This window comes from Python bivittatus, unplaced genomic scaffold, assembly GCF_059951505.1.
Source record: "Python bivittatus isolate LINGU-HERP-01145 unplaced genomic scaffold, Pbiv_v1 ctg000560_np1212, whole genome shotgun sequence".
Classification (NCBI taxonomy): Eukaryota; Metazoa; Chordata; class Lepidosauria; order Squamata; family Pythonidae; genus Python; species Python bivittatus.
In genome coordinates, this window is record NW_028277083.1 from 1,311,652 (window position 1) to 1,413,271 (window position 101,620).

The following is a 101,620-nucleotide window of genomic DNA, read 5'->3' on the forward strand; positions in this document are numbered from 1 at the left end:
CAAACCAAGTATGAATACCTCAACCAGTTGCACCTTCTTCCCATTTTATCCCAGCCTCCCCACTCCATGACCCTCCAGGATTGGAAGTCCACTGGGGGGAACCCGTCACATGCCATGCGTGCCAATGGCACAGAGATGTTAATTAAAAAAAAACAAAAAACAGATGCCTTCCCCAGATGAGGGACATCTCAGCTAGCATTTGAAAAGTCACAACAGTCTGGAATATATAAGCAATACGTGTTTAATTCTGACAAGACACTGAATTCTGACAAGCCCCACCTTTCTACGGCTGAGTGACCATCACATTTCTGCAATAAGGGAACGTTATGATACAACGGTACAAATGATAAATTATAGCCGTACAGTAAAGTTCAACAGCACAGATCAAAAGTAGCCTGCTCCCAATGTTTTAGAAAATAGCTTCAAACATTCTAGAAGTGTTTCCTTACATTTGCAAGATTCTGCCACAAAAACCAAAACAGACTAGATATTCCTCCACAGTTTAAGCAATAATCATACAAAATATGCATTAAAAATAGTTGGAGGCAGAGAAATAGGATGGGTGTGATACTTTTGCTTGAATTAGGGGGCTTCCAGACAAGGCTGTTCTTGGAGAATTGCCCATCTGGTTCCTAGAATTTTATCCTTGTCCCTTTCTCTGTGTGCGTGACCAGACCACTCCATCTCCTATCACTAATCCTTACCCATTTACCCATGTCTGTCTGTCATCTTTTCTCATGCTCCAAAACTCAGTGCAAGAAGGAAAGACAGATTTGTTGATCTCTGACTGGTAGAATTAAGTCCACCGTCAGCCATGAAAGTTCACTGGTGACTTTGGGGCCAACTGTGCTCTCAGCCTGACCTACCCCCTTAGGTTGTGCAGGGGCTGGAATTAAGGGGAGGGGTATTGTGTATGTCACATTAAGCTTCTAGAGGAAAGACAGGGTAGAAATTGAACAAATAAAAGAATTTTTTTAATTTTAAAAAAGTCCCTTTTGGAGCATTCCAAAGCTTAGATCACTTCATGGAAGAAGGGGTAGGAGGCCAAAAAGAAGGTACAGTAAATGTTGTTAGTCTATGTTAATTTGAAAGAAAGCGTTACCAGGAAGATGTCATGTTTAACTGAAGCTCTTTTAAAAGAGTTTTAAAAAACTTTGGCTACTTAAGAAAAAATCAACATGAGTCAAAAACTTTTTTTGTTGACTTCAGATAAAATACTTATTTAGCATACCTTACCTGGTTTAGCTCCATAGTACAAGCTTCCAGAAAATAAGGATTTTTTCCACTTGGGCAAAAATAAATTAGGAAGCCCTTTTTCAAGTAGACATTCTCCAGGGACTATAAAGACCACACTGGCCACATAGGACAGGGACAGAAGCTGGAAGAGGTTCTGGGTGGGAGAAGGCCAATCTAGGGTGTTCACTGCTACTCAGCGTGAAATGACCTGTTGTGAGGTATCAAACACAACTTTGCAGCAAGCTAAAGGAAATACAATGAGAAATGGGGGCAGCAGCAATTGGAAAGCTGTTGCTTGTCTGAATTAACCTCACAATGTCTGTGTGTAACATTGGTATTCTGGGTATCACAGATATCTCCCCTCAAGGTCACCAGCAGTTGGGCCCCTCTTGCCATCTTCAAGCCACACACCACCCTTTGAGAAACTTTACCAACCAGCAGAGTCCTCCTGACATTGATCTTTCTTTCTTTTAAAAATAAATTATTAAAAGCCACCCAACAGATGTTCTACTGCACAGAGTGAGGCTCCAGTATCAAGAGACCTCATCGAGCTCTGCTGAGAACATCTGTATGTGGGCACACACGTTATGTTTACGTGTGCTTTCTTAGAGTTGCCATTTGAAAAGAAAAGAATTTTCAAGCAGTTTGTAACCACTTAAACCTGAGTATGGCTTAGTGAAAAAAATGAGCCCAAAGAATCAAAAGTTTACTTTTCAGTGAAGACTGTAAACAGAGCCACTTATCATCATGGAGTGCATCTTTAGTTAGAAGAATTTAGTTAAGTAGAAGTAACATTCATACAGCAGTGTTTTGTTTTTTAAGTTGCTGAAAGTATTACAAGAAGTCATTTATTTTTCCATGATCTTCTATCTGTCCAAGGTTTCCAGGAGTTTTTCTACACAGAGTGGGGAAGATGTATTCATAAAACAGGGAAACGGAAAGGCAACTGTAGTGTTTTCCTCTTAAATGTCATCTTAGCCATATTCCTCTTGAAATTTATGTCACAGGAGCATTTCAATTTTCAATACAAATGTCTTTTTTCAAAAGCAGAAGGTTTGTCAATATTCCCTTTAAAATTCTCTTTATGAAAACCAAGAGCTAAAATATTTATATATAAATAAGAGACATTAAACCAAAAAAGAAAGAATTGGAAAAGAAAGACGGTATCTTAATTTTTCCACTAAACCTGATAAGTCTATCAAAACTATTGACTGTTAAATAAGAACATTATAAAAATTAGCAAGAGTGAAACAGAATGCCGACCTTGCCAACTCAAACCCAAAACGGTACTATCCTTAAAAGTGCAAAAGTATACAAGGATTACTGCATAATAACAAAAGGTCACCCAAAATCAGTTCCCACCATATTACCTCAGTATTTTCCACCATACACTTTTTAAAACTTGCATTGCAAGTCAAATTAAAAGAGCATGTATAATAATTTCCAAATGAAGTCACTATCAGACAAGCACAGAGCCAAAACCAGTCCTGAACACAAGTGCAGCATGCCAGCCATTCAGACAGAAGTCGTGGACAGTCCGTGTAAGTGTAGAAATTCAACACTGCATACAAAACAGCACACTTGAAGGGTTTCACAAAAACTTGCAGGACTTCACAGAACTTGCTCCTGTTCTCCTGCTCTGGATAAGCTTGCTCGTTCTGTCCACACCAACCCTTCCCACCCAGTCCTCGGAGGGGGAAAAAAGGGGGGTACAGTTTTGCGCTACAACATTTTAGTGTGCAAGGATATACAGAAACAAACGTCTGGGTACGCCAGATGCCTCTTTCGCCAAGAATTATAAGGACTATGGGTGAACCAACAGTCTAGAAGAGTATGTGGTTATGTGCAAACATGTTCACTAGCACTCTCGAGTCTCAAATGTATTTTTACACGCATGGGATTTGGACTGGCTTGGGCTGTAGCACTTAGGAGTGCAGCTTATGGTCTACGGGACAACGGGGCTATTTAAGATGGCAAAGTCTATTACCTTGAAATGTTTAACAAAAAGGGGGGAGGGAAGGGGGGGCGGGGAGGGGAGTAGAAACCTGACTGGTGAGGAACACCGAAGCCCTTCTGCAGGGCTGCCATGAGCCAAAACAGAAAGTACCATCTCCAGCGAAAGGGCAGGTCTCATTAAATGGCAAAGGGCACAAGGAACTCCCAAAGAATGCAACAGCAGCCCGCCAGCCTAGCCACCCACGTCTCCAGCGCTCACGGTTCAGCCCAAGCCAACCTCCAATGTTCTGCAAACCTTTCCCAAGTGAGGCTTTATAGGAGGAAAGGGTTAGTAGCGTTTGCCGGCTGGGAAACCGAGGGAGGGATCCCAGTGTGGTGAAGAGGCTGTGCCATGGACCCCACCATGCCCACACTCACTCCCTGGCCCATCCTGGTTAGAGAGGTCACCGTGCCCATGGCTGGCATGGGGGCCAGGGCCACAGGGGCTGCAGAAGGAAGAGGTCCTGGTTCCAGCCCCGCCGCCGGCACAGCGTTGAAGGACAGGCTGCTCCCTAGGATGGGACTGGCCCGCATCTGATTGAGAGTAAGGGGCTGAGGCTGATTCACTTGGAAGGGGTTGACTGCAGCTGCAGAAGGAGAAGCCACTGACGCCACGGATCCTGGGAGCAGAGAAGAAGGGAGGGAAGAGTCAGTCCAACCTTCACAGAGTCCAGTCTGAAAGCAAACATCTACATAAGCATAAGGTAGGGACTCCACGCCCCCATGAGTTGCTGCAAAGGCACCATTTTCCAAGAAACCTTCAACACAAGGCTAACTAGCAGCCCAACAGAGGGACGCTGTCTGATGTTCACCCAGATGGAAATGGAACCAAGGTCCTCCCGCTGCTTTGGAGCCCCAGAGTTATCCCAGCATTTCCTCCGAAAGACAGCATCCAGTCAATTCTCCCAAACCTTCCACTAAGCAGAGACTCTAGAGCATTCAGCCACCAAAGCTGGAAGTGGGGGGACTATTAACCAATATTCCAGACCCCTTGAAGGAAAAAGACCCCAGTCCATAACCTCTGCTATAGTTTTACACTGCTGCTGGTGTTGGCATCTGGTCACTGTACTCCTGGCATCCAATCAAATGCCCAAGTCAAGACTCAGTTAAAAAGCTTTCTTAGGGAGCACCCAGCAGCTTTCGACTGCTTGCTTTTCTGCCCCCCAAGTTTCAGGGCTAGCTTGTAATGAAGCAGGGAGGGCAAAAGTAACTGGAATGTGTAGAACTCCTGCACAGTTCATCAGCCTAATTCACACTGAACAGTAGCTTAACATAGGCAAGATGGATGTGTATCACAAGACTGTGAGTGCACAAGATGAATTTTTTTTTGGGGGGGGCAGATGCTGGAAAAAATAAAGAGCTGTCCCAGGAATGATGTTTGGGACCACTGCCCTAAAACAATGCTTCAACTGACTCCAAGAACACACTTTGCATTTCTGGACCCTGTCCTCTTCTATGCAGAATGTTTATTTCCTTAAAACACAGCTGGGATATATTCTGATTCCCTTGTTTCAAAGCTACCAATAGGCTCGTGAAATCAGCCACTGTGCTGACTCAAATGACCCAGTCCACACCACTGACATTAAAGTTAGCAGACTCATTAATCAAGCCTGATGTGCACATTTTTCACCTTAAGAACTGCAATTCCACTCTCAAAGAAACAGCAACTTCACCCTCAGCACGAAGATGTACCTGGAGCCAAGAAAGGATTGAGGGATGGTGCTGGTTGGGGTGGCTTAGATACCAAGGAATCCAGATTCACCAAAGCAGCATTGGAGCCCAAGAAAGACTCAGGGGTTTTCCGAGCTGCACTCTGTTTACTTGAAGAGGAGTTAGCAGGCTGGGACTCCAAGAGGTCAGGGCTGGTGGTCCCACTGTTCTGAGCTGACAAAGCAGAACCTGGATCAGGGGAAAGAAAGTACAGCTCCTTAAAAAGATGGGATTTCAAAAAGGCAGATCCCCTATTATGCCAGAAGTTTTCCTTAAACATTATGTGGTTGCTTTACTCATCTTTTTGCTTCATTGAAAGGGACTGCAGTCCCACATAGATAGACGTGAAGCCCAGTGGTGTTCTTTTCAACGAGAGGTATTTAGGACTGAAACCCTAACCTGACCCAGACACTAAGGACACTGTTGCGTTCAACCACAAGAGTCTTAAGTCTGCAGTTGTCATTCTTTTAAAAAGTTCCCAAAGTATTTCATTTAACAAGCCCATTAAAGCATCTTGCACCTAAAGCAGGTCAGACATGAATCCTACCTATCTTGGAGAAGTTTAGGACACTAGAATTGCAATTGTAGGGTAAGATAATAGAAAGTTTCTACAGACTGACCTTAGTATCCTTCTTTAGAATGCTGTTGGATACAGACACGGATTAATTGTCTCTATGGAGAAGACATTCAGAAGCATCAGATTTTTGATCCCCCTATTCTATCACCATTATAAAGTTCTGCATTCAGTCCTGCCCCAGAATTGGAGGGCCTGATTATTTTGAGAGAGAGAGAGAGAGAGACAGCAGAATCTGACCTGCCTTGGCCAGGTCACACAAACTCTTTCACCAAAGTATGAAGTACAAGATGAAGGCAGATTATGTTTTGTTTTGTTCAGCACTGAATTTACTTGTTGATGCCACCAAGATGCAGGAATTGATGGGAAATCTGTATTTGAAAGATGGTGGAATACAGCCAACGCTGCAAAGAGGGAGTTCTCTGCAGGCAGAATATCTCCGGATCAATTCTCAGCATCTTCAGTTACAGCAATCAGAAAGAGGTGATGGGAAAGTCCTTTATCTGCCCGGGTCTCCAGCACAGCTGCCACTAAAAGGGGGCAATATGGAGAAGATTGCCAAGTATGTCTGACCTGGAATAAGGCACCGCCACACTGCAGCAGGCCGCATTTTGGGCACGTGTTGACGTCCAAGCTCACTGGAAAACCACATTCTGATTGAATTCCCACTACTCAATAGTTACACCAGTTGTAGTGCAGAAAGAATGCCTCACGGCAAAAGGCATTGAACAAAATTCACTGGAACTTCAAACTATCAATACTGAAAGTCGCAAAACAAAAGCCACGTTCAGCATTCTTATTGCGTGACCCCTCTTCATGTCACCGGTGTGTGCAGAGGAGTTCCTGGGCTGGGGGCCGGGGATTAGGGTTATGGAGAAGCATGAAGGGGAAAAAAAGAAAGATCTAATTCTCTGCAGCTGAAAGTCACAGTAACAATTTCAGTGGTCTCTAGGCTTTGGGTCAACAGCTTCAAAGGTCCCCCAGATTAAAATGATCAAAATAGCAAGCAGTCCAACACATAGTCAAGCAAGAGAATTTTGAAATCCTTTGGATAATACTGGCCTTTCATAAATAATTTCATTTACATAAGCCTCAAAGTTCACAGGAATAATGTTCTCCCTTGTGATTTTTTTTTTTTAATTTGGGGAAGTGTATTAAGGTATTTCAGCAGCACTTTCATATCAAGCGTTCAAGCACTTTTTCTGCACCCTACTATGGTGTTCATTTCAAAGATACCTTGCTTGTTAGATGTTCGAAGGCTGTCGAATTCAGAAAAGTCATCTTTAATTGTCCCATTCAAATTGCTGAAGAGGTCGAAAGATTTACTACCTGCAGTGCAAAACAAGAATGTCCTCTTCTTAGTTGCCACTACGGCCAGGACTCTCATCTATAATCCTAGAAAATGCTGTTTCCTCTATTTATACCACAATCAGGGTGTTAATGCTCTCTCACTAGTGGAGGACAAGATAACCAGTTTCACCCCACTGCAAAACTCCTCCCCAGAATCCTTCAGCATTGGCCACCCTGACTGGAGAGGCTGGGATCTGTGCCTTTCCATATTTCCACCAGCTCCTCACCCCTGCAGGATGACCTAACCTACTTAGCTTCAGCAGGATACTTGTGCTGTGTGCCTTCAGCCCACCCAAGAGTTCAGGAGTGAATTCCCTGCATATGAGCCAATGAGGCTCCAGACAGATTAAACTGGATTTCTTTCGAGAAACAAAACCACCCCTCAAAGCAAGAAGCAGACCAAGCTAGCCATGGCCTTATGGACGGAGGAGCTGATAGGATCCATGACACAGGAATGCCTCTGTCCTAGTAAGGCCCCTGAAAATGTCCAGGAAATGACTGGACAATAAAATGAAAGCCTTATAATACCCACAACTTCTCCTTTACTGAGAAGAGAGAACCATCATCTATCCCTTTTAAAAAGCATTCCCGTCATTTGAGCCGGGCTGTTACATTTCTAAACACTACATCTGTATGAAAACAAAAGATTCTATCCAATGTCCAGTCCCTTGCCAAAGAAAAAGGGTAGCCCGCATACACACCAGAGAGCATGCCTTCAGAGTTAGGCCTAGCCTCCAGTAAAACAGGTTTCTTCAGAAGAAACGGAAAGCAGGCGGGCTACTTACCAGAAGCAGAAATTGGCTTGTTTACTGGTGCTGGTCCCCAAGGGCCCATGGCTGCTTTGGTTGCCACGGACGATGGCTGGGAAGGAGCCCAAGGATCTACATTCTTTGGGAGAGGCTGGGCAGCTGAGGATGCTGCGGGGGCTCCCCATGGATCAACAGAGGTTGCTGGTTTGGCACCTGCAGGCAAAGGATGTACACGCACTGAAGCTTCACAGCCACATTAAATCTAAATCCAGCACTCACCCTGTTACCGAGGGGAGGGCAACTTCAGTTTCGAGGGTTCTGTTTCTTGGGTTTTTTTTTTTAATTACAACTCAGAAATTCACCAACAGAACCAGGTGCAAATAGCATACACATAGCATTAAAGGATCCTGAGCCAAAACTGGTTGAGTAGTTTCACAGAGAAATCCTAGATTTAGATGCATGATTTCCAACAGGGCAAAGGAATCCCTTTCTTGCTGCTGCAGCTACTGCTGAAGTTAAACAATTAGAAATTAAGAATCATTCCTGATCTTCTCAAACACTTAATATCCACCTAAATATCCAGCTCTATCTGCTGCCCATCCATGCATATTACCACACTGTTTCATTATAAACTGGATTCTAGCCTGATTTTTTTAATTACTATTTTTAAAATTTGAAGATTAAGTTTCCTGATCAGCATCAACACGACTAAGTCACAAAATTAAAATAATAAGTCACTATTCATCCCATCTTCTCAGTGCATTGATTTAAAAAAATGAAAACCCAAACTCTCTGTTTGTTGGTTTTATCTTAGTGTATCTGTTTAAAGGAACCCTGCTGAAAAAACACACACAAGACTTCTGAACTGCAAAAATATTTATTCACATTTACAAACAGGTGCAAGTTTTCATTTCCAGTCATTATGTCCAGAGGACAGGAAACACTGCAGAGCTTTCCAGAAAAAGCAGCTAATCTCTTCCCACTGCCTCCATTTCCTGCAGATTTATCAACGATTCCATGCAAGAAATGCTAATTGCCCAGGGCTGCCATAAGTGGAAGGCTCCCAAACAGTTGCTCTTTCATGAGTCAGATGACAAAGGCGGGCAGACGCAGAAATGGCAAGTCTAGAGGACAAGACCTTCTTCTGAGAAGGCTCTTATTGAATTTCACTGAAAGCCCGGTCCAGCTAACCGAGACTTAAAGATCTCTGTTCCACTTTGAGTCACTCTTTTCACCGGCATTCAGATACATAAATCTAATTTCTTCAGAACCATTTTAGGGAGCCAAGTAGCTGGCAAGCTAAAACAAGGGGCTGTTATCAATGAATCAAATCAGTGAATGTTGAAGGCCCGTAAGGATTGCAGCTGCAGCCTGGGACACGTGTTTCCTTGAACCTTAATACAGAGGACTGACTGCACCTTCCTAGGTTTCAGAATAAAAAGTTCCAAAAAATCCTTACATCACCAAAACCCAGGGGCCTCCGTTTGGCCCTCCCAGATGTTCCCTTTATCTCCAGCAGCAAAAGCCAAATTGGTCTGAGGGCTGAGCAATTAAAGCAAATGCTGTGGAAGGGAAGAGCAAGGGCTCATTTTAAGCTTGTTACACTGTACACACATAAATATTACAACAAAACCCAAGGACGAGCCTAACGGATGACAAGTAGTGACCTGGGAATGAAACAGACCAGCCAATTTCTGTGTGGGAATGTACCTCGCAACACATTTTCTTTGCAGCGCTTGAATAGGCAGCCATTCCTGCACCCATAAGATGAGGAATAGTAAAAACCCACTTTACAAGTCTAATGGATGAGGAAGCAATGTAAAGGGCTGAGCAAGACGGGATTAACAGCCAAGCAAAGCTGGACAACACCCAGGATACAAGACCGTAGCAGAAATCTCCCAATCTGTGCATGTGAAAGGGGAATTTGAGATCTGAACAGACTGGGAATTTATTGGAATAAATTCCCTAGCCCTGGAAGCCGCTCTTGCACATATGCTCCATGCATCTCTACTCTGAAATAGGCTCATGAAAAGCGTAAAAGAAAAAAAGCACATCAAGGTTTAACTGGGGATTCTGGAAAGAGGAGAAGCAGCACATGATTTGAAGAAAATTTGGATCCACTTAAATCTTTGCTACAGTCTCCTCACGGGGTTCTATCTATCTCTGGAAAATAGAAATTTCCACTGCATAGTTCCACTGGTTGCAACAACCCTAGTTACAAAGGCAATCCCAGACAAAAGCAACAACTGATGCCCTGGCTTAATCACCTGATCGACTGCAGCTCATTTGTCTAAGATACACATTTTAATCACAAATATGATCAGAATTTTGCCTCACTTGATCCAGGTCTTTATAAGGTAGATGTTTCAGAGTAAGTCTGGATGCAAACGTTTCCATTACTGCATATTTACAAGAATGCCACACCCTGGATTTTGCTACCATCCCACTTGAGAAAGCCTTGGGTTCCGGAAGACAGACATTGAAAGAAAGCTGCCGCGGCCGCCACCACCACCCTGACTCCCAGTAGCCAATCTCTGGCCAGGTCTGCTACATACCAGTTTTCCAACATTCTGCCTGGACTGTCTGTGTGTTGATTTCATAAACATTTCCAGGACTGCCTTGGACAATAGCTTGATTATGGCTATCCCAGCTGCCTGAAAAGTTACGGAACATCAATCTTTCTGTCTCTGTGTTTAAGAAAAAGCCGCAGCTCAGCAGCAGGACTTCTGCCTTGCACGCCAAAGACTACGGCTGGGAAGAGCCCTCCCTGAACCCCAAGACCCCAGCTATTAAGCAGCATCCACAACACTGGATTAAGGGAATTATATTTCATTTAATATAAAGCAGCATTTTATATTCCTATCAGTTGGCACATCTACAGATAAAACAGGATGCAGAAAATCCTTCTGCTTCTGCCTTGAATAAATAAGTCTCGCGCTCTGGACATTTTCCAAAGTGGCTGGGGTTTTTTGCCTAGTCCTTTGTCCTAAAAGGCCTTGGCACACAACCTATGCAAAACATCAACTACCCACTGGTCCTCTCTCAGGGCACATGATTAAACCAGACTCAGCCCTGATTTAATTAGAAGTGGATTTCTTCAACAGAATCATTTACATCCAGAAATAACTGACCAGTGAGGGGAAAAGGCCAATATGTGAAAGGGAGCTTAAGACACTCTACCCCATGGAGCCCAGGATGGACTATATGCCTCCCCAATCCATAAGCATAGAACCCTCTTCCCGCTCTTTCCCCACCCTCTCAGAAGGCCATGGATAGTTTCTTATGATCATCTTGAAAGATCCTTCAAGTCCTAAAACCACCTGACCTAGAGGTTAGCTAAAAGCAGGCTTCAATCTACATTCCACCACATAACATACCAACTACCAAGTTAATAGTTTAAATACATCCTTTCTCACGACCGGAAGCATTACAAACAGGCCACGTGCTAATTAGAGCAATGGGAGTTAGAGGCCTGCCAGAGCTTCATAGGTGGCTTTATCCCTGCCACCATTCAAGCCCTCTTCCAGGGAAGACCAGAACAAACCAAAGCCACATTCATTTTTTTATATAATAATTTTATTAAACACTGTAGTTAAACAGATAAAAACTAATACTACAAAAAATAAGAAAATAATAAAAATATTAAAAAGTGCAGAAAAAGAAAAAAAAGTAAAAATATAATAAAGAAAAAGAAAAGAAATATATAAAGAAGTACCTTCCCATTTCATTACAAGTATAAACGATTTTAACAACTTATCACACCTTCTCTTAAAATGCAACAAAAAAATCCCTTCACCCGTATCTCATGTCATATCTATAAACAGATCCTGATAACCACATCGTTCAGTCCACGGAAGCCCCATTCAGACCAACATTCGATTCCCACTGTGGCTAACAGGGGCCCCTGAAGGCAGATGAACAGGATATAAATGCACAAAAATCCTCTCATTTGCGGTCCCAGCCACTGCCTTGACTATGGAACTAGTGCACAACAAGATGACTAATAAAGCTGACCCAATCTGTGCCAGTTCCGAAACTGAAGGATGTGTCCTGTGGAAACGGCTTCCTTTTGCCTTTTGCAACATTTCTTTTCGCTGAGTGACCTCAGAGACTAAGAGCAGGAGAGACAGAGAAATCTTTCTTCCATCCACACCTCCATCACATCCTCTTTTACTCCCGAGATAAGATCACTCTGCACTGCAACCTTTCCTCTAATCCCTCAGTACCTTTGGCTACATTTTAGGATATCTTTTTAAAAGTCTGCACATCTACAGTTATCTTATTTTTTCCCCTCCCTTTTTTTATTTTTACAATCATCAGAACAGGAATTACTACCACCAGCAGGAAAAAAAAGTTAAACCACCAAGAGATTCCAAACTGCCAGTTGACAACACACAGTTCTGAACCACCTTAACAACCGATTCCATTAACACTTATTCTTTCTTCCCATTACCAGTTTTCCGGAAGTCAGCTGAAGGCTATCACTGTCCCCGTGGAAGAGGCAAAATGCTTCCTCTCAGCCTTGGGAAATTTCTGATCAGGGATTTCTGGTTTACATGGTAAACAAGTGATGGCTCAGGCACCCACGAGAGGCCATTCAACACAGGGAATGCCCATTCAGACACGATGCCAAAGCGGAGGCGAAAAGCCGAGGAAATCAGGGAAGTGTGGCGTTCCATCAATGAGATGCTCTCCTAAAGGGCGCTCCCTGGATGGCTATTCTTGCTGGCTTCTTTCCCACGTTCTTTTTTTACTGCTTTCGCACTGCCTTTGCTTCTACTTTTCCTAAAATTTGTTTTACTACTTCCTCTACAGCTTCCTGTTTTGTTGCAATGACCTAGAAACGTTCCTAGCGAAGAGCACTGCATACATTCTTCGAAATAAACCAGGGCTAACAACCAGTGGACTTGTCCACTATCGGCTCGGCTGGGTATGCAGGAGGAGGAGAGAAAAAGGCACCCAACTACAAGGACAGCCTCACTTTCAGGGAACTACGCAGGCTGTCCTACCCCGAGGTCTCTGCGGAAGAGGGCAGCAAGAGAGAAGGACAAGCACCCCTTCGCCACGTTCTTACCGAACGATTGCCATGGATCTGAGGTGGCAGTGCTGACTGCCGCACCCCCCCAAGGGTCGGCTTGGTTTACTGTAGCTGGCGGCTTCCAAGGCTCTCCTTTTGGGGCAGGGGTGGCCGAGGACGGCAGGGCATCCATGAGATCCAGCAAAGCCGTGTGCTGCGGACAAGGGTTATTTTTAGCTGTGCACAAACATTTGCAGGATCCACAAATCATCTTTTTCAAAAAGGAAGAGAGGAGAGCAAGGGGGGGGGGGGGAAAGCATCATTTCACTCTTTCACATGCCCTCAGCTGCTCACTTGGGCTTTTATCCCAGTATGGAAGATATTTTTACGATAAACACTCTGTCTTCCACATACACATATTCGTATCAAATACTGAGCATCTGGTCCCATTTCTAATATACCCCACCTTCCCTGTTAGGTCTGAGAATTCTTTACGAAGCAAAATGCCTACCTCCTTCTTTTGGGGAATTTTAATGGTATCTCTGCGACTTTCCTCCAAAGCCATCTGCAATCTCAAATCGTCGCCACGGCGAAGGCGCTCTTCCTGCGTAAAGGAGGAGTTGGAGGCTGAAAACAGGTTTCCACAATTACTTAAGTAAAGCCACCTTGAAGCTGAGCTCAACTCCTAGTGGCTAGGAGGACTCATCCATGCCATTTTCTTCGTATGATAGGGAGCGCTCTGCTGCCACCTTTCCCAAGATGTCTTCTGAATTTCCCAGTCTACACTACAGCCAACACCTCCGGCCAAATTACAAAAACAGGTAACCGCTTTGTTATCTAGCAGCACAGCACTCAGATATCCCATCTTAACAACACAGTATAGTTTTGCAAAATTCAACTGCCGTCCTGATTCCTTTCACCTAACCACAGAGGCAAAAGACAGATTTCATTGGGGAGGGCTTTGCTGAGGATGGGTGTCACATCAAGAAAGATACTCTCCTCTCCACTGATAACAGATGGCCCTATACCTTTTTTCATGCCCTTCAAACTTTAATCAAGTCCTTTGATTACTGATGTAGTATGTACCAAAAACAAAGAAGTTAAAATGCCAATTTTCCAGTCCTGCTTCAAACCATCTGCTGGGGCGTGGGTGCCTCAAAGATTCAGAACTTGCCATACTCATCAGTTTAATGTTTTAAAGGCCAGATTGGAAAACTGACACTGTTAAGACCTGATTCTAGACCTTGTTTTTGTTTTAGGATTTGACTAATAGCTCCAGTGTGTCCAAAGGGCGATTCACATCCATTCATAAAATGGCTGCAGCTTTCCTTTGATCACACTTAACTCATAACAACTGTCATCTGCTTCCACGGATCATCAGCTCTTTGCTTAACCGTGACAGCCAAGCTGGGAGGCAGGTTTTCAAGTGTGATTTTCACCTGAACTTCAATCACTTAATAGGGAAATTGGGGTGGTGAGGACATGGCCCCCAAGATGTTGTAGAACTAATTCCCCTGCTATTCCAACCAACCAAGCCAAAAATTGGAGGGGGGGGGATGGATGGCTGGAGCTGTAGTTCAGCTGCACCTGAAGGATCAGAGATTCCTTCCTTTGCTCTTCACAGTCCCCTTTTCCTCACTTCCCCTCTCCAGTGCGGATGGCTGATCAACCCAAAGTGTAGCAGATGAGGCTGCTCTGCAAGAAACCAACCTGTTCTGCAACTTCTCTGCTCATGGCCAGAGCCAGCTGCAACTGGAGTTCCTCTTCCCCACTTGTCTGAGGTCGTGCCTGCTCCAGTTCTGAAGACACTCTAGGTGATGTAGCTGTGGGGAAACATAAGCACAAGCATGGCTCTATCGGAGCAGCTCTGCTGTTGCAAACTCTTCTTCTCCCCATGAGCCACCCTCTGCAGTCTGAGCTACTTCCACAACTGAGGCAAAGGTGATGATACTTCTCATCCACCTTTTAACTGTAAGGTGCCCTGGGCAGATAGGTTACAACTCAAAACAATACATGACAGTAATCATTTTAGTAGAAATATACAACAACCCAGAACTGTAAGCTGCCAAAGAAGAGCCAGCTGAAGACTGATAAAACTGAAAGCTGGCTGAGGAAAAGTAAACATGAGACTTGCAGCCATAGCTATTTGGGGATGGGAGTGGCTGGGGACAGAGGATTCCAAAGATGGTGGTTCTTGCTGTTCCCTAACTTGTCCTCTCCCCAAAAGTCACAGGATGCATGGGCTGAGGCTTCCCATTCAACATGCTGCACATGCAGACAGATCTGAAAATCAGATGGGGTGCCAAGGGAATCTGATTAGGCAGAAATCCAGAGGCCAGACTCATAAGACTGACACTGGCTATCTTGAATGCAGACTCTGAATTGGCAGGACCTTGAATGCAGAACTGCTGTCCCTCTAATACAGCAGGGTTGTTGGGCAGAATGAAGACAGAGGATGCAGATGTTAAGCCCCATTCCATGGCATTAAAAAATAGTGCATAGTGGCACACCAACAGCGATGAGGCTCTTATGGCGGGAAATGGTTTGCTATGCTGATATGCACCCCACTGCATGCCTGGAGTTTAGTGGTAAAGTGCACATTCAACATACAGAAATGCCCAGGGTTCAATCCCAGGCATCTTCTCTAAGTAAAGCTGGAATGACATGCCCAGGGTCTCTACATAAAGAAACTTGTCAAAAAGCTATGATCTCCCTGGTATTTTGTTTCCTCTCCTAATAAATAAAGTACAGTAACGGTAAACTTCCCAGCCATGTTTCAACCCATGAGGCATTTATTTGGGTCCAAAGTCAAACAAAGTAAAATATAATCCTTCCCTGGATCCAGATCAGAAGTACTTGGTAAAAATAAGAGATGATTCTATGCACACTGAGGAGAGAGTAAAGCTTTCAGAATTCAGCATGGTTGGCTTGAGTAAATCTGGTTAAAACAGTTTACCTCCCTCAGTTTCCACATTCAGCTAACTTTAAGTTGTTTTTAAGGCACTACTTAAAATTTCTCATGGATTTAAAATCATAGCAGTATTTCAGATTAAGATGTGCTGACTACCCCAATGCAGTTTCCATTGAATTTTATAAAACTGTGTCTGTAAATTGAACTGACCTATCACTACCTTCGCTCAACATTTAAATCCCTGAACGAAGTCGACAGTGTCATTAAGATGCCAGTAATGGCAGCTTACCACCACTCTAGCCAACCCTGCAATTCCTTAAATTGCCAAAGCATCCCAGCATTGCAGGGAAAAGCTTGCCTCGCACTGATCCAGCCTAAACGGTTGCCTTGTAACACATGAAGAGGTTCTTTGTTATTCTGTTACAAAGCGCATGATCGTTAACTCAGATGTTTATGCAAGATGGCACTGAGTAGATCCAATTTTGACACCCTAAGACCTGCTTTGTTACTGCTTTCAGAAACATCCAGATTCCCCAACTATAAGGAAGTCAAAGACAGAGGTCTGCTCTTTCACAGAATTCCCCTGGCTGGCTGTCGTGTAGAAACATCCGAACTCTTAGCAGTCGTTCAGGCCAGATTCTGTCCCTTCTAGTATCCCAGAAACTAGTAATGACTTTCCACACACTTCCAGGAGGATATTTTAGCTGTCCGAGCCTTTGGGTTGCTTCCCACTATTTGTGTCTGGTAAATGTTACCTAAAGTGAAAAAATAAATGGCAACCACACTTCCCACAGATGCACAGCCATTACCTTAGAAAATGATTATTACCAGTCAAAGCATCTGTACACTAACAAACTTTGTTTCATGTAACCTTTCACCTGTAACAGTTCGAGATATTTCTCAATCTTTAAAGCTGCGACAGAATTCTCTGCAACAGAATAACACTCAAAATCATAACCACCTGCAGGAAGCTAAGAGTGGAAGAAATATTTCCCATCCGACTTCAGGACCATTATTCTGTTCCAGAGATCATCCAAATGAGAACTTTCTGTTGAGTAAAAGCCCCTCCCAAACCAGGGCCACTCACCAGGCCTACGTAGCTGGTTCAAAGACCCCTTTTATCCACCCACAAATCAGAAGACGCACAGAGTATGGAAGAACACCAGAGCCCTAGCCCGTAACTTGCACTTACACCCGTGGTAGGAAGCCGGGGAGCCTCCAGATTTGCCATACTCTTGCTCAGAGTAGCTGGTGGACAGATTAGGCTGACTGGATCCTCTGCCAAAGGTGATTTGATTGCTACCGACCCCAGTGGCCACCTGAGCCATGCGTTCTTTGGTCTTTAAGGCCTGGGCCCTCTCGGTCTTGAGCCGGTCGTCATCCTTCAACAGGGATACCAACTGCTTGGACTTCTCCCGTACATTGATGCCCTGGTCCTTCCCGTCCCGGTCAATATACTGAAAATCTTTCAAAGTCTGGATAGCAAAGATATTCTCTTTGCACTGCTGTGCCACCCTCTCTGACCCAGTTTTGATCAGGTAATCCAAAAGTGTTAAAGCCTTGTAAACATGCCTCCAGTTCTTGCCATGGTCGTTCAGCCGCTTCCAGATCATGCTCATAATTTCAGAGAAGGCCACCACATTGTAAGTCAGGTCTGCGATTTCAGTCATTAAGGAGCTGGATGGACCCCAGGGATCATTGGAAGTTGCTTCTCGCACTTTTATCTCAGCCTCTGAATAATTGTTCACAATGTTTTTCATTTGCCGCCTAATCGATGAAGTTGTCATTTTTATCTCCTGCTCAGTCAAGGCAGATTCCTCCCAAAAGTCCTCAGGAATCGGCTGCAGTGTTTTCCTCTCTGCAAGTCCCTTTGATAGGAAGACAGAGCAAGAACGACCAACTTGGAGCAACTTCTGATAAAGTCATTTCCTCTCCTCATAAAAGGTGCAAAAGAAACTGGAAAGCTTGACCTAAAAGGGGGGGAAAATCCCATTAGTAACCATGGTAATGGCTTTCTTGCATTTGGAAAGATGGTCAAATCCAAATTTAACATCCAATCTATCCATGAAATGAGCCACCTTCCTGAAATTGCAGAAGGAATCATGCATTTGCTCCCAAAGTCACCAGGAACTGAGCTCGACTCAATGGCACCTAAATAACTAAATCATCTACAGGCAAAACAGCCAAGATTGGTCATGAAAAATAATCCAAACCCCATTTACAGCAGTACCTTCACAGCTATAAAATAATGTGCAAACTGTAGAGTTTCAAGAGCCCTTCGTCAGGCACCTAATCCAGACACAGATAAAGCATTTTGAACAGCTCTAGTTGCCAGATAAAGTACCAGAAGGAGGGCTGAACTATGGATACAGACAACATGGCGCCGCTTTGGACTGCTGGCTTGGAGCAACTTCTGCTGAAATCATTTCCTCTCCTCCCTGCAGTGCCATTTGCTGCTCAGTATAACACACTTTGGCTAGTTCCCCAGATCACAGACGCCACAGCATCCACCACAGGAAAATAACCCCAGGGCTCAGACTCCTGGTACCCACTCCATGCCTTGCTTCACAGAAGTATACACATATGCAACAGTTCCTGGTCCACTGCCTGGGACAAGGCCCATGCAAAGTTTTCTATCTTCCCCTGATCCTCCTATATCAAGATTGCAAAACTTCCATCAAGACGCTATCTGACAAGGAGAAAGATAACATATATCACATGGTAAATATAGAAAGTACATGACAAATTACTTTCATTAAAAGCAAAGCATTACATTAGTAGGGAATTAACCTTTTTAAAGAGGCCCTAGTGGATTATTAGTTTACTGATGAATCGCCAAGTAAATGTGTAAACTCAGCAGAAACAGGGTCTCTACAGGGCCATGAAGTTGCAACTGCAGCACGAATCAAAATTAAACTTTATGTAGCAGCTGCTTGTTGAAAATACCAGAACACGAGTTGACTTGCTAGAGACAGAGCTGCTCCAACAGTTGCAGCAATCTGTCAGCTTATCGTCAAAGAGCACTCATTCTCTTATGATCTGGTGATTTATTCCTGCAACTGAAGTGATATCTGTAATTAGGCCTCCTGATAAGTCTGACTGTGTCAGGCCTCAAAAATACTTGCCTTTTCTGGCCTTCTTAGCAACACAGCATGTGACTGAGATGGAAGGCAGGGCTTCATTTTCCCCACAAACAGTGGGGGAAAAAACCCCAATGCAAATTGGGAGCTAAATTCTTCCCAAAACCACATTATGGCAAACAGTCGCTTTGCCCTTGGGAGATTCCAGACTGTTTTTAATTCCGTCCTTGGCCAAAAAGTTTGGTAAAGCATTTTAGAATCTGAGAAGCAGCTTTAGATCATCCCAAGGGTTGCACTGCGCAATGGCCAGAGCCCCATTTCTAACCCAGTCTAGGCCTGGCCATTAAAGCAGCACAAACAGGCACCCACAGCTGAGAACCCTTTTCTCTGTTCCACCAGCCTCCAGGTAGTGATTTAACCTGCTCCTCCACATATGGGGCTGAACTCCAGGAAGAGAGATACTCAAGTTGTAATTCATCCATGTGAGGTAAGTCACAGGTTGTTCATGCCTGCTGTGATTTATATTTATATATTTATAAAGTCCACAAATGGCACAGAAAAAAAAAAGGCTCACAGATAGTTAGCAAGGCCTGTTCCGTGTTTCAGTGGAGTGTGCCCAACTCCTAGTAACTTTACAGGCACGTTCAGGTAGTTTTCTTCACAGAAGTATCTACCATCGACTTCTTCTGAGATTTTTTTTTTTTTTAATCTCACTCTAACTTGCGATTTCCAAATCCTGAGCAGGTCTAGCCCTGCATAATTTTCCAAAGTCACTAGTAGCTAGGGCATCCCAGTTCTAGAGACAAGAGAAGGCCTCTTTTAATTAAGATGTCACACTCATCAACATATACACAGAAACCGTGTACAGAGAGGCAGTAAATGTTTATTCTTATCTGCACAGCTGGTTTATTACACTGTATGATGCAATAAAATCAGCATATAAAACTCCAAAATGAAGAGCAGGGAACGTGCATAATTAGTCCTGTGCATGGTGTCTTATCGTGCCTTCGGTCCGGAGGGCTAACTCAAGTTACCCGCATGTTAGAGCCCAGGGCAAAAGCAGATTCATATCTCAGTACTCTGTGGGCAAGGAAGGTAAATCACACCTTATAATGTACTGAAACTGCAGGAAAGTTCTCAGTTCACAAGATAATGAAAGGCACTTAACTAGCCACAGTTTAAAAAAAAAAAAGGCAGCCATCAAAAAGAAAGACTGAAGGCAAGAGCCAGAAGAAATACCTGCATTCTTCTACTGAAAAATGTAAACCATGCCAGGTATGTTTCCTGTCCCAATTCTAGTACCACTTTGGGAAAAAAGTACAGGATGGCCCATCCCCCATTTGTTTACTTAGAAATAAACCCCACCAGATTTCAAAGAAGAGCATAAACACCGCTGCAGCTCTGGAATCCAGCTGAATCCGGTGGTACAAAAGGAACAAGGGAGACCCGCAATTTCTCCATGAGATACAGGAAGGAGGCCTCAACACTTCTACCTCCTACTCCTCTGCTCCTAATTGCCTCTTTTTCACTGGGATGAAGAAAGAGCTGGGCTTTCATTACACCCATTGTACAAAATCTTTCATGAGCGCCTTAGTTAGGAGTAGGTAAGTAAAAGAACAAATCATCGGGTACCAATATGCCAAAGAAGCCATGGATTTGAAAGAAAAAAAAATCAAAACATTTGTTTCCAAAGCTAAACAGGGAAGTGAATCCTACATTTCATTCTGTCACACACACGCACGCACACACACACAGACTGTTAACAGAAGCTATAAAACTGGGCATCAGGCATAAAAGCCCATATGCAGGAAACTCATTAGATCTCTTCTGCCATTGTGAAAAAGAATAACAACAAAAAATCAACAGAATAGCAAGGAGTACTGGAAGAGATCACACGAATTTTCTTGTGCTCCAACTGTCTAAACATAAAGTTTTGCAGAAAAAGAATCAAACTAAGATTTAGAAAATAAAATGTATCTCAGGAAGGAGGAAAGGAATCAGTGTCATTTCTCCAATGGACACAGACTAGTTTTCTTCATATCGGATGACAATATTCCTTGAACTAACACAAAGTTCCCACTTCCTTTTTCATCATTCAGGCAACATACTTAGCTGTTTAGGAAAACAGACAGGTGACAGGATCCTTTTTTGAAAAGTTAATTTAATAGGACAAATATACCTCACTTAAAGGTATATTTGTGTGCATTTTATTTTTTATTTTTTTCCTGCATTATCCTCTAATCATGCCAAGGCTTCTAGAATAAAAGCTTGAGAAAAGAATTGGCGAATGTGATCCTAGCGCTGAGATTTACTCCACAACTTTACACAGTTAGTTTACAAAAGGGAATGAGATGCTTTCAGAAGCACCTTCCTCTAGTAAAGCTATGGGAAAACACAGATTACTGGCTACGTTTACGTAGTACAGATTCCTGAAGAAGGATATATGGATCTGCAGTACCACAGAACTCAAGGGCGTTCATCCCCAATCAGTGGATCTGCCTCACTCCAGCAAGACTGTTTCATCATGTGCCTTTCAATTCTGAGTATTTCAAGGTGCATTGCACAATTTGGCACTTTTGAAATAGAAGCCAGAAGGGATCCTGGCTGAACCGTCAGTGGAAACCACTGAGCAGGGAGGAGGAGGAAAACAGGAAATCTGATTCATGAGGAGCAACAAGTCAACCAAGTATTTCTGAGATCAAAACACACAAACACAGAGATTGCTATTTAAGGAATGGAGAAACCAGGGAGCTGTAGATATGTGAAGAAGCCCTCCCACAATTCCAGCCCTGAAATTATGCTAATATCACCACATTGCACAATATAGGCTTACTCTTAATAGTACAACAAAGAGAAAAGTAGATAAACATGAACACACCGTCTGGAGACTCACCGAGTGGAGTGGTAATTCAACGTATCTAGACAGTGCAAGGCTGTGGAAAGCTAGACCACACACACACACACACGCATACGCATAGCATAAAACTGAGTTCCATGCCCAGAGTTTTCTTGGGGCACAGAGTACTAACCACTGCAAACCCTACACAGCAGAAAACCCATTTGTGGCTTCTGTTGGTTCCACAAGGTGCATTGGCCACTTTGGTATCCAGGCAGTGCTGCATTTCCCATCTACTGTGAGGCCCAGTTTATGATAGATGGGATGTGCCAAAGTGACCGCAGAAAAGAAATTTCTCAGACGCTGAAGTACAATTTACTAGTTTTAAAATAAAGCTCAGAAATCCACATGCATTTTAAAATGTTTAAAAATGAAAACATTTCACCGGAAACATGAAGAAAAATATATTAGCTTACAACACTATTAAATTGCCATCTGAAGCAGCAGCTAGTGGAAGTGCAAACTGCAACCAAAGTCACGGGAACCCAATGCTGCTGCTGGAAGAGGTTTGAATTCCAGGGGCAGAGACTTCAATAATCTGTAGTTTCGACATTATGCACTTTGCATCATCTGAAAACCCCTCCAGGGTCAGCATAATGGAAAATAACAGTAAACCCAGCAGGTCACAAGAGGTTTTACTTCCATAACTATATTCACAATGAAAATTGCCACACTGCACAGGATTAAGATGCAAGAATCCAAGCAGCTAAATGCATCTGGACCACTCAGGTGATGCTGCCACTGTCCTGATCCAGGGTCAGGGTAAGCCAGTTCAGTTCAGTACACTTATAGAATGATTGGGCATCCTGTTGAACATATTTACAAAGTAAAGGTGTTAACATGTTTAATTTCATTCAAGCTGGTGTATCCAAAAACCTGGGCTGAGCAGAAATTCCAAGGGCTGCAGACTGCACATTGAGGCCCTAAATGTATTGTGAACAATCTGGCCAATCCAAGCTCAACATCTGTGTTACCAAACATTCAGAAAATCTCTTGCTTAACATTCTTGCATTAGCACATATTTAACTTTCCGTCTTACTGAATAAAACAGGAAGTGTTTGCAAATCATTCCAAAGTACCCTATTTTTATTGTCCACTCAGCCCAAAGGATTATGTCTAACAGCTTAAAAAAGAACATTTCTTAAGAGTCATCTAACATTATTAATTCAATTAAGGCTACAGAGAGTTCAAGACAGAGATGGGGTATTCATGACACAAATGATGGGAAGCTGGCAAGCAAAAGACACAAAAAACCCAAACCTATAACTGGAGTAGGATGCCTGACACAATTTTTTTTTTTAACTTTTATTCAATGAAATACAGAGTTCACATATCATAAAACATACTCAATTTAAAAAATCTTCCTAAAATACCAAAGCAAACTATGATGAATATTCTGCAAACTCATAGCTGTAACTGTTGTACCAAGAATTTAGAATTTAAAATCCCTAAATTAGAACAATTCACATGTTTATAAAAGAATAATACCATATTTGAGACTTTTTCAGTTACAAATATACTAACCTGCCATGACATCAGCTTCACATTTTAGAGGAAGAATAATCTAATACCAGAGTTCACAAACTTAAGCACAGATTATACAGCAAAAACAGTCTTGGCAATTTCCACTGACATAACAAAGTTACAAACTCGTTCAAATCACCAAAATATTAATTAACTATATACAAAGCACAGCTTGGCTTTTATAAGAGAAAAGATGTTGTTATGCTATTGTGAATAAGGTGTTTCAGAACTGAAATAGCTGACCATAAGATTCTTCAAAGCTCGTAAAAATTATGAGCAACTCTTATCTTTAAGGTTTTCCTACCAGCAAAAACAAGAGGAAACAACTTTCAGACCTTCATGTCTTGCTCCAGATGTTCAAAGTGTGTATCTGTAGTTTGTAAACCTTGGTTTCCTTCCTTGAGATGGCTTTGTACATCATGCTAACCCCCAAAGTAAATTTTTACAGCACTGCATGATGTGTGAATTTCAAAGGTCCAAACTGAAAAAAGTTATGCTTTTTAAAGAAACATTGCTAGATGCTAGTTAATTTTAATATTCTACCTGCTTACATCAGAACCAAGTAGGCACAGGGGATAAAAATCAAGAAGTTGTATAACCCAAACAGTGAAGGTTTTGTTTGTGTGTTTTTTGCTTCATTTATGCAAGAACAGTTCATTCTTTAATTGCAGTTTCAGAGAGCTGATTATATCTCATAAATCACAATAACCCAGAGAAGCTATTCTTTACTCTTTCAATCTCAAAGATTAACTTGATAACATCAAGGGAATACAGTACCAGTCTCATGGTCCAGTGGACATCATTAACTAACTTTCAAAACACGTATAACTTTCTCCTAAAGAAGAAAGGAAGATTCAGACAATACGTAATTTAACTCCAGTTAAATTCCTTAAGTAAGTTCCTTACTGGGAGCTACAAAGCTGAAATTCAAGGGCAGGGGGATCTATTTTTTGAACTTTTAAAGGAGTTAAAAAGTGATTGTCTAAAGAATGAAGAACATATTTAGAAGCAAACATCTTCTGTTTCTCCTTTTGTTCAACATAAAAATGTAACAACTACCCATTAAAGTTGCTTTAAAAGTCATAAAAGTCTTCCCCAAGTATGTGGAGAAGCTACAGAAACTATAAGTCCATCGAGCACTGGAATCCTTTCAGGCTACTGAAAGCTAATTTTGAAAACAAATACTTTCCACTAGTCATTTATTTCAGTGGGATTTACTTAAGACCAAGTAAGTTAAAACCTGAAATTCAGGAGAAGTGGGGAACCAGTATACAATTCTGTAGCTTTCCATAGACACTCCTTCCATCTTCACAAGTCCTCAAGCAGGCATTGATTAACAGAGAGGGGAACAATGCCCCAGGCCCCTCTGAAGAAGGGTAGCTGAATTCTCTGTCCTCACAAATGGCCTGCTTCCTACAAGCAGTTCCCACTCTTCACTCAGGGATGCTTGAAATAGGCAGGGAGCTCTTTTTTTACTGTGAACGAGGCATATCACCCAGTTCCAGCTTTGTATTCACTTGGAGAGCAACAAAAAGGGTACTCAACACAGCATCGCTATTTGGCAACTTCACAGATACCTTTTGAAGGCTTCTGCTTAACTCTCACCAACTCACTATCCTGGCTAGGAAGAGAACTGGTCAAGCCTACAAGCAGATCTTTCGGACATTAGTCCCACTGCCCCAAGCAATGGCTAAGGCATGGATTCCAGGCATCCTAGGTTTGAAGCATAACTTCACCAATTAATCTATGGTCTATGGAGCAGATTCAGCAAACCAAGCTTTACCATCACTTTTTGTGAACCAAATAGGCATGGTTCAGCAAGGTCTCCACTACAGGGTCACTAAGCACTGCAAGCCAAGCTGTTTTTAGGGAAATCTGTGACCATTACTAATCTTCATCAGAAGTGCCAGATCAGCTTCCAAGGAACCCAGGAAAACAGTTTGGAGATGCAGCAGAAAAACTGCATCTTATGCAAACACAATACAGTAGTCAGTTTCTATGTATGTTGACTTCTGAGTTCACCTCCTAAAAAAACACCCTATTACTATGCACAACAAGAGAGGAACCAAAAATAACTGTTGCAAATAAGGAAGGGTTTGCTTGATGGATCCACACCACAGCCAAGATGTAGCCCTACATAACCTTATTTAAGCCACTGACAGGCTGCCATTCCATGCCTTCCAGGGAAGCTCCCAAACCACCAGATTCGTAAGTCAATTATAACAGCTTTCCCAGAATTGAACAATTTTATTTGTATTGCATTTATGCTGTAACGAATTAAAAAAATTGTTTTTAATTCATCTTTTGTTTTAAAGATGAATGTTAAACAATAAATAAAATAACAGCAAGCAAAAAAAATGAAAATGGCAGCAAATACAACACATACTTTCTTATAGCCCTATAAGACGCCGGCTTCTCAGACCTGTGGCTAAGACCAAGTGTAGCAGACCTGATGTTCTGCAGAAGAGATATGGTATAATTTCCACAGTTCATAGCAAACATGGTCTTTGGCCATATTGGTTAAGAATATTAATTTTTATGTTCAACCAATTCTGAGAAGAAAAGTACAGGTATATAGAACAGAATTAACAATATATTACATCTTAAAAATTAATAATAAAAAGGAAAGGCCTAGAAAATTAATTAATAAACAGAATTAATACTCTAAAAATATGACCACAGTGTTTTAGAGTCTTCTTCTTTATCCCTATGTCAAAACAAACCCTAATTCAAATATTGACAATCATTTCCTATCAAGATTCTATTGCTGCAAATCAGGTGTAGATTTCTCTTTCCAGAATTGGACAGTAATTCTTTCAGCCAGCCCCATGCCTGAAAAATCTATAATTTCTGATGTCTTCCTAAGGTCCAAATATTGGGAATACATCAAAAATAAGATATGCCTTTAAAACACAGTGGGTGGGAATTTTGGACACCTGAAGGGTGCCATGATACAGAAAACTTGTTCATCCCATTAAGCAATAGGGCAGAGAAAAAATTATTTTTTCTGTCCTCCAAAATCATTTAGGAAAAAATGCCAACAACATTAAGCAAGTCAACTCTGGGGAATGCAGCACCCAAGGAATCAAGTCTATCCCCTTACATTTTCAAACTTATTACATAAATGTAATATATACCACATATATATACCAATAAATATATCACATATGTTACTTTACTCTAGAAAGCTGCAAACAAACCAAAATACTCATCTACAAGTCAAAACCTGAAAATTCATGTTCCTAGTTTGACTGGTTTATTTGATCCCTGGCATATGCCACTATTATTTCACATGAAACTTACTTGCAAGACAGCTAAGACAAAAATGAATAAAAGAAATCTGAGGACACATCAGTAAATAAAATGATTAAAGAATGCTTCCCATTTTAATTCAAAGGCTACGAACTGACACACACTTATGTGGCAATTATCTCCATTGAACTCAGTAGGGCTTAATTCTGAGTAGAAATATTCACTGCTAATGATAATATTACAAAAAAGTATATATTCTAATTATGTGGTAATACATTTACCTTTCTCCAAACAATTATACAATACTCATACAGCTAATCCATATCATCAAAGGAATGCCACAATGAACTTTTATAAGGTATTTTAACGCAGACGCATCTATACTTGCCAGACAAAACAATCACCATATATTTCCATTGCAACAACCCTGAAGTCAGCTTTGTGCATTGCAACGTCAATCCCAAAATATAACCAATTCACAGAAGTATTTTGATGCTCTGGGCTGGGACTGTTCAGGAGAGCTACATAAGTTTAATCTCATGCTTGGCTAACCATGCCTCACATATTGCAGTGTAATTTACTCCCAGGTAGGCTTCCACAGAACTCCACTCCCTTGGTATAACAATTCTGAGTAACACAGAACCAGTTCATATACATTAGACTCCTTCTAACTTATTTGGGAGTACACAAAAAGGGCAAACGCTCCTTTTTAATGAATTTATACTATGCCTACGTATTAGATTCAAACACTTGACTTTCTTTTAAAAAAAGGGGGGGGGGAAGAATCAAGAAAACCCCAATCATAACTCCACTGTATAGATTTCACAAGCTCTGTACCAGCAGTGTCAGAATAACTTACAACCAGCAACATAACACCTCCAGAGGCGATAGGCCAACAACTGTCAGAATTCCAGCACTATCAGCAGAAATTCTTAGCTAATCTCCAAATGCTAAGCAGGGGCAGAAGAACCTGGTTAGTACTTGGATGGGAGACCACAAGAAATATCAGAGCTGCAGGCTAGACTAGAAAGTCGAAAATAATCCCAAAATGGCAGACCACTTCCACACTGTTGCCCAAGAAACTACACGTGTGTCCACAAAAATCACTTGGAATTGAGCCTGACTTTATCTTTACTTGGTTCCAATGCTCTTAGAAAGCACTGAGTCAAGGAAGGTTAGCATATGCAATGCACCCATAACCAAAACTGATATGGAAATTACCTTTTAATTGCAGTCAGTCACCATTTTTTAATATTGGCATAAATGTAAATGCATTTTCTCAATTGCATTGCTCTACAACAGTAAAGAAACCAAGTATCATCACAGTATTTCATTACTGCGGGTCCCAGTGCATTAAAAATGTTAAACTCATATTATGTTCAAATATCTCCCAAGCTCCACAGACTTTTTTATAAAAATAAAACAAGAATTCAATAAAAAACTAAGAATGTTTGCAGGGGTAGAACAAATGATTTAGAAAGGAATTTGATCTGTTGATGTGCATAATGCAACAGAAAATGATAGAAAAACAAGTGGAAAATCAGTGAACAGATACCTCCTTTCTGACAATTTTGAATCCAATTGATGAGGCAGAAGGGGAAAACATATTTTCCTACTACTAACTGTTCTGGGATTGCTGGAACAACCTTTGATGACCCAAAAAAATAAAATAAAATAAAATAAGCCCAAATCCTACAGACTTCACTGCCATGATTTAAAATAACTGCTGTCATCCTAATGAAAATAACAAAAAGGACACAGAGAATGCAGTGTGTTAGGATTTGGCCTGTATTACACACCCCTTCAGAAAAGCATATCACTCCTTCTTTGAAAGACAAACCCACCCAACACTTTCCCCAAGGCAAAAATACAGCCCCTGTTCGCACACATTCTGATTGCACACCTTCCCAGTTCAACCAACGTATCTGAAACACCCAGTCTTTCCTCCTATATATGTCAAGTTTGATTCCAAAGAATCTCTGGTTCTGGAAGAAAGGGAAGCAAGAGATCCCAAAGAATCTCTATTGTCCCCCAAACCACGCCTCAGACTATTCTCCACCTCGTCTTTTTCTGCCCATTTCAAATAAAGACAAACATCTAGACATGCAAAGCAGGTTCTATAACACTAACTCAACCCAATCACTTCTTTATACCAACACATTTCGGGATCCAGGAGCCAAACACCAACGGGCTTCCCTTTACGCCCCCCAATTCTTTCCTTGTAGGTCCATTTTAGGCATCTCACAACTTCGGTCTCTTTCACATTTATGCTCGATCATTTCCAAGTTCAAGCCACACCCACAAAAAACATAACAATAATAACAACGAGGAATCGGGTACCACCTTTCCGCCTAACACATTTTATTAAAAGGCATCAGCTTTCCCAAGCCTGAGCCCTTTAATGAAAGGCACGGAAGCGTCTGCCTCCGAATCCAATGCCTTGGCCGGAAAAGATGCTGCCCGACTCCTGACTCCTTGCCGCCCTCGTCTAACCCCCCCCCCCCAAATAAAGTGAAAATAAACCGAACTTCCCCATCAGCGAGTCCCACACCAAGATACATGCACCGAATGCCCCCATCGGCATCGTCGGTGAACAGCTCGGAAACAGGCAGGAGGCCCGGCGGCGTCTGCAAAGGCAGCTTTCAGACCGCCGACTCCGCGCCAGCTCCGGGGTCCCAGCGCAAAACCAATTCAAAGCGGGTCTTTGTTTTGCAGGTAGCGGCGCGCCGTTCTCCGAAAGAGACGGAACGGGGCGGGGGGGGTCTCGCCAGCGAGGGCTGCCCGACGGGCCCCCCTTTTCCTGCGACCCAGGACCCCCCGCCCGCCGCCGCCCTGGCACGAGACGGGTCTCGAAACACCCCCCACAGACCAATCCGGGCAAGACCCCCACCCACAAAAGCAGCCACCCCCAACGTGGTCGCCCCCCCTCCGTATCAGGGGTGGCGACCCCCTCCCCAGCCAGGCTGAAGGGAGATGTCATCCTGCCAATGGGGGGGGCGGCAGCGGCTCCTTTATCCCCCCCCGCCCGGCTGCCCTCACACCGCCCCCCGGCGCAGGTCAGGGTTGTGGGGGTCCCTTCACCCCGGGGGGGGAGTCTGAGGGCCAGGCTTGGGAAGCAGGAAGGGAGGCGGGCGGCCCCCCGAGATAAGCGCCCCCCGGGGCCAGACCTGAGCCCCCCAGAAGGAGCATTAATGGCAGAGCAGGGGGTGTCCCTCAGACCGCGCTGCCCCCAAGCGAGGCCGCCCCCTCCGTGAGGGAGACCCGCGCAGGCCCCCCCAGGCCGAGGGGCGCCCCCGCCGCCCCCCGGCCCCTCAGCGCCGTCTCCCCACCTGCCGCCGCGACTGCTGGCGGGCGTCGCTCGGCTCCGGGCTCCGGCGGCCGCCGCCGCCGCCTTTGACACCCGCCGCCCACACGCGCCATCCAACATGGCGGCACCCGCCGAGGGAGGGAGGGAGGGAGGGAGCAGGGAGGAGGAGGGAGGGGCGCGCTCCCGCCCGGCCGGCGTGCCCACGTGAGGGCGTGCGCGCAGCCGGAGAGACCGCGCAGGCGCCCTGGCCTCCGAGAGCCGTCGAGAGTCTGCGCCTGCGCGGCGCCGGGGAGCTGGCTCGCGCTGCGGGCTGGGGCAGCTTTGGCTGCAGCGCGGGCAGATGGAGTTCCGTAAGGAAGTCTGCGTTGATGCAGCCCTGCGTCCCTGGGTTGCGGTGCGTCCTGGCATACATGCATGCTTTGCTACCATCGAATGATCCGTGCACATTAACCTAGGAAAACGTACTAAAGCAATTAAATAGCTTTGCAAGCCGTCCAGGGATATGCTGCCTAAAATGGGCGACTCTATCCATCTTTTAAATCCCTGTTTTTCAAGCTTAGTTGCTTGAAGATGGGTGGACTTACTTCAACCGGCTCGGGAATTCTGGGAGTTGAAGTAAGTCCACCCATCTTCAAGCAGCTAAGCTTGAAAAACACAGATTTAAATACTGTACATCAATAAATGGTCATCAGGGATACTTTATTTGATGGCATGCCTGGAAAATGTGGCCACCCTATTTTGGTCAGAAAGGAGATGCTGTGCATAACGAAGACCCGTCTGAGATGTCGTTGCAAGATGGGGAGAATAAAAGAGTTCCCTAGATCTGTTTAAAAATCGCAATAGAACAGCACACGAGGGGCGGTTTCTGTTTCTCCTGAGTGTCACGGACAGGTCCGTTCAAGTAAGGGGGGGTTGAGTATCTACCCAGCGAGAAACTGGATGGCAGAGTATTTTGGGGGCCAAGGGCAATGTGCAATTAGAAGCAGCGGAAGGGGGCATTTGGCCTCCAAATCTGCCAGCTATGACGCTCGCTATGATTCAGGCCAGGCGTGGGCTGCCGTGCTTGAGTGTAACCACGGTTTGTTGGCTAAGGGGCAGCTTCACCCCTCAGGTCTCCAGATAACCCTGTGCTGCTGGGCATCAAAAGGGCCCAGGAGCCCCCCGAGATCTCTTTCTGAACCACTTGGATTGGCTATTTCCAGGGGCACTTTGCCCAGTTTTCTTTCCTGCGATGAGAGATTTCCTCCTAAATTCTCTTTCGGAAGCTATTTTGAATTTTGGTTGCTGCAGTTCCATCCACTGTATCTCAGAGCTGTCAGATCCCTTCGCCTTCTGTTGCTCTTACACCCCCCTTCCAGCGAACAGAATTAAACAGCCCCCGCCCCTCCTGTCCACATGCCACGAAGCAGCAACCCCTACCCCCAGCGCCTCCTTCTGAGCCCAAATTGGGAGAGGCCGGTTCGCTCAATTGACACCTGTCAAGCAGAGAGGAGGGAACCCCTTATTTGCAAAAACATTGGTTGAAAGCGGAGTGGAAGCATCATAGCGCACTAGAGGTGGCCACAGGAGATGGTCAAAGATGTCCAGAGCGTTAATGTGGCCCCCGTGAGATTCTTGTCCCACCTCAGCTACACAGCCGAGTCAGAGCCTCTCTCCCTTCCTGCCCCTGAATGAGCCAACCGTTAAGGGCCCTGCCTGGAATTCACGATTTAACTCCAGTTTGCCCGAAGGGTCGTCATCTAGGGGTATGTTCCTTGGGAATTCTGAAGCGAGACCCCAAGAACCAAAGCCGGGCTGAAGGCTTTGATCTTTTCCCAAGGGAAAGCACATCCTAAAACACTTTGCACCCCAAAACACAAACCACCTCGCTGGACTGAATAGCAATTATCTGCAGGGGCCCTTGGACCGGGAACGAACCGGTGTTCCCAACCGGATGCCCTGCGAATGTGTTGGACTTCTCATTTTATCCTTTGCAGACAGCACGGGTGTTCACTTGCATGGCTGCCAAGCCAGCCACATGCACACATTCGCGGACGCCCAGAGATGGAGGCAGCATAGCAAATTAACATCCCTTGTTTTATGGGGCCTGTTCATTAGCAAATGCAGCTCAGCTCTGGCAGATCACGTTTTCTCCCTCCATCCTCGCATCCCCTTCATGCGGCTGAATCGTGCGAGGTGGCTGTCTGGCTCTCGCTGCGTGCAAGTCAGTCTCCAGATCTCAGCGGGGTTCTGTGTTAGAAGGTCTGGCTGGAAAACGCACACGCGCACCCCCTCCTCCCCCAGCTTTCAGAGTCATTAAAGAGATCAATAGACGAACAAAAGGTTTCTGTCTGAACTGGCCTGCAGAATCAGACCTTGCGATAGAAAGCTGAACGCTAGCGGAAGCAGACACCAAGCTTAGATTCCAAATTAATGTGAGGATGCAGGAAAGATTCATCTTCCAACTGGAGTCTCATTTTCCACATGCTGCTTCCCTAATCTCAAGAATGCCCCCTCTGTGGAGCGGGTATTGGCACAATAGGACGAAACATCCAGCTATGCCTGACGTTTTAAAATTGAGAACCCTAATCCTGTGCCACTGAGGATTTCCTAAAAGGCATTTAAGTCCTGTGCACGTAGCAGGGCGAGGAGTGGGAATCTCGAGAATGCCTGGGTGTTAGACTGCTTGCTGAAAACACACACACATGCACTGCTTGGCTGGGTATTTCCATGCCAAGCAAGACAGTCAAGTAATAATTTATTTTAATTGGCACCCTGCTACATTCTTCTGCTACTTGAAAATACCCAGCTGCTGCCTCTTTCTCCTGACACCTGGAGGAATCAGTGCTCAATGGAGGAGGAGGAGGAGGAGGAGGAGGAGGAGGAGGAGGGCTCTCTTCTGCAGTACAATAGATGATTACCTTGGGAAGCTCAAGATGCAAAGACAATGTCCCCCTTAGAAGAGAAGACAAATTCATGCAAGCACGGTTTGCCTTTATATTTGACACACTGTTGGGGTGCTTTCAGACCTGGCACTAACTGTGAGCTCCTTGGGCCAATGCCAGGGCCCTGCGGACCTCGACAGCCCACTGCTGTTGGCCCAGACACATTCAGACCTTTCCCCCATCTTTTTAAACGCTAAGGCCAGACAGGAATGCTGGCTCACCTTCCCCCTCTAATTCTCCAAGGATGAATTCCAATCCGGGTGTTCCCTGTTCAAGGGCGACTGCTGAATCACTACCCTCACTGGTTCCCCTTGTGCTTAGAGCTGGGTTTCTCAACCTTGGCCACTTTAAGGTGGGTGGACTTCAACTCCCAGAATTCCCCAGCCAGCATGCCAAAACCCTGCTTCTAACAGCATGCTGGCTGGGGAATTCTGGGAGTTGAAGTCCACCCACCTTAAAGTGGCCAAGGTTGAGAAACCCTGGCTTAGAGGAAGGTTGCTGATCCTTGGAGTCAGCCCTTCTGGAAAGAGAGACCCTCCCGTGTCCTGCTGGGTGGAGACGAAAAAAGGAAGCGACGTTGGTAGGCATGGACGCCTTCTTTCCAAAAAGAGGCTCCCCCGTGCCCTTCCCAGATCAGACAATGATCCACAGGAGATCACAAAGGAAGTGTTGGAGCAGACTAAGAGGAGAGGCCGCTCTGGCCCCCTCCTCCCCGCCTGCGGGGGGCTCCCCCTTCCTGTGCGCTCCCCTCCCCTGGAGCCTTCTAATGAAGGGCTGGCACGCAATTCTCATTGCCCGTCCTGCCTCTGCTTCCGGGGCTACGCATATTTGCAGGCGTGGGTGTTGGATCGCACATGGATCTCCTGGGCCGCTGCCAGCGTTTACGCATCCAGCGCTGGAAGAGCCGGTTCAGAAGGGCCCGGATGCCAAGAGGCGCTCGCCAGCCGAGGCAGCCTGTTCTGGTGCCCTGATCTGCAGGACGTGGCCCGCGCCGCCATCCGCAGCTTCCCAGAACTTCCAGGACTCCCTCAAAGGGATCCCGGGGGCTGTGGCTGCCTTGCCCCCCCGCTTGCTTCCCCCTCTTTGCATCCCCCTTTGCACCGTCGGAACCCCGCTCCTCTGACGCGCAGCCAGATGGGCGGTTTCTGCAAGATCAGGAAAAGCAAAGGAAGCAATACGAGGATGCACACGATGTGCCTGGCGGCAAGCGGGAAGCCTTTGGCAACCTCGGCAAGACGCCGTTGGGAGCCGAAGAAAAAGCAGCCTTCGGAACTGGAATCTGCCCGATGTAGTCCTGCCCGTCCCGGGGTGGGACTGTCGCAGCGGCTGTCGCTCACGAGCCAAGCAATCAATAAGAAATAAATACCTAAACAGAACTATTAAAGTCGTTCCGGAATGAGAGAGCCTGTGGGGGCCTCGGTTCAGGTATTGGACTGGTACAGATTCTAGTCCACTCTGAGTCTTGCAGCACTGGGCCACTCACTCTCCCAGCTCAGCCCACCCCACAGGGCTGTAGTGGAGGGGGAAAATAGATCTTGTGCCGCACTTAGATGCGGTGTAAGTGCATACCAGGTAAAATTACTCAGTACCTGTGGATGTCTTTCTCCACGCTTGCCCTCCCAGGTAGAGGGTCTGTAAGGGCTTCCATCTCTTATTTGTTCCTTTCTCTCTTTTTACACTGGAAGGCCAGGCTCCAGATCCCGCCACCCACCCACTAGCTGTGTTCACACAATCTGCTTCGCCAGATCGACGGGGGAAAAAAGAAGAACAGCCGGTGCCTCAGATGGCATCCGCCAGCACTCTGACTTGGCCTGTCAGGTGCTTGTATGGTTCTGGGCATACTACAATCCTAGAAAATGGGTTAATTCAGTAACCAGCTTAAGGGTCATGTGAACAGAGCCAACCTGTGAATCCTATTCTCCCAGGAGGGGGAAGAACCGTGAAACTCACCGACCTGCTTGGAGGAAGCCAAACCACTTAAGGGAGATTAAGAAAAGAAATGCTGAGCTGCCCCCCCCTCCTGGGGTGGGTGGGGGAAGGCTCCTGGCATTTGCCAACGGAGAGGCCGAGGGCATGTGCGCAATGCTAACTGAAGCCAGCCAGATTTGGCCTGGCAAAACTCCTCCATCCATTTTTGCCTATTGCATCAGAAAACCTGCCCACGATGCTTGCCAGCCAGAAGGTGCAGGGAAGGGAATGCGCGGTGCCTTGGAGGACAAAGGCCAGAGCGACACGGGGTGCCCCCCACCCCAGTTGTACATCACGAGACCCAAGGGGCTGGGTGTGCCCCACACACATCTACCTGGGCAGCACTCTTCGTGTTCCATTGCCCAATCCAACCCCAAGGCAAAGGCCGATGCCAAATACAGAGCAAAGCTGGGGGTGGCCCCGACGCTTCAGATGCTCCAGCAATAGATCAAGAGCTGCTGGCTTCATCGACGACGTCCTGACAGAGCTTGAAATGAGGTCAGCCAGGAAAAATGGTCTCTCTCTTTCTCTCCCCGAACCCACCGGCGTTCTGTCCAGGGAGCCACAGGCTTGGGCTGTTATCGCCTACTCTCATGCGCTGCCCAGAGTCCATTTGGATGGGGGCAGTTTGTAAATATCCCTAAATCAATACCAAACAACCCTTGAAAAAACAAGTCACCAAAATGCTCCAGCTGTGCTCCGGGAGCAAGCTATGCTCAAACCAACAAAGAGCATTAAGGCCTGATTGGGACTGCCTGGTTCACACGGCTGAGTTCTCACGACACGCTGCTCTGGCTAAACACGTCGAGCTGGTTGTGTGAATGCAGCCACTCGTTGCTTCCTCAAAGGCAGAAGGACAAGAGAGAGAAAAGAGGACGCTAGAAGAGGGGTCTCCTGCTGAACAATGAAAACACCAGTTGAGCTACTTCTTCTAAGGCCCAGTTGCTCGGCGCGTGCTCCTGTCCATCCCAAATCAGCTTCTCTGGGCTGCTAATATTTTAGTTCAGTGCCCAAGCACGGAAGCCAGACCAGCCCCAACGTTTGGCTTCCACCTAAAACTTGAGCTAACATTTTGCATCAGATTAGCTCCACCAGAATGGGCTCAGTATCCTGTAGGCAGGAAGGGGGTCCATAATGGGGCTAGTCTGTCCTGCTCTCCAAAGGCATCTGCTGGGACAGTTGAGAAGATGCTCTTGCAAGCATCTCAGCCCAGACAGGAGCAACCCCAAACAAGCTGAACAGAAGTAGGAAAACTCTGCCCCTTGATGACCAAATCAAGGACTGAAGAGGTGCAAAATGGTACTGAATCATCTGGCTTTTGTTTCCCCAAATAGGATTGCTAAGTAACAGAGGAGGAGGAGGAACCACGGTCCTTCTTTGGTGGATCATCCCTGGTGATCCAAGGATGGAGGTACGGGGGGCCCAGAGGTGGGGGAAGCTGCCAGACCCTCTTAGGCTGGTGTCTGCCTTGAAAAAGCAACCCTTATATGGATCTTCTTTGGGGCTGGCTATGGTTACCCCAGTATTAGCAATACATTAGTGTACTTCAAGTGCTTCACCGGCAGAAGATTGTCCAAGGCCCTCTCGCCACCCTGTGGCCAAAGGGAGACATTTTATAAAGATTTGTGCACAAGGCCGGGCAACAGGCAGGGGCTTGGGTGCTTGACCACGGACACCGAGCCTCCCGACCAGCTGATGGAATGATCTCCCCTGCCGATCCACGGGAAAAGGCCACGGGGGTGGCACCACAGTGGAAAATCTGGTGCTGGGGCAGGAACCCAAAAGACGGGAGCAGAACTCTCCTTGGACTGCCTCCTAGACCAGTGTTTCTCAACCTCGGCTGCTTTAAGCTGTGTGGACTTCAACTCCCAGAATTCCCCTGGCTGGGGAATTCTGGGAGTTGAAGTCCACACAGCTTAAACCACCTCAACGACTGGTTGCTTCTGATTCTTTTCACACAGGAAAGCAACCGCTTTTCCTACTATCCAAGTAGCCAGCCAGCGGGGGCGGGGGGGAGGCTTGCCCCTGATCTTGTGTTCGGCCAGAAAAAAGAAAGGTTTTCGCTCTTTAGAAGATGGTGAGGGGTTCAAGCGGATGCCTTGAGAGCAAGGGTGTGTTGAGAACCAGGCGCAGGAAACATTGTGCTCAAGCCCCCCTGGGAGAAGAGGAGGAATTCCCCACTCTGAGCAAACACAGAGGTTGCTTTCTGCAGGTGCTGTTTCTTTGTTCCGCGCACACTTACACACCCCACCAGCAAGCATATTCAAATATATTTCCTGTCTCGTATTTACGCACAGATTTTTTCCCTTTCTTTTTCTGGCCCCAAACTACCTTTTGACCTGCGACTGGAAATAAAGCTTTGGGGTGCTGTATGTGGGAGATTGAAAGAAACTCCACTTCTCAAAAGAGACGTCTGGCTGGGTTTTTCAACGGGCATTTGTCGGAAAACCAAACTGGGCAGACGAGGCTGGAGAAGTGGCGTCTTCAAGAGAAGGAGCAGCCCAAACATGGAAGCCGTTGCCTTGTATAACTTCCAGGCGTCTGAGAAGGATGAACTAGCCTTTAAGAAGGGAGACACGCTGAAGGTAACTTTGGTGGGAACGGGGCTGTTGGCAGATCAAACCTCTGGGGTGCATTTATTCTGAAATACACAAATACCAGATCCAATTGGACAGCCCGAACAAAATTGTGCACCTGAAGCAATCTGGGAGATGATAGATAGATGATTGATTGATTGATAATAGATAATAGATAATAGGTAATGATAGATAGATGATAGATAGATAGATAGATAGATAGATAGATAGATAGATAGATAGATAGATAGATAGATAGATAGATAATGACAGATAGTTGATAGAGATACACACACACACAATTAATTCTAATCCTCTTTGCTTAAATTCCTAAACCCAAAGAAACCCTCTCAAGAGCAGTATTGTACTTAACACACAATCCTTCTTTTCACAGAGCATTCTGTATTTCTAGAAAGTGTGCCCATTCCTTTGATGAGCTGTTAAACTGAACATAATGGCTTATTTTCCTGTTAGCATTTCCACTACGCATATTTTAAGAGCTTTATGGTCCTTTACTCTGTATCATTTACCATAACCTTAGAAGATAGGCTAGAACCTGAAATAAGCAGAGCAATCTCGACTGCACCCTTGGGCCACTGAGCTCTGGAAAAATAATCTACGTGATGGTTGAACTTTAAATATTCCCCTGGACTTACTCAGTGCAAAGATTGGGCCTACCTAGCCGACGACCCACCCTGTACTAACCCCCATCGATATCCATCCTCCTCTTTTCCTGCAACTTCAGCCTGATGTTCGCTCATTCCTCCTTTTGCGTCCACAGATCCTGAACATGGAAGACGACCAGAACTGGTACAAAGCAGAGCTGTTTGGCGTGGAAGGGTTTGTCCCCAAAAATTACATCAAGATGAAACCTCACCCGTAAGTAGCCTTTTCTTTTCCACGTGGCCAAAGCGGATAGACTCAGCAGAGATATTATGGTTGTCGTCGTCATCAACTAATTCAATCCTCACAGAATCTGATGCGCTTAGTATGATGCAGCAGACAAAAAATTAGTAAACAACACTTAAACGATACTTCATCCATCTATTTCTGCACCTGTGTTTCTTGTCTGTGCATATAAATAAATGTATGCATGAATCAAATGCACGGATGTTTGCTGGTTTCTTCCCATCAGGATCAATCCCCTACAGATCAAGGATGCCATAACCCGTTTCTGCAGCTTCTGGGCCACAGCGGGTCCCACGTGAAGCCAGAGAATCCAACCCTTTGCAAGATAGATTGGTAGCGGTCGGGCAGTTCTAAAACCAGCCCAAAGATCCGACAGTTTTACTACAGGGCTACGATTGGGATTTCTTTTTCTTCCCGCCCCTACATTTCAATATCACTCACCCAAATGGGGAGAGGGGTGAGGGGAAACGAAGCCAAGCCAAGCCATGGGGGAGATTTTCTGATCATGTTGCCTTGCAAAACAGGGATCCTAGGAGGAGGAATAGGTTGGGAACTTAGACTTGCCCCCAGCTGGTGTCCGGTGCTGTTCTGGTTGGAGAGCTTTGATCAAGAGACCGTCTAGCGTCCGGCCAATATCTCTTAGCACACCTTGGGCTTTCTTCATCATCATTAATTCCCCTTTTTGGCACGGTGCCATTTTCCCATCCTGTCTCAGCTGTCAAGTTGTTGGCCCCAGTGAGAGAGGTAATTAGAGTCCAGGCCATTAGCTACCTGCAGGGTTATTAATAAAGTGCTGTTTCCAACCTATTTAAAACACTGTAGGTTATTCCTCTAATAAAGAGAGTTTAGCTCAAGTGTCTCATCAAAAGAATTCAAGCAAAGTAATCTGCTCTTGTTAGGGAGACAAAAATAAACCAAGAGTGACAGAGGTTTCTGCATAAGGAGAGCTCATGTGCTCTAAGTTACAAGTGGAATTGAAACTATTCTTTGCGCTCCTGGTGGCTGCTGCATTTTACACGCCTGAGCACCCTGATCTGCTCCTTTCACACGCGGGGGTGGGGTGGGGGCTGTGTGTGTTGGGCTGTGCCCTAGGAGTGAAAAAAAAAAAAAAAGGACATTTTACCCAAGTGTGCCATTTGAGCGAAACAAACAGTTTTTGTTTTTTAACTGTGCTAACCTGCTTCTCCCACTGTCCTTAAGCATTGTGGTGCAGTACTTTACCAAAAAAAAGGTAGACATAACTAATTAACAGCAGTTTTTTTTTTTTTAAAAATCTACTGGTTCTGCTGTTTCCAAAAACACAGGGATTTCCTAAGACTACCTTTCCCACTCCGACTCTGCAGGACTCCACCTCTCATCATCCTCAGCCAACACAGTCCTTTTAAAAGCAAACAGTGCAAAGATCGCTGGAACCCAAACTCCCCAAATGCCCGCCAGTCTCTCTCTCCTCCTGACTCGGTTGCCAACCTTTTCAGCAGTCCTCGGCTTTTGACCATCAGCCTCCTGGCTGCCAAAGTTTGCTAGTTTCAAAGCTCATTTTCCAAAGTTTGCTGATCCCAAAGCTCATTTTCCAGGCCCTGAAATGCTTTGCTAGTTCAGTTTCCACCACTCAAAGCGTTGATGTAGCCGGGAGACAGGCTGGCAGAACAATCGGTTTCTTGCCCCTAATTCCACCTCCTGCCCTCTGACCTAGGTGGTACTCTGGCAAAGTCTCCAGGCAAGGCGCTGAAAAAGCCCTCCTAAGGCGACAGTTCCGGGGGGCTTTTCTCATCCGGGAAAGCGAAAGTAGCCCGGGGGATTTCTCCATCTCCGTGAAGTAAGTCGTTTACCTGGATGCTGGTGGGAGGCGAGTGTGTGTGTCTGTCTGTGTGTACACCCATGGTGGATAGTCATTGTGCCCCAGAAGGACAGAAATGCTGCTCCAGAGAACCCGGGGGCGCTCCTTTTGTGCACAGGCTGAAACGAGCTGCCGTTAGCTACAGCGCAGAGCACCAGAGGGTGCTCTGCACACGCTGGTGAATGAACAGCAAAAGAGCTTTTCTAGGAAAAAATGCCCAGGGCTCTTGAAGAAGCCGATCTTCGAACAGCAGTGGGAAATGAGAGAGCAATTAAAATAAATAACCGAGGATTCCTACTAGTCCGAAGCACACTTCCACTTTTGCAGTAATCTTGATTGGCCGTTCAACGGCGGGTATTTTTGCTTCTTTTTAAAACCGTCCTGCATCCAAGAGTCACCTTCCTCCAGTTCCACCATCCCACAGGGCTTTTCAGCAGCCAAGCCAACACGTCCTTCCAGGCCTCAGAGCCCAGCTCAGGGCTAGCACAAGGAGAGCCTTTCTCCTGTCCGTACCTGAGCTGGCCAGATTTTTCCCAACGAGCCTCTGCAGATCCCCGCAACCACCAGCCCCTTCCAGAGACAAATTTGCTGAGCTCCCAGTCCTAGAGAAATGGGTGGTAGAAGCATCAGGGAGAAGAAAGGTGGCTGTTGTAGACACCTTTGATCCCTGGGGCAAATGACAGGCAAGTAATTTTCAGCAAGCCACAAAAGGAAGTCCTCAAGAACCTTGGAGATGTCACAGCTGCAATCCGGGACATCTTTTGATGTTACTTCTACTTGCTTGCATCTCCTCCACAACAGTTTTCCAAAGGCAGGATGAAAAGCAGAAAAACATCCCCACAGGATTAGGCCAAGATCCTGCCCAACATCCAAACTTCTTGGCTTTCCTTAAGCAAACAAGCTCTAGGAGAGTAACCATGAAGGAGAGGCTTCATTTTCTTGCTTCCTTGTGGAGTTTAAAGAAAGCAGCCTCTGGTTGCCCAGAGGGGAAAATAAAATATTGGACTAAGCAAAGCTTGAGTATGTGAACCTTCTAATGGCTTTAAAAAGTAAAGGCTCCTTCAAATCCTGGGAACTACAAGGACATGTTCATGTTGTTTTTTTATAGAAATGGTTTGTCCCTGCCTTCTTCCAAGTTGTTTTCTTGACTTCTACATCCCTGGGGTTTTCTTGTGGCCTCCCATCCAACCATGAACAAAGTTGACTCTGCTTAATTTGATAGGTGTGGCCCCTTAGCTGGACCATGTTGGAATTAAAAAGTAGTATGGCTGTCCTTCAGCTTGAGTTTGCTTTTCAATGGTTAAAGGTCACATCATGGACATTGCTCGACAGCACTACAAAAGCAGTTTGGCACTGCGTTCCTCCAGAATGTATTTTTTACTTCTCAGCCACTCCCAGCTGTTGGTCTCCCATCCCAATTCTAACCAAACCCAAACCTGCTTGGCTTCCAAGCCCCAAGTTGGCCAGATACAGCCACCAGCTGTGACCTTGTCTCCTTAGCTCAGTCAACTCTGTTTGCTGCAACCCCTTTTTTTTCCTGTCCGAGTGCCTCCTTCCAGTCAACTACTAGGACACACCCTGGATTTCATTCTTCCACCTTCTTCTCTCTCACAACCATCATTTTACACATTGCTATTGTGCCTCTCACCGCATTAGTGAAACTGTGGCTTCGCCTGCATTTCCAGCGGCCTCGAAAACGTCCCCACCTTACCAGCCCATGCCAAACCTGGATGAGGCCAGGGTGAGAAGCAGGTGTTAACTCCCACGGCGCTTGGCTTCATTGTTCTAAGAAAGAACACCCCAACAGGTTCCCAGGTGAAGGTCAAGATAGGTCACACGTCCCTGCAAGCGTGCCTGTTGTCAATGGCAACCCGTTTAATTTCCATTCCTGGGGCAGGGATATTCTGAGGGTGACTAAGGAGGGGGGATTGATCTCCCATAGCATTATAAATATATTGATCACCCTCCAGTATATCTACTTTGCTTCTCCTCTAAGCTGCTCCAGGTCATCCCGCCCGCTTTTCCCATCCCTTCTTCCCTTTTGCTCCTCCCATCCCGTGGTCATGCCACACATCTGGGGGCAACAGGGTGGGGAAGGCTGCACTCCTCCCCCAAGCACATCCGGAGGGGCTCAGCCACTCCTCGGTGCCTCCCACACCTGCCGTGACCACCTTGGCGCTGCCACGTAAGCCAAAGTGCCACTTTCCAAACAACGTTCTTTTGCTGAAGGAGATGCCCGGGAGGGAGGGTGGCGAGAGGACACGATTCGCATTCATGTTCAGACTGATGCGCTGAGCACACGTGGAGAGCAGGAGGGAGGGAACAGGCTGGCATGCCAACCTCCCAGCAAGCATTCCGTGCCAAGGGCAACTCATTAGGAAGAGAAGCCCCCGGGCAACGTGTGACTTCATCCCTCCCTCTGCCAGCCTGGCACCCGCCAGCTCCTTCCCCTTTTCCCTTCTTGACCTATTTTGTATCCAAAGTCAGAGCGGTGGATTTTCTGTCTCTTTGTCCTGTTCAAACATTCATCTCCCGCAGTCCCCAGGAACTAGTAATAACAGGCCCCAAAGCTATCCATTAAACGTGACAGGGCTGTATAGCTGATCTCTCCTTTATTTACCAGGGTGCGGCACCGTGCTCCACGAGCACAGTTTTCAAATGCATCTGTAGCCCATGTTACCATTTCGCTGCCTGCATGGTTTACCTCCGCCATTGCTAGATCTAGATCTGCGTTTCTTCCTGCGGTGTGAGATGCTTCTGGTCTCAGTTATTCCCTGGAGTGTGAACAGACCAGATACATCAGGCTTGGGAAATGCCTTGACTTTGTACTTGTCATTGTTGCACAATTCCACATTCTTGAAGGATCCTTATCAGCCCTCCCCACCCGCCACCCCGACACCCCCAGCCAGCATCCTCTAGATGCATGGAGGCCACAACTCCAAGAATTCACATTCTGCTTCAAGTCTTCCATTCTGCTGGGGGGAGGGGGGACCACCCAATTTCAAGCATTTAAATACCAACAAGGACAAGAGGACACAAGATCCACCTTGTCGGCAAGACATTTAGTGCTGAGGATGTTCCAGGGGAGAAGCCTCACCCTGTCCTGCAGCTGTTTTCACACTCGTTTCAATCCGTCCAAAGAGGCACATGTGTTTAATTTGGCAAAGTCAACAAGGCAGGCCTATAGAAATACAGGAGAGTGGGGAGGAAAAGTCTTCTTCGAGATACTGTTACCCCAAAAGTCACATCCTAATTCACCTGCGGTGCCCCAAAGCCATTTTGGGTGGCCTCTGACCAAGCACGACCTTGGGATTGGAGAGATCAGTCTGAATGCAACCCACCAGCTGCAGCTGAATTCTTCCACTGAATTTTTCCCACGGTGGGGCACTACTGGCTGAAGTACAGTATATGACTATGGCCCCTTCTGAGCCCTCCTAGTTAAGACTTCTTCTGTGAGTCTTAGCTAGGAGGGCTTAGAAGGGGTCATCGTCATATTCTTCAGCCAGTAGTGCCCAACAGTGGGGAAAAAAGAAAGCAATCACCTGTTATTTTCATGCAACATGCACTTGTACGCTCCTGCATAATTTCATTTTGGCTGAGAGTGTTGTATGAACCCAGCATGGTGGATTGGAAACCATGATTTTCAGCTTAGCCAGATGTGTGAACCCATCTAACTGAGGCTGTCAGCAAGCCTATCCTGATGCACAGGAACCAAGGCCAGTGTTTCTCAACCTTAGCAACTCTAAGATGTGTGCACTTCCACACATCTTAGAGTTGTCAAGGTTGAGAAACACTCACCAAGGCACTGAGTTGGAAGGGGTCGCCAGGGATGTTTTGACCACCTTTCAAACTCATGGAATAGTTCCTAGGTACGTTTCAAAATACGACAGATAAAAGGCCCAGGTGTCTTGCTTGTCCTTGTATATCCTGCTGAGCGGGAGGGGAAGAAAACTAAGCTAACCCTTGCAGTAGATGCTGTGATGATTTGCCCAAGATCACCAAGGGAGTTGATGATTCCAGAAACAGCAGTGAAGGAACTCTTCCCACATGCCCTAAATTATACAGCCCAAATCGTGGAGTCATCCTGGGTGGATTTTCTGGCCCAAAGAGCTGTAAAACCCAGTTCCAGAATCCAGCACATACCCCTGTGCTGAGATCTCGTCAATTATAAGCCTAATTCTCTGTGCCCAGCTCCAGAAGTGGATATGGACCTCCAGCGTCTAGGAAAAAGGGACAAAGTAGGTCCTGCTACAAGCCTGAGGCCACCTCCCCTGCCTAGATCAAAGGAACAGACTTGTTTTATGAAAGTTGCCCCAGATCCTGCAAATGCAGGTCAGTGGCTTATTTGGAGCCCAACCTGCTGCCTCCTTACAGGCCAGGCGTCATCCTCCTGCGATGGGAAACAACAGGAGTTAACCTGCATCTAGCTCTCCACCAAAACTTGGTTGCGGTTGTTGTCTAATTTTATCATTTTTCCTAGTTTAAGGTCACAGGGTGTCGTTTTGGTCTGCAGGGCAAGGCAGGCCTGGAAGGAACATCTTTGCAGCCCGCTCCTGGGTCAGCGTGGAATGTGCAGGTGACTTTTGAAAGTCTACAAAAGACAGGGAGCTGCTTTTCCGTGCCATTTTCTGCCACCTTCCCATGATCCAGAAAGGGCTCTTTCCGAGTAAGATTCCTTCTCCAGCGACCTCAGACGGAAGCTGCCTCCCAGCGTGGAAGCGCTGTGCAGGTGTTCCTGTGGCCAGCACGGCTGGGACTTGGGGGAGCTCCAGTCCTGCAATGTCTAGAGAGCAGCAGGTTTGGGGAGGCTGATGTAGGATTACATATGGAGCGGCCTCTTCTGGAGTCAAGACTTGACCCACTTGACTCCTCCTCCAGGTGGTGGGTCTCCAAAACTGGAGAAGGCTTTTGCCTAGCGGTGGTAACTTATGGTCTCTTTTAAACAGCATGTCCAGGGCAGAATGTGGAATTTTCTGCCTGAAAGACAGCTCCCACCCCTTCCCCAAAGTGCTCCAGGTGAAGGGAGACAGGGTTCCATCCTATTGTTGTTGTTGTTCAGTCGTTTAGTCGTGTCCGACTCTTCGTGACCCCACGAACCACATCGCGCCAGGCCTTCCTGTCCTTCACTGCCTCCCTGAGTTTGCTCAGTTTCACGCTCGTTGCTTCAGTGCTGCTATCTAGCCATCTCATCCTCTGCCGTTCCCTTCTCCTTTTGCCTTCAATCTTTCCCAGCATCAGGGTCTTCTCCAAAGAGTCCTCTCTTCGCATTAGGTGGCCAAAGTATCTGAGCTTGGGCTTCATTATCAGTCCTTCCATTGTTCCATTGTTGTTGACACGCACCCATCTTGACCAATCCGTCTGTTTTCTTCCCATACGGTGGGGTCAGCCTCAAATGAAGCCCAACAGCCTTGCGAATCGCTTCTCCCCTGCCTAGCGTGGCACAACCATTCAGCCATTGTGTCAACGATGACTGACTCCTGGCTGCCTCGTCCCCAGATTTTCTTTCGTTCTCATCCCAGGATTGTGTGCACTTCAGGAACTGACCTCCAGATCCAAGAAGTGTGCTTCCTGGCGCATCGTCTAAAGCAAAGTGTCACTAAAACTCTCTGGGATGTTTGATCTGCAACGGCAGCGTTGCAGATGCAAGTCACCACTTGACACGGGAGCCATGAAAGCAAAGCTGCTTCCCATTGTCTTTTCATGTTTGTACCAGCTTTAAACCTCCCCTGTTTCTGCTGACTTTCACAGCCAAGGACTTAGGCGGCAAATAAGAAAAGAGGGTGTAATTATGATTTAACCCAAATGCTAGAATTTGGGGGAAGGGGGCTTTAAAGAAAAAAACAGCAAGCAGTGCCATTTTGAGGACAACCCAGCCAGGCAGCTACGTGACCCACAACGTTTCTTTTGGAGGTGGAGGATGGATTTGGGACCTCTCTGAGCATTTAGAAACAGAATGATAGAATTGCAGAACGTTTCTGGTCTCTGACAGTTTAACCCAGTGTTTTCCAAACTTGGCTACTTTAAGATGGGTGGACTTCAACCCAGCTGGCTGGGGGATTCTGGGAGTTGAAGTCCACCCATCTTAAAGTGGCCAAGTTTGGAAAACACAACAAGCAGCTTAGGAGATCATTATCAAAGGCACCACTTCTCCACCATCTCAACCATCAGAGGCTTTTTGGCCTGGCACACCAGACTGGGGCTTCTCCACCTGCGCAAGGCAGTCTCTGGGATTCAAATCTTCTCCCCCCGCCCCCCGTTGGCATCTCTTTGGCCAACCTTGGAGCTGGAAATTAATGCTGGCATTGGTTTTCACTTCTGGCTGTTGAAGGTTTATTTTTCCCACCCTGATTTCTATTCATGGTTAGCCACCTTGGGAGCTCTGATTGCATAGAAAGGGGGAGGAAAATTAAAACCAAAACAATGATGCCCCCCAAAAGGGGCTTTTTCTCTCTCTCAAATTAGGCTCCGGATACAAAGGAAGCAGAGAGCCGGTTCACCCTTTAAATCTTGTCTTCAAGTGGATGGGTGTGAAGGGCTAAAATACTCTTTATTGGTGAACATTTAAAGGCCTATGAATCATTAGTTACAATTCGCACTCCCTTTTTGGCACCTGCCACTCCAGCTTAGTGTCACCGATGTGAGACAACCCTTAGATTAACACGTCTAAGGGTGTGAGACTAACACCCATCTCCAAACCATTTAATCCTCTCTCATGGATCTGAACAAAAACTTACAGGTTGTCCTCATTCAGTGACCACAATTGGGACTGGCAACTGGGCTGTTAAGCAAAGCGGTTGCTAAGTGAAACTGCGACAGTGCTTACAATCCTCCTTCAGCTTTCCTTTGCTTGACAGACCTGTGAAGGTCGTACATGCGAGGATTGGTTGCAAAGTGACTTTGTCATCCCTGTTGTCACTGCCAAAGGTCGCTGTGCGAGGCAGTCACTAAACAAGGATTATTGTACTTTCCTTCTTCCCTGTGGCACCAGAGTTTTGTGACAGTGAACTGTTATTTTGCCCCAAGAAAGCCAAAAGCAGCAATTATCTGTCTGGAAATAAGGCATTCATAGTTGCATCAGACACACAATAACCAGCGTTATCCTTTCCATCTGCTTGTCCACCTCACATCTCCTGTTGGCCATTGGCAAAGGCTGGCAGGCGAGTTCTTGCCAACAGATTGTGCACTTTTTGTGAGTCAAGGTGTGGGGTTTAGCAGCAGGTACAGAAGTCAGCCTGTAGGCAAATTGTCTGTATTCCTTTCTTTTCTTTGTTTAAAGCAAGCTTCAAGTCCTCAAGACAGAGGCCCAACAACCTCAGATCGGAGAGCTGAGCAAGATTCCTACTTCGATGCAGAAGTGCTCATTCATGCCAGGTTACATCCTTTCTGTGAAAGACTTTAAATAAATGATAAAAACAGATACAAAATAGATGCAGGAATCCAAGCTGCTTAGCAAGAAATGGAAGGCTTTGTTTTTTTTCCACTGCACTGCATGTGGTGGTAGGCACACGATAAATAATGTTCTCCTTCTTCTCCTCTGTGATGGACTCTGGCCCGTGTGATAAATTCACAGAACCATCAACACGGAGGGTCTTTGAGGCCATCGAGTCCACTCCTGCTCCACAGGGGAAGCCCAATCCATCATCGCCAAAGCCCACCATCCTCCTGTCCTCCCCTCCCCTAACTTCACCATCTGGCTTCTCTCATAGCTACGGAGATCAAGTGCTGCACTTCAAAGTGCTCCGGGAGAAGAAGGGGAAGTACCATCTCTGGGAGGAAAAGTTTAACTCCATTAATGAACTGGTGGACTTCTACCGAACCACCACCATCGCTAAGAAAAGGCAGGTCTTCCTGAGAGATCATGGAGAAGCCGAGGAGGTAAGGAACAACCCAGCTTTCTCTCGTAACTGCATCCCTTAATTTAGAAGGTCTCCTCTTCTAAAGCATCTTTTGCTTCCCTGGGCTCTCACCGTCCCCCTGGCCAGGACTGACCTCAGGGGACATCTTGCCTCTGTGGGTCCTATCAATCAAATTTAGATGATGTGGACAAAGGAGTTCCGAATCTTCTGCTCTTCCACATCATTGAATTATCCCCAACCTCTCATTTATGAGAAAGAGCCGCCATCTGATCTCCCACATCACATCAACCCCAGAGCTGGGGCAAGAGGGGGGAGAGGTTTGCGAACAAGAACCCAACATTTCTTTTCACCTCATGTCTTGCTCTTTTCCACACAGCCCAAGAAGCCAACCTTTGTCCAAGCCCAGTTCGACTTCTTGGCTGAAAACCCATCCCAGCTGAGCTTCTGCAGAGGAGACATCCTCAAGATTCTGGACTGCTCTGACCCCCACTGGTGGAGAGGGAAGCTAGGGGTGAAAATGGGCCTTTTTCCTCGGAACTATGTTTTCCCCCTGCGCATGTGACCTGCCTGGCTCATCTTCCAATTAGAGGATCATCTGGCTGAAGTGATCAGCCATCCCATCTGGACCTTTTCTTCTTTTGCATGAAGCAAAGACAGATGATGCTCTGACCCGTCCCTCATCTCCCACCAGAGCCACGCAAAACCATTCATTTCCACATCCCAACCTTAAAAGAGGCCTGTTGCAAATCGAGATGGCCATTCTGAGGTTGAAACACTGGGACTCATTTCAAGGTGGAAATAGTTTGCAACCTGACCCGCGTCACTCACCTTGAGCCCAAATATGCACCTGGGGATTTTTATTTATTTTACTTTTTAAAACAACAGATTTGTAGAAGTGAAACTGCAATCCAGCTTCAATCAAACTGATGTCTTAAGTCAGTCCTTGTTAAAAACTGCCTTATGGTCCATGTTTACCTTACAGGCATCTCATGCTTTCAAAAAGCTGAAAGCCTTTTGTAATGTCTATGCATGGGAGTGATCTGCAGCACAGCTGGAATAAGAGAAATCCGATCCCCTGGTGTGACACTGTTGAGGCAATCAGTCATAAACTCCTACCACCCCACATTTATAGAGAATAACTACCATTCCCAGCAACCCTGGGCCAGATGGCATCAACTGCAAACCCACCATGGGGGCTTCTCTCCTAGATACACCCTCTGGAGTGTTTTCCCCCTGTTGCTTTAGTGTTAGAGCGCCTCTTTGGCTGCCGCAGGAGAAGATGAACATGTTCTGCAAATCCTCAGACATGTTCTGGATGTCCTGCTGAACATGGATCTCAGGCAGTGAGGAGATCATCAAAAATTATCCAATTGATATGAGAGTGGATCCCACCAGTGGAGCTATGGACTCAGAAATGAGGTGGGGAAATTCCCTCCCATTTCTAAATTTCGTTTCTCTTTTTAAATGCTTAATCAGCATTGGGCAGTCCAGGCCAGCCCTATCTCTGCTCTGCAGTCCTTGCTATCTTGGTCAGTGGCCAAACACGAGAAACAGAGGAGCTGATCATTATCCACCACAGGTCAGAAAGTCCACTGGCTCCCTCCTTGACCTTCTCCTGCTCGCCTAATCTTTATGAGCCCTGCACAAAATCAGGCATTTGCACAGCTCCCTGACAGAGATGTTCCCAAAGCTTATCAGGACTGAGTGGGGCTGGAAGCTGTTTTCCACCACGTTGGTCTCCCTTGCCCAGGACTGACCATGATACGGCCTCTAAGCAGCACTCAGACCAAACCTGGTGCCCTCCAAGGAGGTGGGATGGCAAGTCCCACCTTCCTAAGCTGTTCTTCTCTGCTGTGGCAGAAACACCAAGTTTCAAAAACTGACTTAACGGGTTTCATCTCACGCTACCCTTTCGGGAGAGCGAAACGGTCCTGAGGTCATCTTTTGGGCCATGCAACTTGAAAAGCTGTGGAGCTTCTCAGCAGACTAAGTGGCGACCAGGACTTATGAACTGCTTACAACTCAGAACCCTTTTGTGCCACCAGGCTGTTTATTTTATTTTTTAGAAAGAGTTTCTTAATGAAATAAAGCTTTCCATTTAAAGGCCCAAAGTCATCTTCAGAGAAGTGTTCAATATCCCTCCCAAAGACCCTTTTCTGAAAGGTTTCTTTGCTTTGCAAAGGACCCCGTGGCTGCAATCTATTGAAAAGCTCCCACAACCCCCCTTTTAAATCTGTTTTGAAAGCGAACACTTCCCTTCCTTGGATTCCCCCTTCCTGCCCCCTGGACATACTCAGGAAAGAAGCTCTTTTAAGCAAAGTAAGCGTAGAAAAAGAGGTTGACACAGATGAGGATCACAGCGTTGGCAGAGCAGACCTGGGACCAGAAGCCAGACGCTGCCCGGTTGGTGCTCCTGCCTTCGGCTTCCCTCTCGCTGCAGAAGGACCGCTGCTGGAGGATCCCCAGGGGAGCTGGCAGGGAGAGAAGGAGCGGTTCAAGGCTGGGAGGGAAAGTCAGGGTGCACAGAGATGGCCCTCTCCACAGATGTAATTGCCACCCAACCCTCCGTGCACAGCAGCAGTCCACCTTAGAATAGTAATGCAAGGGAGAACAGTCGGGATGTTTGCTCCTGCTAGCTGGAGACTGGAAAACACATGTCTACAAACCAAGGATTGGCTAAAAATCCCGTTTCATTACTCTGTCATGCCTAGCCCATGTGCTGCAAGGAGCCGATGCGTCTCTCTTCCCCCTCCTCAGCCCTAGCATGGAGGGGGCTGGGGCCGGGGCCGGGTTTGGATGGCCCCTGAAGCATCATGTCCCCTTCTCTCCCGGGGGGGGGGGGGGGGCGGAACAGCAGAGAGGCTGCTGCTGTTCCGCTCTTCCATTCTCATCCTCAGAGAAGAGCTGCCTTGTTTGACACCAGCTCTTAGCTCGGAGTTCCCTGGAGAGAGAAGTTTGGCTCCTGCACAGGAGACCCACCGTCTTTCTCTGTTCCAGGCACTGATTGGGGCACAGACAGATGGAGGGATGAAGGCTCCTCCGGGGACCGACAAGTCCACCAAGTCACATCCTTTATCTACAGTTGTTTTAAAAAACAGAAAAAGAGAATTAGGGCAGCTGGTAAGGCACGGATCTCCAAGAAAAACAGTTCCTCCTTCTATGGCAGGGGTGTGAAAGGTCTGGCCTGGGGGCGCCGTGCAGCCTGCCAGCATTCCTTTAGAAGGAGGCGCAAAGAGGGTCTTCAACTCTGCAGATGCCCTCAGGCATTGCACCCTTTCACACTCCTGAAACTCCCCCCCACCCGCAGATTAGCCCTGGCCCCGCTGACTTTTGCAGGGCCCCAGACATCTGTCCCCGGCTCCACAGAGAGGAGCAGGCCTCGTGAGAGATCCCTAAATCTTTCTGCCCTTGGCCTGGAGACCAGCAGCTCCATTCCAGGGCAGGGAGGGAGGTGCCCACGTCTGGCGAAACGGCAGTGAAACCTGGCTCCGTTTAGGGCTGCAGAAGAGGCGTGAGCCTCTGTCCTCACAGAAAGGTGCCAGGACTTGCCCTCTGGGAGAAACTGTGGTCTGGAGACAGGTTGGTGCTTTCTGCCAACGGAGGAGGAGGAGGAGGAGGAGGAGGAGGAGGAACATGCATTGCTCCCCAGAATCAGGGTGTCACCTCCCAGTTCAGAGAAACCCAGCCAACACCAGTGGCACCTTAATGGCCCTTCCTCCCTGCAGGCATGTCCTGGTTTGCCCCATGAGGCCTCTGAGGCCAGAGACAACACCCTCCCGTCACTATGGTAGGACAGAGGGGCAGTCTGTACATGGGCTGAGGCTAGCCTTGCTGGGTCACGCAGAAACAGCTTCCCTTCCCTTCCCTTCCCTGCCCTTCCCTTCCCTCCTTTGCTGGCGAGCTGTAGGGAGGATTTTGCCCAGGGCAAGTTTTTCAACAAGGAGCCAGAGAAGAGGACAGTTTGGGGCGTCAGTTCCAAGCCCAGAAAACCCTTCCGACTGCAAATTCCAGTCACTCGTGTTTCCCCTCACCAGAGCCGAGAGACGGAAGCCCGGCTCGGGTCCCTTCCGACCCGGAAACCAGAGTGAAAACACCCCAAACTTACTCCAGAAAACCAGACTGTTTCTGAAGGCAGAGCCTGGGGGTGGGCTCCGGGTCACGCGCTTCCGGTTCCCCGCCTTCTAAAACCCCTCAGTGCCAAAGCCTGCATTGTTTGGGGACTGCTGTTTTCAAGGCGGGGGGAGGACTAACTGCTGGGAGGGGCAGCGTCACTCCCCGCCGCCTCACGCCAGCACAGGAATGCTTGGCCGGCTCGCCCATCCCGCCCGGTGGGTCGGTTGCCCTGGCGCTGAGCGTCCCCGGCCCCGCGGGTTTCTTGACTGAGCGAGCCGCGTGACCCAGCCCTGGTTTGAGTCAGCCAGCTTCGCATCACGCATGGATCCAGCCGCCAAGGCGGAGGAGGGGAGCCCAGGATCACCTCTGCCCCTCCAGGGGTGGCCAGACGCACCCCCATATTCTCCTCCCCACCCCAAAGGGCTCTGCCACAAGATCAGTCGTGGCTGACCCTCAGAGCCCCCTGGATGAAACGGGAGCAGGTCTTGCCCTAAGACCACCGTGAGCCTCCCAGAAGCACCTCTGTCGGTGCTCCCCAACACCTTGCCTGCCTGCCGACACCTTCTGGGGGCTCTGCCCCCCCACCTTTCTGGACTCACCTGGGCCTCCGATGGAGGCAGCGTTAGCCAGCTGATGCCCACCACCGCCGCAGCAGTCAGGAGGCACAGGAGCAGAGCAAAGTGCAGGTAATGGAGGTCCCTCACAAAGGAAGGGCGTTGGTCCAGGGCGCCGCAGCGGGGGACGGGGTATGCAAGCTCCAAGACCATCCGGCTCAGCCCCGCTGCCAGGCCCACCATCAGGCCCCAAAAGGCCCCCTGCACGAGAAGACCAAGACCATCCAGACCAACGTTATTGCAAGATTCATTCCTTGGGGTTCACACAACTCCTTTAACTCTAAATCCAGGTTAACAAAACGCGGTCACTGTCCTCCCCAGGCAGGCCCCCCTTAACGAACTGTCAAATGCAACATAAGGCTCTCCCCAAATCGATGCTGATGGTTTCGCACGCTTGCCAGGTGTATAAAGCGCGGCATGAATTGATTTCGCCTCTCCAAGCACCGTTGGGGCAGCCAGAAGTTTGCCACTGTTGAACACACACACACACACACACACACACACACACACTACAGAGATCACCTGCTCGTTGGCTCGCTTCCAAAACACAGCCAGAAGAAAGACAGCAGTGACCGGGGGGGCGAGGTAGCTGGTGACCGACTGAATGTAGACGAAGAGTTGCCCGCTGTTGGAGCTCTGCAGGATGGGGATCCAAATCACACTCACTGCCACCAGGACAATGGTGACCACCCTGCCAGAGCATCAAAGACAAACCCACACAGATCAGTTTTCCCCACATGTGTCCTCCTGCTTCCCTTCCCCCTCTTTCACCCTCCAGAATCACCCCGGGGGCTACAAAAAGGGGGATCTTTTCCATCACAGCAGGATCCTTGCCAGGCGTGCAAGGAGCTGCGTGAACTGATTTCGCCTCTCCAAGCACCGTTGGGGCAGCCAGAAGTTTGTCACTGTTGAACACACAGAATGACTTCTCCGGGGATGCGGTACGATCTGCAGCAAGAGATTGTGGGGTGCAACGTCCCTATTGGGGATTATTTCATTCATTTTCCTTCTGGGCTGGCCATTGACTGCAATGAACCTCCTTCTCCTTCTCCTTCTCCTTCTCCTTCTCCTTCTCCTTCTCCTTCTCCTTCTCCTTCTCCTTCTCCTTCTCTTCCTTCTCCTTCTCCTTCCTGGTTTCAAATGTGTCCCCCCAACTCAGATAACATTTGGAAGTCGGTGAGCAACACTCCGTCCTCACTGGAGTTCTCACTTACTTTAGGTGGCTTTTTTCCTTAAGATTTCAACTACTTCTGCAAAGGGATTACCCTGAGTGGCTAAATAAGTACCAGCACCCAACCTTGAACATCAGAAATGGAGTATTCCCTTTCCAGTTAAGGGAGGAGACGTAATGGGCTGTGAGAATAACCTTGAGAGGCAGGAGGAAGAGCCACAGCTAGACAACAGCCTGATAAATGAAATCTGAGCCCAAACCAGACTTGAGAAAGGGTCTCAGAAGGGACTCTCCCTATTCTCCGGAAAGTAGAAGCAAGGGAGGGGGAAGCACCTTCAGACTTGCGAGATTCTATTACTGTAACCTTACAATAAAGGTAGCATTAGTGTTCATGATTTTGGTTCCCTGGTCTGAACTACACTGGAGGATTGACAGGAATGCACACGCTTGAAAACACCACCACCCTCGCAGCCCATTCTACCCTCCCATTCTTCTCTATACAAGAGAAGACGGAAGAATGAATTTTGCAAGTTTGTGGAAACACGGATGACTCATTCCCGATTTCAGGGGCATCTAATCGGACCTACTCATTGCACACAAATTTCGAAGTGACTGTGTCTCCTACTTTTCCCAAGCATTACAGCATGATAAAGGAATTAAGAGGTAAGGCTTACTAAGGCCTTTGCTCAAGACATCACTCAACAACCCCCCAGCCAGAAATGGTGCTTCATGGCTTCTGAGTCCCACCACGAAGTCCCCAAAGTTCTGGGAAGCCACCAATGAAAGAGAAGACAGAGAAGCGACATGAAGGCATTCCACCCACGCCATGCAAACCCACAAACCTTCGTTACACGCCATCCGCACTGGGAAAAAGGATGATAAATAGAAGGAAAAAACAGGTTCAGGCACATCGTTACGATAACTATTTATACCTCAGGCCAAAAAAGCCAATCAGATCTTAATTAAAGAACCCCCTTATTCTGGTAGCTATCCTGGGGAAATAAGAAAGGTTACTAAGCAGAGAAGATGGGAGAGATGTAAAGACGGGAGAGAGATTAACCTGACATTGGGAATAGGAATCTCATGAAATAAGCTTTACTTATTTATTTGTCGTATTCATCTAGCCGCCCACCTCACACAAAGTGACTCTGGCCCCAAACCCCGGCAAGAAATGTTAAGAGCGTTGAAAGGAGAAATAATGGCACTGCTAAACGAGGCAGATGAACGAGAAACACACATCTTGAGTACAAACGTCAATGTCTTCGCTCTCTCCTTTAGCAGCTTCCTGCATGGTCGACGGAAAGCACCTTTTGGCAAGTGTAGATCTTGGCAGGCAGGCCTTCCCCCAATTCCTAAAGCAGTTTTGCAATAACTTTTAGAACAGTGTTTCTCAACCTTGGGCGCTTGAAGACGTGTGGACTTCAACTCCCAGAATTCCCCAGCCAGCCATGCTGGCTGGGGAATTCTGGGAGTTGAAGTCCACACGTCTTCAAGTGCCCAAGGTTGAGAAACACTGTTTTACAATGTCTGAACCAGGTTTTTCTGGAAGACTAAGGAAGACGGTAGAAACATTTACAAAAGCAGGAGGCCGATCTGACTGACGCAGGGCAAGGTTTGCATCCACCCCACCTGGACGGCCCTAGACAAGGAAGCTTCAAGCAGGCCTGGTGACCCGTTCGTCGTACAGAGGGATCTTCCTCCAAGTCCCAGAAGAGAAAGGGCCGAGGGGACTTTCCAGTTGACCTGCTGGGTTAGCCAACTCCGCAGGGCTGTCCTTGGATGGCCACTAACGCAGGAAAGCCGAAACCATGGGAACGGAGCTTGGGCGTAGCTGCCCGTCCATCTCAGAACAGTTGGCGTGAGTCGGGCATCACGCCCCTCGCTGTCCTTCCAAAGGAAAACCAGGGCCCCCGTCCAGTTCTGCCCATTGCAGGTATTTCTCAGTAGGCATTAACAAAACGAAACAGAAAAATCTCCTTTTTAGTCTTCATCCTGGCCCCACCCACTGGTTTTTGGAATATAGTTCCTGCATGCGACTATCCCCATCTTTGGCACGGAAAAAGGGTTATGTATCTTGTGCCTGGTGTCTAATCATGATACTGCTTCCTGCTATTAGACTTAATTCATATGGAAATAACATTTCAGGCTATGAAAATGACTCCCTTTAGAAATCACGCCCTCGTTTCGAACGGCTCCAGACCTCGTGCCCTGGGACCACCAGCCAGCCCGCCAGCCCCTTCTGAGAGGGGAGGCTGCTGGCTGCTAATAATGCCCCCTCCCTCGGACTCGCCCCACGGAGGATCGCCAGCAGAAGCAACGGGTGGCGAGAGAGCTTCACCCAGCGGTCCTTGATGGGGAGGGCTGCTGTTTGCCAGTCCCCCCGCCCCGGAGAAGCTGGAGACTGAACGTGGAACCGGCGGCAGCGAAGGGAACCCGCTGCGAGGGAGCCACAGTCCGGCCCTCGATCCAGCCCCGGAATGACTCACTCGCCCGTCGGCGCCCAGCGCCTGCCTCCCCGGGCAGGATTACGCCACGATGTCGTAGGCAAAAGGAAGGAGGTGAGAAGGAAGGGGGGGAAAGATGCCACCTCCTTATAAGGAAAGCCGAACTTTCCTGTTACCTGGCGATGAGGCCTGCTCAAACACGACTGGCGTGATTGTTTTCGTCCTCCCCATGGCAGCCTGCGACACTCGCCCCGTGTCACAAGAAGAGCCTCGTCCCCTGAAAGTCAGCCGTCCCTCTTGGGAGACGGAAGGTGCGCGGGAAGGGCTCCTGCCGAAGGGGATGCTCGGGAGCAGCTTGGCCTCGTTTGACTACAGACCCCACCATCCCCTGCCACGCCGGCTGGGGGTGATGGGGATTGCAGCCCAACGCAAGACCGTGTCACACCGCGCTGCCGGCATGGCGCGCAAGCCAGCAGAATCTCCACAGCCTGCTCGTTGCTCTCTTCACCCGCCTCGGGAGGTCTTTGACTCCAAAGGTGGAGAATAAATATTTTAAACCCAGCACCTGCATGTCCCCCATAAGCCCCAATCACCATTCATATGTTTTCGCTTTTGCCCCAACCGATCTCTGTTAAGTCCAACTGCAATTCCTTCCCCAATGGAAATCACCTGATTTCCCAGGAGGGCGACGCGGGACGCCAGAGAATAGAAGTGCCAAAGATGCTCAGATTCCTCTGAACAATCCGGGTTCTGCCAGCGGCTCTGAAAACCCCCTTTCAGAAGCAAAGGGGCGTCTATTGAAAGGGCTGTGTCCACCAGCAGAGAGGAAGATGGGCCACTTCCAGAAAACATCCACCGCTCCGTCTGCCAAATGAAACATTGTGAAATCACCGAAGAATTAGGTTAAAACATGGGTGTGCTCTTGCTGCAAGTTTCTTTTTATGGCAAACTTGCACCCTGGTTGGCATTTCACTCGGCCTCTCTTCGCACATCCCGAGCAAACTGGTGAGCCGCCAAGAGACCAAAGAGGAAGAAACAATTACGTTGGTGGGGGGACCACACCTTGCCAAATACCATCCAGGCCCAGCTGGGGAGCGTCACACCTGACGCTCCAAGGGTGACTTGGCAGGACCGTTTACCCTGTAAAGCCTCCAAGGGCCCAGCTGGGCCGGGCACAAATGAGCCGCCTAAGAAGGAGAAAGTAGACCAGTAGGATTACGTCTGTGTTGCAAATGGGAAAAGCAAGCTATGAACACAATGCCTCCAGAATAAGTCCAATTCCAGGGTTTCTCAACCTCAGCCACTTTAAGATGGGTGGGCTTCAACTCCCAGAATTCCCCAGCCAGCTATGCTGGCTGGGGAATTCTGGGAGTTGAAGTCCACCCATCTTAAAGTGGCTGAGGTTGAGAAACCCTGCTACTCTACAGTGCCATTTGAAACAGGGAGCTCGCTTTCATTTGAAATATTTGCACTCCATTTTTCTGCTTAGCAGGAATAACCCTCTTGGTTCCTGGCTTGTATTCTTAGCGACTTGAAAGGGCAGCTTGATATTGAAATAAATGCAAGAAATCGGAAAGATCTCACCCTGCTACCGGTAAAGAAAGCTTACGGCTGGTTCAAAACGTTCTGGATCTTTGCTATCCTGCCTTGCCCGATCCGTACGGCCAAAGATGGTCCCCACAGCAGTTTCAGAGAGTAACAATGAAGGGTAATCGCCTATGGTGAGCAAAGCATTTCCTCCAAGCGATCCAACAGAAGCTTACAGATTTTTTTTTAGAGACCCAGTGACATCTACAGACATGGAGATGGTACACACACACACACACACACACACACACACACAATATAATAATATAATAATATGTAATATAATAATATGAGAGAGAGATTGTAATTTTGCAGTGTGGTAAATTCCGGAGATGACAACAACAACATTGGCGGTTTGGCTTCCTCAAGCTGGAGCCAGTCAAACCCTGCTCACCAGGACAAGCCAATAAAATGGGGCATTGCTTGGTGATTAATTATGATGATGATCGGTGTGCAATTCGAGCAATTGTCACTGGAGCTCTCGCTGTACCACATAAACCAGCTCAGTAGCTGAAGTCAGCAGATGCTTGCGAGATCTGAGATCATTAAGGCCATTGTACAGGAAGATAAACTGAGAGTGGAAAATTACTCAGGAGACTCAAGAGGGATACTGCTCTCAGTTCCTACTTGGGACTGAAGTCTCTAGAATAGTTCTGCCCCATTTGGCGCCTGCCCTACAGACTGGTTGGAGATCCCAACCATCATCCTATGTTTTTGGAAGATCCACGTTCACACCTCGAGATTCTGGCACTGTCTTTTTTCTAGGCTGAACCACTGCTGCTTTGACCCCAGGTTTTAAAAACCGCCGTTTTTGATAAGGCAGCTGAAACATGGCTTGTCTCTTCAGCATTCCATCAAGGATGCCTTTGACTCTTCAACCTCCCTTTTCAGCATTATCCCAGGCACCCAAGCTGGAGATGAATTACATTCCTCACCTACTGATCTCAGTGTCCCATGTTCTCCCTCCTCCAACAGCTGGTCAACAATCATGGCTATCTGACTTGCTCGGCCCTCACTGGACTGCTGTAGACCCTCCAACGTCCACTGATATTTTGCCAAACGTCTGCAAACGTTTAACTTCTTCTTCCTCTCGTAAAGTAGGGAGTGCTGGTTTAGCTACATAATATGGGACAGCAGACCTAATAGGGTTTTGGATCCCTCTTTCTCCGGGGCCCAGATCAAAATCACCCAGTAGCACACTGATTTCACCTTCCAACCAGCAGCAGCTCCTTTTCACTGGCCTCCTGCCGGACCTTCCTCCAGATGTCCATGGTGAAGAGGGCACTGCTGCTATTGAAGATGGACGTCAGGGAGGACATGAGGGCAGCCATCATAACAGCCACCATTAACCCCCGCAGACCTGGGAGGTTGTGGAAAATGCAACAAATAAATTGGGGAGCCCAGTGGAGCTCCAGGCCGGGAATCCTCCAGGTTCCCATGGTGGGATGGACCACCCTCCCTCCAGTTCCAGCAGCTAAACTATCCTGTAAACAACGCAAGGCCAGAGGCCAGCCTGACCAAGGGTGTCCTGAAGGAATACCCTTAATCGCTTCATCCATTTCTTTCAGTTCCCCCCGCCTCTTTATTCTACTCTGTTTTGCAAGGTTGGCACATCATCGGCACACAAGAGAGGCAGCACAACAGGATCGATGCTGGGCTAGCGAACAAGCTCCGATGCGAGAGAGGCTCATCGCTTCTGAGACGCAAAGCTTTCACCCCCGCCACCATCATCCTGCCTTGCTTGGAAAGGGCTCCAGGGCTGACTCACACAACCCCAAAGCCTTTGCCCCGCGAAGTGGCATCTTCCCTCCTCGTCACGTTTCTTAGCAGATGGGGCAGCATCTCGCCTTCAGTTGAGCCAACCACGCAAAACAGTCTCACTACCTTCCTTGAAGGACGGACGTACTGGAAGACTTGTGAGCATCATAATCCCATTTGCAGCAAAAAGCAGGCACATTAATTCCTCCATTAGATATGCTGCATTATTCTACACTTAGATGGAATTTAATATTAGATAAACGTTATTTCTTTTATTTTAAATAAAGCTCTCTTGGGGAAGCTAATTGTAGATGTGTTTTGCTTTTTCCAGAAAACTGATGGAGGAGGAGGAGGAGGAGGAGGAGGAGGAGAAGGAGAAGGAGAAGGAGAAGGAGAAGGAGAAGGAGAAGGAGAAGGAGAAGGAGAAGGAGAAGGAGAAGGAGAAGAAGGAGAAGGAGAAGGAGAAGAAGGAGAAGATCACTTGCTAAGGACAGACCAGCAACGTGAAGCTGCTTCTGCAAAAGCCGAGTGACACCATCTCGTCTTCACTTACCGCTGGGCATGAGTTCCATCACCAGTTTGGGATAGGCGATGTTGGCGCATCCAACTTCTGCTCCACAGACTTGAGTGCATTCTTCTGGATCAACACACCCAACAGCATCTGAAATCCACACACACATGGGGAACCCTCAGCTTACTGGGCCTCTAGCCATGGGCTACACTAGAGTAAGGCCCACCTGCTCCCAAGACCTGGAGGCCAAAATCAGTTGCATTGGATACATGGGATCCAGCACCACTGAAGATATTTCCATGCCATGTACAGGAAGGTGCAAACTGAAGACACAGTTCTCCAAGGTGGAAAAACAGTTCCTGGTCTCCTGCATCACTGGAGCCGTATGTCCAACCTCCAGTCTCAACATCTCCTCCTTCCAGCTCCCTTTGGGTTGCTTTTCATCTTGATACACCCTCCTTAAAACATCTCCCCTCGGGACCTTCTTTCTCCCCTCTTGTCTATGACCAACAACAATCTTCTGGTCCTCTTGGAATACACCCACCCCCGACTGAAACCAGTTCAAGCGGACATCTAAATCACAGGGTCCAAGTGCCACAGCAACCAGTGCAGACCCCCAGAAAATGTGCCTTCAAAGCAGGCACAGGAGGGAGGGACGCAGAGAAGGTCCCCTCCCAAGCTGGGCTCTGCTGCCATTCAGAAATTATGCCTAAGAAAAGCCAGTCCTTGCCAGAGAAAAGGTCCTCATTCCTAGATTGTGTACGTGACCCCTTCTCCACCACCCCCACCCCAAAACCCATCCCCAAACTCACTCCTCGAAAGGACTGGCTAAACCACAAAGCTCTGCCCCCTCCCAATAAACAGATGCTCTAATCTCTCTCTCAAACTCTCTCTTTCCTCCACTGATCACCTGCTCCCACTGCCCAGATTAGAAAGAAACTAAGATTTGCCTTTCCTGCAGATATTACACTTTCAGCGGGAACCCAACTCAGCTTTTTAAAAAAGTTACCTTTTCTATTGACTTGGTTCCTAACTCGGTACCCTCCGCAGAAGACAGCTGAAAAGTAGCTCTCCAGGGCTAGTGAACAGTAACAGCGGGGGTGGGGGGTGGGAAGCACTACTTTTAACTAAAATGGTAGGAGGGGAGCCAAGATAATCTGTGGAAGCCCCAAATCAGGCAGAGCCTGGTAGCGCTTTTTCCAGCTAGCATGTGTTATTAAAAGGCACCAGCTTTGGTGAATTAAAGGCTGAGGTGCCGAAATACTGGCTATTTTCCCAGGCCGTGGAACAGGGTGGTGGGTGAGCCCCTGTAAGATCTTGTTGGTACGATTTTGTCTGTCCTATGCAATCTCTCCGGATGCCTATAATTTCTTTCTTTTTCATTGTTCCGGCTGTTTTATTATGCAAAGTACCCGGTGCCTCTGAGAACCGGGCCTTTTTAAATCTGTGTACATAAATAAATAAGCAAATTGCATCTCGCTCCATCAGATACACGAGTGGCTACCGCATCCGATGAAGCGAGACGCAGTCCATGAAGGCTTAAGCCTTTTCATAACATTTGTTAGTCTGAAAAGGAGCTACCAGACTCCTCCTGATAATTAACTAGCATCAGTCATAATACTAATTGGGACTCATTAGGTGCTGTTATGTTATACGTGATTAGCCATTCACGGCGAGGCCAACTTCTGTAGGGTTCCAACATGGCCGTGGACGTCCAACAAAAGCCCCCCAGCCTCCCGTCCCCGCCCCAGGGAAGCCCACGCACATCCACAACGGCACAAGCCGAGGCCCAGGACCATCGCGAGCAACGCTCCTGCTTTCCGACCTTCTCGCCCTCTTGCCCAACGTGGGGAGACACTGGGCAAGCTGGTATCAGAGAAAGAAAGAAGCGGAGACAGAAAACTCGGCCCAGCTTCCCCAGGGAAATTGCAACCGAAATCCCATTATTGTTATTGTCATTGTTATTGTTTAATATAGCCGCCCATTCCAGCAGCCTCTGGGCAACTTACAAAATATAATGATAATTAAAACAATTAAAAACATAAACGAAATGAGACAAGACAGCCTGGACGGAAAACAGCCATTAAAACCAAGCACCGCAGCCGCCCGCCCCCCCCCCCACGCATGAATCCCAGGCCTGCGAGCGAAGGGGCTTTGGGGAGAGACGATGTCATCCGCCTCGCTGGGGGACGCTGTCCCCGAGGGCGGGGGGCGACAGAGAAGGCAGAGCTCCTGGGGCCCACAAGGTGGCAACGCCTAGTAGAGGGACCTGGAGCAGAAACCACGTGAGGAAGGCAGTTGCTCCTTCCCGGGCACCCCCTGGGAGCTGGGGGTCTCCCCCATCAACTTCCCGTTCCAGAGAGATTCTCCGCAGCCTGCCGGTCCCCGAGACCGGTGGAGGAGGATCGACGCCGTCCTGCTTGCAAACAAGCAGGCTGCGTTGGAGCCTTGCCCGCGTTTGGAAAATACGCAGGCAGCCCTTCGCACTAGGGAGGCCAAAGTCTCTCCGGCCGGCTGGCCAGCTGGCCAACCGGCCAGCCAGCCCACCCACCCCACCCCACCCCGCCCCGCCCCCCGCCTGATGTGGAAGAGCAGGGGCCTGACTCCTCGCAGTGAGTCAGTTTCCTGCTTCCCCGCCGGAGCCGGGCAGGTTCGGCACCGCTGGAGCCCTGAATGGGGCAGGCAGGAACAGGGACCGTCTGAAGGCGGGGCGACACGTGACTGCAGGTGAAACAGGAGGAGCTGCTTACTCAACAGGGCCCTCTTTTGTTCTTCCTTCCTTCCCTCTTTCCCCACCTCCTCTTCTCACGCTGACTTCTCTCCTGGCTGCCACCGGAGTTTCCACGCTGTCTCCCGGCAAGACCCGTCTCCGGATCCGGCATCTCAAGAGCGCACCTGGAGAGGAAGCCGAAGCTAGGAGGGAACTGGGATTCGGAGACAGACCAGAGCCCCTTCTCCACCCAGCTCAGAGGGACTGGGAGGGGGTCAGCGCACGAGGATCACCAAACGGAGCAGCAGGAGACAGAGGGGTCCAGCTTCGGACAGATGCCGTCAGATTGAATTTCGTAACCTTTTTTCGTCCAATGCCTCTGCGGATTTGGAAAGTCAAGGGTGGAGGTGAAGAAAGTGGATTGTTGGAAAGTTTCTGACCGAGGATCGGCCAAGGCTGTTGTCTTTTGGGAGGGTGACAGGCCTCCGGTTGTTTCTACTGCCTCTGATCTGCTTCCAAGAGTTTGGGAAGAGAAAGACTCTGGGACCGATTTGGGGACTCATCTGCGCTTTCTGTTCTACAAGATGAGATGAGGAACCAGCTAAGAAATAGGAACTGGACATCTGAAGACTGTGAAGCATCAGAAAACTTAGCAAAAGCCAAACAAGGGAAGAGTTTCTAAGAACTTTTGAAAGAGCTAGAGAACGCTATTAGCTGCTACTAACTGTCCGACTCAGGAATACCTACCACTAAATTATTTCTTTACGTGTCTAACCTTTTATTTATTCTTGGTGGACTAGTCTCTCCTCCTGGTTTTGAATCCAGCCATGGCTTTCTCCCAGGTTCAGTGTCTGGACGACAGCCACGTCAACTGGAGATCCAGCGAATCCAAACCAGAATTCTTCTACAGCGAGGAGCAGAGGTTGGCCTTGGAAGCTCTGGTATCAAAAGGGCCAGAAGCTTTCTACGAAGTTCTCAAGAAGGAGAGCATTCGGGACTTCCTCTCCGAGCTGGAGCTCAAAAAAGTCTTGGAGACCTTGGAAACCTACGACCCTGGTGCCGAATATCCCCCCAAGGACAAGAGTGGCTGTGTGGACTGCAGCAGCCAGACTGATGACCAGGGCCCAGGGCCTTCTTTGGAATACTGGCCGGAAAGGTCTGACCGATCCATCCCGCAACTGGACCTCGGCTGGCCAGAGGCCATTGCTTACCGTGGGGTTACCCGGGCTGCAGTCTACATGCAGCCACCCATTGACTACCAGCCCCACATCAAAGAGGTTGTGCGCAAGATGATCTTCCAGGCTCAGAAGGTGAGAGAGATGTAGATGCGTATGTCTTGGGGGGTTAGGGGTCCCCTTGCCCAACCCCAACATCTCAGGGACTTCCTGGACAGGCCCATCTGGAGGATGAGCCACCACAGAGTCGATCCGTTGTCTTGGTGAGCTCATCCCGGTCTTTGTTGATGGCTACTCTCTGGCCTGGTGGCAGAGGAGTTCCCAGGACAAGGTCCAATCTCTTCTTACTTGCTCCTTGCGGTGAACATGGATCCCAAGTTTTGTTGAAAGGCAACCCTTCTTTTACGCCTTCTTTGTGACTGGGCTCTGGATGCTCCCAAGACTAAACATAGCACAAAACCAGCCCAGTTTGTTTCACTTAGAAAAACTGTAATAGGATTTGGGCCTCCAAGAATTTATTACGATGCACAGCTGATTTATTACAATGAACAGCTGGAAAAAGTCAGCATGGTTCAAAGCCTCAGGCAACTTTCAATCTCAGTGTTCCCATCTCTAAAATGGGAGTAACTGTGACCTAGTTTTTCAGGCTGTGGCAAGAGAGAGATAAAAGGCTACCTATTAAAATTCAGCCCATATCATAAACAGCTACCTCAATCAGAAGCAACTGCAAACAGTCTCCTTGTACTTTCACTTTATTAACATACTTCAAAACCTCTGTTCAGCCCTTGACACGTCTCTTCCTCCTCCTTCTAATTCACTTTCAACTTAGATTAAAATTGGGAGCACGAGATCCGGGCCCAGATTCATTTTCAGTCTTTAGAATTGCAGTTGGCGTTTAGCAATCAAGGATCTGTAGCTGGAGCGAAGGAGATTTCAGTTGCAAAAGACGATGCTCCCAACCCAGAATAAACGCATATATTTATTTGCTTCTCCACATTAGGTTGAGAAACTAAACCTGTCAAGAGGCAAATGAGGGTGTTTTTATGCGTGTGCCTGCTGGCGGATTCCCACACATTTGTATCCCTCCTGGATTGCAGTATTCAAGAGTAGTTTGTAGAGATCAAGAAAGCCAAAAAGTCATTTTTTATCTTCAGTGGCCTGTCATCAAGTCATAATGAGAAACAAAATGTATTACAAGAAATGAAATATAACACCTGTAATTATATTTTAAAGACACTGAGCATGTGCCAGTCCTCTGCGTTCCAAGTTGGTGGGATGTTGGCTTGTAAGGAAGCCTCTAGATTAGAGATGCCAGCATGCAGGGGTATCCACAGGGAGGCTGTCAAAAGAGTCAAGATGGCAGCTACAGCCATGCCATCAAAACACAGCCCCCTTTTTATGTGCTGCATGTAGAAAAGAGGTGGAGCTCAGCTTGCAGGCTTGTGGCTGTCACCTTGACTCCTTTGCAAAGAGAAGAGCAAACCGTCTTGGGTTAGAATTTGATCTGGGTTGCACTTGCGGGAGACGGGCCAAAATGTACCCAAATGACCAACGTGCTTTACCATCAGTAGCCATGAAGACTGCCCGTGGTAATGGCTTATCAAAGAGCATGATGGGAAACTCTGATTGACCAAAGCCATGATGGGCATTGGAGGTCAACGTCTATGGGCCTGTCTGATTATGACCACGGCATACAGAAGATTGGGCTTTAGAGTGGAAGAGGGTAAAGCAGTGAAGAGGGACCATTAATACCTTAAAGGGAAGAAAGAAAAATAGGTCTGTGATCTGTCTGGGAAGTCAAGAGAAAGGGGAAGGATGAGATCGGTCTGAATGAAGGTGGGCTGATCTTCCACAGCGCAGCCAATGAATACGTGCAGGGAAGCCCTTTTAACAAAAAATGGGCTAAAATTGGAAAAACCAAGGATGATTTTGGAGAAAAAATGTGCAATATTCTGAAGGAATGCAATCCAGGGGAAAAACACTCTATTAAGTCACATGAATGGATGACTGAAAACAAGATGAAAGAGTAAAGGAAGTCATTAGGACATCCAAAAACCCAAGCATAATGACTGTTTGGTGAGCATCTGCTTAGGACAAAGTCTTTGTCTCAAATACATGGCTTAAGAGCAAGTCTATTCATGCATGGAAAAGGAATGAATATAAATCTAAAAGCGTAACTGATTTTATTGCTTATTATGAATGATTGAGAGAATTAGTGAATTCAAGGGTGATGAGATGTTCTAAATGTGGAACAGACTTCTTTTTATAGTATCAAGAGTGGGCCTTATCAAAATATCAAAAGAATTGTACAGAAGTGACAAGAATTAAGATTGGAAAGTTCAAGTGCAACTTTAGGGGGGGCAGGAGGTGTTCAGACCAGATTTTTGCTCTTCAGCGGGTCACTGAGAAATGTATGTCTGTGAGAAAGAAAGTTTATCGTGTATCTATTAATTTAGAGAAAGCGTTTGATAAACTGGAGTAGGCTTGATTTATGGAATTTTTTCGCAACTATGGAACCGAAGGTTGGTTGCTGAAGGTGATAAAAACGGCAGAAGATGGAAATAGAGCATGTATGAGAAAAAACGGAACGTTTGTGAATGGGTCAGCAGAAAGCAGGACAGAAAACAAGGATGCGCAATGTCCTCTGGGTTGTTTACTGCATTTTTGGATAAACGTGTAAGGAAAACTTTGGGTGACGTAGACGTGCTTTGTTTGGGAATGTGGACGCGTCTGTACTTTGTATGCAAATGATGCCATGTTGTTGTCTCAACAATTTGCAGCGAATGTTAGATTGTGTGATGCAACAAGGCGCATAGCTCTGAAAAATAATATAGCAAAAACCATAGAATTAGTATCTGGGGGGAAAACAGGATGAACAATTGCAAGTTATACATAAGTGGTGAAAAACTAGACCAAGTCACTTAATTTTTGTACCTAAGTAGAATGTTAACTAAAGATGGGGAAAATGGATGGAGACGTTTTAAGACATGCAGTTGTTGGGAGAAAGGTGGTGGGTGGCCTGTGGTCTACAGTGAGGAATGAATGTTTGCCAAAAGACATGAAAATGGTTTTATATAAGAATAGGCTTCTGCCCACTGTTAAATGGAAATAAAGGGAATGTCAAGAGAAACATAAAAACAGTTTGGATGCCATGGAAATGGGCTACTTAAAAAGGGAATGATAAAACAAAGAGAGGATTTGACAGGCTAAAGGATGGTGCTCCGAGCATCAGTAACTGACTGAAAGGCTAGCTTCACAAGTTACATTAAGCCAGGATTTTCTAACTCATTTGTTGCATAGGCCAGACTGACCTGGCTCTTTAGGAGTTGAGTTCACACATTCTGGTTAAGCTAGAAATCAACCACCGTTTGATTGCTTCAGACTGGAACTCAGGCACTGAGTCTTTGTTGAACTGATCCATCCGGACTCCACCAAGGATCTGTTGGACATGCTTGGGTGGGTCCCTTCCAGACATAACATCAAAGTGGCCTCGAGAGAGTAAGCTCCTTTCTTGAGCTGCCTTCGTTTAACCTGGGATTGGTTAGGCACCAGGAGCTCCGCTTTATTTGCAGCAGCAAAAGCAATAACCTTTCGTTTCTAAGAGGCCTCCAGAAAAGGCCAAATGGCCCCTTTCTGAACAGCTGAAAATAATTCTAGGTATTTCAAAGCTTTCAGAGGGGATATCTGGTGCCTTTCATCCCCTGCCCAGGTTTTTCTTTGGGAAGAGTCAGGAAATGTGGCGGCCGATCTCTCGTGGAAAGCATCACTCTCGCAGCTGGGAGTTTCTGCCTTTGCATCTCCCGTAACATCAGATGCAGCTTCCAGTTTCTGCATACTTCAAAGCACGTCTTCTTGTTGACGAAAGACACGCCTCCCGATTCAAATGTGCTTTTTGCAGAGAAACGGAGCCTTCAGAGTGGAAATATTTAAAAGCCCTAGACAGATTTACAGCTATTGGCTTCGGTGGGCTTGGCTAAGCAGCAGGAGCGTGAACACATCCTTGGGAGACCGTCTGATGAAGAATGACATGACTGAATGCATTCGGTTGGGTCATTCCCCAAATCTCAGCAATATCAGAGGCACAGAGCTGTGTCAACCTGAGCCACGGGGCTTCTAGTTTTTAGAGGAACCGTACCGCTGGATTGCACCTGCTAAGGAGTTATAGCAGGAGACAGGGAAATTTATTCCCAACGTTCAAGAGTAGTTCCCCCTATTCTCTGGGACAATTCCACCTGTCTCTTCTCTGGCCACCGAACCACAGACCAGACGCGTTTAGGGCACGCCAATTCCACTTCATTTCTGTGTCAGATCTTCTCACGCAGAGTTTGAGAAGTTTCAAGACCTATTGCCAGTCGCTACCACTGGCAAATCCTAGGGCTGTAGACTACCCTGGGAAGTCAAAAAAAGAAAAAAAAAATCCTACAAAAATTCAATGGCAAAACGCCCCTAGTGCCGTTGCCAAGAAAAGAATACGGGCACGTCTGCGAAACCCTCGGCTGAACTGGAAGCAGATTTTGGTTTCTTTAGTGGCTACTGCAGAGCAGCTCAGTTCTGATGAGATCTTGTCTCCTCCGACACACTTCACACTGTGGTTCATTTGTTCATTCTTGCCCTGCTCTGAATGGCACTGTTTGAACATTGCTCCAGATGCCCAAAGGGATGTCCTTTAGACCACGGGTTGTCTTTTGCAAAACTTGTCCTCACAAACGAGATTTTTACAAGAGGCTCCAGTCTGTTACCTTCCGTTCCTGATCCGTGCAGGCCTGTTGCCCTACACTCCACAAACACTACACTGCGTGGCCCAATACAGGAATGAACCTTGGTCACAGCAGGACTTGGAAAAAGGAAAATGTGTTGTTGGAAACCACCTAGCAAAAAGAGAACCTGAGACAGATCAAAGGTCTTGCAAGATAATTCCTTTATCCCAAACATCTCCTTTCAGACCTGCCCCTATGACATAATGCCTCCAGCCATTGCAGTGGGGTGAAATCCTGCAGCATATTTGCAGAAAAATACCATTTTTACTGCTTGCCAAGCTGACACAGAGGAATTGGACAACAGCTTCCAACGTTTCCAGTCTTGTGGTAGACTTACAGTGACCATATGTTCTTGGAAAAAAATAATTTGCAAACCTGAAAAAGGGGCATATCTGAAAGAGGTTCCTAAGGATAAAAAAATTGAATTGTTTATGTTTATAACTCTACTTTCCAAAGGAAGATCCAAGAGCAAAACCAAGAAAAGCTTTACAAAAACATATCTTCTCATAAAAGTATCTAAAATCAAACAGTATATGTAAATTTGTTTTTAAAAAGACCATTCAATTTCCATATTTTTCACATGAATGGGAAAGGCTGCGCATTTGACTGGGGAAAGTTACATGACCCGACTAAAGAACAAAAGTGAGTTTTTGAAAAATAAATAAATCTAAAGGACAGCTTTCTGAAATAAAGGACACAGGGTCACTGTAGGTATACTAGTTCGGGGAGAAAATAAGAATTTCAAGCCAACTCAGTTAGGGCACCTGGTGGGGGAGGCTGCAATATAGCTTCACTCAAATCTTCACCTTCACCTACAAGAACAGTGTATCTTGAGCAGAAGCCCCGACAGAGAAGAGGGGGACGGGGTGGTCTTTCCACCCCCTTTCTCAGATTTCACGGATCTGGCATTCGGACAGCCGCTGTCGTGACCACGATGCTCCTTGGCCAACCTCTCGCTCTCCACCTGCCCACCCTTTTGAAAAGAAGCACACCAAGGCGATTGCAGCAAGCAGCTGAGCCCGTTCTCTGCAATCTGACCTCCTTTGGATTCTCAGTGGTTTCCCTACCCCTTTGTTTTTCCGCCTCCCCGAAAAAAAAAAATCTTGCCATGCTCAGGGAAGTTAATTACAGGATACACAGGAGTTGGTGGTTTGGAGATGAAAGGACGCGAGAAACAGCAGGTGCAATTAGCCAACTCCGTCTTGCTCCCATCGGTGGTTTTCCCAACAGTCCCACTTCCAACCCGACGGCGTGTTTCTGGATGCAGAACAAACTGATGCCGTGGATTAAGACGGTGGGAAAAACAGCTTTGGGCTTGGCCCGCACCGGAATGAGTCGACATTTAAGACGGGCTGGTTTAAAAAGCAACAGAGGCCAACTCATTCCTGGGTTCAGTCTTCTGAGGCCATAAACCGGCTTGAAGGAATTTAGCTCTGTTGGTGCTCCCTGGTTTCTAAACAACTAATCCGTTTAAAAATGCAGACCAGCAGCATTTTCTAAATAACTGGCAGCAGGGTAAAACTCCAAAGATGGAAAGAGTCCCCCCAAAGGGCTGGGATCTGTAGTTCAGGACAGGCCAGCACCAGCCAGGTATCTGGGGGGGACTGGCGGGGAGGGGGGATTGTGCAAAGCCACCTGAGGAACAGCTCCTTCGCTGAGCTGCAGGAGCGTCTGGGAAACCCGGTGTCATCTTCCGGCATTTGACAAGCAGAGAACTCAACTCCATTTGATCCTGGATTGAGAGCAGTGTCTATTTCGGCAGATTAGCTGGGGGAAAGGAGTTCAAACCTTTAATCAGTGGTTGGAATTGCGGTGCTGGATGATATTCCTAAAATGTGTCCTGGGGTGTGTTTTTAAACCCTTCAGATGCATCCTGTCTGGAGGCAGTGTATAAACAGAGCCTGCGCACGAATAACTCAATACAGCGCACGGTGACTTTCCAGAGAGAAAGCTGCTTCCTGTAAGACGCCAGGTTTCAACTGCAAGACCTTTCCGGAAAGAGAAACCCTGGTTAAGAAGGCTGCAGACCGGGGTATCCTGGGGTCTGTTAGGGTAGGATGTCGATGAAGTCTTTAGCAGGAATTCAGCAGCCAGGGCACCTCTGGCCTGGGAAGAAGGTCCGTGGCCCTCCTTCCCTTTTTGAAAAGGCGGAAAACTTTTCTGCGTGCCAGAGAGGATGCTCTAATTCATCTCTGTTTTAATAGATCATTTAACAGATTATGCTTTCAGGTGGCTGCCTTGAAAGAGATATCAGAAGAAAGGTCCTTTTGCGTTCTGGTGCTAGTAAAGATTAGCCGCTGATGCTGGTTACCTAGCAGGGGCAGGTAAATGCTGAATTTACAGAGCTCCCATGGTAGCCAAATAATTATTGACTCACAAAGGAGGGGGGGGAACTGAAAGGCTGCTTTGGGGCCTCTGCAGCTGTAGGAACCGGGCCTCCGAGCCTCCGAGCAAACAGAAGAGCCGGCAGCGCGCTATTTACCCAGCGAGGGCTGCTCAGCCTGACCCACAGATTAATCCTGTTGCTAACAGCAAACCCCCCGGCCGAACCTTCAGACACCGAAGCCTTTCACAAAGTTCCTCTTCCCCGGATGAATTCAGTTCTTTCTTTTCACACGTCTTGCAGAGGCCACAGCTTCCCTCTGTAGAGGCAGTCTACTTGCAAACACGAGGGCCAGAGACAAACCTTTGGAAAAGGCTACTGGGTGGGTGCCCCGATCTCCCAGCATCGGATTGGCCACGGCAGGAAACCGGACCCGAAGCAGAGTTTATCGTGGAGCCCTTTTCATTTCCAAGGACGGCTGCGTTGACGGGGCCATCTAGGGCCACTAACTGCGGCTCAGCCTTGTAGAGTTAGGGTTAGAGTTAGGGCGGGCCAGATGTGCTCAAGCAATTTCAGCCAAAGCTCCTGCCACAGGCAACAGGCTGCAACTGTGGGCAAAGAGTACGGTTGTCAGAGGCTCTCTCACATTCCTCCTCGCTTCTTTAAATCCAAGAGCCATGCTCATCTGGGGAATCGGCAACTCCGCTTTTCTTACGGCCGAACCAAGAGGACGGAGCCGCACCAAACAGCAGTCGCGCATTGCCTGCACAACGGCCTCCCTGCGAGTCTGAAATCAACCGCTCCAGAGACTCTCCTCTACTGTAAGCACGGAAACACAGCACAGAAACTACCACCGGCAACAGCGAGAATCATAAACAGGGATAGGAATGTGGGAGGAGGAATAGGCTGTGGATGATGGAATGGGGAGGATGTCCGAGGCTGGGTGAGTTGCAGCACCGGCCATTCATACTCCGAGCAGTCGTCTGATGGATTGTATGAGACTGACGGACAGCAGGAAGATGGGCAGACAGAAGGACGTACAGAAGTAAAGATGTCTGCAAGTTGAGGCAGCGGGACAGAAGCAGATCGCCCCTGCCTTTCTAAAAGGATGCTTTTTTGACTTCCCACACTACCCAACTGCCCCAGGTGGACCCCCACCCAAGAACTAGCCATGTCCCTCCCTGCTTAGCCAGAGAGGTCCCGCCACCTGCTCAGGCAGAGACAGACAATCGGATAACTTCTCAAGAACCTTTCGCCCTGGAGAAACAGAGTTCTCAAGAATTGCTGCCTTGCACAAGCAACTCATCCCGGGAAAATCAGACCAAAGATTCATCCGTTGGGAAAACCAAAAAGTCGGATCATTTTTTCAGCAGGCAGAAGTTGCTTCACAAGAAGAGTTAGGACCTATGAGACACTCACACTTTTTCTCCGAAGACTTCGAAAACAGGTTACGTGTGCCTGGCCCAAGATGAAAGCAGAAGGAAACAACATCTGCGAATGCCCTAGGGGAAATTATGCCCTTATTGCAACAAATCCCCTCCAACTTCCTCAGATTTGGGTTCCAGATGTGGGAACACAGGTGAGATTTACAACTGGCTCCAGACCCCAATGAAGTATGGAGGTGGAGCAAAGGAAGCACCGTGGCCATGTTACTTTGCTAGGATCAGGGAACTCTCAGATCCGGATTTCACCACCTAGTTACACACCAACATGGTGTCCACAGGATATGGTCAAAAAAGTCAAGATGGTGACCACCACAGCGTGATCAAAGCCTCACTCATTTTTATGTGCATCATGAAAGTTCCACACTAGCACGTTTTACGTGTGACTGAAGGTCCACATGGAAGTTCAATCCCACCACTGGGGCCACCCTCTTGACTTTTTTGACCACACTCTGCAGAAACCCAGCACACCAACTAGTCTTCCCGACAAATTATTTCCCTGCCTCTCCCCTCCCCCACTTCCCATTGCAACTGGGGCGTGAGCAAAGCCAGCTGTTGTTACACAATTGTCACTCAGATCATTTGCATCGAGATAAAAGTGCCGTGCATCGCATGGGGTGTTTGCAAGGCATTTAAGACGCAGGCTGATATTAACATTATTAAGCGTGATTAAAAGACAGCGTCGTGAGACAGCTAATTAATTGCTCTACATGACAGCTCCGCAAGGGAAGCTTAAGTGGGCCAAGGGAGAGGCAGCAGCGCTTGGTCATGAGACGGCGTTTAGCAGCTTGGCTTGGTGGCGTACACAAGCCACTTAGTCTTTTTGGCGTGCCTCAGTTGCCCAATCTGTCAAATGTAGGTTATGTGGCTGCGGCCTGACCTCCCATGGAGAAGGGCGATGTTCAGTCATGATCGCCCCACCCACAGGCATCTTCCAAACCCTGGCGTGAAGGCTCAGCTGATCAAAAGGATCCGTGAGATGAAGGGCGAGGAGACTCCTGGGCACGGCCTGTTCCCTCCCACCTGGCTTGCTTTTGAGCAAACCCTCAAACAGCTGGCACCATTGCTAAACCATATTCCCTGACACATCTCAACTGCAACAGGTCCACCAGCATCACACAGTAAACGGATGGCCTGATGAAGATCTTTCGTTTTGGAAGTTCAGCAGAAACGTAGCACAGGGATGGCTTATCTTGACAACTTCTAGGAACCTCTTGGTCACACACGGTCCATCTGACCTATCTAAGGGAGCGCAGAAGGAGACACACTAGGAATCTGGACTTCTTTACACCTGAAGGACCTTCTGCTTCTCAGTCATGGTAACGAGGTGCAACCTCTTTTCTCAAAGACAGTCTACCATCAGCTATGACATTTGAGAGCAACAGACACTGCCATCATCCTGGCTGGTGATTTGCTCCAGAGTCATCTGCAAGGCCACTGTTGGAAACTGGGGAGCAGAGCACACAAAAGCCCCGGTTCCCACAATGCAACTTTTGACTATTGCAGAGACTGGAAGATTTGCAGCGTGCACTGCTAGAGCGCGTGTTCCCACATTGCAACTTCACGGCCTGCTTCGGTACTCAGACACGGATCCCGGCGTGCGTGTGTCAGAATTCCTAGCAGAAACGGGTCTGAACTTAACCAGCTCCTGCAATATTTCCCCCCTTTTTCCTTTATTCCACACGCAACAGAAGCTCTAGTGCAACATGTTAGAGCAGTATTTCTCAACCTTAGCAACTTTAAGCTGTGTGGACTTCAACTCCCAGAATTCCCCAGCCAGCATGGCTGGCTGGGGGATTCTGGGAGTTGAAGTCCACACAGCTTAAAGTTGCTAAGGTTGAGAAACACTGTGTTAGAGCCACTCCAAAAAGGCATAGCTCAAAACTGGATCCTACCTCTTCCTAGAGACTCCCCGATGACCGCATTTCTGCTTCTGCACAGTGTCCAAAACCTTACTGTGCACCGGCTGTTCACACAATACATTTAACGAGATCAATTAAAGTCAAAGCACTACGGACTCAGCTCGGCTTGAATGAATATTGGATAGCTTTAGGGTGCTCAGCAAACCCAGCCCTTTTGGCTGGTTTGCTTCCAGCGTATCGTCAGAATCCAGAAAACGGATTAATCCTGTAAAGCGTGTTGTGTGAAAACAGCAACGCGTCCCGTGTTTCTTTTGGAAAAGGGTGTTCCGCTACCGAGGTTCCTGGGTTTTCCCTTCAAGCAGGAAAAAGTCCGGCTAAGTCTTTGCAATAAGAACCTTGCCAGGAGCCACATACATTTAAAGTTTTTAGGGCTTTAATGGTTTAATGGTTGTTATCGTTTGATGATTTATGTATATCTGTTTCGTTTGTTTGTTTTTAACTGGGTGAGCCTCACGGAGTTGTGCATGATGAGCAGCTATACAAACTGAATGAATGAATGAATGAATGAATGAATGAATGAATGAATGAATGAATGAATAACCTCTGCTAGTAAACAAGTCCCATTTTCAACATGCACATGAATGCCTTACAGCAGTGTTTTTCAAGCTTGGCCGCTTTAAGATGGGTGGACTTCAACTCCCAGAATTCCCCAGCCAGCCCTAACCCTGCTGGCTGGGGAATTCTGGGAGCTGAAGTCCACCCATCTTAAAGCGGCCAAGCTTGAAAAACACTGCCTTACAGTGTCCAGCCAACAATGCAATTCTCAGAGTCAGGAGGGTGCCAAGATTTGGCGGACTGGGGTACAAAAACTCAACAGAAAAAACTCACAGGGTGTCCCTCCCTTAATTTACGTGGGGCACAAATCCCAGGGAAGGGCTTGAACTCCACGCATTTCCGTAGACAAAAAACCCTTCCTACAGTTTGTCAGATTCTTTAAAAAGAGAAGAAAGGCAAGTCAGCACCGGCCCATTTCTCATTTCACCTCTTTTGCTCCATGATCGCGTTTCAACTCTGTCCTGCTAACTTTGCCACCTGCCTGGGTTTCCCATGGCTGCCCCTGTGACTTACCTGTTGAATTAAATCTCCCAGGGCAAAGATCCGACTCTCGTACTTGTAATAATTATATTAACTCAGCCCAAACCCAACTCCTGCTAGAAATGGTGTTCCCCCTTTTCTCTTTCAGGATATAAACACATCTTGGCTCCTAAAAGCTGGTAAGGTTGCACCAGACTTTATCTCCTCCTAAATGCTTAGAAGAAAAGCATTTTCTTGAGCAATTGTTCAGAGCAACAACAAGCCCACCCACACGGCTGGGACCCAGATGGAAAAGATTTTCCTTTTGGGAAGGCTGGCCAAGCGAGAGATTTGTTTTTTTAGTGCAACGTGAAACCAAGCCATTTTAAAACACCCTTTTGCTTACGGTATATCGCTTTCAGCAGAAGCATGGATTTGGGTTCTGGTTTTTAGAAAAGGGTTTTTCTCTTTGCTCCTCTTTCGAAGTTGAAGCTGCCCCCAACCGAGGCTCTAAAGAGGGAAAAAAGCAAAGTATGCAATGCATTTTACATTTGCCACCTGACAGCCAGGAGCACTTCCGGGGGAAAGATGGTCTGTGTTGAAGGTTTGTCCTGGGAGAAATGGATTCCATTCTGCCCCCAGCCCTGGAACACGGCCCCCGTCCAAGCAATCAACAAATGCCACTGGCTCAAGGATGGAGGGTGGATTTCATGAGGCAAGCTAATCATGGATTTAAATGGGCTTTTGAATATCCAGGGTGGAATGGAGAACCAGTGTGTGTTCATCCAAGAACATTCCAGGAATTTTGTGCGGTGGAATCAAGGAGCAGCATTTGCTCTACTCCGGCACCTAAGTCTTCCTCTACTTGGTATCTTCCTGTAAGGGCTGGTAGGGTGGGGACCAGGGATTCCCAGGCCAGACAGAATTGTAAGCTAAACTTTGAGCAAAAGTCTCCCAATCTCAAGGCCAGGAAGAGGACAGCCAAATTTCTGTTGACTCAAAAAGAGAGGAGGAAAAGACCTAGGATTTAAACCCTGAAGTGGGCATAGAGAAAGAGCTTAATTATTATGTTCTAGACAAGGCAGATCTTCTATGCAGATTGTTTCCCTTCATAACTTCAATAAAGCAACTAAGATAGCTGTGTTGTGTCCATGAGCTTCTACTGTAAGCCAGTTCTTGAATTTGGGGTGATGGATCTGGAGAGTCAAGATTTATTGCCTTGCTTGGTGTAAATCAGACACCTCTGGAAATGCTGGGACTACCATTCCCAGAATTCCCAGCCAGCTGAGGCCAAGGCAGTGCCAGATCAAGAAATATGTTCAATTCCCATGGCTGAAGCCTCCTTTCTCCCTCTTGGCAGGTTGTAGCAGTGGTCATGGACATGTTCACAGACGTCGACATCTTCAAGGACCTCCTGGATGCAGGCTTCAAGCGGAAAGTGGCCATCTACATCATCATAGATGAATCCAACCTGAAATATTTCCTCCAGATGTGCGAGCGAGCCCAGATGCACACCGGCCACCTGAAGGTAAAACAGAACCAAGTCCAGCAAGTGGTCCAGTTGGAACGTGGTCAACAAAAGGGACGAGGGAAAAGATCCCTGGGGCGCCTAGCAAGCATCCTTTTGTAGCCTGGTTTGATGTCTTTATTGGGCAAGTCAGGGTATAATAAGCCTCCCATTTTGCATTAACTGCAACTTTCCCAAATTCCTTTAGGCCTTGGCTTAAGAGATGGCAGCACTCGCCAGCCAATCATATCCATGTGGAGGACCCAGGGCTTGTGTGGAGAATTCCAACCACACCAGTTGGCCATGATCTCTTACAAGCACATTGCATGTTTCCTCCCAAACATTCTTTCAGCAGCTCTGAGAGACAGGCCAAAGGGGCCGAGGAAAACAGCAGATTCCAGTTTCTAGGAAAACCAGATCCTAGCCCTCATTAGTGGAAAGATAGCCTCAAGAGTCCGTGATGAACGCCTAGGAAGCTTTTTTCCCCATCAAGTCAACCTCTGACAGCTGAACAGGGACAACTCCCTGTAGTTTTCTTGGCCACCTTTTCAGAAGCGGCTTTGCCAGGACCTTCTTCTGAAGGTGGAGAAAGAAGGACTGGCCCAAAGTCACCCAGTTGGCTTCCTGCCTAAGGCAGGACTAGAATTCACGGTCTCTCAGCTTCTAATCCGAGGCCTTAACCTGCAGACCAGAACAGGGAAAGGGGTGGCTCAAATCAACTTCCCACGCCAAGAACCAGTGATTGGAGCTGAACAGCTGGTTTTGCCTGATGACTGGCAAATCTGTATTTTGCAGGGGCTGACCAGGAGGGCAGGATGTTACAAAAGCTGAGAAAAAATAGCACCCATCTTGCATTATTTGCAGGGGCCGAAGCAAGAGTTGGCTGGTTGTTTCAAACAGGGAGCCCACCATAGCCACATCCTAAGCATTACGATCCCCATTTTGCAAATGAGGCAAACTGGGGCTGAGGGAAAGAAGGGCGGATGTAAGGCCATTGATGAGCTTTGAGCGATGGGAGGTTTCCAAAGTGCTTGTGCTACGTCGGAAAGCTGCTGGCAGTGGGACCAGATTCGCAGTAGCACATGACCGTCTTCACATTAGCGCAGGCGTGGGATCCTGAAGCACTGTTGATGGGACGTGGGGCTGACGATGAGTCAGCTCCACACCCTTTGCCCTCTTTCTAGTCACACGCACTGTATATATTCCATGGGCCAAAGGTAAGGCTCCCCCGGTCTCAGTTGGAAGCACAGAACTGCAGTTTACTCACCAGGAGATTGTAAAAATGAAACCTCCCGTGGCCTGAATTGCCCCGTAGGAAGGCATCATCTTGGTTGTCATTCCAGCCCGGCTATTTTCTTTTATAACTCAGTTCAACGCAGCTCCACCTTTGGCACATAATGCCAGAGAAAGGCCTGGCGGTGAAAGGGAGTCGGTATTTACCATTTCCAAAGCTCGTCAGCTGCTCCAATCAAAGTCAATGCGCTGTATCCAACGTTTGCTCTTGCGGGCTCCAGAAGGACCCCAGGAAGCTGGATCCCTTGGCGGTCTGGACGGAGCCGTGCCAGCGGGGCCAATGACCCCGAGAAGGCTGAGATGTGCAAGGCGAGGGCAGACAGCTGGGCTGGATGTCCTCAAGGATGCCCCCCACTTCCAGGTCCTAAGACTCCAGGGCTCCCCTTGAGGGGACGGCAGCTCCGTTCCCACCGGTCTTGGCGCCCGTTTGAGGACACCTGGGCCGCAGCGCCATCACACCTGGCAAGAGTCAACACGCAGGTGCAAGGGGTCAGTGACAAGGCTTCCTAGGAAATGGCTTTGGCTCTCCAAGCACATGTTTGCCCAGTGACTCAGCCCTTGGCCCAGGCCGAGATGCTGTTCTTCTTCCCTGCCAACGATCCGTCTTGGGTGTTTGCTCCCGTTTTTGTTCCCCAGCCGGCTCAATAAACAAATTGCTCTTACTTAAGACAGCTGCCTCAACCACATTTTTTCCTTTCTTGTCGTCAATTCAGGATACTTATTTTCAACGGACCATGCTTGCTTGCTTTATTTAGTGGTTATGCTGGCAGGGACGGGGAAAACATCACACCTTGTTATTTATTAACTTCAGAACTAAACAAGGTTTTCAGCAATAAAATAAGGAAGGGCCCAAGGAATGAAAAACAATGCTTTTGGAACAAGAGCAATTAAGAATTAATTGAGACTTTGGCCTCCACCTTCTTCCTGGAGATTTCCCCTCGGAGAGCCTCAACTTCCCTTTCACCCAAAGTTTTAAAGTTCTCAAGAACTGTGAAAGTTCTCCAGAATTGTAAAAGCCGCCTTCCTGATCTGGTGCCGTGGCATGTTTACTTTACTCACCACCTTCCTCAAACTCAGGACATCCAGAATGAACTGCTGTGAGTCCATTTTGAATCTAGAACCTAGAAATCTATCTAGCAACACCAAAGACAAGAAGGATGGGAAAATCCAGCGTTGGGCTTTCTTTCGATTTCCCGAGAACTAAGCCCGTAGCCTTTGGCAAGTCGCTCAGCTCCTGTTCCAGCAGCCGTTGCTTCGGTTGACCTGCTCCTTAAAACCTGCCCTTTGTTTGCGCGGTTTGACCTGTTTTTACAAGGGCACTTTCATATTTCTTTGTTCATGCTTTCCACTTATCTTTTCTTGTTCCTTTAAAACATTTCTATCCCCGCTTTTCCTCCATAAGGCACCCAAAAAAGACATCTTGCTGATGTTTAAAAGCGCGCACTCACCATCAGATAGCTAGACCAGCGCCGTAGAGGCGCACAGGTGGGAACCTCAAGTTCTGCGGAAGAACCAAACCATTCTTCTTCTAAATTCTTAGGGGAACAAAAGTGCTCAGACTAATGAATCCAGACTAACTAGGGTGTGGACTGAAAAAACAGAGAATGGAACAACGTCTTCTGAATAAAAGCGTGGCTATGTAGAACAATGCCCAGAATTGTTCCCCAGCGCAACCTTTTGCTGCAGTTTCAGTTCTATAAAATAAAGCTCAACATTTAACAACTAAATGTATGCATGCTACACGCATACACGCACCGAGACACACACGCATTAATATGTCCTGTGTGGTGTAAGCTAGTCCACCAGGGAAATAGGTTTAGCACAGCACTTTCTCAATACGTAGGATGCTATATTACAGGGAGCGCATAATACATCTTTGCATGTTGCAATTCTGCAATTTTCTTGTTTTCACACTCCACATCTTCCCACTTCCTTACGCCAATAATGAGTGCTTCAGACAAGGCCAGCTACAGCTGCCTTTACTCCAGCCCCGCCCTTCCTCAAAGCCAACAGGTAATCCAAATTAAACAATCCAAATTATTTGGGCTTTGCAAACCTGAAAAGAGGCTTCAGCAAAGCTACCCAGCTATGTGGCCTGCTTTTTGCAGCAAGCAGAATTGGGTCTCGTGTTGAGCAAGCCAACCTTTTCTTCTGCCCTTTGATTGCATGCCTTGATCTGCCACGCCACACCAGCTCCTAGCCCCACCCTCCACCCATCTAGGTCTGCAATCACAAAACCAGGTCAGAGACGCAGGAAATTTAAAAAAAAAAAGCCCCTTAAATGCAGACTGGCTGATAGCAATCTTTGGTCAGCTGTTTTTCAGGCTCAGTGCTCTACTTTGTGTCTGCAGAATCTCCGTGTTTGCACCATTGGAGGGACCGAGTTTTTCACCCGCTCAGCCATGAAGTTCAAGGGTGCCTTGGCTCAGAAGTTCATGTTTGTGGACGGGGACAAAGCCATGTGTGGCTCTTACAGGTATGTGCCCTTCCTTGGGGACCCTGGAGAATGCACTGATTTGCCCCCCCCCCCGCCGCCGCCCCAACTTGCTCTGCATGGCTGTTATGGGCAGGAAGCGTGCCGTTGGAAAACAAAGACGGAGGGGGAACATAGAAGACCCCATACGGGAGAACCTACAGCCAAAGAGAGACTTCCATTCTCCTGGGAGAAATCAGGCAGACAACACTGTTTGGGGGGTTTCTACAGCCAATGCATTAATTCCCACCTTCTTCTCAAGCATGACCAGCCACCACAATGAAGCAGCAGCAACATTTAAATTTTGCACAAAAAGTGGCCTAGAGATACTATTAGATGTGCTCTGAACACAAAGATTTGGCTATAAAAATACGCCCTCGCGCTGTCTAGCACAGTGTTTCTCAACCTTGGCCACTTTAAGATGAATGGACTTCAACTCCCAGAATTCCCCAGCCAGCACAGCTGGCTGGGGAATTCTGGGAGTTGAAGTCCACTCATCTTAAAGTGGCCAAGGTTGAGAAACACTGGTCTAGCAGGTTTAAATAGTGTTCCTCCTTAGCCAGTTTTCTTCTTTCTTTCGTTTAAGTTCTGAGAGATTGTCAGCCCCCCACTCAACCCTCCTGTGTTCCCCTCCAGCTTCACCTGGTCAGCTGCAAGGACCGACCGGAATGTCATTTCCGTCCTTTCGGGACAGGTGGTTGAGGCCTTTGACAAGCAGTTCCAGGAGCTGTACCTCATGTCTCGGAGCATCAGCCTAAAATCCATCCGCATGGGAGAGGAACCGGAACCCGAGCCGGTCATCCTGCCCTCTGTTATCCCAGTGAGCCCGGCCAACTCCACGGCCAAGAAGATGGTCAATCCGAAGTACGCCCTCGTCAAGGCGAAAAGCACCGAGCAGATGGTCAGTGGCAAAGCCAGCAGTGACAAGATTCTCACCGAACAACAACGGGCAGAAGCCCAAAGCAAGGTCATCCCCGAAGGCCGCGTGTCCGAGCGGCCCAGCAACCCTGTCGAGATGGTGCCGCCTGTCCACCCGGGGCTCCTCAACCTGGAGAGGGCCAACATGTTTGATTACCTGCCCACGTGGGTGGAGCCTGACCCAGAACCCGGAAGCGAGGTTCTGGGCTACATCAACATTATCGACCCCAAGGTGAAGAACATTCAGCTGTCCCAAATCAACCGCATCAAGGTGTGCGACATCTCCAAGGCCAGCACCCGGCACAGGCAGATGCTCAAGCAAAAGGCCCAAGAGGCCAAGAGCAAACCTGGCCAAGAACCTTCCCTGACTTCTCCCGCCCGGGTGGAAGCTGCCCCTTCCCCGGCCCAGAACCAGGAGCCTCCCCCAAAACCGTTGGCCACCAGCCCCACAGAAAAGACTCCCAAGAACCCAGTCAATGGAGAGACATTCGCCACTCTGGCCAACAACCAGCACTTGAAGCAACTGCTGGACCCCCAAGCAGATGACGGAGGTGCTGCTTCCCCAGTCCCCAAACCAAGGGCAGTCCACGCGATGGACCCGATCTCCAAGAAAACAGGACCTGCGGAGGGAGCAGTGATGGCAGAGGACCCTCTCGTACATGAGCCAAGGACCAACACCACAAATGCGTCACCCAAAGAAGGAACCACACAGATTGCAAACCCAGGGAGCCGTCTCAAGGTGAGCAAGGAAACAGCTGGGACACAGGAAGGAAACGGCTTCCCTGTGAACGGGGTGCAAAGTGGTGAGGGGGAGGAGGAAGAGGAGGAAGACTACGTAACCTTCAGTGACCACGAGAGCCTGTCCAGCAGCTCCCCTACCCATAGCTGCAACCCCTCCAACGCATCCTTCCACTCTGACAAGCACGGGGGGCAAGACCACATTTGCCTCCTGCGGAGGACCAACTCCGACTTCCTTCTCAACGGAGAGGGGCCCGGCCTTCACCACTTGCAAAGGAAACTGAGTGAGCCTCACATCAGCCGGGGGACCTTTGTAAGCCCCCTGGGGAGCCCCCCGCCAAGGCTAACTCCACCTCTGGAGGAAGCCACACAGAGAAGGAGGCGGAAAAGTGACAGCATGGAGGAGACGAGGTGCGTTTGGGAAAGGGGCCATCACCTGCATGCTTTACCTGATGGCTACATTACCTGTTCGAGCGATGCTCCACAGGTAGGATTCTCTGTTGTAGCTCTCTATCCTTAGGATGTGGGTTCAGGTCTACAAAATTACCCAGCATGGTTCCTAGCAGAGAATATGGCTGTTGTCTAGAGCATAACTTAGACTGGACTGTGACCGTCACAGCAGTCCCTGGAGAGGCATGCCACTTGCATGGTTACTCCTTGTGGGAACCTTTCCAGCTTTCTCAGAGTGATGGGCTGGGAGACAAGGATGACCCTTGGGAGTTGCTGGTCAGAAACACGCTTGTGTTAAATAATTGCAAAGATAGAGAGAAGATAAGAGTGTTGCTGCTTATCTCACTGAACACTGTATCTTCTCAGTAGCCCACAGGAAGCCAGCAAACATGACATCTGCACAATTGTTCCATTCTGCTCACAGTTCCCAGAGCCAATGACCCTTCCAATGCTGGAGGTCAGATGTAGGCATTAAGATCAGTAGCTGCTGATAGCTTCATCCTCTACGAATTTGCCTCTTCCCCTTTCAAAGCCATCCAGGTTGATGGCCATCAGTACATCTTGTGGCAGCAGTTCCACCATTTCCCTGTGAGAGTACCGTAAGCTAACTCTAAGGAAAATTCATGTAGGTCAGACGCCAATGGCAATAACAAATTGATAACCCAACACTGGCCTTGGTCATGCCTTCCAACCCAACCAAACATTATCAGCTCATAAAAATGTTCACTGTGTCCACCAACATTTCTTTGAGGTACTGCAGGGCTGGGTTGGAACACTGAAGAACATCCTTTGGCTGGGAATTATGGGAGTTGAAGCCCATCCATCAGGTAGGAAAAGATACAATAATTCTACAATTGGTTCTGTCAACATTGGGAGCTGTCTATGTGGAGTGGCTTCCCCCATTACAGCCATTGGGCCCAAGCGGAGAAGCGTAACTATAATTTCCAGGACAGCCTGTAGTCACTCTTGGTTGCTCTCTCAATACTGAAGTTACAAGACACCTGTTAATTGCACAAAGCTCTAACTTCTAGTTTCTCTGGCCCTCTCATCCAAAGAATTACAATTAGCTCTAGCTGTTTAATTTCATGGCCCCAGAGGCAATAGGTCTGCCAGGCCCACATTTCTCTCCCATCTTTTGATTGTGAGGCCTCCTGGTTTGGGAACAGGGTTCACTTTTCTCCCAGATTTATCAAGTCTTTCCCCAAGAGCTCAGCTCTTGAAAAGACCTTGATCTGCAGTAAGTCATCTGGGGAAGAGCCCTCCAGCAGCTACTTTGCCAACCCTTCTTCTCCCAAAGTGCCTCAAATCCAGATTCAGCACCAAGGTTAGGTGGAGGTGCCAGGCCTTGACACACCCAGCTGCCAGGGTCCTCCATCAAAAGCCTCAATGTTCAAGTAGGTGATCGCTCAAGACTGATGGTAAGACAACTGCTGGAAAGAGAGGATCTTTCTGCTCATACCCCAAAGGTCGCTATGGGGTATCTAAAGCCAAGCACATCCTTGTGAGGCTCCCCAGGATGGTTTGTGACCAACAGCCTCTGATAAAAGATGCATTTTCCAGGCCTGTCCTGATCCAGATCAACTGGCCATCATTTTCTACAGTCTCAGAAGAGCTCTGAACCCAGCTTGGAGATTTTGGGTGGTTGGGTTTTTTCCCACCAAGTTCCTACAAGCCATGATGTGATTGTTTTGTCTTGGCTCGGCATGCTTTTATGAATTTACTAGGTCATTAGTGTTTATATACTGCCGCAATCATGTGCCTCTTGGCAATGTAGACATAATATATCCACAATAAAATACTTGGAAAATAAAAACAATTCAATCAAAACTAAATTAAAATGGAGCAATACATAATTACATAAAACACTGATGTGGTTATCCAACTAATTAAATGGAAGAGCTCCATTTTAACCTCTACCACATTGTTTCTCAACCTCAGCAACTTGAAGTTATGTGGACTTCAGCTCCCAGAATTCCCCAGCCAGCATGGCTGGCTGGGGAATTCTGGGAGTTGAAGTCCACACATCTTCAAATTGCTGAGGTCGAGAAACCAGAATGTTAATGAAATTGGGGGGCAGCCTCGTTTCCTGGGGAAGCTGTTCTAAGAGCCATCATAACGAAGCATCTCCTCCAACATCCTGACACTGAGGGCTGCAAGCATTTTTTCAATAAAACAGATCTAAGGGGAAAAATCAGACAGCAAAAGAAGAAAAAACAAAGCCATACAGCAACCGCAACTGTGATACAAAAGGCTTCTCGTACATATATATGAGAAGCGTGTTGTACAAAGGCGATGGTCATTATTGCAGCTTAGTCAACAGACCACAATGGACTCCAATGCTCATCCTAGTTCTGGACCGCCCTGAATTCTAGCTTTAGGAGGAGGAGAAGTACAGTGACCCTGTGGGACCCCAGAACAGGCTACGGATAGAAATACCTCTCATCTCCATCCATGTGTGCCGTTCTGAGATGTTCAACAGGTTTCCTGCACAGCTCATCCTCATGTCGATAGATGTGCACAAGAGATTATTTCTGCCTGTGACATCCTGAACTGGTTCAGGAAGTGAGCAGGTGATTCCATTCCAGGGGCAAGAGAAATAGTAACGTGGCCCAATTAACTGCCCTGTACCAGGCCACTTGAGAGATCAATGGCATTGTTCTGCATTTGCCAAGCTGGGTGCATGCACCTGCACCCTGGAAATCCTGTTGCAGCTACTTGCCTGGGCCAGGCTGGGGACCAAAACAGAGAACCTTTTGCTTTAAGAAGCTGTCCATTGTCACACGTACAGGAAAAACACCAGCTAAGCTTTTGTAAAGCCACCCTGACGCCAAGGCTTGTCTTTCATGTCAAACAACAGCAGAGCCAGTTGGCAGCTCTGTGTCCCCGCATGCACACACACGTTGCAAAATAAAATAGAATCAAATAAATAAAATCGCAGCGATTGCTCCAGGCCACTTCTCCAACCAAACAAAGTTCCCTTTGCAAGGGCAAATCCGTCACATGAACTACTCAGGGCACAAACTAGAGATGCCAGGGAACCAGCAAAGGAGTCCCATTTTCTATTCCACCAGCATTTCAAAGGCCACGTAGGGCAGGAATGGCCCCCTGGGCCTGGGGGATGCTTCAGTTCGAGGAAGAAACAGGGACCTGTCTTGACCAAGAGTCACTTCTCCTCGAATATGCTGTTTATCGGCTCCTGTTTTCGTTCTGGAATGGCGCTTCTATCGCTACCAGCGCTTTAAGGAAAAGCAAGACGCGAGAGGGTTTATAGAACTAATACGAATCTGTCACAGTAGCCGATGTGTTAAAAAGAGAAAGAAAAGCTTTGTTCTTCTTAGCTGTCTTCCAAGATGGGCTTTTGAAAGGAGATGAGAAAAGAAACCTGCAGATCATGCTAGCTGGGGTTACATGCCTGCTCGGAGGCGGTCTTCCTCCCCAGCTGCCCTCAGGGTGCCCCAGCTGTGCAGGCTATGGTCTTCGGGCCTCTCACGTATGAGAAAACCAGACAAGTTTGTCCTCCGTGACATTTTTTCCTGGGGAGCGGCTTACCTGGGTACAGAATTCGGCTAATCATGCCTGGCATAACGATGACAACCATTGGCAGCATTTTCAAATAGCTGGCGAGGATGGAGCCGGCCTTGGCGTGGTTGAGGTTCCTGGCCGAGAGGGACCTTTGGACAATGACCTGGAGAGACGCAAGAGTGAAATCGGCATTCTCCCGTTATCCCAGAACTGAAAAAGTCACACTAAGGAAGGGTGCAGTCCAAAAACTGAGGATTCTTCCCTTTGAGCCACAAGCCCTCCATCCTTTAGGGAAGGGCAGAGGTGGCCCTTCCACAAAATACAAAGAAACAAGAAGGTTCCTTGGATGGACTTCATCTGGATCAACGTTTCTCAACCTTAGGAACTCTAAGATGTCTGGACTCCAACTTCCAGCATTCCCCAGCCAGCATGGCTGGCTGGGGAATGCTGGGAGTTGAAGTCCAGACATCTTAGAGTTGTCAAGGTTGAGAAACGCTGATCTAGACTGAATCAATAAGTATTAATGTGAATCTGGATTACATTCTGAAGGAAGCGTTGGATGCCTTCAACCCGGTCACATCGTGCACCCAACTTGGAATGCCACCAGCTACAAGCTAGATGGTCCTGCTGAGATTTCCAATGGCCAAACAAGATTTCAGGGCCTCAGGACATGTCCGCATTTGTCTCCTGCCCCCTCAAGAACTTAGACTGCCTTCAGGAAGACTCTGAAACCACTTTTTTTTTCCTTCGATTAGGACCCAGCCCGAATCCCTGCGGAAAGCTGTTCCAAAGGGAGATCCCAATTCAGGGGAATGTGACTATTCTTTGGGAACCAGCTGGTGATTCAAATGCTCCTAAACTGCACATCCCCCATTTTGACCGAGCCTGGAGCATCCTGGAAAAAAATTGGGATGGCAATGATGGTGATGGATTGATAACCGCAGTTCAGAAGAGGAACCTGTAAAACCCAGGCCTGCGTCCAGCTTGGCAGAAACAAAAGCCTTGCGTTTGGAACTGTATTTGCTGACTAGGTGTGGTGCCCAAGCTATTTTGTATTGCCATCTAAATATTTGCAACTCTGCTCTGTTGCCATGAAAGTTTCGCTCTTCTCCCTGTAGAGAAAAGGCTTCACGCTGCAGCCAAAACCAGATCAATACATCAGTCCCATATATAAAACTATCAGCCTCTGCCTTCTTCAGATCTCTTTGCTGAACTCTTCCCTGTCACTCTTTCTCCTCTCCTTGCGCTGCTCTGTTCAGCTTCTCCCTGAAAGTTTAGCCCAACTCCTCGCTTCAATACCCTGCTGTTTTTAAGCTTAATCAAAATAAAGTTGCTTCTGGTTTGTTTGTGGGGGCAGGACTCTGTCTCCTGGCTCTGCAAAACTGAGCTGCGTACCGGGCACGGTCACACGCGTACGTTTCGAAAGCCTTTTCTTGTCGGATGTGCAGGTTCCGATGCTGACGGTCACCTCTTCCTGCTTTCTGCTCTGTCCACAGAGGTCCCAGTTGTTCTGCTACGGATCCAGGGTGCAGGTGTCGGCAGAAAGAGGCAAAAGCCGTCCCCAGCCGAGGAAAAGCCCAGAAGAGGGCAAGCGTCAGCAGGACAGAACTGGGGCCAAGAAACTCGCCCCAGGCCTCGTCAGCCCCTTGTACTGGCAAAAGAAAAACCTCGCCTCTGCCAAGAACGCCCAGCCCGGCCCCCTCTCCCACGGAGGTGGCGCCAGCGCCTCAAGAGCCGCTGGTCAAGTCCTGACCCCGTTCCACGAAGGCCACAGGGCCCCAAAAGAAATGGGGACTCCGCTGGGCATCCCTCTGTCCAAGCTGTCTCAGTCGAAGCACCTGAAGAGCAAGGCATCCCAGTTGTCCGAGCCCAAAAGGAAGCCTGCGGGGACCGCCCACCCCAAGGAGCAGTAAGACCGCGGGAGACACCAAAACGACGAACGGGACGGCTGTTGCCCGCAGGAGGGGGCCGAGCAGCTTTGGAATTACCTGGTCGGTACACCAGTACCAGGTGGCCAAGACGGAGAGGCCCAGAGTCATGCCCGTCCAGGGCAGGTCTCCGGTGACGGGGTCCCGGAAGAGATGCATTGCGTCCCGCCTGGGCAGGTGGCAAGTCGTGTTGGGGACAATCTTCGACGGGGTGGCAGCTAAGTAGGCCTCCTCCAGGTTGTGGTAGCCCCCAATCCGGCGGAAGGCTACGAAAAATGATGGGGCGGGGGGAGGAGAAGAGAGAAAGGACTAATGAACGACGGTTGAGCCAACCAGCCGCATCACTCCCCATTTTTCTGTGTTCCTCCTAACTCAACGGTTCCCATCTCCTTCTCCTTTCTTTGCTCCCAAAGAATGGATGGAGAACCCTTGATATCAGGGCATTAGGTTTCCTATTTCCTATTACTGTAACTCGGGGTGGGGCAGGGGCGGGGGGGTCAGCATCTTGTGCCACAAAACGTTTCAGAGCAGAGGTCGTGGGCAGCGACAAGGGTTCAGCCTGTACAGCAGTGTTTCTCAACCTTAGCAACTTTAAGACACGTGGACTTCAACTCCCAGAATTCCCCAGCCAGCATGGCTGGCTGGGGAATTCTGGGAATTGAAGTCCACGTGTCTTAAAGTTGCCAAGGTGGAGAAATACTGCCATAGAGCCTCCAGTTAGAGAGTCAAACTCCACTTGGTCCTAATGACCAACCTCTAAATGCACCATTCAACCACAACAGGCAACTAAGGGCTGTCGCTGGGCCTTGCCTCCTCCATCAACTCCCCAGCTGCCCACAGTCCTTAAATAAACAGTGTGAATCTGCCCAGAATTGGCTGCCCGTCCTTTTCCTCAGATAACCCCAAGCTCCAGAATTGTTGGGGGAGAAATCTGGGGTTTGGGTGACGGAGCTCCTGTAAGATGCTGCTGGTTGTTGCAGGTCAGATTCCTAGTGTTGGGCCTTCATTTGAAAAATCAAAAAGCCCCGGAGATCTTTTCTGGCCGTAACGCTGGCAGTACCAAGAGGCAGGGCTCAAGAGGGCAGAAGGGATCTGGCACCGTCATGTGGGAACGCGCAGCTCCCCCAGCCTTTGTGGTGCAGGGAGAGGGTTGCATTCCCCAAGTGGGCCAAGGAACTTGTCTTGGGGGCTTTTCTGCAAGCCTCTCCTGGCAACCGAGTGGCCAGAGACCCTGACAGGCTGCGGGTGACAGCAATACTATCTTGACATCCTGGACCATGGAGGACTAGCTGCTTGGACCAGCCAAGCCACAGGGCGAGGAGGCGGGCAGGGTCAGAAAGTTAAAAAGGCACGGCTCCCTCTGGCTGGTCACGAATCCAGGACACAGCCCACCTTGAGTTCCTTTTACACGCCCCCCTGAAATGCACCTGCCTGGCTTGTGAAAGTGACCATAAGTGGGTCCAGAGTGTCTTCAAGAGAAGGTCAAAAAGGTTGAGAAGAGGCTGTGAAAGTGCAATTGAAGTCCCGCCTGTTTTTTATATGCATTACAAATAAAAACCAGGCAGAGCCTCAATCGCACGTCCGACCTTTTTGACCACGTCCTGCAGACACTCCTGAAGTGGGTAGCAGCTTGACCCAGCCTGGCCCGCCTGCAGCTGCTCGTCCAGCCGGCCTGGGGGCTGGAAGAGCCGGTGGTGCATCTGCAGGGCACCAAGCTGCCGAACGTTGGGCTAAGACCAATCCCAACCAGAGACCTTAAATATCCCCAGACCCCCATTTGCCCCTTCAGCAACCCTTCTGAGATTCACCCCCTGCACCCACTCCCCTCACGGGTGTCTGGCAAAAGCCTCAGTGACATCACGTGCACCATAATGACATCGCCCTCCCCTGCCTTCTCTGCACCATCCACAGCTTCCCCCATGCACGTTTGCATGGACCAGAACTGGTTCATGCACCCACATTTCCCTCCAAAGATTTATCTCCCAGGAAGCTCAAGACAGAAGCTGAAAATTCAAGAAGTCCAAATTTCACCCCCTGCATGACCTGAATGTTGGGAGAAAAAGGGTCAGGGCAGCCACGTTGGAGGCACTGCAAAGGAGAGATGGTGGAGAGACTCTTCCAGATGCCCCTGCAGGAGGTGGGCAGCGGACCACCCAGCCAGAAGGGCACCAAGAGACCCTGGCAGGTTCCGGCACAAGCGCTGCTAAGAGTTACGACGCCTGGGAGGGGCGTTTGTGTAACACTTCCGAAGCGATGGTTTACAAATGTAGAAAGAGAATAAAGGTCTTTAAAACAACCAGAAAAGTGCAGAAAAGTGCGTTGCTCTTTCCGCCAAAAATACGCGGGGGCGGGCGAGAGAATGGAAGTCTAAAAAGAGGAACGGGCAGGCCCCCACCCCGAAAGACAAGGGAAAGTCTCCCTGAGGTTGAACTCCACCCCGATGACCACGCTGCAAAGGGGCACGGCCATGGCACTTTTCCTATTTTTCTTCCGGTCTTCTCAGCTGCCTCGGCACCTCGTAGCCCTTCCGGATGCTCTCAGATCCAAGCCCCCTTTGAGCTAAGCCCCACTCCTGGTGGCTCCATGCTCATATCCCCATGAAGTCCTTGACAGCACCCAAAGCGGTGGGGCCCTGGCTTTCTTCCAGGGTGTTTCCCTAATTCCCCAGTCTAATTTACAGCTCTGGTCTCCCCTCCAGCCACTGACCACTCCTGATGAGGGGATCTCGAGGGAACCCGTCTGTCAGCTAGGCTGGGAAGGCGAAAGAAAATCCAAGAGAAAGCAGTGGAAAACGGTCAACCAACTATTTGGATCAAAGGATTTACAATCCAGGAAACAGACACAGGAAGGTAAAAGGAGAGGAAGATGGAGAGAATGAAACAGGTTCATTTCCCTTTCATGTCTTTATACATAGTTGTAAGCCAGGAAGGACTAAAGCAGTGTTTTTCAAACTTGGCAACTTTAAGATGGGTGGACTTCAACTCCCAGAATTCTGGAAGTTGAAGTCCACTCATCTTAAAGTTGCCAAGTTTGAAAAACACTGGACTAAACCATGAAGTGGGCACTCCATGGAAAAAGGTAGGTGTGGAAGGAAATAAGAGAACCTATAAAGTGGCCCCTGGACCAGTCAAGGATCCGCCGTCAGCCCCACACATACAAAGACCTCTGTTTCAGAGCACCCTCATCAAACTGATGGGGCAGAAACAGAACTGATGGGTTGTCCTATCTTCAGCCCTGTGGCTGAGAGTCGTCTCAGAAGTTCACTAGCACCAAGTGAAGGCCGCTGATCTTCCCTGGCCATCTTCCACCAGCATCGGCTATTCTGAGCTGCACTACTATCTCTGGATATCCCCCCAATATAGTCATTGGGTCTCACTGGGAAGTCCACCCCAAATGGAGCTCTGCAGAGCTTCTCACATGCATGTCCAAGAGAAACTCTAGAGGCTGGTGGAGAGGGGCAAGAAGAGGTGGAGCATCTTGGGGGGGTTCCTCCTTCCAGGCTCACGCTCCCAGCAGAACGTCTGCCTTTCCCCAGCCACCCATTGCACTCCAGCTTCTCTCATCAAGCTGCAAAGGAAACAAAGGGCAGGTCCTGAGTCCTCACCAATTACTGTCAAGATGATTGCGCCAACCACCATGATCAGGGTTTGCAGAGCGTCGGTGTAGATGACTGCCGTCAGCCCACCTGGAAGAACGCAGGGTACAACGTTGAAAGGGGTTGAGACAACGGGTTGGTTTCCCCCAAAAGCTGAACCACAAACTAGTGCAGAGAAAGTCTCTTTCAAGTCACCTTCTGGTGGCTTCATGGGCAACTCTCAGCAGGTGGTACCACCCAAACCTTGTCTGAGTCTGAACTAAGCAGGGCCAGGCCTAGTGACTAGTTGGATGGGGGAGAACACCAGGAAATCCCAAGGTGGTAGGTTAAACAGAGAAGGAAATGGCAAACAACTTGCCTTGTTGCCAAGAAAATTACATGGAACTTCAAGGCAACAAACCCTACTTTAGCTTTGTCCGCTTTGGTGGTGCAAATTCAGCTTATGTTTCAACTTGGGGATGGTGAGAACTATGGTCCCATTAAAGTCCTGGAGGAGACCACGTCAGGACGAGTGCTCTATACGTGATAGAGCAATCAGCCTGAGATTTTGTGAATCGCCTGCCCTCTTCATCTTACCTGCAATGGTATAGACAGCAGTTATGACCAGCATCAAGACGGTGGAAAGGTAGAGATTCCAGCCAAGGCAGACCTGAATGAAGAGGGCTCCCGAGTACAAGTCTGTCTGCAAGAGAAAACCGAGCACTGTTTTAGTTTGGTTTAAGCCAACAGCCTGGGATCGAGGCAGGGGAGGTTAAAAGCCACATCTGCAATGTGCTTTTGCATCAGGAGACACAAAATGGAGGGTCGGCCCACACGCACATGTTACGGGCACAGCGCTACGTTGAGCCTCACATTTCTGTCCAGAGTTTAAGCATTTCAGAGCTCATTAGGAAATGCTTCGCTCCTGAGCCTTGACACCTAGACGTTGGTTTTGGGGGAACATTTCTGCTCAGGAATTCCAGCTCGGTCCTGTGAAGTGAAGGGCATTGTCTGCGCAAAATGCCTTCCATCTGTGCTTGCGCTCAATACATCACGACTCTGCCCTTGCCCGACGCGGCTTGTCAACAAGACTGGAGGGGCAAAAAATCCTGAGCAAGGTTTTGCAACACGTCCCTCCCCGAGTTTAGCTGCTTCTCGGGGAGGCACACCCAGCTGCCGAGCTGATGCAGAGAACCCGAGAAAGCTTATCAAATGAAAACACCCTCTCCAAACTCCGGAGAGTTTCAGACACGAGGATGCGGTTAACGCCAAGACAGGACTTTGCCTTGCAACCCATAATTAACTTGTGGAACGCACAGCCGGGAGACGTAACAGGATAATCAACAGCTCAGATGGCTTCCAGAGGAGTCAACACAAACACACGGAAAGGAGGAGTTGGACTAATGGTTTATTAGCCAGGGTGGTTAAGGATTGAACCTCCATGCTCAATCTGGGAGCCAACCAGAATCCCGGGGAGCATTTCAGTGAATTCTCAGAACCGAGGGGAGGGGAGGGGAGGGGAGGGGAGGAAGAAAGCAAACCCCTCTCTCTATTTTCCATACATAATATATATTATAGTTTCAACTGTATAAATTTGACCGACGAATATTTGTTAAATTTATATGCCGCTCGCAGATAATGAACCGATGGGGTGCAGCTATGGTCGAGGTCCGAGAGACTGACCTGGCCTGCACGTTGCCCCAACCTCCCACCGGCCTCCCCATTTTCATGGGCCAAGCCAGAACGCAGGGGTTCACGCAACCCCCATGCCACAAACCATGGCTGACAAATAATGGTTCAGAAGAGAGCAGACCATGAAGCAGACCCCACAGCCCCTTCCCCAGAGTGTTGGGCCCCAGGCGTGGAGGGCGGTGGCTCTTCTCCGTCCCTGCTGGCTCAGCAAACCCGTCCGGCCTCTGCTGCCTCCGAGGCAGAGGCGGCAGGCGGCAGGCGGGCGATGCCCAGCGCTTTCACTCTTCCAGTTGCACAGATTTCTCCCACTGGCACCGGCCCTGCCCTGGAGTTGGCTGCCAAGCCCTTTCTGCACGCTCGGCTCCAGTGCCAGCTCCACACCAGGCTACTGAAAAGGGCTGGTGGGTCCTCTACGGAGCCTCGGGGGTGGGGGGGACAAGGGGCTTTTCCCAGGCTGGCGGTGGCTCCCTTCAGGGCACTGCCCTAGGAAGCCCGCTCAACCCTACTTTACGTTTTGTCGATGGACATTTGCTGTGCAAAGAGCTTTTTCCAGAATCCCGAGGCCGAGGGCAAGACTCTCTCGGCCTTCCACTGGCAGCCACGCAATGCTGACCTCTGCATGAAGGTCAGCCCCAGACAGCCCCCCTTGTGTATTGGTCGCTTCCTTGAAGAATCAGTTCAACTGCGGGCCGTTTGCCCCATTTGGCGCCAAGATTTGCCAGAAGTGGGTAGGGAAAAGGACCCCCCTCTGCCCATCCTTGTTCCATGGGAACAGAATCCTGGTGACTCTTTGGTGGAGCAAAGCGGGCTGGACACGGGCGAGGCTGCCTGGCACTGGGCTCCAGTCATGCACATGGCCTCCACGTAAATGCCAGCTCTTTTTGCTGGTTTTGTTCCAAGCACCCACGTGGTTTCCCAGTTCGTGGACGGTTCCAACAAAGCCCACTTGCGCTTCCAGAGCCCCCCGGGCCATCCACGAGATGAGCAGGACAGCCTTGGCCAAGTTGCAGGGGCCTCCGCTGCCTCTGGAAGCAAGAACTGCCCCTCTTCCCTGGAGGTCTGCTGAGAAGAGCGCAAGAGGCGTTCAGCACTTCTCCTGGCCTCCATACTTGTGGGAAACGGGGCGAGTCGAGACTTCTCTCCACCTTGTCAGATCTGTTGGGGTCACAGTCCCAGCCAACATATTTTGGTTCAAGAAGGTGGCTTCTTCCTACAAGTCTCTCTGGAGAACTGTTGTCCCAAGGAGGTGGACTGTCAGATCCCGGGTTTGCTGGCTCCCAGTGGGTGATGTCCCAAGTTCCCAGTTGAAGATCTGCTTTAGGCTTCCCCTCACGGGGCAGAGACAGGAAGCCTCTGCTGTAGGGCAGAACTAGCCATGGGGCTTCCCACCCTCCCTAGGAAAGCCCTTCTGTCAGCTTGCAGACTAGCAGATAAAAAGCGGTCCTCTGAAAAAGCAGTCCCATCGTGGTCTCCGAGCCTGAGAAGAGATCCATTGACCCTAGCTTCTTGGCTCCATCCTCCTCAGCCAGCCCTTCCAGGAAACTCCCAGGCACGGCTGAAAGGAAGCCAGCCTCCTGGTTATCGGTGGCCCCAATCAGCCAAAGATGGCAGCTCTGCTGAGAGCTCACAACCGAGGTCAGGTGATGACCACCCCTCTCCTGGCCTTCACCCAACCCCTTTGATCTTGCCCCTTCTCAAACTGGAGAGGCAGCCAGCCAGAGGCAGCTTCATTAGCAGCTGGCAGCTTGTCAGGGAAAGGAATGTTCTGTAATTACTGCAAAGGGGTGGAGGTGCCCGCTCAGGAGCTGGCAGCGTCTGCGCCCCGTTGAAAAACACACACAGGGCATTTCTTGCCTTGAAGGGCCCAAGCCCCAAGTCCTTCCAGCTTCCTCTTGGAAGCTTAATTTCTCTCGGCCCAATGGGAGGGAGAACAGGACTCTGGCATGCTAAGATGAGGCCCGAATAAAACCACCGCCTCCTTCTTCAAAAAGAGAAGGAGAAATTCCAAACAGGGATCTTGGCCCGTGCATAAAGCAAACGCTGCCGCAGCTGGAAACCCTTTGATCTCAGCAGCTCCTGGAAGGAAGGAGAGCAGATCAATGGGAATCTTCGGCTCTTCCGGAGCGGGAACTGCAACAGCGTTCCAAGCAGAAGTACCAAAGAGGCTCACGGCACCTCCAAAAGGACCCATTTATTATGGAGCAATCCATTTGCGAAACCCGGGGGGTGTTGCCGGATCCTTCGGTGTTCAGTCTGATAACCGAAGCGACGTTTCTGAGCTGCGAAACGAACGAGAGGAAACGGAGGGTCTCCGTGGACTGCCTCAAAGGAATCTTTAAACTGAAACTCACGTTCTCCGTCTCCTGCATTCTCCATCACCCGGATTTTTAAAAACCCCAAACCTTGATGTGCATCTGCGGAGCTCAAAGCGGGGGCCAAGGGGTCGCTTTCAGCGGGGACCGATGAGAATTTGGCTGCTCCCATTGAATGGGTTTTGCAGTGCCAGACTCGGCACAGCTAAGATGCCAGGAGTTAATGGGGTAATATGAAATCGTGCACGACAGGATATTAGCCACATGCAAGATCCCTGACCTGAACCAGCTGCCCCCCTTCCCCAAGCGCCTGACGTGTCTGCAGACGTTCACCCGGATCGTTTGCTGTCAACACCATCACCCCACTCCACGGGAAGAGGGTTGGGCGCTTCGAGCTCCTGGGCCAAACCGGCCGCTCCAGGGAGTGACTCAGGGCTGTTGCAAAGCAATTAATAATAGGGTGGGCAGGACCAGCTCTGTTCTTGGGGAAGCTAAAACAAGCATCAATTCGGGTATGGAGAAGACCCAGGCAGGGAGTGAGGATGTTAACCGGGGGGACAAGTTCCAGTGTCACTCTTAGGTGTGATAAACAGGCCCGGATCGTAACAAAAGTCTGAACACACCTGGTGGAACCTACACCTAAGTGAGGACAAAGGGGGGAAGTTCAGGTTTTACTCCATCCTCCATTGTTTTTATAGAAAGGAATCCATCGTGCCAGACGGGAGTGAAGAAGGCAGCGCATGAATCAAACCGAATAATTGTTCATATTTCCTGCCCAATTTTCTACCTAAACCTCCCCACTGAGCTAATCATCAGTTATTATCCATGGTCCTTCCCTTGCCAATTAAATCTTCACAGGAATTATCTTATTATAACCAACATCCTCGCCTTTTCCCATCCAATTAATGAAGCACGTGGTTGTGCATCGCCAAACCCTGACAAAGATGTTCTTCCCCGGCCTTCCAGCTCGGGCATTTCCCTCCGCCGCATGCCCCAAACGCCCGGTGTTCCTCTTGAGGTCCTCTGCCAAAAACCCTGAGTTTGTCCTGCCAAATCTTTCGTTACCTTCAGCTCATAAGATGCTGTCGCACCTCATCTGCCCTCAGCATCAAAGGCTTCATTCAAGGTGAAGAACAACGGATAAGAAAGGTGGAAGTTCACTATTTTCACATGAATAATTAATAAGAATAAGAATAAGAATAAGAATAAGAATAATATCATCATCATCATCATCATCTCGGGTCCTTGGGAAGGACTCGATAGGTGGATAAAAATGCCAGATCCAGTCTCAACATCTGGCTGACAGCCCAGGGGCACAGGACACACTTGCCTTTGGACAGACTTTTGAAAAATGGAGACTCAGCTGCAGAAAGGTTGGGGGTGCTGCGGGGGGGAGAGACAAAGCCGGGGTCTCAAGAGGCCATCAAGGAATCCAGGAACCCAAAGCAGGAGCTGAACTGAAGGCTGGTGGTAGCGTGGCCAACAGCGCCCCCTGCTGGACAAAGGCCCGAGCGCAGGCCCAGGGCCGTCTCGCCTGCTTTAAAGCCGCAGGTGCCTTTGCTCTGCTTGGCCTCCTGCCCGCGGGTTCCTGCAGGGAGGACCGTCTGGGGCCTTCTGGAAAGGGGCTCCCTTCTTCTCCCAGGGTTCAAAAACCAGTTCAGGATCAGCAAAACCAACCTTATCCTCTTTATCCTGCTGTGCAGCGGCCAGAGGCCCAAAGAGAGAAGGAGGGAAAAAGGGGGGGGGGCTGCAACCTGAGCCAACGTCTCAGACAAGACCCTCCCTGGTCCTCATGAAGATGAACGGGTGGAGGGGGGAGCACATTCAGACTTGCAAGATTCTGTTACTATAACTTTACAGTAAAAGTAGTCTTGACCTGCATGACTTTGGTTTCCTAGTCTGGCCTACCTGGAAGGGCTGGCCCCATGCTATTTAAATCAGGGTCCATCCCCAACCATTTCATCCCTGGCTCTTTTATCCACCTTTTCCGAGTGAGGAACCAGCTCGCCAGCCTGACACGCCTAACTCCCACCGACTGCCACCCCCACCAGCCAGGCTAAGAAAAGGGGCTCAGCCCACAGCTGCAGCGGAATGGGGACCACTCACCGATATCTTGGTGAAGATGGAGAGCAGGAGCGACAAGAAGGACAGGCAGATCCGCATTCTCTCCCCTCCGAAGCGCCTCTGGAGGTACTCCGGCATGGTGACGATCTGCGGGGAAGGCGGGAAGGGTCAGCCTCCAGACAGGGAACCAAAGCGGGGGGGGGGGGGGGAAGCAGCAGGAGGAGGAGGAGGCGCTAAAGGATGAAGAGCTTTAGGACGGGGGGGGGGCTGGGGCCAGCCAGACGGGCCCACCGCGCCAGGGCTTGCTCGGGTGCAGAGCTAACCGGTTCCGTTAATGTCTTACGGTCTGAAGGCGGGAGGTCCAGGGGCTCCTGGGTCAAACTCTGGCCGAACGAGCCACGACGCAGCCCACGGCCGGAGTCCTGCTGCGGGAAGACGCGCGCTGCCGGGGGAGCCTGGCGCGCGGGGGCGGTCAAGGGCCGCCGCCAGGCCGGCCGCACTCACCTGCGCGGAGCGGTAGACGGGCACGAAGAGCCAGGCCAGCGCCAGCAGCACGTAGGTGGCCTAGACGGGGCCGAGAGCCGAGAGGGGCCGTCAGCGGGAGGCCTTCCCCGGACCGCCTTCCCCGGACCCCCCGCACTCACCCCCCCACCCGCGGGAAGCTCCGCCGCGGGACGGGGCGTCGAGCCGGGCGAGCGCCTTACGTTCCACTCGAAGCCGGCCACGGCGACCCCTCCGGCGGCTCCGCTGCCGGCCAGCCCGATGAAGAGGCCCGACCCCTCGCTGCTGGCGAACAGCGAGGCTCCCACCTGCAAGGCCAGAAGCGCGGCGTTGGCGCAGCCCGGACGGTCGAGCCCGTCGCCGGCGTCGAGGCTGCCCGGGCGCCGCAGCCGACCCCCGGCGCACGGAAGCCGTACGGCAGACAGACAACGGGCGCGCGGTCTCGGTAATGAACTTCATTGTTTTAACTGGACTGTAGGGTGTGCGAATCGTTGGTTTTATTGTGGCCGCCCACAGGCATCTCCTGTGAGATGGGCGGCCGTATAAATTAGAGCGAGAGGTGATTGATTGATTGATTGATTGATTGATTGATTGACAGACAGACAGACAGACAGACAGACAGACATAAACAGCAACAGGCCTACAGCTATATTCCTTGCAAGAAACCAGAAGGAGTCAGGGGGTGCCTTTTCCGGCTAATAAATTTTATTAAAATATTTTTACTTATAAAATAAAAATAGTTAATAATATTATAAATATTTTTATTTATTAAAATAAAATTTGTTAGTCAGAAAAGGCACGCCCCAACTCTTCCTGATTTTTTCCAATCATCGACTTACGCGGTTCTCCTCCTGCAGCATCCATACTTCTTGCATTACACCAGGTTGAAATTACTCACCGGCCACCAGGCGATGTTCCTTCCAGCCAGAAAGTAGCCACTCACGGTGTTCCTACTTGCCCGGCACGATGACTGCAAAGGACAAGAAAGAGCTGAACCAGGGAAGGGGCGAGATTCATTCAATCCTGCTTGGATTGCAAGCAGCGTCTTTTCAGACTCCCCCATCCCCTTTTCCTGCATCGCCTCCGTCTATAAATACACATCCTGCTTTCCAAACGCTTGGCTGAATCCCTAGTTTACCCCCCAAAATAAATTTATTTATTATTTATTATGTTTATTCTTTCTTTAATGGCCCCTGTTTCATTTTGTTGATTTTGTTTGATAGATCATTTTAGTTTGGGCTGTCTGTTTGATTTCATGTTTTTAGCCATTTTTATGTTTTTTCTAATTTTGTACACCGCCCAGAGTCTATTGGAGCGGGGCGGCCAATACTTTTAAATAAATAAATAGTAACTTGGTTAAACCGTACTTTGTATAATTTATTAGTCCATTCATTGCCCCAAGCCGGTTGTAGGTTTTTTAAACATTTACAGCAGACTGCCAGAGCATGTAAGTGGAACATCAGTGCACAGAGGCAGGAGAGCTCCAAATTCTCCATGGAGAGAGGCAACGGGAAAGAGAATTGCAGCCTTCGCACCCCAGAAACATCTGTCTGGCCCCTGGGGGATGTGAGTCAAGACAGATGGGATTCCCTAATGCCCTAATAAAACAGGCCCTCACTTTAGAAGTAAACTGGATTGCCCCGACATAGAACTACTGACCCATTGAATTTCAAATCACCCGAACCATACGTTTCCTAAATGACAGATTAACAACATTTCAATAAATTATATTATTACACAAGGCCACCAGCTAGGTCCTTTCTCTCTCCTCCCCCCTTTTTTTTAACATTAGGCTGCCAACTAGCTCTAATTAAAAAGAAATGTGATCTTGGGCATTTTCTTTCTCAATCCCAGGATTAAAACTGCCGCTTCAAAAAGAGGGGATGTCTCGGTGCCCGAGCACCCACAGAGCAACTACAGCTGCTATCAGTTGATACACCCTCCGAGTGAATTTGGCTTAAATACAAGGCTGCCATACCCATATGCCAACTGCCAGGTTCAAAAGGAAATACATCACCACCACCACCAGATCGGGCACGCCAAAGGGCGGCAGAGCAGCGGGCATTTCTGGGTGGGAATTGTTCTCCATGGACGCTGTATCTCGGCCCGAAGGGAAAGCAAGCCCGCCCGGGCTTCCTTCTGGTTGCTTCCAAGCCAGAGGGAATTGATCATTAAACCGCCAAGGGCTGGGATGCCCACGCCTTCCGGAGCTCGGAGGCTGCCCACTTGTCAGCTACAACAGCCTCAGGTTTCACCCGGGTTGGTGGGACTTCCAGCTGCAAGAGGGCCCAGAGGACCGGTCACCCTCTATGCGCCGAAGCCCAAGGTGGCCCAGCTCCCATTCACCCTGGCACGTCGGAGGGCTGCTATGGAAAGAGCAGGGGCTGCACCCCTCAGGACCATTCATCTGGCTGGAGTGAAGCTCCCCAAGCTTTCAGAAGACATCAGGGTGCCCTGGGAGAGGTCCTGACACCTCAACCAATTCTGGCTTCTTCATCGGGCAACTTCCGAGGGTGAACCATGCTTGACTGTGCCCAGCTGAGACCAGCTAAGAATGGGTAGGGGCTGCCCCCTGGTGGGGCTGCATTTGAGGAAAAGGTAAGCCTGTGTTTTAAAGAAGGACCATGAAGATGCTCACGTTACTTCTGAGCATCCCTCTTAGTACATTTTTTGGAGGGCCTTAAAAACGTGGCTCTTGGAAAAGGCACTGATTTATTCCTTCATTCGATCTGTAGGGAAGACTAAGATTGTGCGATCTCTGAATAGTGGCATATTGATTGTAATTGTACTGAGTTTGTTTTTGGTCTTATTAATACTCTAAAGCAGTGTTTCTCAACCTCAGCAACTTTAAGAGGGCAGGACTTCAACTCCCAGAATTCCCCAGCCAGCATGCCAAAACCCTGCTTCTAACAGCATGGCTGGCTGGGGAATTCTGGGAGTTGAAGTCCAGCCCTCTTAAAGTTGCTGAGGTTGAGAAACACTGCTGTAAAGTTTCAAAAAAAGACATGGCCAGTGAGGAACAGGTGCTCTTTTCACAGGCTGCATGTTTGCAACATGGGATCCACTCCTTTCATTTTCGACACCAAAGCCCCGCTCAGCCAATCTGACAATTCCTCCTTTTTCGTTGCAACCTCCCCGTCCGCCTCTCTTGCAAACATTGACACGTCTTGTTAATGCGTTAACCTTTTCCTTGGCTTGTGGCATCTGCTGGTGAGCAGTTCCGTTAAAGTCTAACCCTGGAGGGCTGGATGTCGCACCCCCTCTCTGCCGAGACACCCATAAGGGGTAGCAGATTGCAACCTTGCACCCTTGGGTGGCGATTTCACGGGTATTAAGGCGCTCCAAACTTCTGGTGTCCACAGATGTGAAGCGACACTGGGGAAGAGAGGAAGTGCAGCTGGAAAGCAAAGATGGAGAATTTCAGCAGATGCAAATG

General features: G+C 48.4%; 4 protein-coding genes across 9 annotated transcripts; 2 read left to right on the top strand and 2 right to left on the bottom strand.

Annotated features, from left to right (window-relative positions):
* Positions 1–225: 225 nt before the first annotated feature.
* Positions 226–29,755, bottom strand: EPN2 (epsin 2). Of its 4 annotated transcripts, none has more exons than XM_088147909.1 (9): positions 29,624–29,755; positions 16,735–17,512; positions 14,342–14,454; positions 13,143–13,235; positions 12,689–12,845; positions 7,651–7,827; positions 6,752–6,844; positions 4,924–5,130; positions 226–3,851 (listed from the first exon to the last, which is right to left on the bottom strand). In XM_088147909.1, exons 2-9 carry the CDS (start codon positions 17,327–17,329, stop codon positions 3,505–3,507), a joined length of 1,782 nt encoding a protein of 593 aa, XP_088004035.1. In that variant the 5' UTR covers positions 17,330–17,512; positions 29,624–29,755; the 3' UTR covers positions 226–3,504. The 4 variants fall into 4 exon arrangements, with proteins under 4 accessions (XP_088004035.1, XP_088004037.1, XP_088004036.1 ...); XM_088147911.1 differs by lacking the exon at positions 29,624–29,755 and adding an exon at positions 28,452–28,579; XM_088147910.1 differs by lacking the exon at positions 29,624–29,755 and adding an exon at positions 28,448–28,471.
* Positions 29,756–36,722: 6,967 nt separating this feature from the next.
* On the top strand, positions 36,723–49,625 carry GRAP (GRB2 related adaptor protein). Its single transcript, XM_007425065.3, has 5 exons — positions 36,723–37,078; positions 37,851–37,948; positions 39,672–39,794; positions 47,522–47,690; positions 48,048–49,625. Exons 1-5 carry the CDS (start codon positions 37,001–37,003, stop codon positions 48,231–48,233), a joined length of 654 nt encoding a protein of 217 aa, XP_007425127.3. The 5' UTR covers positions 36,723–37,000; the 3' UTR covers positions 48,234–49,625.
* Positions 49,626–49,635: 10 nt separating this feature from the next.
* Positions 49,636–97,830, bottom strand: SLC5A10 (solute carrier family 5 member 10). Of its 2 annotated transcripts, none has more exons than XM_007425046.4 (11): positions 97,726–97,830; positions 92,213–92,318; positions 91,646–91,726; positions 88,102–88,307; positions 86,141–86,276; positions 59,912–60,019; positions 58,810–58,960; positions 52,921–53,089; positions 52,384–52,599; positions 50,651–50,747; positions 49,636–50,142 (listed from the first exon to the last, which is right to left on the bottom strand). In XM_007425046.4, exons 1-11 carry the CDS (start codon positions 97,819–97,821, stop codon positions 49,982–49,984), a joined length of 1,527 nt encoding a protein of 508 aa, XP_007425108.2. In that variant the 5' UTR covers positions 97,822–97,830; the 3' UTR covers positions 49,636–49,981. The 2 variants fall into 2 exon arrangements, with proteins under 2 accessions (XP_007425108.2, XP_025020434.2); XM_025164666.2 differs by lacking the exon at positions 97,726–97,830 and adding an exon at positions 92,489–92,941 and having other exon boundaries at positions 49,639–50,142.
* Positions 62,483–88,212, top strand: SACK1G (scaffolding CK1 anchoring protein G). Of its 2 annotated transcripts, none has more exons than XM_007425045.4 (5): positions 62,483–63,889; positions 76,573–76,740; positions 80,364–80,488; positions 81,122–82,552; positions 87,610–87,987. In XM_007425045.4, the coding sequence occupies exons 1-5, from the start codon at positions 63,407–63,409 to the stop codon at positions 87,863–87,865; spliced, it is 2,463 nt and encodes an 820-aa protein (XP_007425107.2). In that variant the 5' UTR covers positions 62,483–63,406; the 3' UTR covers positions 87,866–87,987. The 2 variants fall into 2 exon arrangements, with proteins under 2 accessions (XP_007425107.2, XP_007425106.2); XM_007425044.4 differs by having other exon boundaries at positions 62,484–63,889; positions 81,122–82,628; positions 87,610–88,212.
* Positions 97,831–101,620: the final 3,790 nt, after the last annotated feature.

Coding starts and splice junctions, on each gene's coding strand:
- EPN2 (XM_088147909.1), bottom strand. CDS start 17,329: ATGACAACTTCATCGATTAGGCGGCAAATGAAAAACATTGTGAACAAT. Junction 7,828..12,688: donor AGATCCATGGCAATCGTTCG/GTAAGAACGTGG, acceptor CTTTGCCTGCAG/GTGCCAAACCAGCAACCTCT. Junction 5,131..6,751: donor TCGAACATCTAACAAGCAAG/GTATCTTTGAAA, acceptor CCCCTGATCCAG/GTTCTGCTTTGTCAGCTCAG.
- GRAP (XM_007425065.3), top strand. CDS start 37,001: ATGGAAGCCGTTGCCTTGTATAACTTCCAGGCGTCTGAGAAGGATGAA. Junction 37,079..37,850: donor AGAAGGGAGACACGCTGAAG/GTAACTTTGGTG, acceptor TTGCGTCCACAG/ATCCTGAACATGGAAGACGA. Junction 39,795..47,521: donor GATTTCTCCATCTCCGTGAA/GTAAGTCGTTTA, acceptor CTTCTCTCATAG/CTACGGAGATCAAGTGCTGC.
- SACK1G (XM_007425044.4), top strand. CDS start 63,407: ATGGCTTTCTCCCAGGTTCAGTGTCTGGACGACAGCCACGTCAACTGG. Junction 63,890..76,572: donor TGATCTTCCAGGCTCAGAAG/GTGAGAGAGATG, acceptor CCCTCTTGGCAG/GTTGTAGCAGTGGTCATGGA. Junction 76,741..80,363: donor TGCACACCGGCCACCTGAAG/GTAAAACAGAAC, acceptor TTGTGTCTGCAG/AATCTCCGTGTTTGCACCAT.
- SLC5A10 (XM_007425046.4), bottom strand. CDS start 97,821: ATGCCGGAGTACCTCCAGAGGCGCTTCGGAGGGGAGAGAATGCGGATC. Junction 58,961..59,911: donor GATGGAACTCATGCCCAGCG/GTAAGTGAAGAC, acceptor ACAACCTCCCAG/GTCTGCGGGGGTTAATGGTG. Junction 52,600..52,920: donor GGAAGCGAGCCAACGAGCAG/GTGATCTCTGTA, acceptor CTTCTCGTGCAG/GGGGCCTTTTGGGGCCTGAT.